At 32.9% G+C, this 126,153-nt stretch overlaps 3 protein-coding genes and 2 long non-coding RNA genes across 20 annotated transcripts in view; 2 read left to right on the top strand and 3 right to left on the bottom strand.

Annotated features, from left to right (window-relative positions):
• Window positions 1-616: 616 nt before the first annotated feature.
• Window positions 617-16,783, bottom strand: LOC106068497 (uncharacterized). Its single transcript, XM_013227868.2, has 4 exons — window positions 16,652-16,783; window positions 7,348-7,460; window positions 3,573-3,747; window positions 617-790 (listed from the first exon to the last, which is right to left on the bottom strand). The coding sequence occupies exons 1-4, from the start codon at window positions 16,662-16,664 to the stop codon at window positions 786-788; spliced, it is 306 nt and encodes a 101-aa protein (XP_013083322.1). The 5' UTR covers window positions 16,665-16,783; the 3' UTR covers window positions 617-785.
• Window positions 16,784-16,795: 12 nt separating this feature from the next.
• Window positions 16,796-41,800, top strand: LOC106068494 (uncharacterized). Of its 10 annotated transcripts, none has more exons than XM_056010479.1 (7): window positions 16,796-16,878; window positions 18,301-18,319; window positions 19,268-19,383; window positions 22,126-22,202; window positions 33,622-33,640; window positions 34,430-34,545; window positions 36,535-41,800. In XM_056010479.1, the coding sequence occupies exons 1-6, from the start codon at window positions 16,864-16,866 to the stop codon at window positions 34,454-34,456; spliced, it is 273 nt and encodes a 90-aa protein (XP_055866454.1). In that variant the 5' UTR covers window positions 16,796-16,863; the 3' UTR covers window positions 34,457-34,545; window positions 36,535-41,800. The 10 variants fall into 10 exon arrangements, 6 of the variants coding, with proteins under 6 accessions (XP_055866454.1, XP_055866455.1, XP_055866456.1 ...); XM_056010480.1 differs by having other exon boundaries at window positions 41,497-41,800; XM_056010478.1 differs by having other exon boundaries at window positions 16,801-16,878; window positions 36,513-41,800.
• A 10,247-nt stretch (window positions 41,801-52,047) lies between these two features.
• On the top strand, window positions 52,048-73,513 carry LOC106068495 (uncharacterized). Of its 6 annotated transcripts, XR_008774745.1 has the most exons (7): window positions 52,048-52,148; window positions 53,539-53,795; window positions 54,984-55,065; window positions 65,763-65,781; window positions 66,419-66,546; window positions 68,161-68,316; window positions 69,722-73,513. XR_008774745.1 is itself a non-coding variant. In XM_056010475.1 (6 exons), exons 2-6 carry the CDS (start codon window positions 53,646-53,648, stop codon window positions 69,746-69,748), a joined length of 480 nt encoding a protein of 159 aa, XP_055866450.1. In that variant the 5' UTR covers window positions 52,051-52,148; window positions 53,539-53,645; the 3' UTR covers window positions 69,749-73,513. The 6 variants fall into 6 exon arrangements, 3 of the variants coding, with proteins under 3 accessions (XP_055866450.1, XP_055866449.1, XP_055866447.1); XM_056010475.1 differs by lacking the exon at window positions 54,984-55,065 and having other exon boundaries at window positions 52,051-52,148; XM_056010474.1 differs by lacking the exons at window positions 52,048-52,148; window positions 53,539-53,795 and having other exon boundaries at window positions 53,824-55,065; window positions 69,728-73,513.
• On the bottom strand, window positions 56,005-63,888 carry LOC129922836 (uncharacterized). Its single transcript, XR_008774751.1, has 2 exons — window positions 61,774-63,888; window positions 56,005-56,482 (listed from the first exon to the last, which is right to left on the bottom strand). It is a non-coding gene; the product is annotated as an uncharacterized LOC129922836 (long non-coding RNA).
• A 50,550-nt stretch (window positions 73,514-124,063) lies between the features above and the next one.
• Window positions 124,064-126,153, bottom strand: part of LOC129922837 (uncharacterized) — a 6,816-nt gene continuing 4,726 nt past the window's right edge. For both annotated transcript variants that reach the window (XR_008774753.1, XR_008774752.1), the window contains one exon: window positions 124,064-126,153. This exon is cut by the window's right edge. This is a non-coding gene — a long non-coding RNA (uncharacterized LOC129922837).

Consider the following 126,153-nt stretch of genomic DNA (forward strand, 5'->3'; position numbering starts at 1 on the left):
TTTTCTTTTTTTCTTTACTACAGATCACACTTAAACATTATTAAATCCTATTTGAGTAAGGGTCTGAGAGTTTCAATTCCTCGAATCTCTTGCAAAAGTCCCAATCAGAAACCCAGCACGTGTCACCTTTCATTTCAAGAACTTATGGATTCCCAGATCTGCAGAAACAGAATTTAGCAAATCTTGGGCATTTAAAATGAATATAAGACACAATTTCCTTCACACAGCAGGGGAACCATGAGTTGGAGTCTAAACAAACTAGACCATGACCATCCTGCACTGTGCTATAATAGTTTGTTTAGGCTTTGGAAGCCTCCACCACAGAAAGACTCAATCAGGCCTTCTCGCTCACTAAGATTCTAAGGGCTTTTAGAGATTTGTCCAGCACACAAACCTTTTTTTTCCATTGTTTGATTGATAGAAAATTATAAAAAAATTATCATTTTTATTCAGCCTTATCCTAATTTAAAATCTATAGTCAGCTAGCACATCCATTAAGACTTCATTAAATGAAACTTCTAACAGCATTATATGTTCTTAAGTGTATTTTTTTTTATTATAGCCTGTATTTAGTGTGAATAGAAAGACATTTTGAATAAAACAAACTAAGTATTGGTAATAATTTATTTACTTTATTGGCCTTAAAAGTTGTTTAATAATTGATTAACTTATAGATAAACTAAGGGCACTTAGAGAAACTCTGTACAAATCTAAGCAATTCAGTGACATCTGGCCAACAATTCTTCTGTAGCATCTGTAGAATGTTTCGTGTATTCTCGTGTATTTTATCCTGTAAAAATGTTAACCATAATAATTTAAAACATGTAAAATATTATATTATCTATATACTAAATACTATATTTTTTTTTTATTACTGAATACTGTTATAAATTGAGGATGTAGTTGACCATGTAAACATTTTGTAGTTGTGGACATGATTATTTTTAAAATAAATTAAATGTTTACTCTTATACCACAATATTTTTCTAGAAATGTTTTTAAGATGCATAAGAATCAATAGTGGACTTCACTAATCTGTATTTGTAACCATCAAACTGAACATAATAATGTTGATGTCAAAATTGTTTAATTTAGATAATATTTTTAAAGCAAAAAGTGTTGAAAAAATAATAACAATGGCTAAAACAATTGATTTCAGGTACACAATAAAATTAAACACAGCAAGAATGAAATTTTGTCTTTATAGTTATATTGGCCTTTACAAATCAATTATCACTTTAAAAATACTCAGCTCAGGTTGGCGGTCATGTAGTATTTTATATATTGTTGAACATAGTATTGTAAAAAGATAATCATCATCATTTATCTCAATTTCAGTGAGGGCTTGAGAGGCTTATATATATGCTCTCTTGCTAAAGCCCTGGAAAGAAACCCTGCTGTCTTGCGTAGTGCATACACGTCACCATACAGGTTGAGAATTTTTGGTTTCAGACCTGTCGAGGCTGAGATCAGGAAGTCTGGGGCAGTCAAACAGAATATGAGGCACGGTTTCCTCTTCTTCCCCACAGCGGGGCACAGTGAAACGAAATTTGGCCATAGCCATGAAAAATATGAGCCCACAGGACAGTGGCCAGTCCTAAATTATACTATAATAGCTTGCTCAGGCCTAGACAGCCTCCACCAAGGGGAAGTGCACCTCATGAGCTCCCAGAATCCACTGGCTTTTTGGGACCTGTCCCAGCACTCAAACCATTTTTTTCATAGATAATATAATATAACATAATATATCTATTTATATAGTTTGTCCATCGTTGTTGGATGATGACCACTTTTGTCATCCAGGGGGCTGAGGGCTTTGCACTGGGGTTTTGTGCCTCCTCATGTGGCTAGTGAGACATTATGTAAGCCCAAAATGTACGGCTGCACACTGGGCAGGTTATTCCAGCAGAAACTATTCTTATTGGCAAAAAGATAAATTACCAACCGGCAGACAAATGGTCTTCTCTGCCTTAATGTGGCACAATATGTAGGTCACATCTTGATCTGTGAAGCAATGGGAAATGCTACACTTCTCCTAAATCTTCTGACCGAAAGATGATTGTTTTAATAATAATCAGTATTACGTCATCACTTGCATTATTCAACAATCTTGCTAGAAAGCTACACCTTTATAAACAAAAAGGTTAAAAAACTTCTGATTGCCATGTATGTGTCCCTGTAACTTGAGGAAAACAATACCCATGCATAAGTAGGTAACAACTAACTTACTACGTAAAGAAAGGTTGACTAGTTCTAATGTCAAGTTTTTCACTAGATAGCATAGATCATGACCTGTGTGGAGATTACCACTCAAACAGAAATTGTTTGTAATTAATGAAACATTTTATTGACCAACAAGATAAACTAAATTTAAATAATATATAGGCCTAAACTAAATTTAAATAATATATAGGCCTATAGTTAATTCTGAGTTTTCTACTGTGGACAACTGACAGAAAGATTTTCCTTTAACAAAAGTTGTTTTATATTCTTGGTAAATAGATACAGAATGACAAACTGGCAATTATAATTTTATGGTATAAATTATACATATAAATATTTTTTTTTTTTACTTTGGGTACAACTGATTCGAGCTATGAACTCTTCATCAACTCTGGATACTATTATAACAAAAGTTACTTAAGGATTCTTTTGATACTAGGAAAAAGACCACCATATTTTATTTTTACATCCAATGTCTAATACCCATCAGAGCTAAACTGAACAAGATTTCAAAGAGTGAGTACAGAAAATGTAATAACAAGATCAGCATCTTTGTTGGATGTATGGCTGAGTAGCAAAAAACACTTGAGTACTTAATAAGGGGGCTTGAGTTTGAATACTGAAACTGAATTAATTTTGCAAAGTGCCTAAAGGCAGCATGGAAACCTTATCCCAAATAGCTCTAAAGGACATTTAAAGAGATACCATTATAGGAGATTAGCCCACTGAGCATAGTATAGTGTGAAAGATGATTTATGCAAAATGAATTTTTTTAAATCTACGTAGGCCTACTTCAGAGTTAAAAGCTCAACAACAATGTCCTATGTTATATTATACGTTTTTGACTACCAAAAAGTTGTGTTCATAAATTAAAACTAATATTAAGAAATTATTTAAATTTTTTTATCAAATGTTTATGCTAACTAAAGGGCAGATACACATTGCACTACCCTGAATTACATTTGACATGATGACTAGTTTAACGATTTGTAGTTAAAATATTGATAAGGCTTTAAAAAATCCTATTCTCCACCTGGATTCAAACTCAAGGCTCCTCAGTTAGTTAGCCAAATATTTCATAGTATTCAGACACACATTTCACCATCATATTGTATAGTGTTATAGGTTTAGAATTGGGAGTTGAAAAGTCATTTCTAGATTTATTGTATGTAGGTATCAGTACATTTACAATTTAAAAAGACATTTCAGTGTACTCAACCTTTTAGTTTCTTAAAGAAGAGGAGCACAATCATATTCTTAAACCTGGGCTCATGGATACCTTGGTAATACCAAAGAAAGACCAAAATAATTTAAAAAGATAAAAATAAATACAAATTAAAAGCATCTACCTGAACATTCTAAGAAGATGATAGTAAACTGGCCTGATACAAAATAATCTGAGTAATCAGTGATTAAATTGGATTGATTAGGATTAATATATCTGTTTGTAAGCTCATCGTGGAAAGCCAAAATGAAGATAGAACTATTTGGGATACCCTCTTCTTGAAATAGCCGTGTCTTGACCTATTCAGAATAGAAATTATAATAACATTATTCTTATCTCTCTAGCTTAGAGAAAATATAAAATAAAGCAATATAAAAAAGATGCATAAACACTGGCACTGCAATAAATGTTTATAAAATGTTTAAATGTTTTAGTTCCTACAGAGATGAAGATTATATACTTCTTAATCCAAACCTCCCTTAGGAAGAAAAGGATGGGAGCAGGCAGTGTTTGAACTTATCAGTTTAATTCTAAGTTTAATTCTAAGTTTATTTACAGGCAAATTTATAATCTTCATTTATTTTCAATTCTGTATATCAGCCAAAAGTACAAGACTTTGTTAAACAGCAGTTTAGCATAAAGTCAGGAAGAGTTTTTATACAGAGGTGAGTTCTGTTGATCTAACTAATATTTTAGAATATCCTCATTCCTGATGCTTTAACTTTCATGCATGGCCACAAGAGTGGAGAATCTTGGGATCTTTGAATTTATTTTGTTCAGATGGTAATTTAGAGAGGTGTGTGTCCTGTTCTTGGTTGGAAAATTGTAGATTGTTCTTTGTGGGGGAGGAAATTAATGCAGTCCAGTTTGTTAGGAATGGTCATTTCTTTGTACATGGCTCTGCCTGATGTCCATTGTGATTGTTGACCAATATTGACCTTGAGGGTGAGGTAGTTAACAGGTCTATCTGGTTGTTCCATAGATGATTCTCCAGTGGATTTGATTCTTTTGTTAGGTTGTTATTTACCAAATATGTTTTAATGGTTGGTTGTTTGTAGTTGAGACAGTGCGTTATGTTTGAAAATGTGGTATTTTTTTCTCTGTTATTGGGAAGGTGGTGTTTAAGGGCTATTTCGTCAGTAAGTTGGGTTCTTTGCTTTTTTTTGGTTGTTTTTCCTATTTCTCTGTGTTAGTAGTGTATTAGGATGATCGTCCTCCAACCTCCTATATCTCTCAATAGCTTCTAATGCTTCTCTTTTGCGCCTAACTTAAGAGTTCAATATTGGAGGCTGCTGTGAGAGTAGTTCTCATACCTCCACTAATTAGCCACAAGGCTTGGTTTTGGATTGTGTCTAATGATGATTGATAGATTTTGTTGGAAATAACTTGTATGGAGAGACAGTTATCCATGACAGATCTGACCTATCAAGCTTTTCAGCTACCCAGGATGTTCCTGCTAGGTGTTTTATTATGTTTAATCTTTGTGATGCCTTTACTTTTAAATCTGCCATAAAGTGTGAGACAGTCTTTGGTCTAGTTTTGCACCTAAATATGTTAGATTTTATTCTTCATTTATTGGTTGTAAGTCTATTTTAAGGATGTAGTTTCTTTTTGCTGTTTTGTTGCTGTGGCTAAAGATTGAATAAACTTACTTTTCTTTGTTTAATTCCATTTTCCATAATTTTGAATACATGGAGATAAATGTAAGGGCTCTATTTAGTTTTAATCTAGTCAGCACTGGATATTTATCTGTAGTCCAAATTAAGAGGTCGTCTGCGTCACTTGCCTTATTTTGTATCTAAAAAGCCCTGTCGTTTGTTGTACTTTGTCTTGTTCTCACTAGTATGTTTTTTTTTTATAGTCATCCAGGCCATGTTTCTTTCTTTAACCAATTTATCTAACTCTGGTGTCAAAAAGGGTTTGTATTTCCTAACTTGGCCTCGAGGGATGTGTTTTTTTGCTGCTTCTAAGGATGTTAGAGACTATAGATGCGTAGGTTGTGTTGACATCTATCTCCATTATGCTTGATATTTTTTGTCTGTTTCTTTTTTTTTTAAAAGTTCCATCTAGTTGTTTTATATGGTTGGTATCTACTTGGTGTTCCTATATTGAGGAGTATAGGCCTGTGGTCATTACCTATGTCTTCAAGAACTGTTATTTTAAAAGAGTCGGTAATGTCTGTTGAGAAAAAAGATAGGTCAGGTCTGCTAGTTGTGTTGTGTGCTCTATGGAGGAATGTTGGAGGTGAGGCTTTGTTTTACAGAAAATGTAGGTTAGAGGCATTTGCTACAGCCTCTGTTTCCTTGCCACGCTTGTTGTAGTATGGGTAGCCTTGGGAGGGTGCGTGTGCATTAAATTCACCAGCTATTATTGTCCTTGTGTAGAGTGGTAGTTTTAGGTCTATTTCTGCTGTTGAAGATGGTGGGCAATAGAAGATTTTTATGGTGTACTTAGTTCCTCCTTTCCAAAGAAGTATTTTGTGGATGTCGATATCTGTATTGTTCTGTACGTGTTTTACTGTTGCTTGAGTGTCGTTTCTTATGAGGGTCATAATTCCCTGACATTTGCTACAAAGGCATCTGTACTGTGTGTAGCCTGTATTGTTTATTTTTTTCTTGGGCAGTAGTGTTTCTTGTAATAGCGCTGTGTGTATCATGCTTCTTGAGTATGGAGTTCTATTGTCTTGTTTTGTAGGCCTAAGATGCTGAGTTGCAAAAAGTTTAGGTGTTTGCTGCTTGTCTGTTTTGTTTTTTATTTCCAGAAGCTGACTTATCACAGGCAGTCCTGAAAAAAACTGCCATGCGCAGACGTTCAACGGGGCAACGTTTGAACTCGTATGGATTTATTCTTAAAATTCCTTGGCATTTAGTGTAGGCTGGGTGTTTCTTCAGGCTTTTTTTAAATAGATATATAATCCCCGCATTTTAAAGAAAGTTTCAGTCTTCGCAACTTGGTCCAATACTGACATAAAAGAAAATCTGGGTCTAAAAACTAACTGGAGTATCCATAGGACAAGGTGGGGTTGGCCAATGTCAATTCTCTGCCATCCACAGAGCTCTCCAAATGAAACTATTTAGCAGTAGAAAGCATAAGGTGGACTGTACCCTGGGTATGCCCTGTAGAATCGTCACATCCTGGATCCAGGCCCCTTCACGCTATCACATTCACCAGTTCCAAAAAAAAAAAAACCCCCACTTTATGATGGGTTTATATCCAGTAGTAGAGTGTATTCAGTAGTAGAGTGTATTGAGACATAGACCTCTGTCTGGAGTAGTGCAGTCAAGACCTCCGTCAAAAGGAACCTAGGGGGGGGGGGGGGGGAAGGTCCACTATTAATCACTTAGTGAAATGCAAGTGGAAAGAAAGTGGGGTTATTATTACTCTTGGTCATTTCAAAGTCCTGATACCCACACAGGGAGTATCGCCACAAAGTAGAAATTTGGACTTTCCTTCTCCTAGATGGGTTGCGTTATTCAGGCTGACGTGCCCCATCAACACGAAGCTAAACTGATTTTGATGTGCCAGTGTTCGCCTTTCATCCAGAGCATTGACATTCCTTTGGAACCCTTCTAGTCAATAGATTTGCTTGTATGTAATTGAAAACATTTTAAAAAACTGCTAGGCTAAGACATTTCTACCCAACAATAGGGCACAAGTTTGAATCTGCACTTGAGCTGTGTTTGATGAGCACTTAAAGTGGCTAGAAAACCTTCTCCCAGCTACCCCCCTAAACCTATTTGTCCACAAAAGAGATTGCATCATAGTGCACTGAGCATGCTATATGCATGTCTTGTGCTAAACAAAAGCAATTTAAAAAAAAACACTAAATAGTAATTAAAATTTGAAACATCTAAACTACATAAAAAAAAAATGTATGAAGACAAAAAGTACAAAGTTACCTGCTCAACAGTCAGATCCCTGCCAACCACATCAGTTAGTAACATGTTTGTCAACATTTTCTCTTCTTTTGTTGGGAACAGTACATTAACTTCTATCCCATCACTACATGCTTCTGATAAAAAAAATGAAAATGATATTTGTGAGTTTACTATATGAAAAAAAAAATATTTTTTTTATTATTAATAGATGACAGAAGAACCAAACAAGCACTAGCCTTCGACAGAGGAAAACCAAACAAGCACTAAAAACCAAACAAGCTATAGCCTTTGCCAGAGGAAAACCTAACAAGCACTAGCCTTCGACAGAGGAAAACCAAACAAGCACTAGCCTTCGACAGAGGAAAACCTAACAAGCACTAGCCTTCGACAGAGGAAAACCAAACAAGCTCTAGCTTTTGACAGAATAAATTAAGCCTCTTGCCCTTCATTCAAGCCAGTTGTGGAAATTTTGTACTTTATGAACCTCTTTAGATTTCACCTAGAAGATAAAACAGTGTTTCCCAAAAAGTTTTCTCTAATGGAACACTTTGTTAATTTTTTAGAGAGGTAATTCATGTGTTGGCCTTCTAGTTAATTGTTCCAGTAGTTTAGAGAACACCTATTCAAGAAGTGTATAACACTTGAGTTTTGCGAAACCCAGTTAGGGAAACGTATAGCATTCCTTTGTATTATATATGGTAGTTCATTCTTGCAAGTGTCTCATGTAGGTCATCATTTACAAAATAAAAATAGTTGTATCCATGTGCAACCTATTTAGTTTGTTTCTTAATGAGCTAAAACAAAATAGATTTCCCTAGCTGATTCAGACATACTGTACCATGTTCAAATGGTACTTGTGGATAGATAGTTCTTAACTATTATGACTTAGTAAATTTAAAACAAGAAATTTGTATACATTCAGTTTTTTGAACTTGGAATAATGAATAATTTAATTTTATGTTTTAGTTCTCCTGTACTTTGAACTCTTTTTGTCTTCTCTTTCAAGTTTACTAAGATAAAGAGAAGTAGTTTTTATTTAGTTGTGTCACAGGTCAATTATAGAATTGTTTGTACATTTCACTTTTTGAAAGTAATATAAGCCCTCGACATGAGTCTCGGGATTTAATCCTCAAATTTAGACACTTGACATTCAAGTCAGGATTTACCCAAGGGACGTAATTAGTATGTTTGAAATCTATTGGTTGATTTGAAATTAAACAAAGACATTTTTTGAAAAGAGTTAGCGCCAGAGAATTGGCGGTAGTAAGTGAGGAGTCGATAAAATAACTTGTTAGTAGAAAGTCACGTTTCTGAGAGCTCTGTTTTAAAAGCCTTTGTAATGTATTTGAGCCTGTTTGATTTGTAATTTGTACATAAGCTGTACTTACGTTATATTTAAATAAAGTTCCAGAGTTTTGTTTTATCAAAGAATCGTTAATTGTGATCCTAGATCGTCATTTATTCAACTATTGAATTCAAGTAAAATCCCCGGCATAACAACACATTGCAGACATCTTGAATGTTGTTACATCTGGCACCTGTGTTGTTACATATGGCACCTCCGACGGGACAAAAGTTCATGGACAACTTTTAACGAAATTTATGCAAGATCTGGGACCAATTTCTAAACTCTTCAAAGGAACTTCATTCTTATTTAACGGAGGACAGAATTTCAGTGTTTAACAGGTCAGTTGGTTATTGATAATTCTTTTATAAAGATTTTCGTTAGAGTTACGTTTAACTCACGAAATCTATTATTATATGTAATTGGCAAAAGGAATAAGACCAATATACATAATAACTGGCAATATAAAAGACCAGTAAAGCAAATAACTGGCAATATAAAAGACCAGTAAAGTAAATAACTGGCATTATAGTCATTATAAAGAAGACCAGTAAATAATCATTTGTCTGGCACAAAGTAAACAGAAGACCAGATTTAACCAACTGTTAAACCAGTAAAAAAGTACATCGGCTCAATAGATCTATATATTCAATCATACGACTCCAGTAACTACAAGTCTACTGTCAAGAATTTATTAGCAAATTGAGGCTTCAAGAACTTTTTCATTATATTATTATTATATCTGAGATAAAGCCAAAATCCAGATATTGAACATTTTGCTCCAATACAAGGAACTAACAAAAAAAAATTAAATATGGCTTCCAGTTATAGAACACAACGATTCTTCGAATTGATAGAATTAGCCAAAGAAAAGCACATCCCAAAGTCAGACCAGTGGCAGTGGGCAGAGAAACAAGAAGAAAAAGAATACCAAGAGCAAGAATCTGAAAAACGCATGCAATTAGAAGAAAAAAAATTGCAAGACGCCGAAAAACAAAGGCAAGAATCTGAAAAACAAAGGCAAGAATCTGAAAAACGCATGCAATTAGAAGAAAAAAAATTGCAAGACGCCGAGAAACAAAGGCAACATGAAAAAGAAAAAATGGAATTCGAAAAACAAAAGAATGAAAATAAAGAAAGCATTCCAATTCAAGGTCACTCAAGTATGTTTGACAAATACAGATTAATGAACAAAATATCGGCTTTCAACGAAAACATTGACAATATGGACTCGTATCTCATAAGATTTGAAGAAATAGCTACAACATCCGGTCTACCTGAAGCACATTGGTCGAGCTCACTCCTCACCCTTTTGACTGGCAAAGCTGTCAACATTTGCTCACAACTGTCCATCAATGAACGCAACACTTACTCTGATATCAAGGAAGCTCTACTGCGCCAATACGGAGCAACTTCAGCCAACTATAGAAAGAAATTCTATAATGAAAGGCCACAGCAAAATGATGATCCTCAAATTTTTGTAGCTAATATGTCAATGTGGTTTGATAGATGGGTATCCATGGCCAAAATAGAAGAAAGTTACCAAGCTCTTCGTCAACATATTATTATCGACAACATTACCCATGCTCACTCAGAAGATATTCAATCCTACATTATAGAGAGAAATCCTACTGATATCCAGACATTAACCAAGATCATCAGACAATATAGAGCAGCCTATCCAAACAAGTCAGTCAAACCATCTGTTGAAGAAAATTTTGTCTGCTTTGCTCAAGACAAAAATGCAAGATATAAGTCAGATGACAAAATCAAATGCAACAAATGTCATAAACTAGGGCATTTCACGTCTCAATGCCGCAGCAGAACCACAGAATGTTCATATTGCCATAAAAAGGGTCACCAAACTCATGAATGTTGGAAAAAACAGGCAGTCTCCAAAAATCAAAATTTCGATAGACCCACATCACCAACTCAAAGATACAGCAATAGAGAGCAATACAATCTCAATAAAGCACCTGGAAATAATAAACCAGATAACAAACCTCGCTACAGAAGTCATTCACAAGACTCCAGACCACAATATATGCCAAACAGAAGCCCATATAACAGAAGCTATTACAATGAGCATTCAACTATGACAGTCATTGCAAAATCCAATGGTCTCAAATTTTATCCAGGCTTTGTAGGAGACAAGAAGGTGGAAGTTCTTCGTGACACCGGAAGCACGTCCACATTAGTACATGAACGCTTCGTACACGCAAACCGTTTCACAGACAACCACGTCCAAGTCACTGCATTCAACGGAACTGTCAGCAAGTTACCTGAAGCCATCATTTATGTTACTACACCATTCTTCAGTGGTCAAACAAAAGCATTAGTAACACCCAATCTACCAGTGGACCTAATCATGGGAAACATAGAGGGAGTTAAAGAATGCACTCCTCGAGAACTTACTGAATGGACAAATGCCATAGAGCAAGGTCAAAAATGTTTAGCAGTAATGACAAGATCCATGTCCAGACAACAAGAACATTTGGCACATGAACAAGTTAGCCAAAATAATCACATGGCTACCTCAATTACTCAAGCTATGCAGAATGCAACAGAACCAGTTAATAGTCCAGTAGCCAGCAACAATCAAGAACATTCAACATGGACACCCCCAGTTACATCATGTCCATCACTGCCTACTACATGTCCATCCCTACCTGACAATACAAGCCCATCCCTACCAAGTACTTTCCCATCCCTAACCACTGATGATGACTTCATACATCAAGACTTGAATAAGACTGCATCTGTTCCAAATACTATGATATGTATTGAACATTTTTGCTACAATCAAGACAAGTCTCAAGAACCAGAAGCAGAAATTAAAGAAACTTATACTCAATCAACTTTGGCTATACCAGACAAAAGTGAAACTGTTCAATTTGACTCTATCACTTATACAAGTATTTCTCATTTGAAAGAATATGAGTCAACTAACGAAGCCATTACAACAAAGAATATTGAAAGTCAAAGAATAGTACATGCACACATGAAATCAAGACAGTTTGATCAAGGAGATAAAGTCAAATTACTGTTACCAGATTGGAGTAACAAGCTATTCTACAAATGGCAAGGTCCATTTACCATCACCAGAAAGATTTCCAACCTGCTTTATGAAATCAATGTCAACAAGGTTACCAGAGTATTTCATGTTCATATGCTTGAACATTACCATGAAACAGATAATGAAGACATCAAAGCAGAAGTTGAACATTTTACAAGCTTAGCAACTATTCCTGAGGAAGAAGAAGAAACATCATCAACACCCATTCCTGAGATAGATGTTTCATTACCAGCATCAAATCAAATTGACATTCCCAAGGTCATCCCTCTGGATGACATAGCACTACAGAAAGTGAAGGACACTAAAGTGTTTCCAGACCATGCAGATTTCTTTACCGGTATTTCTGAAACATTCCCAGTACTGCAATTTGAAAACTACCCAGAGAGCAACAAAATTGACAACACCAAGTTTCATCCTCCGTCCACTCAAAGGGCAACTTTTCTTCAGAAAGGAACAAATGAACTTCTTCAACATTGCTGTATTGACCGATTGAACTCAGACATGTTCAGTCATTGCTCTATTGAACATTCTAATGCAAAGCATTCTGCTACCATTGTTCTACAGCGTCAAAGTTCATCAACCAGAAAATTGAGTTTTGGTTTCGGACAGTTCTTATTTTCACCAAACTCAAACGCGGTTCAATCAGACATTATCTGTGAGATCAATATGACATGGAGACAACAGCTTCATAAACTGAAAGACCTTTTCTTCAAGTTTAGAAAACGCGTACACACATCCATGACGGCAACTCAGAAGGGTTCTGAACTTCACACTTACATTTTATATATGTACTATACCATATTTAGTGTCACTTGATCCATTATCATTCATACTCGTCAAGGAAGAACATTATCCAGTTATATTTAATTAATTAATTAATTTGTCTACTCATTTTTCACAGGAGTTCTATATCAGATGTTACATTTATTTTAGCACCAAGCAACCCACTGAGGAAAGTCACTCATTCAAGATACTTTGTTTATTATGTTTCAGCATCTTTGCATATGACATGCATCAGACATCTTAATTTTTAAATCTTGTGCATTTTATTTCAGGTATTTTATTTCAGGTCGAATATTATTGCATATATCCTATTATAATAGTACAGATACATGACATATAATTGGAATTCTTCATTGCTTCACACATATTGAGATTTATTTCACATTGAGTATTATTTTCTCAGAAGGTTGTCATGTATACATCATTTTTTCTATGTCAATTTTTCATATGCAATATATTTTTCCATGTACACATTTTCACAAATGAATTATAATGTCATATTTTAATTTCATCATAAGGCACCATGAAGAGAAGTAACCTATTCAATTCAAGATTTAATTTATCCAAGTATTATGCTTTGTACAACTTTTAATATTGTTCATGACAAGCATTGTCTCATTTTCATAACCACTTGAATAGTGAGACAGGTATTCAAAGTCATCAATAATTTTATTCACTGCATTTACATTTTTTTTTATTAATGTTGTTATCTCCAAGTTGACTTTATTTTGTCATATGTTACCTCAACCATTTTTCTATAGTTTCATGTATGGTATTTTGTGTATATTTAAATAATTTTAATACATATGAGCATTTCTATTACCATACAAATGCTAAATGGAGGGGGGGGTAATATGTCACAGGTCAATTATAGAATTGTTTGTACATTTCACTTTTTGAAAGTAATATAAGCCCTCGACATGAGTCTCGGGATTTAATCCTCAAATTTAGACACTTGACATTCAAGTCAGGATTTACCCAAGGGACGTAATTAGTATGTTTGAAATCTATTGGTTGATTTGAAATTAAACAAAGACATTTTTTGAAAAGAGTTAGCGCCAGAGAATTGGCGGTAGTAAGTGAGGAGTCGATAAAATAACTTGTTAGTAGAAAGTCACGTTTCTGAGAGCTCTGTTTTAAAAGCCTTTGTAATGTATTTGAGCCTGTTTGATTTGTAATTTGTACATAAGCTGTACTTACGTTATATTTAAATAAAGTTCCAGAGTTTTGTTTTATCAAAGAATCGTTAATTGTGATCCTAGATCGTCATTTATTCAACTATTGAATTCAAGTAAAATCCCCGGCATAACAACACATTGCAGACATCTTGAATGTTGTTACATCTGGCACCTGTGTTGTTACAAGTTGTTATCAGTTGATTACTTGATTTTCAACTCATTTCTGGATGAAAATGCATACTCCAATTAGATTATGTAACCCATATTATTATTTGCATTTTGTTTTTACTGTTCTAACTATTCAATCAGCTGCAATTAAATAAAAAAATTCTCACCATGACCATTTCAAGCAGTTAGGTTATATTATCGTAGTATGGTTAGTGATTCAGAATTTGTACTATTTATGATAACAGCTTCATCTCTACCTATTACAAAGTCATGATTTCATTGTTGTAGTGGATCAGCAATATCAGAGTATTTTTGTTTGCCGATTCAATGTAATTAATGCCTTAACATTCTATAAAATGACTAGATCTACATCAGGCAAAGTAGAAAATATTTCATTGTGAATGCTATTGAGAAATCAAAAATAGATAAATTAAAAGAACAACACAAAATGAATAACAGGATAACTTAAGATTAAAATATATTTGTATGTCTCTCTACTAAGTCAAGTTTTAAAATTATCGTAGAATTTTCTGAAGCAAATAATGTTTTCAACTAGAAGTATTTCTAAGTAGTCTACAGTCAGAAAATAAAACATGCATTTACATACTTAGCAAGTCAATCTATTTACAGGTAACAGCAACAAAATTCAAAGTAGTTCCTAGTAGGGCTAGTCTCAGTAGTTGGCTATTTGTTATTTAAAAAAAAAATAATATTTTTTTTTTACTTTCTTTTAAACACAAATATAAAAATTAATATAATAATGTTCCATCCAATAGCAGTGATTCATTTTATTAAAGATTAATAAAAATTGTCTATTGAACATAATAGTGTATAGTGTGCATAGTTTCCATTATGTTATGTTTATTAGTAAAATAAATTTTGAAAACCCTAGCAGCCTTGTATTCCCACACAGCTGCCATTGGTTTGTATGCCCTGTGAGTTATATGTGCAAAAATACTGTAGATCAACCTGAAAGCAAGAATTGAAATCTGAAAATATCAAATTTTTGTAAATTGGCTTCTTTAGATATAGCTCCAACAGTTGCTTATAAAGTTCAATGTCATGAAGTTTTTGTATTTGGATAGATCTAGAACCTCTTTCAATAATATGTCTTGTTGTCATTCCCCATTGTGCCTATGAGAGTTGTGTATAACATTTCACACATCAAAATGATAAACTACCTAACTTGTGTTTTCCACAATCATTAAAACATTTCAGCAGCTTATGAACTTACAAATGAGGATGTGGTGATATGAATCTTTCTTAGTTATTGTTACAGACTCACTGTGACATGAAGTAATTTTATAGTCACTTGATCATCTGGTGCCTTTCATATGAAAATCTATTGGTCTGAAATTGACCCCTAAATGAAAATCTCAGTAGTTGTTTGGTCCTTGTAAAGTAAGGATACAAATGTAGTTTTCAGCTGCAATCTGAATTTGTAAGGAACAGAAAGTTTATTCTGTATGTGGAATTGTAACTATATTTTATGATGTTAATATGTGTGCCTTTGGGGCAGGATTTAGCCAAATTATATTTACTCAATCAACTTATTGTCTGCTATCAAGTGTCTTCATTCAATGAATTTAGTGCAGTGTTCGTTGTGTGCATAATCTCAGAGACATTTGTGTTAGCAGAAGTAGATAAAAAATAAAACTAAGAGAGATGTGGACATGTCTATTAATACAATACAACACAAGCAGTGATACAGTTCTTATAATAATTTTGATAGCATCTTCCATACAACACAACATGAAACTATTTCTTTGTTAACAATTTACCTAGCATAATTAACCATGTTGTGGTACAGCAACCACACACAGTCTTAATTAAATGAACTTCACACTTTCAAGAACATGGAAAAATTGTTTTTCTATTACTAATCGAATAAAAATATTACTTTGAGAAACACAAAATTCTAAAATTTCACACTTTGCCTGATATTGTTTTTGTTTTTCTATAGAGTATCTGAGGCTTTCATATAGAATGCTGGGTTTCATACTTTGCTGGTAGCATAAACATGTTAAACAAAAACAGTAAAATTTATACACTTTAAAGTAAAATGAACACAACAGAAATTACTCTATTAGAGGCAGAAATAAAACTAATAATAGAAAGTTTAATATTAATTTTTTGATATGTTAAAATTTTATACTTCATCATTAACTAATTATGTCTACTATTCATTAGAAAAAAAAATAAATATAGTAACTTTGTTGAATTCTTCAACAAATGTTTTTAATAAGGCTATTTTTCTTTCAGAATTACCATACTTGGAAACATATGATATAGACCTGTGCAGAGCATAGGGTGTAGAAACTAAGATATTCAGGCCTTTATTATCAAGTTTTAAAAATGGAAAGATACCTTACAAAAACAAAAAAACTCAAGACCTTAAAAGATGTGTCAATGAAAACCTTTAGTTTATATCTATTAGAGGCAAGCCAAACTATTTAGCCTACATAATGAATATACTTTCCCATTTTATTTTTTAAGGGGTCAAATCAAAAACTTTTTTAGTTCATGTAGCCCCAAAATGTATTTGTTATAAAATGAGAAGAACTTTTCAGTATCTTATTATGGCTATATGCATGCTTTACAAGCAACAGAAAGTGCTTTTAAAAGTATGGATATAAGACTCTCTAACCATTACTTAAATTACTTCCTCTAATCACTAAACTTTTGATGGCTGAGAAAATTGTTTTTTTTTTAGGTACCTTAATTCAATTTTTTTGGTCAAAATTATTTAATTAAAATTTAAATCTTTCTTTTCACCTGGTTCACCCATAAGGAATATTATTCAATTAACAGTTTAAGAGATGTATCTTATCTAGCTAGTTGTAGATAAACTTAAAGATCTCAGAACATCTAAAATTAGCAATGCCAGATTGAGTCTGGAATTCCTATAATCATTTGGTCTCCAAGATACTCCTCTAAAAAGTTTACAGTTTACATTCTTTTTTTTCATCATCACAGCACTTTTTTTAATGCACTGTTCAATGGTAGGCAATAAATATTATAACTTAGATATCATTCAAACTTTATAATCGATTTATAATTAAAAGCTTTATTATAAAATTATAGTTACATCTAGTTGAAATGTAATTTAATAACCAAAAAATGTTCCATTATTCTAAATGTAGAGTACAGGGAGCTGGACCTTTAACTGTACCTTTAACTGTAAAAGAGTGTGTGTGTGTGGTTAATAGGCTCAATGTTGGTAAATGTAACACCACACTTTTCTTGGGTATGATTCAGATAGTGGCTAGTTATACACAGGGTAAGAATTTTTGACAAAAATAACTATGTCAAAAGGTTTCAATAACTCATCACAACACTAAATAAAGAAATTATACATCATAACATTTCTTTACATAATAGTATCAATCAAAACTTGTAGATATATCTCAAAATCATTTAGAAATATTTTGTGTCCACATTCAACCAAATGAAAAGATAGTCAAACTAAACTACTCTAAAATGTAAACAAGGCTCATGAAATCTGTCCTACTGTAAGAACATTTAGAGCTGGCTCTACTTCAGTACTATTAGTGCATATTATATATATATAGGGTTATACAATAAATCTGGTCCAATACTCACAATTTTTCTTATAACAGTAATGTACAAAATACTCAACAGTAAAGAGAGAGAAAAAACAAGCCACACCTGACCAGGACCAGATCACAATGGCTTCACAAACAAGCACACATAGCCACCACTTAAAAAGAAAAACCTGTTTACAAACATTCCCATGTCATTCCAACTCACAAAAAGAACAAAATGTAGGCCTACATTAACATCAGCTCCTAATAACCATATTTTCTAATTCAGATTATATTATTAAAATTAAGTTTCTGATTACAGAAATAACATTTGCAATAGTAAAATATTATTTGTTAGGATTTTAACATATTGATGAGCACTGGAATGTTGGTATTCTTGATACTTTGGAAATTTTTAAAACTATATGTTAAATATGCTAGAAAACTTTGTCCTTCTGTAGCCAAATCCTTTAAATATTGTCCAAGAAGACTAAATTGTTTATGAGAGACATGTTCAAGAATTATATGACAAATTATAGACCTTGCTTCAACTGCTATTCATCAGTGTCTTAATCAATAGGTTATGTGCATATTAATATTTTGAAAAATGTAAAAACTATCAAATTATGTGCAATATGTCTACATGTACACTGTCAAAATCAACCCTGGGATTACCTTACAATTTGTCCCATGAATTGATTGTCATCTGATTGGCATCCATTACTGTATGTGTCTTATGTGATTTACTTTTAAATCATGAATGAAACATGCTGGTGCAGAATGATTGTCAATTCTTAACTTAATGGCTGTGTTTCTAAAACGTACAATGGAATAGGTTTCTTAATTTTAAATAAAATCTATTTTTATTTTCCTCTCCAGATGGCAGACATTGCTAGAGGTAAATGAATGTTTGATACAATTTTATTTTACACAATATAATCAGCTTAGTCTGTGACTTGGGAAATGAAGTAAGAACTATGTCTATTAAGTAGTGTTACTCCCCCTGAAAGAACATTTAAAGACTTGTACCTCTGTGATGCTGGAGTTGTGTGGTTGGGACCAAGTTGTAATTCTGGATGTAAATCTAGTCACGCAATATCCAAGCCACGTGGAGGACTCTTCATTAATATTCAGCAAACTCAATTACATTTCTGTAAAATGAACATACAGAATAATAAGAACACAGAAATAATTTCAGTATAAAGACACAATATACATTACTTTTGACTACTAAATCCAGAGAGATGGTTTTGAAATAAAACAAAAAATTTAACTCTATATAATATATAGACTCTAAAAATACATTGCTCCAAAAACCAGGAAAGAACAACAATACACAACACAATTTTTTTTGACTTTTAGCTGGGTGGCTAAGTTACAAAACAATTCGAACTGAGGTCTGAATCCTAGAGATGATTTTTTTTGGGGGGGATCTACTGGTGCCTCTGTGTCAAGACAGCTCTAATGGGTACCTGGCATTAGTTGGGAGAAAGTAAAGGTGTTTGGTCATTGGCACATGAAAACCCTTTTTAACTGTTCTATACACTAAAACAACATGGCCTAAATTGTGCAGATGTGCCTAAAATCAAAATCAAATCAAATCTATACACTAAAAGGTCTAAAAGGGGAGCTTAATGAGCAATTTCTTTTCAAAGCTTCTAGTGATTTGAGGACTAAATGTGTAGCAAAATAACTTTTTGTTATTTTTACTGAACTTGACCTGTTTTATTACTAAACAATTTCAATAAATAGTTTTTTTTCTATTACTTTTCATACCTCATTCATCCTTATACTGTATCTGAAAAATAATTTTGAATGCTAAGTTTCTTTCCATTCTTGTACACAGCTGAAGCAAGTAAAGATGGTCATATAGCAGCTAGAATCATTTTTCCTAATGGAACCCAAGTAATTAGACAATTGCCTCTTTTAGACAGAGATGGGGATGATATGACATTTGGGGAGGTAATAAAATAAATACAGTATGTTGTGTCTAATAAAGTTTGTACTGTCTTAAAATTAATTTGATTGTCATTGAGTCTGAGGGGATATAGCTCTCATTGTCTAGCAATCTATCAGATAAGTTTTTACAAGAGGCTCTTGTGCCTAACATTTAACTGTGTTTTACCTAACAATAAGTTAATGGATAGATTAAGATGGCCTATTGAAGTTATGGTTAAATTTATGGCCTATTGAAGATATGGTTAAGTCAATCTCCCATGAAGATTTATTTTCTTTTCATATAAATATCTTATATTAAAATATCCAGGAATTCTGCATGGCTTTTAAAAAAAAATACTACAATTTCAGGCTATCAATCAAATTAGAAAATACTTTTTTAAAAAAGAAAATTCTTTTTCTTTTCTGAATAAGTGATGTGTAGGCATGAAATGCCTATTTGCTAAATGTTATTAATTTAGGGCCTATAGAAAGTTTAAGTTTATGAGCATTCTATAATTCCTACAAAATAGGGAAACATCTAAATGATCATTTTCTAGCATCTTTTGTTCTTTATTTTTTAAAGTCACTTCTGCACAATTGTTTGGTGTGAAAAAAGACTTGTACCAATAAATATATACAAATTGTTAATAAAAAATTCAAAATAAAAATAAATTTTAACAGAGTTTGTTTGATTGGACTTAAGTATATAGGTAGAATAATAAAGCATCATGGGAGATAATTTAGGCAAAAAAAAGTAAATATTATCTCATCACATTTATTAGAACACCATCTCAATATGTTATATAGTCTTAAAATATGGTAATCAGTCTGTAAATGACAAATGCATAGTTTTTAAAACAAAACTTAAAATTTATTTGAAATTATATAATTATTTAGTACTGTGACCCCTCGTGTATCGCAAAAGATGTACTATAGAACCAGTCACAGTTACCAAAAACCATTATAATCATGATTATACATCTAAGTATTTATACCCCATTACATTACATATAAGGCTTTATAGTTTTATACTACAAGATCCTAGTTACTGTACTGTACATACTTGCAGTGCAGTGGTATGATTGATAAAAAAAACCATCTAATAACAACATTGATGTGCATAAGTTGCTGTAACAGATTTCAGTTTTATTTTTTGAAACATTTGTTTATTGTTAGAATTAATATTATAGTAATTTTTTATTTTTACACATTTTGTGATTTTGTCATTCAAACATTTAAAATAAATGTATACATTTTACACCGATTCAATTTCTATGTTAATTGAAGATCAGCATATGTTTCCTATTAATTTAATTAAAGAATGCAATAGAGTGTAGCCATGATAGCGGAAATATGACATCGGTAGATAATATTGTATTGAATCAAACTTGCAAATAACCCAAAAAGTATAGAAACTATACCCTCAAATGTAAGTCATGAACTAAGCTAATTTTGGGGTAAAGGGCAAAGAGAGCATTGATGACTTAAGGTGTAAACGCTGTATCAGGCAGTCATGGAAATGCAAGTCAGCCATATTCCAAATGCAAGCATCAATGAAATTGTATTACACTTGAAAAGAAATAGAACATCATGTTAGATTAGCGGGTGGTGTGCATCAATCAATTTAAGGGTTTCTGGTTTCAAAAAAACATTTAAATAAATATGTGACATATTTGAAAATATATGGTAGAAGTCTGAATTAAATTTAAACAAATTAAAATATTTCTAAATATTAGCTAAAGGTTGGAGTTACTTGATTATGTGTTAATAATTGTTCCAGATTAAAAAAAAACTACTTGCCGAGATGGAGCCAGGGTTAAATCCAGAGAACTATAAACTAAAGTTTAAGGAAGAAGATAATGTTATGCCAGATAATGGCTACATCTTGGATTATTATCAAGAACAGTTATTACGTAATAAACCTCCCACATTTACTTTTCAAGGGAGGTAGTGCATAGCTAAAAAGATGCAACCATAGTCAGCTTTTAGAAGGCAGTACACTCACAACTGTTTAGCAATCTCTGTGTATTTTAGCAGCATCAAAATGTTTCTAAGTCATGAAAGAAATAGCAACACAAAACTGTATTTTAAGTCATTTTGATGTTCATCTTTGTTTCTTTTCTCTGCCCCTCAGCATATTTCTTCTTGCTTCCTTAACTCATTACATCTTTTCCTTCATATTCTTTTTCTCTTTTCTTTGTTACATTTTATTGCTCTATTTCTCTTTCCCTTTTTTATTTGTCACTATTTATTTTTTCTCTAAATTGCATTCATTGTTTCTCTTTACACTTTTATAAATAATTAAATTGTGAATCTCTTAATGGAAGAAAAGTGTAGAAAAAAATTCTGGAACAATGTAAGCACAGTATTACAACAGTTTCAGTTGCAATTTATTTTGTTTAAAAAAAAAAAAAAAGAACAAAAAAAAAAAAAAAAGATCTCAAAGGAAATTACAAATATGAAGTGTTTTTTTTTTTTTTTTTATGTAATTAAAATCTATGATAAAATACAACAAATATATTAAATTGAAATTTTAAATTATTTTTCTTCTATAAATTATTTAAGATTGGGAAACTCTGATTGTTTCGACAATTTTTTATATTGTTTTTTTGTTGTACAGAAAATGAAGACATTATTTCTTTTATATCTTCAATAATAAATTTGTAATAAGTAATTGATGTTCTGATGTAATTTTTCTGTGCATCTTAAACAATCAAATTTTGACTGGGATTCAATTAATTAAATCTATCACTTACTATATAACAGAAACTAAACAGTAAAGTTTTGAATACCGTGAAAGAAATAGATCTGGGTTTGTCAGATCTTGTTAGGAAAGAAAAAAAGTAAGTGTTAAGAGTAGCCTAGATCTATATGCTTGACTAACCACAGTAGTGTCTATTTTCTTGCCGGACCACTTAACACATAACAAACACAATCGCTTAATGTATGAACATTAGCTATGGTTGTAGATGTTATTAAGTCTAACAGCCAATATAAAGAAGAAGCGATATTATACCATTGCTTAGATCTAGACTCGCTTTCAGTATCGTTGGGGGAAGTGACAAATTATGCAAAAACTTAAAAACAAAATCTCAATAAATCCCTTTTTTTTTTTTTAGTTGACAAGAATTAACTGTCTGATGTATTAAATAAAAATGTAGGCCTATATAAGCATTTAAATTCAAAAGCAGAATTCAAATATGTGTATAACTAAAATTTGAAAAACTATCAGAGTTTCCTTTAAAAGCATTTTTTTTTATGTCTTGCAAAGTTTAATGTACTAGATTTAGATTAATTATAAGGCCATTAAATCATGTAGAAAAAATTTAGTCAAAATTCTTTTTTTTTTTTATTTATGTTAAGTACATGGTGGCATTTCTTTTCTTTAAATGTTTTGATTGAATTAGCTTTTAAATCCTAGTAATTGTGCTTTCATAATGTATTTCCCTAAGACCCAAAAGTATAAAGGTGGTAATAACATGAATGGCTGCCTGGTCGTAAGGTTTGCGCGCTGGACTGACGTTCGGATTTATCGATGGTCGAGGGTTCAAATCCCCCGTCGTCCTGCGGGAGGTTTGGACTAAGAAGTAAACTATCTTCAACTCTGAAGGAACATCCGAAACATGTAAAACATTTAACAAACAAACTAACAGAATTCATCTGTTTTGTGTAAACAAAATGACAATTTTTTTTTTTTTTTTTGCAACAATACATTTAGTGGTCTTTGAAATAAATATTAAACATCACATTATTTAACTGGAAAAAAATTAGTAACATCTCTTTAGTAGCTAAGTATTTTTAGAAATTATCTTCTTCACTCCATTATAATTAGTCATGGTAATTACTATATTTGACACAATCCAATTTCACCTTTATGATTATTGTAAAAAAATATATTTTATTTCTATTCCAATAAAAATAATCTTATGTTTGATGATATTTTACCATTCAAATACGAGAAGACAAAAAATGTTGTCAAAGTCATCTCAAAATCCACAATAAATTACAATTATAGTAACTTGCAGTTATAGGCCCTATACTTCATAGACTCAACTCAGCAAAGATAAGATAATTGTTAATGGTTTTCCCTTCAAAAGTTTTGAACTTGCTCCCCATTGAGCTTAGAAAAACCAGATTCTGCTATAATTTAAGAATAACATTAAAGCTTAAATTACCTGTTGAATACTTAGTTTGCCATCTTTATTCTCATTCTTAGGACAATAAAGTTCTCATAGAACCTTGAGCCTTCATTATATTAACAATGCTAAATAGACTAAATTATTATTGTAGAAATAAACTTGTTTACATTTTCTGGCACTGTCAGGGTCAAGTACCTTTAGTTTGTTGAACTGTTGGGGGGACCACACAAGATCTGTCAACAGTCTTTCTTTTTTTTTCCTGAAGGAAGGTCTTTGCAATACCTGAGGACCTTGTGATGTGGCCATAGAGATTTAGTTTACATTTTTTAACACTGGTTAGTTGGTCATTGTGGGGATAAAACTGATGTTATAATCCTGTTTCTAATGTCTTTATTCTTGATGCATTCTTTGTATGTGACATCTAGGATATTTCTGTAGAAAAGTTATGTTGCTAATGTTTAGGGTCTCAAATGTCTTATTATTATTAATTATTGCATTTTAGAGTCCTTAAACATTTTGGAAATTAAACATTCTACCATCCTATGACTTTCCTTTGTACAGAGTCAAATTGAACTCTCATTGTTTATTGGACATCTGTCTAATGGCAGGAGAAGACCAAAGTCTAAGTAAGTGTAGTGGAGTGGATACCTTTTCAGGAAACACCGGCCACCCCGATATCCACATGACCCTTCCCCCTAGATGGCACCTTGTGTCCGTGCATAAAAAGGCAGACCAACGTGGACACTGTCCATTCGACCGGCATCTCTTGTCGCTGTAGTGTCCGTATGTTACTGGACCTACGTCGTCTGCACTCCACGTTTGTGTCTGGTTCTAAACCATGTGTTTATGTATGGCTGCAGTTAATTGCATTTTACTTTTTTATGTTATATTGTAATTTTATTTAGTAGTCAACATAGAATATCGCTACCCCCGGATTTCGTCCATATTGTTGGACTATCGTTATTTTTAGGAAACCAGCATGTAAATGTTTCCATTTGTTGAATTGTGTTCCTTTAGTATACCATACGAATTAGATCCTATATAGAATGTTAAATGTCCATCTTGTTAATCTAATTCTACAACCAGTGTGTAGATTTATCATTGTCTTTTATTTTTATAATGTTTCGGGTGTTCCATATCCCTCTTGTGTTTGTATAAGAGATGGTTGGTTTACATATATGATTTTCTTTTCGTTTTTTTGTTAAGATTTAGTATTTAGACTTTAATTGATGTTGTGTGTACAACTTGGTCTAACCATTTAGGCTTATTAATTATTTTTAGTTAATGCTCATTTGTTATGTTTTATGTTTGCCTTTGGCAGGTCTTTAGTATATAATAAACAGTTTGGAATCGTCCTACGAGTTTCGTTCATCATTTAGAATTTAGTTGTCTTCTATGCCAAACCGCCAAACCCACCACATAAGTTTAAACACATTCATCATTGAAGCATTTTTTTAAATTGCTTTTCTTTCATTATTAGAATCTCTACATTAAAGTTCTGTTTAAATTAACATAACAAAAGTTGTTTTTAAGCATTTTTTTTTTCATTTCTTTAATTTTAATGATGTTTTAAATTTTTTAAAATTATTAATTTATAACAAGTATAACCATTGCTTATAATCACTTGATATAATGTATAAAATTTGTCTTTGAATCTTAAGTGTACTAAGGAGTGCAGAATTTTACCTGGCTATGCAGCCCAAACCCTACATATTTTCAACATCCAGAGCAGACATAAACATTGTTAGCTAGAGTCGATTTGATTCTCTTTTTGCAGTCTACAACTAATAACTTGAAATAAACAATAAAATCACTAAACAAAAACTTAGAAATTACAGTGAAGCATTTAGCTATTTTTGAGTTTGTTGATTCTTGCCCATCAATATTGCTTAGTTATTTATATAGTTATTTTTGTTTCCACTCTCACTCTGTGCTTAGACAAACTTCTTCAATAATCCACAACCAACAAATTAAATACTTAACAATATTATTAGTGAGGCTAAGTCTGATTCTAAATAATACATTTAATCATTTTAAAATTAGTATTACTTCAGCTCCTCTCTCTCTCTTTGGTATAGAAATCAATAAGCCCATGCAGAGAAAAAAAAAGCAGTGGTGGCAAAAATTAAAAAAAAAGAGAGCTGCTCTGATGGCATTCATTTAAGTCAATTCAATCACATGCTCAAACTGGCAAAGTTTTTCCATTCCTGAATATGACTGTTTAGCCATTGCAGATTCTGCCTATATCATGGGGTTGAAATCAATGCCAGTAAAACCCAACACAAGTGAATCTCTAATGAATTTAAGCAGGCTTGTAAAATAAGTAATTTATTTGCTAATGTCTTTCTTAGCGTCCTTCAGCAAATGACATACAAATCAGATAAAGATTTACCATCTCAATCAGGTCAGAATTAAAATCAGCATTCATTGTTTTTTATATACACTGCAGCAATAAAATAAAAATTTTTTTTTTTTATTTTATTGCAAAGATATAAATGATAAAAATTTTTAGGCAAGTTAACGTTTCATTTTTTAAAATTTTTTTTTGGGTGGGTGGGGGGTATTAGTTATAATTTGGATAGAAAAACTAAGTTTTAAATCTGTATTAAAAGACATACTGTCACAGGTTTTTTTTCCCCCTCAAATTGCATGAAATATTATATTTTCATTGAGTTTAATTCTTTCAAACTCAATTCAATAAAACAAGTGATCCTGCGATGGACAAATTCACATAAAATATATATCACTTGGACAAATAGAATAATGCATTGTCAATAAAAAAAATGCACATGAAGAAAATGAACATCAATATTAATCACAAAATACTGACCACTGAACAATGACCCCAACAGCTAGCTTTTCTTTTACTTGTATATCTTTCTAAAAAGACTTTTCTGGACTGCAACTTAACTCAATTCTTTGACTTTCTTTCCTTACCTTCTTTTTCTAAGTACTATAAATTGTGCTTGTTTACATCCATTCAAGGTCTTTGAAAAACCTGGTCTTTGAAATTATATAACTTGCCAGTCCTTATATGACTGGAAAACTGCTACTGTCAAACATGACCATAAGTTAGAATGTTAGATCATCCATATTATTCTATATAAATGTAACTTAACACTGTTAATCTAGAGATGCTACACTTAATAACTATAAACGACACCAACACTATAACGCCAGATTCATCAGTCCTTTTATTTACACACCCTCATAGTACGAGGTTACACACAACACTGTGATATGAACTTTCTTACCAAGAGGAATAACTCTACATATTTATAACAAACACATACACATAAAAAACAATATTAACAAACACAACTACACCAAGCTGCATTAAACTTTCAACAAACATTCTTATTAGAAAAAGACATACCTAACCAGTTGATGACCTCTGGAATTTCATTAAAAACCATCTTGAAAGCATTATAGAAAATCATATACCAAATAAATACACATCAAACAAAATAAATAAATGCTGGTTTAATAATACACTAAAGAAGCTTTGTAAACAGAAGGAAAACCTATATAGAAAATTTAAAGAAACTAAGGCAGAAAGAGTTTACAAAAAGTATATAACTATTAAACACCTAACCCAAAAAGTAAGCAGACAACTGCAGAGTGAATACATAATCAATGTAATATCTAAAGATAACAACAAAAACCTATGGTCATACATTAAGTCTTAGAAAATAAAAACAGGCATAGCGCCAGTAAACGATGAACATAACATAATACATAATGATAATGAAACTAAAGCAAAAATCCTAAAAAATACTTTGCATCAGCATTCTCAGCCCCAGGAGATAAAAGAAATATTACTTAATTTGAATCAAGTAGACAACATAGAAGATCATATAGTAGTACAAGAAAATGGAATCCAAAAACTATTAGCCAACACCAAACCAAATAAAGCGTCTGGACTTGATGGTATTCCAGCTAGATTACTCAAAGTACTAAGCAATGAGCTAGCCCCAGTGTTCAAAATACTCTTTCAGGCTTCGCTTAACCAGGGCAGAGTACCAAAGGACTGGAAAGAAGCTAATGTCACAACCCTATTTAAAAAAGGAGAAAAATCTGACCCAGGAAACTACAGACCAGTATCACTTACCAGCATCACATGTAAAATCCTAGAACACATAATATGTAGTAACATCATAAACCACTTAGACAAACATAATGTCCTCACACCATACCAACATGGCTTTAGGAAATATAGATCATGTGAAACACAACTAATAGATTTAATTGTTGATTTTTTAAAAGGTTTAGATAATAGTGAACAAATAGATGCTATCTTACTAGATTTTTCTAAGGCTTTTGACAAAGTTCACCACCATAGTTTGCTTAAAAAATTAAAATATTTCGGCATTAATGGTCCACTGCATCAGTGGATTAAAGATTTCCTGATAGGGAGAGAACAAACTGTAATAATAAATGGCTCTAAATCAACACCGATAACAGTAAACTTAGGAGTCTTGGGTCCACTACTATTTTTAATTTACATAAATGATTTACCAAATTGCATTACTTAAGGAACAAAGTCAGATTATTTGCAGACGATTGCATAATACATAGAACAATAAAAACAACACAAGACACAGATATTTTACAAAGAGAATTAGATGAATTACAGAAATGGGAATCAAATTGGAGCATGTCTTTCAACCCAGAAAGATGTCAGTTGTTAAGAGTAACAAAAAAACTAAGGGATCTATGATATTGGTTATCTTCAAGCAGAAAACAAAGACGGTCTCATCCGAATCTTTTATCTTTAATATGTTTGACATTGTTCAAATAGTAAACAAGTCATACTTGGTCATATCATCAAAGCCGAAAAACAGAAAATATTTATAAATATTATCTGCAAAAAAAAGTTCTTTTCTTTTTTTTGGTTAACCCATTATATCCAAAAACATTTCCAAATAAATGCTTTATCTTAAAGTGCTAGTAGAGAATGAAATGGGATGCCTGAGTAAGCCAAGATAACAATGACTAGACAAAATTTAAGTTAGTGATTAACATGCATGACTAGATTGACCTAAGAAAACACTTAGGGCATAATCATATTCTTTTTGAAAGTAAGGTCTGTATTTTATAAGATAGTATTGAAGAAAAATTTTAAAAATTTGAAATTAACATGGATTCTTCTGTCTCGAAATACATGGATATGTACATATGACTCCTCATGTGTGATTGTATGTAGAATCTTGATTAAACTGGCTAATTCTGGATAGGCATATTAATATTTGAATCCTATGATGATCTTAAAATGAAACTAAAAAAAGTTACTAGTAAAAGTAAGTTTAGTCCCTTTTCAGACCTTGAGATTTCAACTACCAAAGCTTCGACAAATACAACTACCACCACCTTTACTTTCTCCAAATAATGTCAGATACACAATGACTTCGAAGTTAGTCAATCTGTATATATAGACATGCAAATATGATTGATATTGTATTTAATCCTATGAGATTAAAAATATCTAGTAAATTAATTTCTTATTGGTCATTGTTTATTCACTTTATTTACAATAATACTTTTGTGATCATTTATATAGATACGGACACTTGTAGTACCAGTGGATGGATTAGGCTTTTTATAGGTGTTCTCTTGTTCATTAAAGAAAGCCAAAGTATAGATAGAACTATTTGTAATACCAGCTTCAATAAAGCAAAATGTTCTTCTCCTATTTAGAGTATCAAGTACATGACAAATATGTCAAATATGTCAAGGCTTCTTTGTGTGAATTATGGATGCACACAGAAATAAAGTATGATTCTTTCTGTCAAAGCTAAAAAAAAAACACCAAATTTATTATATTGCTGTAAAGTAATATACTGTGATATGTTTAAGGCAAAATGGTGGATGACTGACTTGTGATGTGGTATGAGTTTCATGCATTTATCACTTGGGTCTTAAGTTCAGACCATATTAAAAAAAAAAGATGAGACTATAATCTGGACACAGGAAGTTTTTTTATATATATATATATATATATATATCTGCATATTGATATACTATTGATGATAGTTTGTCACTCAAAAGAGTAGAATGCAGTTAGCAATACAAACATGTCTTGATGATGATGATCATTGTGGTGATTGGTTAACTATTCAGTATACTAGTTAATTGGGTTAACTATTCAGTATACTAGTTAATTGTATAACATCATAATTTTGGTTATGTAGTCAATGTGGGTTAATTGTGTAACTTTAGATCTTAATCATTGCAGTTCTTATAAGTGACTGGTTAGATGACATGACATATCAATGTTACATTAACACTCAGTATTGAAAGTTATTATGACATTTGCTGATTGGCAGACATCTACAGAACAAACAAAAACGTTTTCTTACACACTTTCATTAACTATCCCTTGGCTTTCGTAGTAGGGAAATCCTAGTAAAAATTCCACTTGTCCTGGTCAGCAGCTGATCTTAGGAGAATATTAAGAGAGAGTTCAGTCCATTATTTTACATTAACCAGACAGGCTTTCATTGGAAGACCAGTTCTTCATGCTCTAACCACTGTACCTTGTAAGTTGACTTTTGACAGTGAATCATGTCTTACAATTTGACCAAACAAATTCTGCAAAACTCCCAAATCAGTGAGAAACAATTCTAAAAATAAATTATTATTAAATTTTTATTTATTTTGTGTCATTTTGATAAGCTTATACAATAAGGTCTTTTGTATGACTGCATTAGAACATAATTATTCAGAACATCTACTACCCAGTAATAGGACTGCTTTTGGTTCATAGAAAAACAAAGTTCTTTAGGTATCCTGCAGTGTCAATAACATTAGATTTCATCTTTATTAACTTCTTTGTCTTCCAACTCTGTCATCTGTTTTGCAGCAGAGTCAGCAAGTATTTCCATCATAATAAACTTCTTTTTCATTGTAATCCATCTATTTATATTTTTATAAATAATTGTCATTTCTTCAAAATAGAACATAATTTTGAACTACATGCATCCATGGGATAATCTGGTCATGAAGGTTTTTTTTACAGACTAAAACCCTGCTAAGTCATTGGTTTTTCTGGCTGATTCAGGCAACCTGCTCCATGCTCAATTACTATTAAGGAAAGAAAGAGCACTTTAAGAATTTATTTTAGAATACAAAATGTGCCAGAATTTTTGTGGCTTTCTGAATATTTCATTAGATTTTGTTTCTGCATTAGGTTTGAGCAAAGATACAGGTACTGTATTTTTTTTTTAATTAAGGTTACTAGGATTCACATGCTAAAGAGTGTTGGGAGAAGGGGGGGATTTAATGCCAGCCATTCAAAAGAGGGATTTTAAAAAAAAGGAACTTAAGTTAGAATATTATGATCTCAAAATTTAATTTAAGACTCATTACAATGGATCCCTGGGCACATAGACATCATGGGAAATGAAAAAAACTGATGTATCAAAAGTAGGGTCATCAATAGCACAGACAGACAATCATCTACCTCATTCTTAAGTCAATGTTAGACAGCGACCACAAAGAAAAGTGGCTAAACCAATAGGCATCAGGAAGCACATCAAAGGTACAAAGAAATCACCACTCTAAAAAACTGGATAATATTAATTTCATTCCTCAAGAAGATGCAATCTTTTAAATTATCACCTTAATATAATAAATCCCATTTGTAGACATTCGGCCTACCCCTTATAAAACTGTAAATCAAAGCCTCTTTGAAAGTTCACCTAAGGCAGACCCTACTATCACTACAGCACAACATAAACGTTCACCTAAGGCAGACCCTACTATCACTACAGCAAAACATAACCAACATTCACAGACTGCAAAAAGAGCTTACAGCTCAGCGACAAAAATCTAGCTACAAAAAAATATTAAATGACAAATATAAGTAATTGGAAGAGTTACAATGTTGAAATCACCAGTCAAAATCACTGTTACAAGGGAAAAACAAGGCAAAGGACTGCTACAATTCACTTGTCTAAAAGTTTGAGTGTGTGTGGGGTGGGAGTTAATCAGAATAATAATTTGGGTTGTTGGATTAAAAGCTCTAAAAAAGTATTCTTGCAAAATAATTAGTATAGACTTACAATATCAACACAGCATAGTAGTGGTATAAATATTTTTTTTATAGTGCAAAATATCAACACAGCATAGTAGTGGTAAAAATATTTTTTTTTAAAGTGAAAATGTAAGAAGTCATGGACAAAATTGTAGAATTGTGTGCCATAAATAAATGTTACATGGAATGAAAAAGGGAAATTGTGACTATATTTCTCTTGACAAATGTGAATCTACTTGAGGGACATTCAACTAGAATGAAAGCTGTTGCATTAAAAGGTTTAGCGTGTCTTGTGGTAAAATGGTCAATTCATACCAACTATTTCAGTGTCAAAAAAAAAGTATGGGTGGGAGCTTATATATTTTTTTTTAATTTGTTTATTTTAATGAAACCATCAAATATGTTTATAGTAACCTGTTCCACAGTAGAATTTACACCATCTATATCAGTCAGCTGTATATATCTCAACTCTTTCTGTGCTTTCATTGGGAACCGTACATAAACCTCAAATCAATTATTACTGGCCACTAAAATAAAAAGTAAAAATATAGGTGTTTCTATTTCTAAAGAAAACATTTTTGACAAAACGTATATTATCTAACTCAATCTCTGTTTTTATATGCAATTTTTTTAGACGTAATTACTCCCAAAACCAATATCAGATCTAGTTGAAACTTTATGTAATTATTTATTGTACCTAACAAAACATGAATTAGTTTAAAAACAGCAACTAATTAGATAAATAATTATTGTTAATATTTTTATTAATTTTTGTTTTGGGGTATCAAAAAAAGGAAAGATGCTTCTTATGCAGAGATGTGGATGTACAAAGTTATATCTTGCACTTCCCATTCTTGGATTCTCTTTCCTTTTAACTGACAAAGTTGTTTTATTACCCTAATGCTTTTATTTGTCCAAATTATTTAATAAAAATATAAATCTTTCCATTCACATGCATCACCCGTTAGGAATAGTTTTCACAAAACACTGTTTAAGAAATGTATTTTATATCTAGGCCTTCAAAACAATTTAAAAAGATAGAAGATCACTAATTTTCTAAACTGAGCAATGACAGATACAGTCGGGAATTCCCACAATAAGTTGGTCTCCTAAGTGACTCTAAAAAGTTTAAATCCTGTCCTTAATTAAGCACGGTGTTAAAAAACTTAAAAGGTAGGCAATAGCTATTATACTTTTTTAAATATGAATATGACCTTATAATTACTCTCATTTCTAAGCTTTATTCTACAATAGCAGTAAAATCTAGTTCTATATAAAGGCCTTCAAAACCTTTGAATAACATGCAATTTAATATCAATCTAGCATGTCACTTAGTAATGTTATTTTCTAGATGATAAACTAATATTAAGTTCTGATTACAGAAATAACGTGCAAAAGATAAAAATATGTTTACAGTTACCATGCCAGTACATTAAGGAAACAGTTATCCTGCAAAGCAAAAATGATCACTGGAATGCTGGTATTTCATGATATTTCGGACAATTGTAGAACATATATGTGTGGCCAGTTAGCTTAGTCATTCTTTTTCCAAAGATATACAAAAACAGTCAAATTTCTAGGAAGATTGTTACAAATGTTTCTTGAGGAACATGCCCAAGATGGGTTTTTTGATGTTTCCTGTTTCTTGGGTAGTTGTAAAAAAAGAAATGTCTTACCTAGCTTCTTGAAATAGCAACGAGATATTGTCAATCAAGTTTCACTAGTTACTTCTTTATTATACCAACGTCTGGACAAAACTATAAATATCTTCTTCAATAAATCATTGCAAGGGGATGTGGTGATGCTTGTCTTTTAAACTAAGGGGTAAAGAGTTAAAATCTCAAAAAATGGGGATTTTTAAAATGGGTAAACTCAAAGAGGTACCAGATATTAGTTAGGGTAAGCAAAGGTACCTGAAAATCAAAAGATAAGGTGAAAGAAGAAAACTATGACATTGAAATAAAATGAATTTTTATTAAACTTACAGTAAGAAAGATATTTTAAAAAAAACAAAAAAACATTTTTAATCTTAAATAAGCAGCTTTCATTTTCATAACTAGATTAAAGTTTTCTTTTTATCCTCTTTAGATGGCAGACATTTCTAGAGGTAAGCAAAAGTTTGATACAATTTTTTAAATATTTTTTTTGTAAACATTTTCAGCTTAGTCTGTGACTTAGAAAATGAAAAAAGAACTGAGTATATTGTTAGTGTTACTCCCATAGTGTTACTCCCCCTGAAAGACCATTTGAAAGTAAAATACAAATATTTGTATCTTTCTGATGATGGTGTATAGCATGGAAAACTTGAATTTTGTAATTCTAGATGTTCATGTAGATACACAGTATTTAAGTATTGTAGAAAAGACTCTACATTAATACTGGTATTAAATAAACTAAATATCACTATTAAAAAAAAATAATTGTGAATATTTTAATATCAAAAACTTGAATAGTACAGCAGCTAAGCACAAATAATAATTCAAGTATTTAAAGACAGAGATTCATTCCATTACTAAATCCACCGAGGTATTTTTGATACGAAACGTAACAAATTACTGACCTCTCTTTTTATTCACTTCATATTTTTTTTTTATACCTACTCTAAAAATTAAGTTCCCCAAAAAAGAAAAAAGGGACAGAAACAGAATTTGCCTCGGAAATATGTTTATTTTTAGCTCCCCTGGGCTCTATGAGGTATTTTTTTTAAAAGCTTCTAGTGACTTTATGAATCAATTTATAGCACAACTTCATGCATTTTTTAGGGGGCAAAAAACGTTTTATTACTTGGCTTTTTATCTACCTTTTTATCCATTAATAAATTTACTTATATTACTATTTTAATAAAATATCTGAATATCAATTTTAAATTGCTGTTTCTTTCAATTATTGCAAGCAGCTGAAGCAAGTAAAGATGGTCATATAGCAGCTAGAATCATTTATCCTAATGGATCTCAACGAAAAGAACAGTTACCTTTAGTAGACAGAGATGGGGATGATATGACATATGGGGAGGTAAGAAAGTACAGTAGCCTCTGACTATTACGAACGCCCACCACTAAAAAAATGTGTGTATTCATTAATGACATTCTTAATCACATGAGAAGTTTCAAAGGAAAGAGATGATAACTCGAAAAACGTAAAATGCCACTCATATACATATCTATAAAATAAAGCAGAAAATTAGGCGTAAGTATGTATGTCCCACATAAAAATCAAAGCCGTACTTGACCAATCTTGTTAAAACATTTATTAAATGTTCCTTGGGTACTAACTGGAACAGTAATGAATGTAAAGTAGCCCTAAAAAAAAGCTTAAGACCATCAATATTAAAAAAAAATTGCCCAGCTCTATGAAATTATTACTATTTCATGGATCTAGGTCATAATATAGCCATGTTTACATGAGTTAAGAAGCAAAGGATCTAGATTTTATCTTAAGAACTACACTTTGCAAAGATAATTTTTTTTTTACTTTGACACGAAAACACAAAATATAGTCCATTCATTTGATTATTTAACAAAATTAACCTTCAAATTTGTGTTTTAAAAGCATTTTTACATAGATTCCTCCCTTACAATATCAAATTTAAACATCTAGACATATTTTATATCCTATTCATTTCACAAAAGGTTACACATGCACAGAACTTAAATTTCTGGAACCCTAAATCTAATTCAATTCTAAGAAGATAGAATTTTTCTTCGCAAAAGAGTTTTATACTTTAACACATGAACATACTTAATAAAACTAAAAATAAATGTTTGTTAGATCATGTCAGTGACCGTAGTGAATATTTAATGTCCCCCATCACAACCGTAGGGGCCTAAAACAGACAAAAAGAATCTAACTGTATCTCTATTAAAGTACCAAACTTTAAAATAAATTAGGTAAATACATTTTAATACCTTAATTTATCTCTAATTAAAGAAACTCCTAACTAATCGGATAAACCCTTTTTCATAGTATTTTATATTTGACATAAGTGTATCTGCTTAACCGGTAAACCTATTTTCGCAAAACTTTTTTATTTTGGTGGCGAAAGAGAAAAAACTTCTAAAGAAAATTAGCTAAGTTTGACAAAGATCTAAATTCAATTCATTTGATTAGTAATACATAAACTAAGGCCTGCAAGCCACAAGTAATATTGGGCTAGTAATAACCTAATAAAGTATTTACACCTTATATTCTTAAAATAAAGTCATGCCATGAGCTATACTAATTTTTGGATAGTGGGGGTTAAAAGATAAATATAATTAAGATGTGAGTTTAAGCCATAGCTATTGCATCTTTTGGGGTTAGTTTAAGCCAAAGCTATTGCATCTTTTGGGGTTAGTTTAAGCCAAAGCTATTGCATCTTTTGGGATGAAGAAAAACTATGTCTGATGCTGTAAGTTAAGCGAGGAAGCTGGAATGGGATAAAGGCACAATCCAATTCTTTCATTATCCACATAATACTTTTCCCTGTCCCTCACCAATATGCCTACATAACCAATTAATCTCAAGAGAACTCTATTACCATCAACATGAATGAAAACAGATATACTGAAAATGTGGCATGCACTGCAAAATTAAAGGGAAAAGGATTTAATGCTGCCTTTAAGAAAGGCAACAGATAGTGCTTTGATGACTAATTGTATTGACAGGTGATGTATAAGGTTGTCAGGAAAATTTAAGGAAGTCATATTTTAATTTTCTTTTTAACTACAATACACCTGATCCTATACTATCATTGACACTATCAATATCAATCAAACTGTAATACCTTCCTAAGAAAAAGAAAATCAAGATAGGTTAGAGGGTGTGGTGTGTCAATAATGTTTTTTAAAATGAATTTAATAAATAAAAAAATTATTTAAAGTTAAATGTATTTGAAAATTTATTGTATAAAACTGCATTAAATGTAAATAAATTGAAATATTACCATGCCTAAGTGTTAATTACTAGAGGAGACAATAATAATCTTTCAATAATTGTTTTAGATTAAAAAAAAACTACTTGCAGAGAATGAGCCAGGGTTGGATCCAAACAACTACAATCTAGTGCTAATTGAAGAAAATAATTCTATCATGCCAGATGGAGCTTATATCATGGATTCTCTTCAACAGTTATTACTTAAAACACCACCAACATTTACTTTTCATTCAACAAAAATAGCTATAGCCAATCCAGCTATAGTCAACTAATTTGAGCAGCTACAGTCACAAGTGTTATGTTCTCTCATTGTATTAGAGTAACACCAAATGTTTTAGAAAAAGTAAAAGTAATATGCAACTAATTGTTGACCAATTTGATTTTTAGCTTTGCTCTTCCCCTCACTACAATTCTTGTCTTTGTTTTTGTCCCTAGTCCCTTTTTTCAAAATACAGGTCTTTTTTCTCCCTTGTCTTTGTCACATTTTAGTGTCTTATTTCTCTTCCTTTAGTCTTCGTCACCTATTTATTTCAAACACTTTTATAAAATTGTGAATGTCCTGTGAATGACCTAATGGAATAAGTTTCTAGACATACACATAAAGTTCTCGTAATATCATTGTAAGCTAACTAACGGAACAACATAGCCTCTTAGTATCTATATCAGTGGTCTTCAACGGGGGCGATATCGCCCCCTAGGGGGCGTTTTCAAGATTTTGGGGTCGCTGGGAGCCAAAAATGCGGTAGGGGGGCGCTGGGCACAAAAGGGGCGGTAAGGGGCGCTGGGCATAAAGGCGGAAAAAAGAAACTAAAAGGGCACTAAAACAAAACAAATTTTAAAATTCTTCAAAATTAAAGCTGGCAAACAAATTAAAGTTAGATTGCTTCTAATTTAAGAACAGAAACAGCGTTAGAAATTGAGTTCAGCAATCCCATTTTCTATTTTTAAATTCTTTTTTGTTTCTGTACCGTAGGGTATCTAGTGTCTTTAGATTTTGCGAGCATAAGCGTTTAAGATTTGATAAACAAAGTAGGCAATACGCCTTTCAGATTATAGTTTATTTTATCTACATATGTAAATATATTGATATGACAATGTGAACTGAATCAAACGTTAAAGCTAACATTCTAATAAAATAATTTAATTTTTTTAAAAACAAAAAACATTGACAAAGTGTTGTTACAAAAGCTCGATGGTATTTAAAGGTATATTGCTAAAGGTTTTAGTGAATTGCTACTAGATAAAAAGTATCCCAATGTTCTACTTTGAATGACGACATTTCAGATGAGGTTATGAAACTAAGTTGGCTTCACGAACATAAAGAAATATCCCAAAATAATTTAAGAATATTCATGAACAATTATACAAATCTACTATTAAAACAATATTGAAACCAAAAAAAGGCAAAGCAATATATGTTTTAGTGGTCTCCGAGAAAAATGCATAGCTTTTTTTAAAGTCTTATGATATTGTTTGAAAATTGATTAAATCTAAAAATATTTTTTTTTTAAACATAGGTTACACAAAACGACTTTTTTTTTTCCTTTAGTGATGAAATATTATTTTAAAATAGTCTAGGTATGTAGCTTATGACGACATATAGGGAACCATCAATGGTTGGAAGCTTCAATGACTTCATAAGTAATATAGAATAAAGAACAGATCTATTCACTATTCACCTTGCGAGTATGATACACAAGAAAAATTTAGCTAGCAAATTGATTTCTATTTGAATCTAATTATCTTCTTCTTCTAGCCAGCTTTATTGCTGCGTAGCCGTGAGCTCTTTTGCAGACTGTGCCAAGGAAAAATAGTGTGCTGTTTTCTTCAGTTGTTCAGCACTGCCATACAGGGTGTTGGTTATGTTGGACTGTAGTGAAAGTAGGGTCTGCCTAAGGTGGGTTAGGTGGATTCAAAGAGGATATGGTTTACGGTTTCATAAGGGTGGATGCAGTGTCTACAAAGGGGGAGTTGTGTGGAACTTATTTTGTTCAGATGGTAATTTAACAGAGGTGTGTGTACTGTTCTTAGTTGGAAAATTGTAGATTGCTCTTTGCGGGAGAGGAAGTTAATACTGTCCAGTTTGTTAGGTATGGTCATTTGTTTTGTACATGGCTCTGCCTGTGTTTCCTGATGCCCATTGGTTGAGCCACTCCTCTTTGTGTTTGTTGACTAACATTGACCTTAGGGTTAGGTAGTTAAAAGGTCTATCTGGTTGTTACAAGACCGGAGGAATGCTCCCGTCACCACAGCGTTGGCCCTCCGGTGGAAACGTCCGCCAAGGGAGTCGGATAGGCCAAGTACGGTAGCAAACATAGCCCTCAGTGGGCTACCACACGTATCCTCTAGAGAGGGTACATTACACGTGGTAGGGATGGAAAAAAGCCCGTTTTCCAAAGGGACCCATACGTGTGGTGATGGTCTCCCCACTGGTACGATGGGACAGTATAGGCATAAGGATGGCCCCCACGTGGGGCTTGAGTTTCCAGCCACACATGAAAGGAGAAATTCATGCAGAGGTTCGGAAGAATATGCAACATGCCAAGACGGGTGTGAATAAATGATCACTTAGTCGACGGGGGCCTCCTGACAGAGAGATCGGTGAAGAGCCAATTTCTCATCCAGGCCACGAAATAAAAGACTTTCTCGGGTCACATGGCTCATAAAAGGGGGCGTGCTTGCCTCGAACCATGTGGACATCTGAACCAGGTTGTTACAAGAAACACTACTGCCCAAGAAAAAAATAAACATCACAGGCTACACACAGTACAGATGCCTTTGCACCAAATGTCAGGGAATTATGACCCTCATAAGAAACGACACTCAAGCAACAGTAAAACACGTACAGAACACTACAGATATCGACATGCAGGAAATACTTCTTTGGAGAGAAGGAACTAAGTACACCATCCAAAACGTCTATTGCCCACCATCCTCAACGGCAGAAATAGACCTACACCTACCACACTACACAAGAATCTAATTATAAAATTGTAAATTAAAAAAAACAAAACATGCCGAACATAATCTCCTGTTTCAAACAGTTTTGTGAAACAAATGATGAACATGATGTTAGACTCTTGTTGTAAACTGAAGTTCGCTGGATTGTGAAACAAATGATGAACATGATGTTAGACTCTTGTTGTAAACTGAAGTTCGCTGGATTGTGAAACAAATGATGAACATGATGTTAGACTCTTGTTGTAAACTGAAGTTCGCTGGATTGTGAAACAAATGATGAACATGATGTTAGACTCTTGTTGTAAACTGAAGTTCGCTGGATTGTGAAACAAATGATGAACATGATGTTAGACTCTTGTTGTAAACTGAAGTTCGCTGGATTGTGAAACAAATGATGAACATGATGTTAGACTCTTGTTGTAAACTGAAGTTCGCTGGATTGTGAAACAAATGATGAACATGATGTTAGACTCTTGTTGTAAACTGAAGTTCGCTGGATTGTGAAACAAATGATGAACATGATGTTAGACTCTTGTTGTAAACTGAAGTTCGCTGGATTGTGAAACAAATGATGAACATGATGTTAGACTCTTGTTGTAAACTGAAGTTCGCTGGATTGTGAAACAAATGATGAACATGATGTTAGACTCTTGTTGTAAACTGAAGTGCGCTGGATTTTGAAAGGCGTTTGCTATTGCTCGTTTCGTTAAGCTCTTAAATACAATTTTGATTTTTGTTTGAGAAACAGGAATATTCAAAGGTTGGCGATGACTAAAAGCAGGCTAAAAAAATTGTTTTACATGGTAGGCATCTAACACGAATGAATGAAACGAACCTCCGACTGCTAGGAAAGAAATGGACTTTCATTGATTATATCGTTTTTCTTTTATCGAGATATTAAATCTATTTTAAAGAGTTTTACAATCTCACGTAACTTGTTTGTTGACAAATGAATTACTACAAAAGGACATCGATATCTATGCAATTCACATAACAATGCTCTATGAATAAATTACGATTCGCTTCTAAAATTTAAACAAATTAATTATAAATGAAAATTATTAAACAAACTTTACTGATGTTCAATATTGATTTGCAGGAAAAAATAGATTAACAAAATTATGTATTCAGTAAAAAAGAATGTTAACATAGGAGGCACACAGTGACATAGTCAGGGTGGGTGGAGAAGGGGGGAATTAGACAGCATAAAAATTAATAAAAAGATGACATTTTGTTCAAATTTGCCTTTTCACGCTTCTTTATAACTGTTTTTCTTAGAGGGGGGCGCTGGCCAATTTTTTAAAAGAAATAATACGAAAAGGGGGTGGTAGGCCAAAAAGGGTTGAAGACCACTGATCTATATGATCATTGTTTCAGTTTAAACTTAATACCTTGTAAACAGAGAGTGAGTATGCTTGTATTTAAGTGAAATTTATGAGAAATCACAAGAAACATAGATAAACTGTGACTTTGTTTAAGTTAGGATGTGAAAACTTTTTCACTTAGTGGGTTTCTAAAATCAAGTGTTAAAAAAAAAACTTTTATAGAAATAAAAAAAAATTGTGGATATAATTTTTTTTTTTTAGAAATGCTTCTATTCATTACTACTTCAGCATACATCATATTTCTTAAATGCGCTCTTATATTGAAATATCAATCCTACTTACTTCAGTTAATGTAAAATGCATGTTTTTAAAATCTTTTTAAAATTTGAATGTAACTTTTGAGTTTGACCAAAAATAGTGCCTGTTGAGACTATGCTGATGGAAATATATGTTAAATAATCGAATGTATCTGTTTTGTTACAGATGTGTCATGTTTAAGAAATTACCAACCATTTTTTCTCAATTTAACATACCTTTGATGATAGATTTAAGAAGTGTACAGCAAATAAATGTTATATCATATTGTTGCTTCACTCCATAATCATTACACATGAAACTTAATTTCACATGATAAAATGTAATGTATTAATATTGTAAAAAGAAAAACAAAATTCTATTCCAATAAAGTACCAGACAAATGTTGTGCTAAATTATTATCATTGGTTCTCTTAATCATTACATCTATATATTGTTATACTGTCTATAGGTCTTATGTTATTGTGGCATATTGTGATCATTATAATGACTAACTATCGTCAAAGACACCCAACAGATGCCGAAATTAAAAATACCAGTCTTCATCAGGATTTTAACCTGGGACCCTCCAGTTCAGAAGCAATGTGCTTTACCTCTCAGCCACTGTGCATTTCACACATGTATATAAATAAAAGCTCAGAAATTTAAACATTCAATATATATTGTAGAACGATTATGCACCAATATTTCTTGCCAATTTATTATTTTATTACTACTTTGTAATAGGTCATTAAAACTCTCATTGTGAGCCTTGACATTTCTTTTTTTTTTCACTTGTGTCATAGGGGGCATGTTTTTGTCATCTTTCATTACATCTTGAAATATTGTTGACATTTTCAGAATCTGTTAAGTTGTGCTCAAAATCACACAAAGTGTCATGATAAACTTTTTTTAAAGAACATCAAACTTTTTTCTGTTGTATTGACATTGTTCTTGTTTTTATATCCACTATTACGACTGGTTATAATCACTACATATAATTAATCATCAGTTATAAACACTGCATTTCTATCATTTTGCTAAATATGTAATTTTTTTGAAAAAAAAAATCAAATCATTAATATTTAGAGATTGAAATTTAAAATAATCAATGAAAAACATTTAAAAAATTTGTTAGAACAATATTAAAATATGCATCCTCTGCTTGGGACTCCTCAACCAACAAAAAAAAATAAAAAATTAAGGCCATTACATTTATAGCAAGCTAATATTTACCTTTGGATTAGAGAAACATTTTTATTAAATTCATAATAAAGACAATACGGAACATCTCCAGAAGAAGATCCTAGCAATAGAACAGTTGCTACAAAAAGAGCCGAGGTGTTGCTTAATAAAGAAATATCGTCAACACGAATGAAAGGGATTAGAACCATGATTAATACAGCAATTAGACCACACAATGGCCAGCTATCAACCGTCAAAAAAAGTTAAAATCAAACTATATGGCAACATCACAAGGTAATTAATAAATACAAAACATAATTTCAAAAAAAAAAACTCAGACAAAAAGATAAAGGCACTGTGAAGAAACAAGTATCTTATATATATATATATATATATATATATATATATATATATATATATATATATATATATATATACAACTTATATGAAGAAAAATCCACGCATTTAATTTTTTTCTATGTAACTATAATCTTTTGCATGACAACATTGAAAGATGAAAAATTCCCTATTAGTTAATACTTTATGTTATATCAAATAGATCTACCAAATTAAATGAATTTTTCACTTTGTGTTTCTACATACATCTATGACTACAATCAATGCAACAATCAATGCAACAAACAACAACAAAATTGCTAAATTATAGTACAAATTTCACATATCTGAATGAAATAAAAAAAACAATTCCATTGAGTAATGTTAATTCATTCTTGACAAGACAGAGTTAATTTTCTCATTAGCTGATAATGAATGAACATAAGTCCAGCAGTCCCTAGACACATCTTGTCAACAAATCAGCTATCACATTGATTTGTCCCAGAATAGCTTTAACGGTAAAGATGAAGTCTTGAAGTTTAAAAGCCAATCTAGTAATCCTCTGGTTGGCTAGCTTATTTGTATTGATATAAGCTAGTGTGGCATGATCTGTTAGCATGATGAATGACTTCCCAAGCAAATAACGGGATAGTTTCCTTAAACAGAACACGATAGATAGAGCTTCATAGCTAGAGCTTCACGATAGATAGAAATTCACGCTTTATTGTGGAGTATTTTTGATCTGCTGCGTTCAGCGTTTTGCTAATGTAGTAAACTGGTTGTAGTGCTGCGTCACACTTCTGCATTAAAGTGCCATGCACTGCTGTGGAGGATTAATCTGTTGCCAAGTAGAAAGGGTTTCTGATGTCTGGAAGCTGGAGTACTATGTCGTCTGAGAAGGCAATTTTAATGCTTTGTAGGCATTCCTATAGTCTGGGGCTCCATGTAATCTTGTTTGGCATGCCTTTTTTAGTCGTTGATTTAGAGGTTGTGTAATACTTGTGAAATTTGCGAGGAACTGTCTATAGTATTTACATTAACCTAATATGCTTAAGCTTGTCAATTTGTGGTAGGTATTGTTAAGTTGAGTATCTTGCCTATGTTGTCTTGTAGTGGTCTGATAGTATTTAGCTGTATTCTGTGCCCTTGAAATTCAATGTCTATTCTGACTATTTTAACCTTACAAGGTTGTTTTTTTTTTTTATTGTAAGCCCATTGTCTTTTATTATCTGAAATACTTGTTGCAGAACTGCAACGTGATCTTCTAATGTGTTGTGGAAGACACATATGTCATCAAGATAGAGAATGAAATCTGGTCTTTTCCCTAATAGTTTTGCCATCATTCTGTTGAAGGTTGCAGGTGCGTTACTAAGCCTTAAGCTAATGTTATTCCATTGGTAACAACCAAATGGAGTAGTGAATGCTGTGAGTGGCTTAGCATCTTTCTCTAGTGGAATTCGCCAATAACCTCTGGCTAAGTCAAGAGTAGTGAAGTATTTTGCACCTCTAAGTTTAGGTATAATGTTCTCTATATTAGGCATTGGATATGTATCTTTCACTGTGATGGCATTGAGTTTAAGATTGTTTCCTTTTGTGTCACTAGGACTGCTAGAGCAGAGTATGGAGAGATGTAGATGTATCTATTGTTCTCTTTTTCAAAAGCGTTTCAATTTATTTTTCAGTATCTCTTCATGGTGTAAGGAAACTTGGTTTGGCTTTTGTGGGCTTCGTATCAGTCAGTTGGATAGTGTGTTTTATGGCAGTTGTTCTACCCGGTTGGTCAGTGAATATTGGCCCCCATTGAGCTAGCAGTTTATCAATATCTTGCTTAACTGGATACTGGAGGTGTGATGTGTCTCTATCTTTAGAAGTTTCAATAATTGGGCATGGTAATTCTTATTTCCTCTAGTGTTTCTATCATCATGACTCTATGACTGTCTTGCTTAGCTTTGTTGAAAGAGTAAATGGTCTGGGAATATAGGGCCTACTGCTTCACCATATTGATGTGAAATACTTAATCTAAGCCTCTGATGTTTATGCTGTAGTCGACCTTTGAAATCACCTTTGTGACTTGGAATAGGCCCTGCCATTTTATAAACAGCTGGTTATTCCTGTCAGGCAGAAGAATCATGACATTATCACCAACTTGTAGTGTTCTCAACTTTCGTCCCTGATTTAGCTTTCTCAATAGTTATGGGTTCTCTTTATTTCCTTGCTTTTGGGTATTTTTACATGCTTGCGCCTTGCAACTCAAATATGGGAAAGGTTTTGTGGGTCAACCCAGAGTAAAAAAAATAAGGAGCCAGTGACCCTAATGCAGTTTACAGCACACATCACTAAACCCTGTCAGAGCCTGTGACACTGCTAATCCCAACTGTATATATGTCGTTTGCAAAGAATTACATAAGCTTTTACATAAGCTTTTAATTTTACAACTCATGCCACCAATGTGCCTTTGAACTGTAGTGTTGCTTAAAGCAATTCTTTAAAAATCAGATGTAGGTTTGTGTACACACAACAGTTTTTAAAACTACAACGGATAATAAAATAATTTTTTCAGCTTTAATGTTGTAATATACTAAATCAATTCATAACGTTAGAAAAAAGGCTTTATTTCAATAAAACACGACTGATACACACAATAACACAGTACAGACTGGTCACGATTCACAGACTACGATAATGCGAACACGATTACAAATACTAGCACGATTACAAGCACGGGTAACACACAAGTTCATTTAACGATCACTCCAAATGTTTTCCGCATTTTGTCATAAAAAAAATTTAGTTCCCCTTCCAGACGTTGTGAAAATGTTAACGAGCAGTGTGTCGTGTGGGCAGCAAATCGCAAATGAAACAGTTTATTTTTCTTTTTTGCTTAAAATTACTTATATGTAGACAAAATGAAGTTATTTAAATAGTTATTAACTTTAAATACGACTATTTTTCGTTTGAATAGAAGAATAAATATTTAAAGGATTAACTAAGGTTATACACATTATATAGTGTGAAGAGTTAGATTAATGGGATGTAAAAATAAAGTCACGACATGCTAAAATGAGATCTATTATCATAGACCCCGTGGAAGTCTTCGTAGAAACCTGGGGATCTATATAGATCACTTTGAGAATCACTGGTTTAAACCCTAACTGCTACCATCCTTATTATTTCTTGTAATGCTTCATTATTGCAAAGGATGAGAACCAAGCCTTCAAGACAACATACACGTCTTACACGATGACCTAATGGTTCATGTACGTGTATGTGTTTGTTCAAGTCCTTATTGCAGTATTTCCCCAAACTAATGTCCAAGAACAATAAGGGTTTCACCATGCCTAACTTGGTTGTTCCACGAAAAATAAGAGGAATTAATGTATATAGGCCAACACAGTAAATGCAGAACAGAAAAAAATGATTTTTTAGTTCTTCTGGGAAAAGGGAAAATCTATAAATATGAACATTAAACTGCTCTAGATTTTACTCTTATTTGAAACAAAGATCAACCATTAAATGATTTATGATCGAGTTTGTCTAAAGAGTACTGCAATATTCTAAAACAAAGTGTCAATATTTTACCGGGTACCTCCATTTATTACACTCTATTTGTGCGAAGAAGCATTGTTATGTTAAAACCTAAGACAAGGTAAAGTTACAGGTTTGACACACCAGATATTGGGACATAGCTTATCAATGTTGCGCCTGAAACCTAGTATTTATGTCCTTCCTGGACTCAATGCCATAAGTGATCATCAAACCTTAATATACTCTTTTGATTGCTGATATCTATATTTTATTATAGTTTTCTAATTGAAAATAAAATATTAGAATTAGAATATGGTTTAATTATTAATACTTTAATTAAAGAAATAAGAAAATTATTCTACCTAAAAAAAAAAAGTACTCTACTCAATTCTTAGAAAAAGTTTAGGAAGCACGGCCTTATAGAATACCAAGAAACTTATGAAAACAGTTGGGTAGTGCCCTCTGAAGCGTGTAACTATATGTGTTAAAAGTTAATGTATTTTTAACATATTTAGGATTAATTTCCTTACTAAAATGAATTAAATTGAATTATAAGATGTTTCTGAAAAAAAATATAACGTCAAAGCAGAGTTTTTATTATGTGATTAATTAAGGTTTTATTTCTTAAAGATATAATTTTAAAGCATACGACATTTCAGATCACACAAGCCTATTACACGACCAGAATATAGTATAATATATTATAGTACAAACTCCCTGCTAAATTGCTAAAGAACGAACTTACTACTAAAAAATTGAAGACGAAAACTATTTTTTTTTAAACTAGGACATTTTGGCTCCACTGTATTAACAGGGTATTCGATTTGACGCATCCAATTAGGCGTAGGACGTTTTTCGCAAAATATTGTAGTCAAATTTTACAGGATCATTTTACTATTTCTTTCAAAAAGAGAATGACAGCTTTCTTTTTTTTATACGTATTTGTATTCAAATATTTTTGTTATGTGACGAACAATATTTATTTTAGTTGAATAGTTGTTGGAAGGATTAAGTAGTCAATCCTAAGGAGACTACAACCATTAGACATTTTGTAAGATGCGAAACACACTGGCAAGCCTGCGATGCCGCTGATCCCAAACTGTGTAAGCACTGGCCGTTCCTTTGGGTAGATGCGTGGAAATGGGTAACAGCAGTTCGGGCGAAATTGTTCCGACCAAAGCTAATGCCCAAACATCAATCTCGTTTTCATGAGATGATTCATAATGGTTTTGCGACTGAAAGAGGGCTTAACAATAATAATAGCTTTTATATAGCGCTACATTCATACTTAAAGCATTGCTCAGAGCAACTTATTTGTGGACCAGTGTGTGTGTGTGTGGAGGGAAGGGGGGTATCTGGGAGAAACGCGATATGTTTCATGTATACGTTTCATGTATGTTTATTTTGTAATTGTTGCTAAGTCACTAAACATCATAAATTTTCTGTGACATTTTACAATTCGAGAGACGATCTTTTCCTAATGTTACATCATGTGTGAGGCCAATCCACGATACACAGCAGCGGTCAAAGCTTCGGCATCTGTAATTTCAAGGCGGCGCTGAATTTTCACCCTTCTTTCTACTACTGTTTATATATGGCTTCTACAATCAGAGACCCTTCATTATGCTCGCTCTCCATGTGTTCCCAGCTATTAGTATCGATATTGAAAAGCTTATGTCACGTTAGCATATATCAGTAGACCTTACAAGCGGAGAACCAGCTGCTCTAGTGACTAGTGCATTCTGTAAGAACCACCATGAGATGTCTAGTGGAAGTCCAATTTGTGTCATTCTACGATCGTATTCAATCATTAATGTATGTTTAAAAAAAAAAGGCTAAATTCCCCTTTCAGACCTTACGATCTTTGGGGCATATGATGAAAAGGTCATGCTTCTGTAGTCCACGGTTTACTAGGGTGTCATGTGTCCAGCACTAAGACCAAACACCATTACTTTTCTTAAACTAGCCTGAAATTGTTAATTGTGCATGTGTCTATGTTTAAAGAAATACACTATATAATTTTTGTTTCCGTTCTCTCTGGTTGAAATGTGAATTATATTACTTAGGATTTTTATTACTAAAATAGTCAAAACCTTTTTTTAAAACCTTTTTTTGTAAGGAGGCAGGAGGTGTATACTATTTATGATACAATAGACCCACAGCAATGATACTAAACCTTATACAGTTGGTGGGCCATTGTAATTTACGATACTAGTGTTGAGAAACACATCACCAATAAGGTTAAAAACAAAAAGGAAGTAAAAAAAATAAAAGAAACCCGTGAATATAGTACATACATTAATTCAAGAGAAGTTTTACCATTAACGCACTTTAAAATCTTGTACTTCATAATAGAGACAACAAGCTGGGAAACTGAATCTAAAAATCTAGATGTTCGTCCGTGAGATGTCTAACTAACATGGGTCTCGATCAATTCATCTCAGAAAAAGTATTAAATATTTTTAAAAGAAACACTGAGTACAAATCAAGTACATGAATCAGCTGAAATTTGTCAATCAGGAATGTCTGGCTTTATTAGTCAATCTGTTTTAATTGCAGCTGTCTTGGCATTTAACACATTGGCTGAAGATAAGATTTTTGAAACGACTAATATTGTTCGATCTGAACACGATCATTATCATAAGGTCCAGAGTGAACACCTTGCTACATAAGTTATGTTGATAAATATTTCAATACAGCCAGAGAGGCTCAGATCCATTTGACTACAACCCGCAGCTTGGGTAAAAAAAAACATTGTGAAGAGGGAAGTTTCTCCACTTTGTGTCAATGCGATGATGGGCATCACTGGCATACAGTATGTTGTTTTGTTTTTTAACGCAATAACTGGAAGCTTTCGCATTAAAATGTGCAAAGCCAAAGAAAATTGAACGTCGCCAAAAAGACTCCCTTCGAGTACAGCTATGGTTGCCTTGACATGTGAAATGCTGCACTTCATCTTCGAACTCAAAGACAAGCATTATTACAATGTAACTGAAAAACTGTGTAGCTGGTCATTGTGATCCTATTAGTAATCAACCTGCACATGCGTCACAGGCCAGTGTACTTAAAAGGACTGATGTATACTTTCACCTTGGTTAAATGACTATGGACTGTGTGTTCTTTCGAAAAGGTTAGGTCAAATCAGTCCGATCAGAGGCAGTCTTAGCATAGCGCGAAACCGTAGGCATGTAATATATCCGGGACCCTGAGCCTATATAAACCGTATCACATAATGCTAACGTGTTCGTCCGCTGTATGCACAATATTTGCTACTTAAGATAGTAGCTTACCTTACGTAGGTACTGTAGTTTAACTATCTGCCTTCCACTAATTCATAATTACATGCTGTAATGTATCTGCTCAGTAAGAATGATTTCGCCTTTTAAGGTTAATATTTCGCCTTTTAAGGTTAATAAACGTAACTAATTTTACTTTTCCATGGTACAACACTATGAATGACCATAAACTCTTTCATGAAGAAATAATTCTAGCCTTGCAAGTTGCATATGGCTCAAACTCGATCACTATGCGTTTTGGTATTCAAAATCTGATTTGATACCTTTAGATTTCGAAATAATATTAATTGGTCGCTTCCGGCTACATGTTTTTATTGATGCCATGGTGAACTGTCAAACATTGATAGTCTCGTAGAAGCGAGAAGATGAAGACTTTAACCAAACGACGGTATTTGAAACCAAAAATGTATTGTTAAGAGCTTGAATGGTCAATTTAAATCTAGATTCCGGAAAATCTTCCAAACAAGTCCTAGTAGATAAGAACTGATCTGAATTGCCTACGAAGCTGAATGTGACATAAATCTACGATCGCTGGGACCTCCATCAAGCGCGGGGCTTCGGGCGGTTTCTCCACTTGCCACCCCCTAGGGCCGCTACTAAGTACGACACAGAGAGGACCAGAAGGTTAAGGCGAGATCGAGATTTTAAAAAAAAGTTGTGTATAGCTATTATTTTGAGACGTTGACTTCTGCCAATGCCCAAGTGAAAATTAATTGTTTACTCTTAATTATTTATTACACTCATTTATGTGTCTAGTTACATCAAAGCCCAAGTAGTCTGGTTTATGACCTAGACCAGTGATGCCCAACCTAATTCGACCTGAGGACCATTTTAATTTCTGACACTCGTGTCGCGGGCCACATAAACGAAAATGTAAAAAAAAAAGTGAAATATAGGCCTACCTGAATTTGGAACTATTAGATTAGAAACCCGTGGAGGTAGTACTTACATTAAGGAATTGGAGATCTGAAGTGATTTTCTTTTTTTCACGTGACAGCAAATGGCTTAATTTCTGTACTTAAAATAAGAGCAACATTGTAGCTAGCTTTGACGCCGACTCATTTTTTTGGCTGCTTTTAAGTAAATATTTCCATCGATAATCTAATCTCCAGGCGTAGTTTAACAATCTTTTTATTCGCGGCTCAAACCAAGAATGGCGTCATATTTGTTTCATACTGAAGTTTATATGTTGTTCTTTTTTTAAAACAGTCACACTTTCTTTACAAATCAAATATATTGGCTTATTATCATACTCAACAAAAAAATGTTAAGATCCGTTCTCCTAGTCTGGTAGATTCTCATTTCATTAACACACTAATGTTAAAGGTCATGGTACCAATCAATTAAAGAAAAATTGAGGGCCCTAACTTAGGTAAAGGATACACAAGTCAACCTTTTTTTTTTTTGATGGGGTTGTCTACACTTTGTGCCGACATTTCGGCGGGCCGGATGGAACGATATCGCGGGCCTGATATGGCCAGCGGGCCGTATTTTGGGCATCACTGACCTAGACATATGGTTTTGTCAAGGGTTAATAGAGGCTCGTAAGAATATATTAGATAAGGGCTCTAAATGGTAAAAGTGGCCTCTATGTTTTAAAAGTGTGAGGACACCAAAGCTCTGTTTAACTGTTTTGTTTCTTTAAGTGTATTCATCATCATCATCATCATTCCTTTGAGTTCCTCATGGAACATAGGGCCTCGACATAAACACGCCACTCTCCACGGTCTCTTGCTAGCTTTTTGATGGTGTCCCAGCTCTTCCCGGTCTTCTCTGCTTCTTCAAGTACACTGCGTCGCCATGTTCTTTTTGGTCTTCCTCTGCGTCTTGTTCCCTGGGGGTTCCACTCTATGGCCTGCCTAGCTCTGTTGCTGGTATCTTTTCTAAGGGTGTGACCAATCCATCTCCACTTCCTCTCTAAGATCTGCACTTCTATATTTTTCTGTCCACTCATCTCCCACAGTTTGGTGTTTTCTACTTTGTCATACCAGTGTATTTTTAGGATATTTCTCAGGCATCTGTTGATGAAGGTCTGTATTTTTTTGTTGTGGCTTCAGTTGTTCTCCATGTTTCAGAACCATACAGTAGGACAGCCTTGACATTAGAATTAAAGATTCTTAGTTTAGTCTTGTTTGAGATGTAAGGAGATTTCCAGGTTGGTTTTAGCTGTGTAAATGTCTGACGTGCTAGATTTATACGGCGTTTAATGTCTTCATCTGTTCCACCTGATATACTGACTACACTCCCAAGGTATATAAAATTTTCTACTTGGTCTATTGTCTGAGAATCCAATACTATGTCTCCACTTTTTAAGTGTATTGCACGGCCCCAAATGAAAGTGGGAAGTTTATTTTTAAACTAAATCTAAGTATTACTCAATTATCTCATAATGCATGGGCTCCTAAAAAAAAGTTAAATCCCCCGGCCCCCTAATCCCTAGCTACGCCACTGCTTCCGTAATCTGAATCTGAATTACTTTGAAGCTATGTAGAATCAAGATTTATGATCATTTATATTGTTGCTTTGAATATTTACTCCCCACCCCCCCCCCTTTTCCCAGATTGTTTTAATGGCAGCGATAAGTATTCTCATGTGCTCAAATATCCGTTATACAGATCACTTAATTAAACGCATGTCATTGGAAGCTATATAAAGAATCAAAAAAGGGGAAATTTGGACACGCATGCGTAAAGCATTATTTATACTTTTACGAAGTCAGGTCTACACTCATATTGTACTGATGTGGATCACGCATATGGAATATCACAATTGTAAATAGATGGTAAGTACATCTATATCACAGCTAATCACATAAGTTAAATAGAAGATTGAACCATTCTTAGAATATTGTTTTGTTTTTGTTTTTTCATTTTAGTTTTAGGCCTATCCTTTGTAGTTTGTTTGTTTTTAATAATCACAATGAATATCACTCTGGTTTCGTTGTTTCAAACAAATAAGATAAGGCTTTATTTTCAATTCAAATATATGGAAAATATACTTTTAAAAAAAAGGCTTCTTTACATAGGCCAATACAAGTTTGAGTACAGGCCTACTGTTAGAGAGGATGAGATAGCGCCAGCAGTTGTTATCTTCTGAAAGAGAAAATAGGCTCAAGCATTGCTAATAGCATTTAGATAATGCTATTTGTTGTTAGAACCCCAAGGTCAGCACAGTTGTTATGATTTTGTTTTTCATTCAATGGTTATGCCGCTCAAGTAAGCCTAAATTAAAATAGGGGGAGGGGTACCTGCTTTCAGATAAAATAGCAGAAAAATTAGGGAAAAGGCGAAGTTAGGAGGGGCGCAAGAGAACATAGTACCCCCGGCCACACCCTCAACGGAGCGCCAAACGAAGCCTATATATATATTTCAATAATATTTTTTTATTTATATATAAAGCGCTGTTAACAAACAAAATGTAGGCTCAAGGCGCTGTTATAACATTACAAACACAAACACGACAGCTAAAATTGCAAACTAACTAATCTAAAACAGTTTTAAACAGATAGGTCTAAATGTTCATGTGATGTCTCATGAAAAATAAAGAGGTGCGCCAATGATGTACCTTGCCCCGGGTCACATTCCGTTCACTGTGTTACATGGGTAATGACCGTTTACAAAAGTCGGATCTTTTTTGGTAAGCTGAAAGGAGGGCTGGGTAAAAAATGTGCAACAATCCCCCCCCCCCCCCACACACTTTTCCGTAACCGCTATAGAAATAAAGTCAATAGAAATAAACTCAATCGGTATCTTGCCCTTACTGACAGAAGAAAGTAGCTGGCAGCAGATAGCCTCGTAAAGAGACAGTTGGAGAGTTTTCAAAATGGCTGAGAATCATTGAAGATGCGGAAAAAATATGCAGGTCGCCACTAGGTATGAGTAGTCATGGGAAACACTTCTCGCCTTTAAACTAAGGAATAGATGACATTGAAATGAAACCAACCAACATAACTTGTTTACAAAATTTATTACGCTCTTTATTAGTTCTAGATCTATGTTGAGTAGACAAACACGATTCCGTTAAATAAAATGATTTCCATCGGTAAATAGATTTGAATGCTTATAAAGTTTTAAGACGCACTGTGTGGATAGAAGAAATGAGACAATGTTTTCTTTGTAAATTTAGTATGCGTCTTGTGTTCTTGTTAATAATTAATTCTCATTACATACTAGCTCAAACCTACGCAGGACTACTTTGTGTGGTATAGGGCGTGACAACCACCGAAAGACAGCCTAGAGGGCATTACACGACCAGGATGTAAAAACAGTGATCTCAATCGATGAAGAAAAGCAAAACGGAAAGGACTAGGACCTCCAAAACACATTTTGACTTCTACAAATTCTGCCCACTCATCTCCCACAGTTTGGTGTTTTCTACTTTGTCGTACCAGTGTATTATTAGGGTATTTCTCAGGCATCTGTTGATGAAGGTCTGTACTTTTTTTTTTGAACAGTCGCTTCAGTTTTTCTCCATGTTTCAGAACCATATAGTAGTACAGCCTTAACAATAGAGTTCAAAATTCTTAGTTAAGTCTAATTTGAGATGTGAGAAGATTTCCAGTTTGGTTTTAGCTGTGTAAATGTCTGACGCGCTAAATTTATACGATTTTTAATGTCTTCCTCTCTTCTATTTAATACGCTGACGACACTCCCAAGGTACCTATATAAAATTTTCTACTTAGTCCAAGGTCTAAGAATCCAGTTCTATATCTCCAATTTACAATTTATGTTTTTTTAAGTCTTGTTTTTTGATGGTTTATTTTGAGTCCTACTCTTTTTCCTTCTTCGCTTAAAGCTGTGACCTTATCTTGCATATCCTGTAGCCTGCTAGATAATAGGGCTACGTCATCAGCGAATTCCAGATCTTCCAGCCTTTGAGTAAAGAGTCCATTAGATTCCTTTCCCTGAATTAAAGTTGGCTTTTTTAGTGACCCAACCAAATACTAAAAGGAACAGGAGTGGTGAAAGAAGACATCCCTGCTTGACTCCTGTTGTGACTGGAAATTCCTCTGACAGCTTGGCACAGTGGGTTACTTGGCAGGTGAAACCATCATAAAGGTTCTTGATAATGGTTATTATTTTATTGGGGATCCCGTAATGTCTCATTACAGTTCAGATAGATTCTCAGTCGACACTATCAAAGGCTTTTTAAAAGTCGACAATTGTTGCATAGAGAGGAGATTGCCATTCGACACATTGTTCTACAATAATTCTGAGTGTTGCTATTTTGGTCAGCACAAGATCTCCCTTTTCTGAATCCGGCCTGTTCTTCTCTTAGGTGTTCATTGCATGCTCCCTTTATTCTATTTAGTAGGATTCTGCTGAAAATCTTGCTTGGTACTGACAACAAAGTGATGCCTTACCATTTCTCACATTGTGATAGATCTCCACTCTTTGGTATTTTTATTAGCAAGTCCTTTCCACTCACATGGAGGTGTTTCTGTTAACCAAATTTTGTTGAATAGTTTGTGCATTTGGTCAACTATTTAACTTCCTCCTTCTTTGATGACTTCAGGTGGTATGTTGTCAATTCCAGCTGCTTTACCTGTCTTCATTTGTCTGAGTGCATTCCGTATTTCTTCTTTGGTTACTTCTATGTTTGTTGGTCCTACATTTAGATCAGGTGGATTACGTGGTTTCGCCGGTAGGATTATAGCTTCAAGGGTCATCGAGGAACTCAAACTATCACACAACGGCAAGGTATTAGCATCAAGTGACAGTCTTATGTATAACAACAACAAAAAAAAAAAAAAACAACATAACATGTATGCATGTCCACACAGCTGCTCGGCTTTGCGACTATCTTGAAAAAACTGGATATATGATTATTATTACCATTTAAGCTATGTCTTTTATTACAATGATTGACAGTTAAATGCAGTATTTCATGTGACCAAGAAAACAACGTTCATATTTTGCCACATCTAATGTAGACAAAGGCATTGCCGGTGTAAGGCAAGGATAAATTTATCTAAATTGCACACAGGTTGTGAACTTTCAGGTCAGTGTTAAGGCATACTATAGGAATCCATTGAGCGCACCGTTACTACGTTTAAAGGTGTAAACACATTATTGTAAATGCATAAAAACCAGATATTTAAAAAACAATGGGGATTAAATTTTTTTGTCCCTGACACGAATTAGTTAATGTAAACAGTTCCGCGAAGATCTAGATTTAAATATGGGCCAAGATTTTTTTATTTTATTTTTTAAGAGAGATACTACATATTGAACTTTTTCATTTAAGTAATTTTGGATATTCCCGAATTTTAGTCATCATTTCGTTTTTACGCGAAAATGACTAAAGTGCAAATTTTTAAAAGCACACACAGCCACCCTTTCTCTCTCTCTCTCTCTCTGTAGCTTATCTTACTCTCCTATTCATGTCGTACACTTCCTTTCATTTTTAAAATATATTTCTTCCTTGTCTCTCTCTCACTTTTTTATTTCTGCTTTTTCTTTTATATATATATATATATATTGTGATGTTGCTAGTTCAGGCTGTCCTGAAGTCAACCAATTACTCAGCAAGCGTTTGGGTGTAATTGTTCGGGTGTATTACGTGTAGTTGACCAACAAGTCAGACTAAATAAAACAACACCTGTTTTAACTAGTGAAGAGATGTAGTCGACTCTGATGAACAATTGTACATGGATTTATTCTGATAAAAGGCCACAGTAGAAGTCTCTGTCACTAAACACGTCGTTACCCTGGAGTATTCTATCGCTAACTGATTTTCCGGTCTCTAACCCAACATATCCCAAACGTCACTAGTCCCGTTCAATATGCGTCGTCTATGGTGCGTCGCTAAATAACTAACCTATATAAATAAGGTGTCTAACAGATTCCTCCCCCCCTTGAAAAAAAAATATGTCAATATTTTTCCACTACTGTCAAGTCTTACAAGGGCATTTTCAATTTAAGGGGAAGACCACAAACATAAAATCTTGACATCTTCATCTTGACATCTTCATCTTGACTTGACAGTTCTTCATATTCAATGTCAATGTTCATAACATTCCAGAATCATCTTCATTAGTACACAGTTCATCATGGAGGAAAATGTGGCATCTTATGGGCACGTCATACATTTCAAATGTTCTTCACTGGCAGTAATCTGATAAAATACAACATTTCAAAAAACAATTATAGACTTTATTTACATATTCAATAAATTTTTTCTTACCACCCTTTTATACGCTTTTGTCCATTTTTCTTTTATACTCACCCTTTTCCATAGAACTAACTTTCGTCAATGATATATGAAATGATTCACACACAAAAAAAAATATCCATACTTACTTTCAAATGCTTAACATCAAATTTACTTATCTCCCTTTTCCATAACATATAAATGGTGTCAATATATTAATATATATTACATAATCAATATAATCATAGTTTATTTACAAACTTATTTCATTTCAATGTCATTCTAGACAATAGATCAGCTACAATATTCACAGATCCACTAATAGCTTTCACTTCAAATTTATATTCCTGTAGTGATAAGAACCATCTATAAACACGACTGTTTTTCATGCTCTTTTGCTGTATATACTGAATAGGTTTATGATCAGTTAATAATATGAATTTCCTTCCTATTAGATAGCTCTCTAGCTTAGTAATTACCCATATTACAGCTAAGGCTTCTCTTTCAATGACACTATATTTTTTTTCTGCCTCTGACAATTTTCTGCTTACATATAATATAGGATGTAAGTTATCATAGTTCTGCATTAAACAACCACCAATAGCATTACCAGATGCATCAGTTGTGACATAAAATATTTTGTCTTTATCAGGCAGCCTTAATATTAGTTCATGACTAAAAACATCTTTAATTCTGTCAATAGCTTTCACACATTCCTCATTACAGACTACTTTTTGAGGTTTTCCTTTTTTAAGTAAGTCATTTAATGGATTCACTATTTCTGCTAAGTTCTTTATAAACTTTCTGTAATAATTTACTATTCCTAATATGCTTTTAATTTGTCTTTTTGTTGTAGGTATTTCAATATTAAGTACTTTCTTTATGTTATCTTCAATAGGGCTAATCATGTTGTTATTTACTTTATGTCCTAAGAAAATTATTTCCTCCAATCCTATTTCTACTTTTTCTGCTTGAATTGTAAGTCCACTTTCTTTTATTATTTTAAACACTTCTTTTACATCTACCAAATGTTCCTCCCAACTATTATTAAAAATACATATGTCATCCAAATAGCAAATAACATTTTCTTTGTTTCCAATTATCATGTTCATCATTCTATTAAATGTGGCTGGTGCATTTACTAATCCAAAACTCATATAATTCCATTGAAAAATACCATATGGTGTTACAAATGCTGTGTAAGGTTTTGCATTTTCTGTTAAAGGTATTTGCCAATAACCTTTAGTTAAATCTAATTTAGTAAAAAAATTTGCTCCATTTAATTTATGTAAAATATCCTCTATATTTGGCATTGTATATGGGTCAAATTCTGTGATGTTGTTAAGTTTCCTATAATCAATACATAACCTTATATCTCCATTCTTCTTTTTGGCTATCACAATTGGTGAAGCATAAGGAGATGTTGATGGTTCAATTATACCTGATTCTAGTAAATTGTCTATTTCTTTCTTTACTTTGTCTTGTAAATGTAGCGGTATTCTATATGGCTTAAGCTTGATAGGTTTTGTGTCTGTTACTTTAATGTCATGTTTAATAATATTTGTTTTTCCTGGTATGCTGGAAAAAATTTCTTTGTATTCCTGTATTATTTTAGTTATATCTTTTGACTTTTCCTTAGTTAAATTATTAAGATTAATCTTTTGCCAAGTTTGATTCTCTTTTGTTTCTATTACAGGTATTTCCTTAATATCATTTTCATTGTGATTTTCATTTGTTATTATCATTAAGCATTCTTCTCTTTCTGAAAATGTATTTTCTATTTCCTCCTGAATGTTTTGTATTAACTCATCTTCTCTATCATAATACAGTTTCAAATTATTTATGTGATATGTTTTAATTTTCCCATTTATTTCAATTTGATAATTCACATCATTAATTTGTTTTATCACCTTAAATGGACCTTTCCATTGTTTACCAATTTTATTTTTCAGGTCATTTATCAATATTAATACATTGTTTCCTACTTCTAGTGTTTTCAATTGTCTTTTCTTATTTAGATTCTCATGAGCACTTTGTTTGTACTTCTTATTGTTGTTATATGCTTGAGTCCATATTTCTTTCAATTCTGTTGTGATTGTTGTTTTACTGTCATTATTTAATTTATTCTCATTGTCTATTAGATTTTCTTTAAAAACATCTAATTCATCTCTAGGTTTTCTTCCATGTATTATTTCATATGGTGAAAATTGTGTTGCTTCATGGATGTTGTTTCTATGAGCAAATAGTACATAGTTAATGTAATGATCCCACCTGTTCTGATTATTCTGAATTATCTTTGTTAGTGATCTTTTTAATGAACCACCATATCGTTCACATAAACCATTACTCTCCGGGTGGTAAACCGAAGAGTATATGTGTTGTATATTGTATTGTTTAGTCCATTTCTTAAATTGTTCTGACTTAAACTGAGATCCCTGATCACTCAATATAATTTTAGGTATACCATGTCTTGTAATTACTTTTTGAGTTATGGCATTAATGATATTCTCTGCACTTGTATTTGATAATGGGATTGCCTCTGGGTATCTACTAAACATGTCTATTACTGTTAGAATGTATTTGTTATTATTTTCAGTTTGAATTAAAGGACCTATTAAATCAATAGATACTTTCTGAAATGGTGCTGTAGGTTCATCCATTTCTTGAATAGGTGCTTTATTCACTAGGCTTTTGTTAGATCTCTTTTGACATATGTCACATGAGTTTATGTATTTGTTTATTGTTGCTTTCATTTTGGGCCAAAATACTTTTTTTGACAAATTCCTATAACATTTCTTTACTCCCCTATGTGCTGCTAAATTATTATCATGTGTCATGATTAAAACATCTTTCTAATATTTCTGTGGTAAGACAAGTTGTTTTATTTTCTTGTTATCATTACTTGTTTGTCTAAACAATATTTTATTCTCTATACAAAATTTCTCCATTGGGTTATTATTGTTTTTATCTGATATTCTTGAATAAATTTTCCCAATAATATTGTCATTCATTTGTTCTAATGCAAATGTGGGTATTGTTTCTTTTTCACTTTGAGATATTTGTGTTTCAAGACTATTTTGTGTTTCATTTTCTATCTCTCTTTCCTTAATATCTGTATTTTCTATTTGTATTACATTACTGGTTTCTTTTTCTTCATCATTACTTATTACATTTATTGTATTTTCCTGTTTCTTATCTTGTTTATCCATTGATCTTGTTATTATCATACTTGTTATATTTTGTGTTTCTATGTTTTCATAATTTTGTCTTATGTTTTTGTATTTGTTTTGCCAGTCTTCTAATTCTTTTCTAGAACATTCTTTAACTCCTTTTATGTTTCCTACCAACATATCATATCTCATTTCTGGTATTGCAATGCCATCACAATAACCAGTGAAAAATGGAGTTTCAATGTACACCCTTATAGCTTTAAATTCCCTTACAGTGCCATCTGCTAGTTCTACTTTCTTAGTAAACCCTTTATACCAATGAGGTTTAACAAATTTAGTTTTTACTGCCAAAGTGTTACAACCTGAATCCCTAATTAATTCCACCGGAATTCTATTTACAAACCCTGGGTACACTGCAAAATTGTTCCTATTTCCTTCCATGAAATATACCCTATCTGTACCTTTATTTTTGTATTCCCTACTGTAACTCCTATTTCTATAATTTCCCCTGTCATTCCTATCTCTACTCCTATATCTACTGTTATTTTGTTCATTGTATCTATTTCTACTTCCAGACCTACTATTCCCTCTTCTACAGTTAGCTGCTATATGACCTTTTCCTTGACATTTAAAACAGGTTATTTCACTATATTTCCTATTTCCACTATTTGATCTGTTTCTATTTCTACTTCTATCAACATTTTCTTTGGTGTATCCTATTAAATCTACTTTGCTCTTATCTATATCAGAAAATGGTTTATTTGGATAGGCATTTTTATATACTCTCATTATCTCTGTTATTTCATCTATAGTTTTTGGATTTCTTTCTCTAATAAAAGATTGTAACTGAGGATCACATTTATTTACAAAGTTGTCCACTAGAATAAAATTTTTTAATCCTTCATAAGAGTTTGTCACTTTTTCTAATTTTACCCACTTATTGAAAAAATCCTTTTCCATATTAATAGTAGTTTGGGGTTCTATTTCTAATGATGGTATATTGTCAAAATATTTCTTTCTGAAAGTTGTAGCATTATGACCATAGGCATTCAACAACTCTCTTTTTAAAACCTGATAGCTATCATCAATATGATGGTCATGATTTTGGCATATTGTTAGAGCTTGACCATGAACAAAGTCTATCAGTATTTCAGACCATTCTTCTTCAGGCATATTAAATGTAGACATTTTTGCCTCATATCTTTTCAGGAAATCACCAATGTCATCCTTCTGTTCATCAAAACTTTGTATCTTTCTCTTTAGCCATGTTTGCGAATTAGGGTTGTCTCTTTGTGTGGTAATATTATTTGAGTTATTTGTAATGTTTCCTTGTTCAATTTGAGCTCTGGCTTGTGCTGCATCCAATCTCATCTTCTCCATTTTAGCTTCATGCTCTCTAATTTTTTCTCTTTCTTTGTCTTGCCTTTCTACCTCTTCTTTTCTTATTTTATCTTGACGTTCCATTTGTTCCCTCACAACTTGCTGTACATAAGCTGCTAAGTCCTTTCCTTTTAACTCCATGGCCTTTCCATCCTGCATAGCTGTTTCCTTAACCTCCTTAAGGTCCATATATGATGATGTAGCCATTGTATTATTTTATATATATTTTTTTTTTCTTAGCCTATATTGGTTATGGCTATACTTTAAACTTATTTTATATTTAAATTTTTTCAAACTTTTATATAAGTTTTAAATGTTATGTCTCTATCTATAGATTTAGTAAATGAGTAAGTCTAGTCTGAGTTATATTCAGATCTGTATATTAGGTCTAGTATCACCCAAATTTAAATCTAGTATATTATAGTATATATAATAATACTATTTAGATCTATAGTTATCAAGAGCACTATGATTATTAGATCTAGTATGAATAACTATGATCACTTTTAAAATCTGATGTGACTGGAGTGTCTAGAGAGTACTCAGTAGACTCTAAGACTGTCTAGAGTCTAGATCTAGAGTAGATAAAATAGATTTCTTAGATCCAATCCAGAACTTATGGTTCTATTTAACCATACGAAAAAAATATGTGTATACAATGTCAAATATATCTTCAACAAGATATATATATCTAGAATGTACTACCTTCATTCATTTTTCAATTAATAATATTTCAAATTAGAGTCTAGATAATCAAATGTACCAAAGAGATGTACAAAATTTGTAGATCTATATTTAGCCAGACGACAGTGTTTGACTACATAGCCAGTTTCGGCATTATTCTCATGGCAAAATCATATTTGATTTTAACCGCTCAAACTAAAATTATTTTAGTCTGATTCACAGTAAAAGAATCCTACCCGCACTTTCTATCATTAAGTGAAAAAAAATACAGATCTAATTAAATTAATAAAAATAAATAATTTAAAATAATATAAACAAATGAAATAATTAAAATGAGACTATCGCTATGGGTTGGGATGTGACAATATGGCACACAATGATAACGTCACGAAGTAACCAGGCAACAACGGATATGACGTTTACACAAACAAAACAAATTACAACCCTAAATGTATAATATAGTTTTTCATCTAAATTATGTCTTTACCCCGAACGGGTTTAAGGCTTCAGCACCATCTGATTTTACTCAGGCTAACATACCAAATTTAGACAAAATCTATTTCTAAGGGCAATCTAAACATATACTAATAAGAAAAATGGCACTTAGCTTTTGATAAGAAAGATCCCTTTGTTCGGACTCCCGAATATGCTAGATCACAACAAATTCCACTGCCTCTCTTCCAGTTCTGACTCTGTTCTCCGGTGCTACCAGTATCCCACGTAATGCCACAGATGTCCTGATATGCCACAGCAAAATGTCCCAGTTTCTTCGATGACTGTTGATGACCGTATGTGTAGTTCCGACGACTTTGTGTACACAGTTACTGACGAATAGGTTAACGGTTCTTCTGGCGATGACTTGACTTGTGTAGGCGACTACTGACAAATAACAGTCTCTTGACGGCAACTTGATCTGGACGACTGACGAATAACGAATTTCTTGACGATGACTTGGTCTGGGCTGACAAATAACGGCTTTCTTGACGATGACTTGATCTGGGCTGACGAATAACGACTTTCTTGACGATGACTTGATCTGGGCTGACGAATAACGGTTCTCTAAAATAGTTCACTGCTTCTGCTGCTACTCTGGTAGTACGACGAAGTTCGCTGTTGTACTCTGCTTCACTAGACCAAACTGTCCAATGTAGACTAGGTGAAACCAAGGTCACCTCCGACGACGTTCCGTTATACGACTAACGGTTTTCAACGAAATTAAGTGGATGTAGCTGTTTCCACAACTTCACTGCTAACAAGTCTAGATATGGTCTAGACCGACGAATACTATATATATCAATGTTCAGCAACGAAAATTACGATTTTACTAACCTTCCAAAGGTTAAACACAGTGACCGTTATAAACGTGGTAAGCAACCGGTTCAATGAGCAAACTGCTCCACAAGAATCTCTCCAAGGGTAAGACGACAGAGCGATTTAGTTAGCTACTAAACTTGTAGTACTCACAATACTTCTGACAGCGGGCAAACTGTCCTTCTCGAACTGACGAGGTAAAACTTGATACTCGATGTGGCTCCTATGACGAAGAAAAAAATATGTCCAACAGGTTCACTAGCGATCTCTCACCCGTTATGAATGAACGGTTTCTCTGGTTGTAGGTCGATTCAGCATATGAAGATCAGGCGTTGATAATATACTGGTTAAGTAGACCAGACGTTGCGATGATTACTGTCCTGACGAAGGTCACCCTGAGTTAACGGCTCGTTGAACGTGCGATCAAACAGGCGACGACTGCATGTAGATCTAGAACAAAGTCACTCTGCGATGATTCTGATTTCAGCCGTACTCCGATGAAATCTTATATCTTCGAGTGCACGACCCTCACCTGAGTAAACGTTCTGCTTCGAGGTCCGGTTCGATGTTCAGCTTCATCAGGGGTCCGGCTTCGAGGTTCGGGGTCGCCACTGTGATGTTGCTAGTTCAGGCTGTCCTGAAGTCAACCAATTACTCAGCAAGCGTTTGGGTGTAATTGTTCGGGTGTATTACGTGTAGTGTTCTATCGCTAACTGATTTTCCGGTCTCTAACCCAACATATCCCAAACGTCACTAGTCCCGTTCAATATGCGTCATCTATGGTGCGTCGCTAAATAACTAACCTATATAAATAAGGTGTCTAACAATATATATATATATATATATATGGAGTCTCGGTAAAGCGCTTGGTTTCAGAACCAGGGTGGGGGTTTAAATGCTGGTAAAGACTGATAATAATTTCGGGATCATTAGTGTGCCTCTGCGTCCACCCCAAATGTGAAAGTTAAGGAAAATTAAAGAATTTGGTCGTTGTGCTGGCCAAGATCAGATACTCTGAAAGGCAAACTTACTTTAGCAAGTCTATGTGACTCTCCTTAAATTCTTTCATTTTCGACATTTATATTTTATTTATCTCTTTTTATTTCAATCTTCTTCTTTGTCTCTTTTAATTTTTTTCTCTTTCCTTCTTTTTTCTCTTTCCTTCTTCTTTTTCTATTTCTCTGTTCCTCTTTTGCTATTCCCCTATTCCTTTCTGAAGGCTCTATCTCTAATTTTATTTTGTCTTTTTCTGTGTCTAGTTCAATTTTTTTTAATACTTCTCTCGTTAACTCTTTTTTTTTCTCGTCATCTCTTATTCACTCATCTCTCTTTATTTCTCTCTGTATCTTTATATGTTTTGCTTTTTGTTTTAATCCTTATTCGCCAACAATAACTTTCTATTTCATTGATGTGAAGAAAAACAACGCTTCTAATAGACACGTGAAGTAAAATAGAACTGATATGATTTGAAAAAAAAATCGTCTTTATGCACCTGTTACACCTTTTTTTAGCTTGATCAACGGGGACCGACTGACATTATGGTCCATCTAGTGGACCGGTGAGGTAGCCAGATAGACCACTTTGAAAGGCAATTAGTACCGTAAAATTGACTATCTCGACCTTTCAAAAAATAACTTTACAAACTTTGCTGTAAAAATAGTAGATCTTTAATTACCGGTATTATGAGGACTAGCAAGAATTAATAGATGTACACCATAAGCAATTACTTTGTGGGCCCGCCACTGTTGACCTATAACAATATTATTTGGTTACTTACATATGTATGTAATACAACCATCGATCACATTCAATTGATCATTCCACTCATTCTAAAGTTGAAGACTAACTTTCTTTACTTAAAATAAAGAATATAAACAACTCCATGTGATGATTTTAAGCATCATGAACTTTAAATCCGTAAAGGTATTCCCGCTTGATAACTCTATTGTATAGTTAAGTGTGACAAACATTAACAGATTTTCCCTAAAAAATACTCCGCTAACTGCGCTACTCTGCTGATGTTTTCATGTTAGCAAAAAAAAGCTGAGATAGTTCTGTCCCGCTGGCTGTTACTTAGTAGCCAGTTCTGTCCCGCTGGCTGTTAGTTAGTAGCCAACTTCCATACATTGGCTTTAGTGAGTCTATTTCTTTTGTGTGTTAACGCCTAAAACCAAGATTAAAAGTTTTTCCATGTTTACCTAGAATGTATTAGCAGGCCAATAAATTAGTAAGCCCACAAAATTTATTATTTTATTGTTTTATCGAATAAGCATTAAACTTTGTTTTGTGACTTGCCTATTGTACATAACAATTTTTTTTAAACTTTTGTTGGTTCTTTAAGCTAATACACTCTGAGATGTATACACACGTAAAACAAGGCCAATAACAAGTATTAAACATTTCGTTCAAATAACTTGTTTTGTTAAAAAAATAATACAACTTTTCTTTATCTACTTGTTCCCGTTTCTTTCAATCAATGACTTTATCAATTCAGATTTGTTTCGTAGCTGCGTTTTTCGAATAAATCGTTAGACTATTTAAAATAAAAAAATAAAAAAACAAGCACTAGAAAAACTAACACTCAATCAATGCTAAAGTAATAGACATTTTAGTTTGTTAAATGTCAAATTAATGTCTTTATGTTTTTAACTGTGACAAATATTATTATATGTGGCGTATTATTTTTCATTTTCTTTCAGATGGCTGGCATAGAAAAAAGTAAGTTCACGTAGTTGTGAAACTGTAATGTATACGTTGAGATAAAGAATCTTAAATACTTTCCCCTTTCATCAAATGGCCTTATGTCATCAGTAAGTGCCCATTAAGAGTGGGGCTTGTGCTTATTTATGACACTTTGACCAATGGGAAGACTTTTACCTAGAGGCAAGAATGGGAGATTGAACTTCAGTCTTCACCGATCCCTCTGATTTTAGGTTCACCATCTGCTAGAATGCTAGATGATAAAGTTATCACATCCAAAGGGCCAGCTATAGAAAGTAAGGGGCACTAGGCCAAGTGAATCAGGTAGAGCAAAATGAAATAGAAAAAAAAAAAAATAGCGAAAAAAAAACTTAAAATTTTAGTGTATTTTAACAAAAACATTGAGGATAGATAGGTTTCAATAATTCTTCCTTTAAGAAAATTGTTTAATTCTTCCTTTAAGAAAATTGTTTATAAGTCCTTTGTTTTAAGAAACGACAAGGAAAAAACAATATTCAGTTCTAACTAAATAAAAAAAAGGCAACGCCGGATACTTGTGCTATTATTAATATAATGCGAATAATAAAGAAATTTGTGACTTTTTATGTCTGTGCGTTCAGATGAAATATTAATTAATGTGTTTTCATATTTTAAGTCCGCGAGGCGGAGTCCTGTACCAAGGACTTTAATACCAGAGTGTCTGCACCAGGCGTCCTTGAAAACAACAAAGTTGTAATAATAGATATGGACGAAGTTTATAACATCGGGAGCAAGGTTCAGTATGTAAGTAATATATTTCTATTATTAAAATTAACTCTTATGCTTTACCTTAAAAAATAATTGCGACGTACTGAACGTTGTAAACAAAGAGTTTACTTACATATGATGATATAATAAAGGGAACAACTGTTTTTATGTTATTTCCGTTAGGAAAACTTTCGTTTGTTTGTTGTTTTTTTTTTTCAAATGGAAATAAATATACCCGTCTGCAGATCAAAAACAAACGTGTTAACATATCAATAACCCTTCAACCTCACGGGATCAACAACCTGTTAGCACACCTTTATATGGGATAAAAAAACCTGTTAGCACACCTTTATATGGGATAAACACAACCTGTAAGCACACCTTTAAATGGGTGTCAACAACCTGTTAGCACACCGTTATTTAAAATGAGATGGACACCAACACAACACCCTTTTTTTTCCCATTCTCTTTGCTACATTATGTAACGTGTTTATATGTTTGTTCGATTTCATGATCTTGATGATACAAACTTGCGACAGATGCAGGTTCGGTGGTGCCTTGGTTAAAGTTCAAACACTCTAATAATCAATAAAGCAACAAATAGTCGATATGCTTTTCTAGAGTTTTAATTCATTTAAACCTGAACTTGAAACAATAAACGTATGTATAAAGATACAGTATTCAGTAACAATGATCAATAAAATGAGAAACTATTTATTTTAAAACTAGCGACTTATACTTCTAACTTTCTAGCTCTCTCCCTGGTCCCAAGCTACTCCTCCTCCTTTTATATCTTTCCTTAGAATAAAGGACCATAACATCTCAATACCCTGTTGATGATATTTTTTAAATTTAACTGATGTTAAATTTATTTACCCGCTATAGCCTTGAACGAAGTTTGGAAACAGGATTATTGTTTGTTTTAAGCACGTGATAATTTTGGTGGCGACTTAAGTTGTAGAAGTTGTTTTTGAAATAAATAAATAAATAATAGAACATTGCTTTATAAATAAAGATTTTTTTAACAGTATTCAAGTAAAGTTCCCATTTGAGACCCTGTGGTCTATAGGGCAGATGATGTAAAGATCATCTAATTCTGTGGCCTACGGTTAACGAGGGTGTCATGTGGCCAGCACAGCAACAAACCACCTTTACTTTTCCCCAACTAAAGCCAGGTACCCATTAGAGCTGGGTGGCCCAGAGGCGCCAAAGGACCCCGAAATAAAAATCCCAGTCTTCAGGACGCCCGGTTCAGAAGCCAAACGCTTTACCGCTCAGCCACCGCGCCTCCACAGTAATCAAAGGCATATCTAAATACTGCAAGCTTTCTCTTTTCTGTACAAAACAAAAATGAATGAATTGCCACTAATTTAAGGCTTCTAATTTGTTTTAATAATTGATGTGTTGCCATCTAATATGAGAAAGGATAATTGCGCAAAATATTGACTTGATTTGAGAATAGTAAGTGGGAGAGAGAGAAAAAAAAAGGCCCCACATCTCAAAAAGCAGCTTAGGGCCTCATTATTAAAGCTTACATCCGGTCATGCCTGTTCGTGGTTACATAAGATTATGTTAAAAAATAGGAAGAAATAGTCAGCAAACCTAAAATAAATAACATAGCACTTTATTTCTTTTTTCAATATTGTGAAGCTGAAAGAATTTTTTATTAACGCTCTGGAGCTTCCAGGGACACTAACAGAATATAGATTGTTCGGTGTGAAGGAAGAGAAGGAGCGAGAGATTGATGAGAACACCACAATAGACGATATATACAAATATGTTCTCACTGGCAGCTTCATCATGAAAGTAAGTGTTGTTATGTAAGCTTGTTTTAGACTACATTTTAGTTGATATATATATATAAATAGTTGATATATATATAAACACCTTTTAAGGCTTCCCTGGCCCCTCCAATTCAACTTATTTCTAGGTGGCATCAGCTTATCAAGGAGGAATATATATATATATAATTCTCTTCTGCCCTCAACGTTTGAACGAGCAAAAAAAAAGGAAAGATCACTCTCTTATTTCAGCTGAAAGTAACCCCACGAAAAAACAAAAGGGTGCGGGGGATAACAAAAGGGTATTCACACGTCGCTACGTATGACTGCGCGCTGGACTGCCAAAACTTGCCCGCTCCCATCACCCTTCGCGCTGCGGGAGATTTGGAATAGGAAGTAAACTATCTTTAACTCTGAAGGAACATCCGCAACAGGTTAAACATTTTACAAACATTAAATATCAGCACTAGACTTAACCATTGTGACCAAGAAGTCATGGAAAGAGAACAAGTAATCTACTATGTATATTCACCCGTCACTAAATAGCAGGACGAGACTTAAGCATTATGAGGCCCTATGCGAAACGGATTTCGCGGGGCCAAGTTTGGGTATGGAATGCGGACAATAAGTGAAATTTAAGAGTTTGTATTAGAAAATAAATTCGTCTATGCATTTTATTCCTTCTTTACTACGTACATAAATACTTTACGAGCCTTACGTGTAGCAAAGTCATACAATATATAAAAAAAATTATGTTTCCTACATAGACAACGCTCAATAGCAAGAATTACCAAATGTTTCAATCTATCATTGAGAATTGTTGACCTCAAGAAATTCTTTATTAGTTTGAGGCGCGAGAAGCTTCTTTCACACAATTACGGCTAATGCATAATGCCGTTTTTATTTATCGCGTGTAGGATGGCGGTTTCCATATTGAATGACACCCCAAAAAGACAACTTTCGTCTATATATTTCCCTATATTTTAAGGACTTTTTCGTATATTTGTTATTTCGGGAGATTTCCAGAAGCTCCTGGTAAATCGACAGGAGGCCACAGGAAATCTGTTTTAAGTTATAAAATGGTTTAATTTATACACCAAGAATTAGCGCGGATCCTATGAAAGTGCGGGGTCCAATAAGGTCGAATAGGTTGCAGTGGCCTAAGGCCGGCCCTGCAAAATAGCGGCCGCCAGTCGACTAGTGTCTTTATATAAAGCAAAACAGTTTTGTGCAACTTGTTTCTAACACTTCTTTATTGATCCATATGGAGATTGGTTGTGATTACAAATACTCTTTTCTCATATAAATAAAACAACAACATACACATCAATAGAACAGACACAACATAAAAGAGTTCATTCAGCGATTACACACATGCATTTTGGTCCTTTTCATGTATCTTGATTCTATTGAGCTTGTTTTCTGTATAGTTTCAGAAAATGCCTAAACAAGGCTGAAAGACATCGCTTATTGGAATTTCAATTTCTTTCTCACAGTGAGAAAGATAAATTTTGTATGTTAAGTTTCCCATTTTTTTCGTTTAAAAAATTCTGTACAGATACAAACATTAATCAAATATTTTATTTACACAATTAAAAAGCTTATTAACTTGTTCACTACTTGATTTATTATTTAATTATATAACAATAACACTTGTAGACGTGATCAATATTTATTCTGTACAATTGTTGCAATGAGCAATACTGGAGAATTTCATCTATTTCAAACAACTATAGATAACGATTTCGTGTATTCCATGTACTAAAAAAGAAAGTATTGATTGGATATATATTTTATCAGCTTAATCAATGTAATGCACTTTTAACTGTGTAACATCATATTTCTAAGGACTGTCAATAACAGCACAAACTGAATGCTGCTAATTACTTGGCAGCAGTGGTAATTTTTATATCATTGACATCGTGTGAATTGGAAATTATCCCTAATGTTGCTATGATATGTTTGTCTATTAATCAAATTTTTTTGCAAATTAGATATCAACATTTAAGGATAATTTGGATAGTCAATCTTTCGATTCAGTGAAATTAGTATATTGCTGAAGAAGTTGATGTGAAACCCTTGCTGTTTGATCCTTGGCAGCATCCTGCTAATATGCCTATATTCATTACATTTTGTATATTGCTGAACGTTTGTGGAGACGTCACTTCACAAAACCTTGTTGGTTTCTCATAATGAATCATTTACAGCTACAACAAGCTGATGGAAGACTAACATGTCTCATTCTATTTCTAGCAATACCTCTATTCAAGTCACTCCTTCATGAAGGATAGGTGAACAGCTGATCTCAAAAAAGCTTTAACAATTTTCCTAGAAATATACTATTTGATGTATATCGCTGAGAAAATAATTACTAGCTCGTTGGTCATACGTGGAAAACTCTAGTTTGACAAAAAAAATTTCAAAGCAAAAATAAATAAATTATATTGCTAGAGAATATAATATATGTAGGTCTAGAACCTACACCGGTTCGGGAATTTCCGAATGTAAGGCTATATTGATTTAAGTATCTTCAGGAAATTTTTCCACATAGTCTAATTCTAAATGCTTATCACTGCAATATTAAAAGGTGTTCTTGATCTAGGCATATACATTCGCTTAAGTAAGATTCTTTCAGGGACAGATAGAGAATAAAAGGGTTAGAAAAAAAAAATTTAATACTAACATTCATTATTTCTTAACGAAAAAACAATCGCTCAATAATTGCACAAAAGGAGGTATTGTTTTATTTAAAAAGTACGCCCATAGTTTAAAAGTCTTTTCTTGTTATGCTTCATTTTCTCAGTAAGCTTTGCACAATTAAGTCTTTCTAATAACAGTGATCTAATGATTTGACAGAGACATAATGACTATCTAATGATTTGACAGAGACATAATGACTATCTAATGATTTGACAGAGACATAATGACTATCTAATGATTTGACAGAGACATAATGACTATCTAATGATTTGACAGAGACATAATGACTATCTAATGATTTGACAGAGAATTAATGACTATCTAATGATTTGACAGAGACATAATGACTATCTAATGATTTGACAGAGACATAATAACTATCTAATGATTTGACAGAGACATAATGACTATCTAATGATTTGACAGAGACATAATGACTATCTAATGATTTGACAGAGACATAATGACTGAAACTTCTTTCTAAGAAGTTGCGCAAAATGTTCATGTACGACTACTTATTCAACTATTAACAAGGTTACAAAAACAGTTTGTGTGGAAACACAAACTCATTATCGGCCCACGAATTGGCCCACCCAAAAAAGGGAGACTCAATATTATCAGAAAGAATATCAGAATGAAAATCTATCAAAGACAAATGACAGACAAGAATGGAGAAATAATGTTGAAAGATCGTGTGTGGTACCCCAACGGTCCAGCAGAAAAATGGATAAGTGAAAGTGAAGTATAAGTTAGTTGTGAACCTGGCCTGATTTCATATGATACTGATCTCTGCGATTCAATGGTATTGTATAGGGTCAATCTTTAAAGCTACGTAGTAATTGTTGTTTTAAATTATGTTCCACTTGTGTGCATATTAAATAGATTTTTCTCTTCCAAAAAATTAAAAAAAAAAAAAAAAAAGAATTTAGGCTACTTCTTATATGGTTATTATTTTTAAAAATATTATAACGATCTAATCAATTTTACTCGTGTGTCCAATTAGGCTTCCCCCCCCCACCCCCCCTTTTCCAATCATTGCAATGATGTACATAAAACTAAATGTCTAAGAAAATCGTCAGAGTTCTGTCAAATTTCTAGGAAAATCATCAGAGTTCTTCTAAAATTACCACTTATACAATTTTTTTAAACATGTTCAACTCATAAAGAGAATACATGCTAGTAGTATTAATTGTAATTAATATCCTAAATCAATAGCATAATATAGATCTTGTCATTTGAAAACATTACGTGACTTGAAAAATGCCTTCAACTTGTTAGATAGTAAATGAGCAGTAAATTTTCCAGTATTAATTAAGACTGTATTTTAATCCTTCCTATTTTAATCTTTCCGTTTGATACAAACATGCATTTTATAACCATAAATACAACTTCATATATTAAACCCTACACATATATTTTTAAAGCTAATTGTAAGCTTTAGGTATAATGGGAATTGTAACACTCCAAAATGTGTCAATGTTAACAGCAACAGCATTTTTTTTTCTTTAAAGTTTTTTTTTTTTAATTTATTTTATTACTTTTACTATGGATTATGTAATTCCATTCAACATTCAAGTATTTCTATGTTGTTTCTTTGTTGTTGTTTTTTAGCTCAGAAACATGACATTTTATACAGTGTTGGAATTCAAGTCTTATGATATTATACAAACTTGCTCTGTCTCTAACCAATTCAAATAAATCTATGATCTAATAAGAATAAAGTAAATTAGACAGTGAAGTGTGAATTTCCCCTTGGGCTGAATCTTGTACGTTTCAAGTCTTCCAAGTCCACAAAAAAGTTTGGACCAGTATGCACAATAAAATGAGAATAATATAACATCTAAATAAGTTTGAAAAAGTTCCTTTTTTTGTTTTAAACGTTCAAACAGGTCTATCTATTAGTTTACTAACATGGCTAGATCTATATATTAAGTATGCATATTTAATTTTTTATATTTTTTTTTTAATTTTTTATTATTAAAGTATTATTATACACATATTTATTATTTAACTTTTATTTGACAATTTTCTATTTGGAAATTATTGAAAGATATTTTTCATTACAATATATTTACATGACATGCATGTACATCTTCTATTTTTTATTTTATTTGTGTATTTCTTTAGCAAATAATACAAATTTTTTACTGTAACTTGTTATTTATTTATTATTATTATTTTATTATATATGTGAACTAAAAACAAATGTTTGTATTATTCTTTAATACAATGCACTTTTTTAAAAAAATATGCATTTCTTCTATCAGAACAATAAATTCTGTAACATAAAAATTAAAATAAATTCCATTCTTGTCCTTTGCAAAACAAAAATGCATATCTTAATATTTTTTTTAAGTATTAGAACTTTTGTTCCGTTTTATTTTTATTCATCTATTATATACATCTAGCTACTTATTACCAATTTTTCATTTACACTTTTTTTTTAAATTGAAATATTTTAATATAATAAAGTGCAACTTAATGATTGTAATTGTTTCTACAATAAATGACAAATAAAAATGTACACATTGTTTTTGTTTTTTGGCTTCCATCATGAAAAATCTAGCACACATTTTCCAAAAAAACTATTTAAACCTGTTTATCAACTATGAAAAAGGCTTTATCGAAGGTATTTTGGCGAGTTACTTTCAGACCGAAACACAACGCCATTTAGTGTTAACAGGGGCATGCCAAAAGGTAGAGGGGCTGTAGCATGTAGGACTGACTTCAAAAGGACCAGGGTAAGAAATGCTTTCTATTGCCTCAAATTTTTAGTCATTAAAAATCTACTTCTTTCAGGAGATACAATTTAGCTGCCAAATCAGTAAAATTCCTGTTTGGTTGGTCCATGGCCAAGCTATTTTAATATTTTTTCCTTCAAATAGATATTTTATACATAAAACAAAGAGATTGAAAACCCCAATTTTAAACAAGACATGTCACAGTTTTGTGTGTGTTTGAGTGATATCAATTGTTTCATAGGTGTTATCAAGGCTCACCAATAGACTTGAAAGAGACCAGACAAAAGTTAGGACTATGTCAGTTAGTTGTTTATATTGTAGAAACACTGATACATGAGTCTGGACAGACAATGGCAATTATTAATGTTAGTTAAGGGGCGGGATAGATATACTCATCATCCTATATAGATGACAGTTTGGGGAAGACCAGAACACAACATCATTTAGTGTTAACAGGGGCTCCATTTAGTGTTAACAGGGGGCGTGCCAAAAGGTAGAGGGGCTGTAGCATTTAGGAATAGGACCAGGTCAAGAAATGGTTTCTATTAGTGACAGGTCTGTCTTTATAGGGAAATGTAAAGTTGAAACTTTATCATATCAATTGGTTGATGAAATATCATAGCAGAAGTAAAGATGATACAAGTGAAACTGTTACTAGTACTGAAAATGTGAGCAATATATTGTCTGCTAATATGGTGTCTGTTGTGGATGATGAGGAGGAATTTGAAGAAGACTTGACAAATGAAGATATTTTACCCAGTATTCCGACATTAGAAATTAACAGGAAAAAGCAAAAGAATGATTATCTCAGGTGAAGATTGACCCAGATTTAAACTCTAATCAGAGATGTGAAATTATGAAGGTGTTAGTTGATTTTAAATATCTGACATACCAGGTAATGCAGATGTGGAGGAATTTAAAATAAAGTTGTTGGACACTAAGCCTATAGCATTAAAGCCATATACCATACCAAAAAAAAAAAATTTGAAGGTGAAATTAAAAGAAGAAATTGATAGTATGTTGAAATTGGGTAAAGGACCCACAGATTCACCGTATGCCGCTCCTGTTGTGGTTATTAAGAAACGTGATGGTACACTACTCCAGATCAAGAACAGTTATTTAATAAACTCTACAAAGCAAAATATTGTACTTTTTAGTTGATTTAACTAAAGGGTATTGGCAAATACCTATGAGTGAAGAATGTAAAGAGTATACAGCTTTTAAGAGTTCTGGGGGAACACTACATGTTTCATTATTTACCATTTGGTTTAAGTGGTGCTCCTAACCATTATAATGAGAGTTTTAAAGAGTATTTTAAGAGATATTGAGAATGTATTGTTTTATTTTGATGACATCTGTATATTTAGTGAAAGTTGGGAGACTCATGTTAAGAGATGTGGGATTTACTCTAAAACCATCTAAATGAGATGGTTGGCTTTACTAATATTAAATTTCTGGGACATAATGTAGGTCAGGGACAAGTGAAACCAGATAGTAGAAATGTACAGACATTCATACTATTATTATCATTCATCATATATCATTTCATTTGTAAATATATCACTAGAATTAATTTATATTTAAGTTTTTAAAATCATCATACCTCTAGTTTATTAGTTTATCTATAACTGAATGTGTATGCCAAAATATTAGAATTATAAAATAATTACAATACATGCACACATTGTAATTAATAATAATAATAATATATATAAGTTAGTAATTACAAAATACACAAGAACCTGACAGTGCCCTGAAAAAGAGAGATTGAACATCACAGTCTTAAGTGATATCAGAACCCAGGACCCAATGGTTTCAAATAATGTGGTTAACAACTTAACCTCTGCACTATGCCATAAGTGTTTAAATACAATAAAATACAATAAAATAGAAAAACTTTTTTTTTTAGACTTGGATAAACAATTGAACTGATGACCATACACATGCAATTATCCAATAGCTTAATCTGATTAGTTGATCAAAGGGCAAGCTATCTCCACATTCATATTTCCTCTCAAATTTTGCTAATCAATATTTATTCATAAAAATCAACTTCTTTCAGGAGATACCATTTAGATGCCAAATCAGTAAATTTCCTGTTTAGTTGGTCCATGGCCAAGCAATTTTAATATTTTCTCCTTCAAATGGATATTTTAAACAAAATATTTCCATGTTAGTAGTTGGTCAAAGGCCAAGCTTATTTCCATGTTAGTAGTTGGTCAAAGGCCAAGCTATCTCCACATTTAATATCTATCATGGTTTAGTTACCAATACAAATCCTCAATTTAACATTGACAATTATTTTTCTTTACATTTTACATGCCATAGTCATCAATGGAATCGTTCATCCAATCACTAAATACTTAAATATCATAGACCATTTCCAAATGAAAGATAAAAGTTTTTTAATACAATGTGAACTAGTTGTAAACTCCTAAGAAGTTATGTGATTTGATTTGATTTTGGGCACATCGGCACAATTTAGGTAGGCCATGTCGTGCCTGCATTCCAAGGAGTTATGTAAAGAATTAAATAGTAGCAGGGTGTCATGTGCCCAGCACAATGAAAACAGAATGTAGTTTCTCAAGTCAGATACCCATTTAAGTAAGGTGGACTTAGGGGCAACATAAAACAAAGAGATTGAAAACCCCAGTTTTAACCAAGATTACAACCTGTCACAGTGTTGTCTTGTGTTTGAGTGATATCAATTGTTTCATAGGTGTTATCAAGGCTCACCGATTAGACTTGAATGAGACCAGACAAAAGTTAGGACTATGTCAGTTAGTTGTTTATATTGTAGAAACACTGATACATGGGTCTGGACAGACACAGGCAATTATTCATGTTAGTTAAGGGGCGGAATAGATATGCTCATCCTATATAGAGAGAAGCATGGGGAAGACTGGAACACAACATCATTTAGTGTTGTTAACAGGGGCTCCATTTAGTGTTAACAGGGGCGTGCTAAAAGGTAGAGGGGCTGTAGCATGTAGGAATGACTTCAAAAGGACCAGGGTAAGAAATGCTTTCTATTGCCTCAAATTTTTATAGTCATTAAAAATCTACTTCTTTCAGGAGATACAATTTAGCTGCCAAATCAGTAAAATTCCTGTTTGGTTGGTCCATGGCCAAGCTATTTTAATATTTTTTCCTTCAAATAGATATTTTATACATAAAACAAAGAGATTGAAAACCCCAATTTTAAACAAGACATGTCACAGTTTTGTGTGTGTTTGAGTGATATCAATTGTTTCATAGGTGTTATCAAGGCTCACCAATAGACTTGAAAGAGACCAGACAAAAGTTAGGACTATGTCAGTTAGTTGTTTATATTGTAGAAACACTGATACATGAGTCTGGACAGACAATGGCAATTATTAATGTTAGTTAAGGGGCGGGATAGATATACTCATCATCCTATATAGATGACAGTTTGGGGAAGACCAGAACACAACATCATTTAGTGTTAACAGGGGCTCCATTTAGTGTTAACAGGGGGCGTGCCAAAAGGTAGAGGGGCTGTAGCATTTAGGAATAGGACCAGGTCAAGAAATGGTTTCTATTAGTGACAGGTCTGTCTTTATAGGGAAATGTAAAGTTGAAACTTTATCATATCAATTGGTTGATGAAATATCATAGCAGAAGTAAAGATGATACAAGTGAAACTGTTACTAGTACTGAAAATGTGAGCAATATATTGTCTGCTAATATGGTGTCTGTTGTGGATGATGAGGAGGAATTTGAAGAAGACTTGACAAATGAAGATATTTTACCCAGTATTCCGACATTAGAAATTAACAGGAAAAAGCAAAAGAATGATTATCTCAGGTGAAGATTGACCCAGATTTAAACTCTAATCAGAGATGTGAAATTATGAAGGTGTTAGTTGATTTTAAATATCTGACATACCAGGTAATGCAGATGTGGAGGAATTTAAAATAAAGTTGTTGGACACTAAGCCTATAGCATTAAAGCCATATACCATACCAAAAAAAAAAAATTTGAAGGTGAAATTAAAAGAAGAAATTGATAGTATGTTGAAATTGGGTAAAGGACCCACAGATTCACCGTATGCCGCTCCTGTTGTGGTTATTAAGAAACGTGATGGTACACTACTCCAGATCAAGAACAGTTATTTAATAAACTCTACAAAGCAAAATATTGTACTGTTTAGTTGATTTAACTAAAGGGTATTGGCAAATACCTATGAGTGAAGAATGTAAAGAGTATACAGCTTTTAAGAGTTCTGGGGGAACACTACATGTTTCATTATTTACCATTTGGTTTAAGTGGTGCTCCTAACCATTATAATGAGAGTTTTAAAGAGTATTTTAAGAGATATTGAGAATGTATTGTTTTATTTTGATGACATCTGTATATTTAGTGAAAGTTGGGAGACTCATGTTAAGAGATGTGGGATTTACTCTAAAACCATCTAAATGAGATGGTTGGCTTTACTAATATTAAATTTCTGGGACATAATGTAGGTCAGGGACAAGTGAAACCAGATAGTAGAAATGTACAGACATTCATACTATTATTATCATTCATCATATATCATTTCATTTGTAAATATATCACTAGAATTAATTTATATTTAAGTTTTTAAAATCATCATACCTCTAGTTTATTAGTTTATCTATAACTGAATGTGTATGCCAAAATATTAGAATTATAAAATAATTACAATACATGCACACATTGTAATTAATAATAATAATAATATATATAAGTTAGTAATTACAAAATACACAAGAACCTGACAGTGCCCTGAAAAAGAGAGATTGAACATCACAGTCTTAAGTGATATCAGAACCCAGGACCCAATGGTTTCAAATAATGTGGTTAACAACTTAACCTCTGCACTATGCCATAAGTGTTTAAATACAATAAAATACAATAAAATAGAAAAACTTTTTTTTTTAGACTTGGATAAACAATTGAACTGATGACCATACACATGCAATTATCCAATAGCTTAATCTGATTAGTTGATCAAAGGGCAAGCTATCTCCACATTCATATTTCCTCTCAAATTTTGCTAATCAATATTTATTCATAAAAATCAACTTCTTTCAGGAGATACCATTTAGATGCCAAATCAGTAAATTTCCTGTTTAGTTGGTCCATGGCCAAGCAATTTTAATATTTTCTCCTTCAAATGGATATTTTAAACAAAATATTTCCATGTTAGTAGTTGGTCAAAGGCCAAGCTTATTTCCATGTTAGTAGTTGGTCAAAGGCCAAGCTATCTCCACATTTAATATCTATCATGGTTTAGTTACCAATACAAATCCTCAATTTAACATTGACAATTATTTTTCTTTACATTTTACATGCCATAGTCATCAATGGAATCGTTCATCCAATCACTAAATACTTAAATATCATAGACCATTTCCAAATGAAAGATAAAAGTTTTTTAATACAATGTGAACTAGTTGTAAACTCCTAAGAAGTTATGTGATTTGATTTGATTTTGGGCACATCGGCACAATTTAGGTAGGCCATGTCGTGCCTGCATTCCAAGGAGTTATGTAAAGAATTAAATAGTAGCAGGGTGTCATGTGCCCAGCACAATGAAAACAGAATGTAGTTTCTCAAGTCAGATACCCATTTAAGTAAGGTGGACTTAGGGGCAACATAAAACAAAGAGATTGAAAACCCCAGTTTTAACCAAGATTACAACCTGTCACAGTGTTGTCTTGTGTTTGAGTGATATCAATTGTTTCATAGGTGTTATCAAGGCTCACCGATTAGACTTGAATGAGACCAGACAAAAGTTAGGACTATGTCAGTTAGTTGTTTATATTGTAGAAACACTGATACATGGGTCTGGACAGACACAGGCAATTATTCATGTTAGTTAAGGGGCGGAATAGATATGCTCATCCTATATAGAGAGAAGCATGGGGAAGACTGGAACACAACATCATTTAGTGTTGTTAACAGGGGCTCCATTTAGTGTTAACAGGGGCGTGCTAAAAGGTAGAGGGGCTGTAGCATGTAGGAATGACTTCAAAAGGACCAGGGTAAGAAATGCTTTCTATTGCCTCAAATTTTTATAGTCATTAAAAATCTACTTCTTTCAGGAGATACAATTTAGCTGCCAAATCAGTAAAATTCCTGTTTGGTTGGTCCATGGCCAAGCTATTTTAATATTTTTTCCTTCAAATAGATATTTTATACATAAAACAAAGAGATTGAAAACCCCAATTTTAAACAAGACATGTCACAGTTTTGTGTGTGTTTGAGTGATATCAATTGTTTCATAGGTGTTATCAAGGCTCACCAATAGACTTGAAAGAGACCAGACAAAAGTTAGGACTATGTCAGTTAGTTGTTTATATTGTAGAAACACTGATACATGAGTCTGGACAGACAATGGCAATTATTAATGTTAGTTAAGGGGCGGGATAGATATACTCATCCTATATAGATGACAGTTTGGGGAAGACCAGAACACAACATCATTTAGTGTTAACAGGGGCTCCATTTAGTGTTAACAGGGGGCGTGCCAAAAGGTAGAGGGGCTGTAGCATTTAGGAATAGGACCAGGTCAAGAAATGGTTTCTATTAGTGACAGGTCTGTCTTTATAGGGAAATGTAAAGTTGAAACTTTATCATATCAATTGGTTGATGAAATATCATAGCAGAAGTAAAGATGATACAAGTGAAACTGTTACTAGTACTGAAAATGTGAGCAATATATTGTCTGCTAATATGGTGTCTGTTGTGGATGATGAGGAGGAATTTGAAGAAGACTTGACAAATGAAGATATTTTACCCAGTATTCCGACATTAGAAATTAACAGGAAAAAGCAAAAGAATGATTATCTCAGGTGAAGATTGACCCAGATTTAAACTCTAATCAGAGATGTGAAATTATGAAGGTGTTAGTTGATTTTAAATATCTGACATACCAGGTAATGCAGATGTGGAGGAATTTAAAATAAAGTTGTTGGACACTAAGCCTATAGCATTAAAGCCATATACCATACCAAAAAAAAAAAATTTGAAGGTGAAATTAAAAGAAGAAATTGATAGTATGTTGAAATTGGGTAAAGGACCCACAGATTCACCGTATGCCGCTCCTGTTGTGGTTATTAAGAAACGTGATGGTACACTACTCCAGATCAAGAACAGTTATTTAATAAACTCTACAAAGCAAAATATTGTACTTTTTAGTTGATTTAACTAAAGGGTATTGGCAAATACCTATGAGTGAAGAATGTAAAGAGTATACAGCTTTTAAGAGTTCTGGGGGAACACTACATGTTTCATTATTTACCATTTGGTTTAAGTGGTGCTCCTAACCATTATAATGAGAGTTTTAAAGAGTATTTTAAGAGATATTGAGAATGTATTGTTTTATTTTGATGACATCTGTATATTTAGTGAAAGTTGGGAGACTCATGTTAAGAGATGTGGGATTTACTCTAAAACCATCTAAATGAGATGGTTGGCTTTACTAATATTAAATTTCTGGGACATAATGTAGGTCAGGGACAAGTGAAACCAGATAGTAGAAATGTACAGACATTCATACTATTATTATCATTCATCATATATCATTTCATTTGTAAATATATCACTAGAATTAATTTATATTTAAGTTTTTAAAATCATCATACCTCTAGTTTATTAGTTTATCTATAACTGAATGTGTATGCCAAAATATTAGAATTATAAAATAATTACAATACATGCACACATTGTAATTAATAATAATAATAATATATATAAGTTAGTAATTACAAAATACACAAGAACCTGACAGTGCCCTGAAAAAGAGAGATTGAACATCACAGTCTTAAGTGATATCAGAACCCAGGACCCAATGGTTTCAAATAATGTGGTTAACAACTTAACCTCTGCACTATGCCATAAGTGTTTAAATACAATAAAATACAATAAAATAGAAAAACTTTTTTTTTTAGACTTGGATAAACAATTGAACTGATGACCATACACATGCAATTATCCAATAGCTTAATCTGATTAGTTGATCAAAGGGCAAGCTATCTCCACATTCATATTTCCTCTCAAATTTTGCTAATCAATATTTATTCATAAAAATCAACTTCTTTCAGGAGATACCATTTAGATGCCAAATCAGTAAATTTCCTGTTTAGTTGGTCCATGGCCAAGCAATTTTAATATTTTCTCCTTCAAATGGATATTTTAAACAAAATATTTCCATGTTAGTAGTTGGTCAAAGGCCAAGCTTATTTCCATGTTAGTAGTTGGTCAAAGGCCAAGCTATCTCCACATTTAATATCTATCATGGTTTAGTTACCAATACAAATCCTCAATTTAACATTGACAATTATTTTTCTTTACATTTTACATGCCATAGTCATCAATGGAATCGTTCATCCAATCACTAAATACTTAAATATCATAGACCATTTCCAAATGAAAGATAAAAGTTTTTTAATACAATGTGAACTAGTTGTAAACTCCTAAGAAGTTATGTGATTTGATTTGATTTTGGGCACATCGGCACAATTTAGGTAGGCCATGTCGTGCCTGCATTCCAAGGAGTTATGTAAAGAATTAAATAGTAGCAGGGTGTCATGTGCCCAGCACAATGAAAACAGAATGTAGTTTCTCAAGTCAGATACCCATTTAAGTAAGGTGGACTTAGGGGCAACATAAAACAAAGAGATTGAAAACCCCAGTTTTAACCAAGATTACAACCTGTCACAGTGTTGTCTTGTGTTTGAGTGATATCAATTGTTTCATAGGTGTTATCAAGGCTCACCGATTAGACTTGAATGAGACCAGACAAAAGTTAGGACTATGTCAGTTAGTTGTTTATATTGTAGAAACACTGATACATGGGTCTGGACAGACACAGGCAATTATTCATGTTAGTTAAGGGGCGGAATAGATATGCTCATCCTATATAGAGAGAAGCATGGGGAAGACTGGAACACAACATCATTTAGTGTTGTTAACAGGGGCTCCATTTAGTGTTAACAGGGGCGTGCTAAAAGGTAGAGGGGCTGTAGCATGTAGGAATGACTTCAAAAGGACCAGGGTAAGAAATGCTTTCTATTGCCTCAAATTTTTATAGTCATTAAAAATCTACTTCTTTCAGGAGATACAATTTAGCTGCCAAATCAGTAAAATTCCTGTTTGGTTGGTCCATGGCCAAGCTATTTTAATATTTTTTCCTTCAAATAGATATTTTATACATAAAACAAAGAGATTGAAAACCCCAATTTTAAACAAGACATGTCACAGTTTTGTGTGTGTTTGAGTGATATCAATTGTTTCATAGGTGTTATCAAGGCTCACCAATAGACTTGAAAGAGACCAGACAAAAGTTAGGACTATGTCAGTTAGTTGTTTATATTGTAGAAACACTGATACATGAGTCTGGACAGACAATGGCAATTATTAATGTTAGTTAAGGGGCGGGATAGATATACTCATCCTATATAGATGACAGTTTGGGGAAGACCAGAACACAACATCATTTAGTGTTAACAGGGGCTCCATTTAGTGTTAACAGGGGGCGTGCCAAAAGGTAGAGGGGCTGTAGCATTTAGGAATAGGACCAGGTCAAGAAATGGTTTCTATTAGTGACAGGTCTGTCTTTATAGGGAAATGTAAAGTTGAAACTTTATCATATCAATTGGTTGATGAAATATCATAGCAGAAGTAAAGATGATACAAGTGAAACTGTTACTAGTACTGAAAATGTGAGCAATATATTGTCTGCTAATATGGTGTCTGTTGTGGATGATGAGGAGGAATTTGAAGAAGACTTGACAAATGAAGATATTTTACCCAGTATTCCGACATTAGAAATTAACAGGAAAAAGCAAAAGAATGATTATCTCAGGTGAAGATTGACCCAGATTTAAACTCTAATCAGAGATGTGAAATTATGAAGGTGTTAGTTGATTTTAAATATCTGACATACCAGGTAATGCAGATGTGGAGGAATTTAAAATAAAGTTGTTGGACACTAAGCCTATAGCATTAAAGCCATATACCATACCAAAAAAAAAAAATTTGAAGGTGAAATTAAAAGAAGAAATTGATAGTATGTTGAAATTGGGTAAAGGACCCACAGATTCACCGTATGCCGCTCCTGTTGTGGTTATTAAGAAACGTGATGGTACACTACTCCAGATCAAGAACAGTTATTTAATAAACTCTACAAAGCAAAATATTGTACTTTTTAGTTGATTTAACTAAAGGGTATTGGCAAATACCTATGAGTGAAGAATGTAAAGAGTATACAGCTTTTAAGAGTTCTGGGGGAACACTACATGTTTCATTATTTACCATTTGGTTTAAGTGGTGCTCCTAACCATTATAATGAGAGTTTTAAAGAGTATTTTAAGAGATATTGAGAATGTATTGTTTTATTTTGATGACATCTGTATATTTAGTGAAAGTTGGGAGACTCATGTTAAGAGATGTGGGATTTACTCTAAAACCATCTAAATGAGATGGTTGGCTTTACTAATATTAAATTTCTGGGACATAATGTAGGTCAGGGACAAGTGAAACCAGATAGTAGAAATGTACAGACATTCATACTATTATTATCATTCATCATATATCATTTCATTTGTAAATATATCACTAGAATTAATTTATATTTAAGTTTTTAAAATCATCATACCTCTAGTTTATTAGTTTATCTATAACTGAATGTGTATGCCAAAATATTAGAATTATAAAATAATTACAATACATGCACACATTGTAATTAATAATAATAATAATATATATAAGTTAGTAATTACAAAATACACAAGAACCTGACAGTGCCCTGAAAAAGAGAGATTGAACATCACAGTCTTAAGTGATATCAGAACCCAGGACCCAATGGTTTCAAATAATGTGGTTAACAACTTAACCTCTGCACTATGCCATAAGTGTTTAAATACAATAAAATACAATAAAATAGAAAAACTTTTTTTTTTAGACTTGGATAAACAATTGAACTGATGACCATACACATGCAATTATCCAATAGCTTAATCTGATTAGTTGATCAAAGGGCAAGCTATCTCCACATTCATATTTCCTCTCAAATTTTGCTAATCAATATTTATTCATAAAAATCAACTTCTTTCAGGAGATACCATTTAGATGCCAAATCAGTAAATTTCCTGTTTAGTTGGTCCATGGCCAAGCAATTTTAATATTTTCTCCTTCAAATGGATATTTTAAACAAAATATTTCCATGTTAGTAGTTGGTCAAAGGCCAAGCTTATTTCCATGTTAGTAGTTGGTCAAAGGCCAAGCTATCTCCACATTTAATATCTATCATGGTTTAGTTACCAATACAAATCCTCAATTTAACATTGACAATTATTTTTCTTTACATTTTACATGCCATAGTCATCAATGGAATCGTTCATCCAATCACTAAATACTTAAATATCATAGACCATTTCCAAATGAAAGATAAAAGTTTTTTAATACAATGTGAACTAGTTGTAAACTCCTAAGAAGTTATGTGATTTGATTTGATTTTGGGCACATCGGCACAATTTAGGTAGGCCATGTCGTGCCTGCATTCCAAGGAGTTATGTAAAGAATTAAATAGTAGCAGGGTGTCATGTGCCCAGCACAATGAAAACAGAATGTAGTTTCTCAAGTCAGATACCCATTTAAGTAAGGTGGACTTAGGGGCAACATAAAACAAAGAGATTGAAAACCCCAGTTTTAACCAAGATTACAACCTGTCACAGTGTTGTCTTGTGTTTGAGTGATATCAATTGTTTCATAGGTGTTATCAAGGCTCACCGATTAGACTTGAATGAGACCAGACAAAAGTTAGGACTATGTCAGTTAGTTGTTTATATTGTAGAAACACTGATACATGGGTCTGGACAGACACAGGCAATTATTCATGTTAGTTAAGGGGCGGAATAGATATGCTCATCCTATATAGAGAGAAGCATGGGGAAGACTGGAACACAACATCATTTAGTGTTGTTAACAGGGGCTCCATTTAGTGTTAACAGGGGCGTGCTAAAAGGTAGAGGGGCTGTAGCATGTAGGAATGACTTCAAAAGGACCAGGGTAAGAAATGCTTTCTATTGCCTCAAATTTTTATAGTCATTAAAAATCTACTTCTTTCAGGAGATACAATTTAGCTGCCAAATCAGTAAAATTCCTGTTTGGTTGGTCCATGGCCAAGCTATTTTAATATTTTTTCCTTCAAATAGATATTTTATACATAAAACAAAGAGATTGAAAACCCCAATTTTAAACAAGACATGTCACAGTTTTGTGTGTGTTTGAGTGATATCAATTGTTTCATAGGTGTTATCAAGGCTCACCAATAGACTTGAAAGAGACCAGACAAAAGTTAGGACTATGTCAGTTAGTTGTTTATATTGTAGAAACACTGATACATGAGTCTGGACAGACAATGGCAATTATTAATGTTAGTTAAGGGGCGGGATAGATATACTCATCATCCTATATAGATGACAGTTTGGGGAAGACCAGAACACAACATCATTTAGTGTTAACAGGGGCTCCATTTAGTGTTAACAGGGGGCGTGCCAAAAGGTAGAGGGGCTGTAGCATTTAGGAATAGGACCAGGTCAAGAAATGGTTTCTATTAGTGACAGGTCTGTCTTTATAGGGAAATGTAAAGTTGAAACTTTATCATATCAATTGGTTGATGAAATATCATAGCAGAAGTAAAGATGATACAAGTGAAACTGTTACTAGTACTGAAAATGTGAGCAATATATTGTCTGCTAATATGGTGTCTGTTGTGGATGATGAGGAGGAATTTGAAGAAGACTTGACAAATGAAGATATTTTACCCAGTATTCCGACATTAGAAATTAACAGGAAAAAGCAAAAGAATGATTATCTCAGGTGAAGATTGACCCAGATTTAAACTCTAATCAGAGATGTGAAATTATGAAGGTGTTAGTTGATTTTAAATATCTGACATACCAGGTAATGCAGATGTGGAGGAATTTAAAATAAAGTTGTTGGACACTAAGCCTATAGCATTAAAGCCATATACCATACCAAAAAAAAAAAATTTGAAGGTGAAATTAAAAGAAGAAATTGATAGTATGTTGAAATTGGGTAAAGGACCCACAGATTCACCGTATGCCGCTCCTGTTGTGGTTATTAAGAAACGTGATGGTACACTACTCCAGATCAAGAACAGTTATTTAATAAACTCTACAAAGCAAAATATTGTACTGTTTAGTTGATTTAACTAAAGGGTATTGGCAAATACCTATGAGTGAAGAATGTAAAGAGTATACAGCTTTTAAGAGTTCTGGGGGAACACTACATGTTTCATTATTTACCATTTGGTTTAAGTGGTGCTCCTAACCATTATAATGAGAGTTTTAAAGAGTATTTTAAGAGATATTGAGAATGTATTGTTTTATTTTGATGACATCTGTATATTTAGTGAAAGTTGGGAGACTCATGTTAAGAGATGTGGGATTTACTCTAAAACCATCTAAATGAGATGGTTGGCTTTACTAATATTAAATTTCTGGGACATAATGTAGGTCAGGGACAAGTGAAACCAGATAGTAGAAATGTACAGACATTCATACTATTATTATCATTTATCATATATCATTTCATTTGTAAATATATCACTAGAATTAATTTATATTTAAGTTTTTAAAATCATCATACCTCTAGTTTATTAGTTTATCTATAACTGAATGTGTATGCCAAAATATTAGAATTATAAAATAATTACAATACATGCACACATTGTAATTAATAATAATAATAATATATATAAGTTAGTAATTACAAAATACACAAGAACCTGACAGTGCCCTGAAAAAGAGAGATTGAACATCACAGTCTTAAGTGATATCAGAACCCAGGACCCAATGGTTTCAAATAATGTGGTTAACAACTTAACCTCTGCACTATGCCATAAGTGTTTAAATACAATAAAATACAATAAAATAGAAAAACTTTTTTTTTTAGACTTGGATAAACAATTGAACTGATGACCATACACATGCAATTATCCAATAGCTTAATCTGATTAGTTGATCAAAGGGCAAGCTATCTCCACATTCATATTTCCTCTCAAATTTTGCTAATCAATATTTATTCATAAAAATCAACTTCTTTCAGGAGATACCATTTAGATGCCAAATCAGTAAATTTCCTGTTTAGTTGGTCCATGGCCAAGCAATTTTAATATTTTCTCCTTCAAATGGATATTTTAAACAAAATATTTCCATGTTAGTAGTTGGTCAAAGGCCAAGCTTATTTCCATGTTAGTAGTTGGTCAAAGGCCAAGCTATCTCCACATTTAATATCTATCATGGTTTAGTTACCAATACAAATCCTCAATTTAACATTGACAATTATTTTTCTTTACATTTTACATGCCATAGTCATCAATGGAATCGTTCATCCAATCACTAAATACTTAAATATCATAGACCATTTCCAAATGAAAGAAAAAAATTTTTTAATACAATGTGAACTAGTTGTAAACTCCTAAGAAGTTATGTGATTTGATTTGATTTTGGGCACATCGGCACAATTTAGGTAGGCCATGTCGTGCCTGCATTCCAAGGAGTTATGTAAAGAATTAAATAGTAGCAGGGTGTCATGTGCCCAGCACAATGAAAACAGAATGTAGTTTCTCAAGTCAGATACCCATTTAAGTAAGGTGGACTTAGGGGCAACATAAAACAAAGAGATTGAAAACCCCAGTTTTAACCAAGATTACAACCTGTCACAGTGTTGTCTTGTGTTTGAGTGATATCAATTGTTTCATAGGTGTTATCAAGGCTCACCGATTAGACTTGAATGAGACCAGACAAAAGTTAGGACTATGTCAGTTAGTTGTTTATATTGTAGAAACACTGATACATGGGTCTGGACAGACACAGGCAATTATTCATGTTAGTTAAGGGGCGGAATAGATATGCTCATCCTATATAGAGAGAAGCATGGGGAAGACTGGAACACAACATCATTTAGTGTTGTTAACAGGGGCTCCATTTAGTGTTAACAGGGGCGTGCTAAAAGGTAGAGGGGCTGTAGCATGTAGGAATGACTTCAAAAGGACCAGGGTAAGAAATGCTTTCTATTGCCTCAAATTTTTATAGTCATTAAAAATCTACTTCTTTCAGGAGATACAATTTAGCTGCCAAATCAGTAAAATTCCTGTTTGGTTGGTCCATGGCCAAGCTATTTTAATATTTTTTCCTTCAAATAGATATTTTATACATAAAACAAAGAGATTGAAAACCCCAATTTTAAACAAGACATGTCACAGTTTTGTGTGTGTTTGAGTGATATCAATTGTTTCATAGGTGTTATCAAGGCTCACCAATAGACTTGAAAGAGACCAGACAAAAGTTAGGACTATGTCAGTTAGTTGTTTATATTGTAGAAACACTGATACATGAGTCTGGACAGACAATGGCAATTATTAATGTTAGTTAAGGGGCGGGATAGATATACTCATCATCCTATATAGATGACAGTTTGGGGAAGACCAGAACACAACATCATTTAGTGTTAACAGGGGCTCCATTTAGTGTTAACAGGGGGCGTGCCAAAAGGTAGAGGGGCTGTAGCATTTAGGAATAGGACCAGGTCAAGAAATGGTTTCTATTAGTGACAGGTCTGTCTTTATAGGGAAATGTAAAGTTGAAACTTTATCATATCAATTGGTTGATGAAATATCATAGCAGAAGTAAAGATGATACAAGTGAAACTGTTACTAGTACTGAAAATGTGAGCAATATATTGTCTGCTAATATGGTGTCTGTTGTGGATGATGAGGAGGAATTTGAAGAAGACTTGACAAATGAAGATATTTTACCCAGTATTCCGACATTAGAAATTAACAGGAAAAAGCAAAAGAATGATTATCTCAGGTGAAGATTGACCCAGATTTAAACTCTAATCAGAGATGTGAAATTATGAAGGTGTTAGTTGATTTTAAATATCTGACATACCAGGTAATGCAGATGTGGAGGAATTTAAAATAAAGTTGTTGGACACTAAGCCTATAGCATTAAAGCCATATACCATACCAAAAAAAAAAAATTTGAAGGTGAAATTAAAAGAAGAAATTGATAGTATGTTGAAATTGGGTAAAGGACCCACAGATTCACCGTATGCCGCTCCTGTTGTGGTTATTAAGAAACGTGATGGTACACTACTCCAGATCAAGAACAGTTATTTAATAAACTCTACAAAGCAAAATATTGTACTGTTTAGTTGATTTAACTAAAGGGTATTGGCAAATACCTATGAGTGAAGAATGTAAAGAGTATACAGCTTTTAAGAGTTCTGGGGGAACACTACATGTTTCATTATTTACCATTTGGTTTAAGTGGTGCTCCTAACCATTATAATGAGAGTTTTAAAGAGTATTTTAAGAGATATTGAGAATGTATTGTTTTATTTTGATGACATCTGTATATTTAGTGAAAGTTGGGAGACTCATGTTAAGAGATGTGGGATTTACTCTAAAACCATCTAAATGAGATGGTTGGCTTTACTAATATTAAATTTCTGGGACATAATGTAGGTCAGGGACAAGTGAAACCAGATAGTAGAAATGTACAGACATTCATACTATTATTATCATTTATCATATATCATTTCATTTGTAAATATATCACTAGAATTAATTTATATTTAAGTTTTTAAAATCATCATACCTCTAGTTTATTAGTTTATCTATAACTGAATGTGTATGCCAAAATATTAGAATTATAAAATAATTACAATACATGCACACATTGTAATTAATAATAATAATAATATATATAAGTTAGTAATTACAAAATACACAAGAACCTGACAGTGCCCTGAAAAAGAGAGATTGAACATCACAGTCTTAAGTGATATCAGAACCCAGGACCCAATGGTTTCAAATAATGTGGTTAACAACTTAACCTCTGCACTATGCCATAAGTGTTTAAATACAATAAAATACAATAAAATAGAAAAACTTTTTTTTTTAGACTTGGATAAACAATTGAACTGATGACCATACACATGCAATTATCCAATAGCTTAATCTGATTAGTTGATCAAAGGGCAAGCTATCTCCACATTCATATTTCCTCTCAAATTTTGCTAATCAATATTTATTCATAAAAATCAACTTCTTTCAGGAGATACCATTTAGATGCCAAATCAGTAAATTTCCTGTTTAGTTGGTCCATGGCCAAGCAATTTTAATATTTTCTCCTTCAAATGGATATTTTAAACAAAATATTTCCATGTTAGTAGTTGGTCAAAGGCCAAGCTTATTTCCATGTTAGTAGTTGGTCAAAGGCCAAGCTATCTCCACATTTAATATCTATCATGGTTTAGTTACCAATACAAATCCTCAATTTAACATTGACAATTATTTTTCTTTACATTTTACATGCCATAGTCATCAATGGAATCGTTCATCCAATCACTAAATACTTAAATATCATAGACCATTTCCAAATGAAAGAAAAAAATTTTTTAATACAATGTGAACTAGTTGTAAACTCCTAAGAAGTTATGTGATTTGATTTGATTTTGGGCACATCGGCACAATTTAGGTAGGCCATGTCGTGCCTGCATTCCAAGGAGTTATGTAAAGAATTAAATAGTAGCAGGGTGTCATGTGCCCAGCACAATGAAAACAGAATGTAGTTTCTCAAGTCAGATACCCATTTAAGTAAGGTGGACTTAGGGGCAACATAAAACAAAGAGATTGAAAACCCCAGTTTTAACCAAGATTACAACCTGTCACAGTGTTGTCTTGTGTTTGAGTGATATCAATTGTTTCATAGGTGTTATCAAGGCTCACCGATTAGACTTGAATGAGACCAGACAAAAGTTAGGACTATGTCAGTTAGTTGTTTATATTGTAGAAACACTGATACATGGGTCTGGACAGACACAGGCAATTATTCATGTTAGTTAAGGGGCGGAATAGATATGCTCATCCTATATAGAGAGAAGCATGGGGAAGACTGGAACACAACATCATTTAGTGTTGTTAACAGGGGCTCCATTTAGTGTTAACAGGGGCGTGCTAAAAGGTAGAGGGGCTGTAGCATGTAGGAATGACTTCAAAAGGACCAGGGTAAGAAATGCTTTCTATTGCCTCAAATTTTTATAGTCATTAAAAATCTACTTCTTTCAGGAGATACAATTTAGCTGCCAAATCAGTAAAATTCCTGTTTGGTTGGTCCATGGCCAAGCTATTTTAATATTTTTTCCTTCAAATAGATATTTTATACATAAAACAAAGAGATTGAAAACCCCAATTTTAAACAAGACATGTCACAGTTTTGTGTGTGTTTGAGTGATATCAATTGTTTCATAGGTGTTATCAAGGCTCACCAATAGACTTGAAAGAGACCAGACAAAAGTTAGGACTATGTCAGTTAGTTGTTTATATTGTAGAAACACTGATACATGAGTCTGGACAGACAATGGCAATTATTAATGTTAGTTAAGGGGCGGGATAGATATACTCATCCTATATAGATGACAGTTTGGGGAAGACCAGAACACAACATCATTTAGTGTTAACAGGGGCTCCATTTAGTGTTAACAGGGGGCGTGCCAAAAGGTAGAGGGGCTGTAGCATTTAGGAATAGGACCAGGTCAAGAAATGGTTTCTATTAGTGACAGGTCTGTCTTTATAGGGAAATGTAAAGTTGAAACTTTATCATATCAATTGGTTGATGAAATATCATAGCAGAAGTAAAGATGATACAAGTGAAACTGTTACTAGTACTGAAAATGTGAGCAATATATTGTCTGCTAATATGGTGTCTGTTGTGGATGATGAGGAGGAATTTGAAGAAGACTTGACAAATGAAGATATTTTACCCAGTATTCCGACATTAGAAATTAACAGGAAAAAGCAAAAGAATGATTATCTCAGGTGAAGATTGACCCAGATTTAAACTCTAATCAGAGATGTGAAATTATGAAGGTGTTAGTTGATTTTAAATATCTGACATACCAGGTAATGCAGATGTGGAGGAATTTAAAATAAAGTTGTTGGACACTAAGCCTATAGCATTAAAGCCATATACCATACCAAAAAAAAAAAATTTGAAGGTGAAATTAAAAGAAGAAATTGATAGTATGTTGAAATTGGGTAAAGGACCCACAGATTCACCGTATGCCGCTCCTGTTGTGGTTATTAAGAAACGTGATGGTACACTACTCCAGATCAAGAACAGTTATTTAATAAACTCTACAAAGCAAAATATTGTACTGTTTAGTTGATTTAACTAAAGGGTATTGGCAAATACCTATGAGTGAAGAATGTAAAGAGTATACAGCTTTTAAGAGTTCTGGGGGAACACTACATGTTTCATTATTTACCATTTGGTTTAAGTGGTGCTCCTAACCATTATAATGAGAGTTTTAAAGAGTATTTTAAGAGATATTGAGAATGTATTGTTTTATTTTGATGACATCTGTATATTTAGTGAAAGTTGGGAGACTCATGTTAAGAGATGTGGGATTTACTCTAAAACCATCTAAATGAGATGGTTGGCTTTACTAATATTAAATTTCTGGGACATAATGTAGGTCAGGGACAAGTGAAACCAGATAGTAGAAATGTACAGACATTCATACTATTATTATCATTTATCATATATCATTTCATTTGTAAATATATCACTAGAATTAATTTATATTTAAGTTTTTAAAATCATCATACCTCTAGTTTATTAGTTTATCTATAACTGAATGTGTATGCCAAAATATTAGAATTATAAAATAATTACAATACATGCACACATTGTAATTAATAATAATAATAATATATATAAGTTAGTAATTACAAAATACACAAGAACCTGACAGTGCCCTGAAAAAGAGAGATTGAACATCACAGTCTTAAGTGATATCAGAACCCAGGACCCAATGGTTTCAAATAATGTGGTTAACAACTTAACCTCTGCACTATGCCATAAGTGTTTAAATACAATAAAATACAATAAAATAGAAAAACTTTTTTTTTTAGACTTGGATAAACAATTGAACTGATGACCATACACATGCAATTATCCAATAGCTTAATCTGATTAGTTGATCAAAGGGCAAGCTATCTCCACATTCATATTTCCTCTCAAATTTTGCTAATCAATATTTATTCATAAAAATCAACTTCTTTCAGGAGATACCATTTAGATGCCAAATCAGTAAATTTCCTGTTTAGTTGGTCCATGGCCAAGCAATTTTAATATTTTCTCCTTCAAATGGATATTTTAAACAAAATATTTCCATGTTAGTAGTTGGTCAAAGGCCAAGCTTATTTCCATGTTAGTAGTTGGTCAAAGGCCAAGCTATCTCCACATTTAATATCTATCATGGTTTAGTTACCAATACAAATCCTCAATTTAACATTGACAATTATTTTTCTTTACATTTTACATGCCATAGTCATCAATGGAATCGTTCATCCAATCACTAAATACTTAAATATCATAGACCATTTCCAAATGAAAGAAAAAAATTTTTTAATACAATGTGAACTAGTTGTAAACTCCTAAGAAGTTATGTGATTTGATTTGATTTTGGGCACATCGGCACAATTTAGGTAGGCCATGTCGTGCCTGCATTCCAAGGAGTTATGTAAAGAATTAAATAGTAGCAGGGTGTCATGTGCCCAGCACAATGAAAACAGAATGTAGTTTCTCAAGTCAGATACCCATTTAAGTAAGGTGGACTTAGGGGCAACATAAAACAAAGAGATTGAAAACCCCAGTTTTAACCAAGATTACAACCTGTCACAGTGTTGTCTTGTGTTTGAGTGATATCAATTGTTTCATAGGTGTTATCAAGGCTCACCGATTAGACTTGAATGAGACCAGACAAAAGTTAGGACTATGTCAGTTAGTTGTTTATATTGTAGAAACACTGATACATGGGTCTGGACAGACACAGGCAATTATTCATGTTAGTTAAGGGGCGGAATAGATATGCTCATCCTATATAGAGAGAAGCATGGGGAAGACTGGAACACAACATCATTTAGTGTTGTTAACAGGGGCTCCATTTAGTGTTAACAGGGGCGTGCTAAAAGGTAGAGGGGCTGTAGCATGTAGGAATGACTTCAAAAGGACCAGGGTAAGAAATGCTTTCTATTGCCTCAAATTTTTATAGTCATTAAAAATCTACTTCTTTCAGGAGATACAATTTAGCTGCCAAATCAGTAAAATTCCTGTTTGGTTGGTCCATGGCCAAGCTATTTTAATATTTTTTCCTTCAAATAGATATTTTATACATAAAACAAAGAGATTGAAAACCCCAATTTTAAACAAGACATGTCACAGTTTTGTGTGTGTTTGAGTGATATCAATTGTTTCATAGGTGTTATCAAGGCTCACCAATAGACTTGAAAGAGACCAGACAAAAGTTAGGACTATGTCAGTTAGTTGTTTATATTGTAGAAACACTGATACATGAGTCTGGACAGACAATGGCAATTATTAATGTTAGTTAAGGGGCGGGATAGATATACTCATCCTATATAGATGACAGTTTGGGGAAGACCAGAACACAACATCATTTAGTGTTAACAGGGGCTCCATTTAGTGTTAACAGGGGGCGTGCCAAAAGGTAGAGGGGCTGTAGCATTTAGGAATAGGACCAGGTCAAGAAATGGTTTCTATTAGTGACAGGTCTGTCTTTATAGGGAAATGTAAAGTTGAAACTTTATCATATCAATTGGTTGATGAAATATCATAGCAGAAGTAAAGATGATACAAGTGAAACTGTTACTAGTACTGAAAATGTGAGCAATATATTGTCTGCTAATATGGTGTCTGTTGTGGATGATGAGGAGGAATTTGAAGAAGACTTGACAAATGAAGATATTTTACCCAGTATTCCGACATTAGAAATTAACAGGAAAAAGCAAAAGAATGATTATCTCAGGTGAAGATTGACCCAGATTTAAACTCTAATCAGAGATGTGAAATTATGAAGGTGTTAGTTGATTTTAAATATCTGACATACCAGGTAATGCAGATGTGGAGGAATTTAAAATAAAGTTGTTGGACACTAAGCCTATAGCATTAAAGCCATATACCATACCAAAAAAAAAAAATTTGAAGGTGAAATTAAAAGAAGAAATTGATAGTATGTTGAAATTGGGTAAAGGACCCACAGATTCACCGTATGCCGCTCCTGTTGTGGTTATTAAGAAACGTGATGGTACACTACTCCAGATCAAGAACAGTTATTTAATAAACTCTACAAAGCAAAATATTGTACTTTTTAGTTGATTTAACTAAAGGGTATTGGCAAATACCTATGAGTGAAGAATGTAAAGAGTATACAGCTTTTAAGAGTTCTGGGGGAACACTACATGTTTCATTATTTACCATTTGGTTTAAGTGGTGCTCCTAACCATTATAATGAGAGTTTTAAAGAGTATTTTAAGAGATATTGAGAATGTATTGTTTTATTTTGATGACATCTGTATATTTAGTGAAAGTTGGGAGACTCATGTTAAGAGATGTGGGATTTACTCTAAAACCATCTAAATGAGATGGTTGGCTTTACTAATATTAAATTTCTGGGACATAATGTAGGTCAGGGACAAGTGAAACCAGATAGTAGAAATGTACAGACATTCATACTATTATTATCATTCATCATATATCATTTCATTTGTAAATATATCACTAGAATTAATTTATATTTAAGTTTTTAAAATCATCATACCTCTAGTTTATTAGTTTATCTATAACTGAATGTGTATGCCAAAATATTAGAATTATAAAATAATTACAATGCATGCACACATTGTAATTAATAATAATAATAATATATATAAGTTAGTAATTACAAAATACACAAGAACCTGACAGTGCCCTGAAAAAGAGAGATTGAACATCACAGTCTTAAGTGATATCAGAACCCAGGACCCAATGGTTTCAAATAATGTGGTTAACAACTTAACCTCTGCACTATGCCATAAGTGTTTAAATACAATAAAATACAATAAAATAGAAAAACTTTTTTTTTTAGACTTGGATAAACAATTGAACTGATGACCATACACATGCAATTATCTAATAGCTTAATCTGATTAGTTGATCAAAGGGCAAGCTATCTCCACATTCATATTTCCTCTCAAATTTTGCTAATCAATATTTATTCATAAAAATCAACTTCTTTCAGGAGATACCATTTAGATGCCAAATCAGTAAATTTCCTGTTTAGTTGGTCCATGGCCAAGCAATTTTAATATTTTCTCCTTCAAATGGATATTTTAAACAAAATATTTCCATGTTAGTAGTTGGTCAAAGGCCAAGCTTATTTCCATGTTAGTAGTTGGTCAAAGGCCAAGCTATCTCCACATTTAATATCTATCATGGTTTAGTTACCAATACAAATCCTCAATTTAACATTGACAATTATTTTTCTTTACATTTTACATGCCATAGTCATCAATGGAATCGTTCATCCAATCACTAAATACTTAAATATCATAGACCATTTCCAAATGAAAGATAAAAGTTTTTTAATACAATGTGAACTAGTTGTAAACTCCTAAGAAGTTATGTGATTTGATTTGATTTTGGGCACATCGGCACAATTTAGGTAGGCCATGTCGTGCCTGCATTCCAAGGAGTTATGTAAAGAATTAAATAGTAGCAGGGTGTCATGTGCCCAGCACAATGAAAACAGAATGTAGTTTCTCAAGTCAGATACCCATTTAAGTAAGGTGGACTTAGGGGCAACATAAAACAAAGAGATTGAAAACCCCAGTTTTAACCAAGATTACAACCTGTCACAGTGTTGTCTTGTGTTTGAGTGATATCAATTGTTTCATAGGTGTTATCAAGGCTCACCGATTAGACTTGAATGAGACCAGACAAAAGTTAGGACTATGTCAGTTAGTTGTTTATATTGTAGAAACACTGATACATGGGTCTGGACAGACACAGGCAATTATTCATGTTAGTTAAGGGGCGGAATAGATATGCTCATCCTATATAGAGAGAAGCATGGGGAAGACTGGAACACAACATCATTTAGTGTTGTTAACAGGGGCTCCATTTAGTGTTAACAGGGGCGTGCTAAAAGGTAGAGGGGCTGTAGCATGTAGGAATGACTTCAAAAGGACCAGGGTAAGAAATGCTTTCTATTGCCTCAAATTTTTATAGTCATTAAAAATCTACTTCTTTCAGGAGATACAATTTAGCTGCCAAATCAGTAAAATTCCTGTTTGGTTGGTCCATGGCCAAGCTATTTTAATATTTTTTCCTTCAAATAGATATTTTATACATAAAACAAAGAGATTGAAAACCCCAATTTTAAACAAGACATGTCACAGTTTTGTGTGTGTTTGAGTGATATCAATTGTTTCATAGGTGTTATCAAGGCTCACCAATAGACTTGAAAGAGACCAGACAAAAGTTAGGACTATGTCAGTTAGTTGTTTATATTGTAGAAACACTGATACATGAGTCTGGACAGACAATGGCAATTATTAATGTTAGTTAAGGGGCGGGATAGATATACTCATCATCCTATATAGATGACAGTTTGGGGAAGACCAGAACACAACATCATTTAGTGTTAACAGGGGCTCCATTTAGTGTTAACAGGGGGCGTGCCAAAAGGTAGAGGGGCTGTAGCATTTAGGAATAGGACCAGGTCAAGAAATGGTTTCTATTAGTGACAGGTCTGTCTTTATAGGGAAATGTAAAGTTGAAACTTTATCATATCAATTGGTTGATGAAATATCATAGCAGAAGTAAAGATGATACAAGTGAAACTGTTACTAGTACTGAAAATGTGAGCAATATATTGTCTGCTAATATGGTGTCTGTTGTGGATGATGAGGAGGAATTTGAAGAAGACTTGACAAATGAAGATATTTTACCCAGTATTCCGACATTAGAAATTAACAGGAAAAAGCAAAAGAATGATTATCTCAGGTGAAGATTGACCCAGATTTAAACTCTAATCAGAGATGTGAAATTATGAAGGTGTTAGTTGATTTTAAATATCTGACATACCAGGTAATGCAGATGTGGAGGAATTTAAAATAAAGTTGTTGGACACTAAGCCTATAGCATTAAAGCCATATACCATACCAAAAAAAAAAAATTTGAAGGTGAAATTAAAAGAAGAAATTGATAGTATGTTGAAATTGGGTAAAGGACCCACAGATTCACCGTATGCCGCTCCTGTTGTGGTTATTAAGAAACGTGATGGTACACTACTCCAGATCAAGAACAGTTATTTAATAAACTCTACAAAGCAAAATATTGTACTGTTTAGTTGATTTAACTAAAGGGTATTGGCAAATACCTATGAGTGAAGAATGTAAAGAGTATACAGCTTTTAAGAGTTCTGGGGGAACACTACATGTTTCATTATTTACCATTTGGTTTAAGTGGTGCTCCTAACCATTATAATGAGAGTTTTAAAGAGTATTTTAAGAGATATTGAGAATGTATTGTTTTATTTTGATGACATCTGTATATTTAGTGAAAGTTGGGAGACTCATGTTAAGAGATGTGGGATTTACTCTAAAACCATCTAAATGAGATGGTTGGCTTTACTAATATTAAATTTCTGGGACATAATGTAGGTCAGGGACAAGTGAAACCAGATAGTAGAAATGTACAGACATTCATACTATTATTATCATTCATCATATATCATTTCATTTGTAAATATATCACTAGAATTAATTTATATTTAAGTTTTTAAAATCATCATACCTCTAGTTTATTAGTTTATCTATAACTGAATGTGTATGCCAAAATATTAGAATTATAAAATAATTACAATACATGCACACATTGTAATTAATAATAATAATAATATATATAAGTTAGTAATTACAAAATACACAAGAACCTGACAGTGCCCTGAAAAAGAGAGATTGAACATCACAGTCTTAAGTGATATCAGAACCCAGGACCCAATGGTTTCAAATAATGTGGTTAACAACTTAACCTCTGCACTATGCCATAAGTGTTTAAATACAATAAAATACAATAAAATAGAAAAACTTTTTTTTTTAGACTTGGATAAACAATTGAACTGATGACCATACACATGCAATTATCCAATAGCTTAATCTGATTAGTTGATCAAAGGGCAAGCTATCTCCACATTCATATTTCCTCTCAAATTTTGCTAATCAATATTTATTCATAAAAATCAACTTCTTTCAGGAGATACCATTTAGATGCCAAATCAGTAAATTTCCTGTTTAGTTGGTCCATGGCCAAGCAATTTTAATATTTTCTCCTTCAAATGGATATTTTAAACAAAATATTTCCATGTTAGTAGTTGGTCAAAGGCCAAGCTTATTTCCATGTTAGTAGTTGGTCAAAGGCCAAGCTATCTCCACATTTAATATCTATCATGGTTTAGTTACCAATACAAATCCTCAATTTAACATTGACAATTATTTTTCTTTACATTTTACATGCCATAGTCATCAATGGAATCGTTCATCCAATCACTAAATACTTAAATATCATAGACCATTTCCAAATGAAAGATAAAAGTTTTTTAATACAATGTGAACTAGTTGTAAACTCCTAAGAAGTTATGTGATTTGATTTGATTTTGGGCACATCGGCACAATTTAGGTAGGCCATGTCGTGCCTGCATTCCAAGGAGTTATGTAAAGAATTAAATAGTAGCAGGGTGTCATGTGCCCAGCACAATGAAAACAGAATGTAGTTTCTCAAGTCAGATACCCATTTAAGTAAGGTGGACTTAGGGGCAACATAAAACAAAGAGATTGAAAACCCCAGTTTTAACCAAGATTACAACCTGTCACAGTGTTGTCTTGTGTTTGAGTGATATCAATTGTTTCATAGGTGTTATCAAGGCTCACCGATTAGACTTGAATGAGACCAGACAAAAGTTAGGACTATGTCAGTTAGTTGTTTATATTGTAGAAACACTGATACATGGGTCTGGACAGACACAGGCAATTATTCATGTTAGTTAAGGGGCGGAATAGATATGCTCATCCTATATAGAGAGAAGCATGGGGAAGACTGGAACACAACATCATTTAGTGTTGTTAACAGGGGCTCCATTTAGTGTTAACAGGGGCGTGCTAAAAGGTAGAGGGGCTGTAGCATGTAGGAATGACTTCAAAAGGACCAGGGTAAGAAATGCTTTCTATTGCCTCAAATTTTTATAGTCATTAAAAATCTACTTCTTTCAGGAGATACAATTTAGCTGCCAAATCAGTAAAATTCCTGTTTGGTTGGTCCATGGCCAAGCTATTTTAATATTTTTTCCTTCAAATAGATATTTTATACATAAAACAAAGAGATTGAAAACCCCAATTTTAAACAAGACATGTCACAGTTTTGTGTGTGTTTGAGTGATATCAATTGTTTCATAGGTGTTATCAAGGCTCACCAATAGACTTGAAAGAGACCAGACAAAAGTTAGGACTATGTCAGTTAGTTGTTTATATTGTAGAAACACTGATACATGAGTCTGGACAGACAATGGCAATTATTAATGTTAGTTAAGGGGCGGGATAGATATACTCATCCTATATAGATGACAGTTTGGGGAAGACCAGAACACAACATCATTTAGTGTTAACAGGGGCTCCATTTAGTGTTAACAGGGGGCGTGCCAAAAGGTAGAGGGGCTGTAGCATTTAGGAATAGGACCAGGTCAAGAAATGGTTTCTATTAGTGACAGGTCTGTCTTTATAGGGAAATGTAAAGTTGAAACTTTATCATATCAATTGGTTGATGAAATATCATAGCAGAAGTAAAGATGATACAAGTGAAACTGTTACTAGTACTGAAAATGTGAGCAATATATTGTCTGCTAATATGGTGTCTGTTGTGGATGATGAGGAGGAATTTGAAGAAGACTTGACAAATGAAGATATTTTACCCAGTATTCCGACATTAGAAATTAACAGGAAAAAGCAAAAGAATGATTATCTCAGGTGAAGATTGACCCAGATTTAAACTCTAATCAGAGATGTGAAATTATGAAGGTGTTAGTTGATTTTAAATATCTGACATACCAGGTAATGCAGATGTGGAGGAATTTAAAATAAAGTTGTTGGACACTAAGCCTATAGCATTAAAGCCATATACCATACCAAAAAAAAAAAATTTGAAGGTGAAATTAAAAGAAGAAATTGATAGTATGTTGAAATTGGGTAAAGGACCCACAGATTCACCGTATGCCGCTCCTGTTGTGGTTATTAAGAAACGTGATGGTACACTACTCCAGATCAAGAACAGTTATTTAATAAACTCTACAAAGCAAAATATTGTACTGTTTAGTTGATTTAACTAAAGGGTATTGGCAAATACCTATGAGTGAAGAATGTAAAGAGTATACAGCTTTTAAGAGTTCTGGGGGAACACTACATGTTTCATTATTTACCATTTGGTTTAAGTGGTGCTCCTAACCATTATAATGAGAGTTTTAAAGAGTATTTTAAGAGATATTGAGAATGTATTGTTTTATTTTGATGACATCTGTATATTTAGTGAAAGTTGGGAGACTCATGTTAAGAGATGTGGGATTTACTCTAAAACCATCTAAATGAGATGGTTGGCTTTACTAATATTAAATTTCTGGGACATAATGTAGGTCAGGGACAAGTGAAACCAGATAGTAGAAATGTACAGACATTCATACTATTATTATCATTCATCATATATCATTTCATTTGTAAATATATCACTAGAATTAATTTATATTTAAGTTTTTAAAATCATCATACCTCTAGTTTATTAGTTTATCTATAACTGAATGTGTATGCCAAAATATTAGAATTATAAAATAATTACAATACATGCACACATTGTAATTAATAATAATAATAATATATATAAGTTAGTAATTACAAAATACACAAGAACCTGACAGTGCCCTGAAAAAGAGAGATTGAACATCACAGTCTTAAGTGATATCAGAACCCAGGACCCAATGGTTTCAAATAATGTGGTTAACAACTTAACCTCTGCACTATGCCATAAGTGTTTAAATACAATAAAATACAATAAAATAGAAAAACTTTTTTTTTTAGACTTGGATAAACAATTGAACTGATGACCATACACATGCAATTATCCAATAGCTTAATCTGATTAGTTGATCAAAGGGCAAGCTATCTCCACATTCATATTTCCTCTCAAATTTTGCTAATCAATATTTATTCATAAAAATCAACTTCTTTCAGGAGATACCATTTAGATGCCAAATCAGTAAATTTCCTGTTTAGTTGGTCCATGGCCAAGCAATTTTAATATTTTCTCCTTCAAATGGATATTTTAAACAAAATATTTCCATGTTAGTAGTTGGTCAAAGGCCAAGCTTATTTCCATGTTAGTAGTTGGTCAAAGGCCAAGCTATCTCCACATTTAATATCTATCATGGTTTAGTTACCAATACAAATCCTCAATTTAACATTGACAATTATTTTTCTTTACATTTTACATGCCATAGTCATCAATGGAATCGTTCATCCAATCACTAAATACTTAAATATCATAGACCATTTCCAAATGAAAGATAAAAGTTTTTTAATACAATGTGAACTAGTTGTAAACTCCTAAGAAGTTATGTGATTTGATTTGATTTTGGGCACATCGGCACAATTTAGGTAGGCCATGTCGTGCCTGCATTCCAAGGAGTTATGTAAAGAATTAAATAGTAGCAGGGTGTCATGTGCCCAGCACAATGAAAACAGAATGTAGTTTCTCAAGTCAGATACCCATTTAAGTAAGGTGGACTTAGGGGCAACATAAAACAAAGAGATTGAAAACCCCAGTTTTAACCAAGATTACAACCTGTCACAGTGTTGTCTTGTGTTTGAGTGATATCAATTGTTTCATAGGTGTTATCAAGGCTCACCGATTAGACTTGAATGAGACCAGACAAAAGTTAGGACTATGTCAGTTAGTTGTTTATATTGTAGAAACACTGATACATGGGTCTGGACAGACACAGGCAATTATTCATGTTAGTTAAGGGGCGGAATAGATATGCTCATCCTATATAGAGAGAAGCATGGGGAAGACTGGAACACAACATCATTTAGTGTTGTTAACAGGGGCTCCATTTAGTGTTAACAGGGGCGTGCTAAAAGGTAGAGGGGCTGTAGCATGTAGGAATGACTTCAAAAGGACCAGGGTAAGAAATGCTTTCTATTGCCTCAAATTTTTATAGTCATTAAAAATCTACTTCTTTCAGGAGATACAATTTAGCTGCCAAATCAGTAAAATTCCTGTTTGGTTGGTCCATGGCCAAGCTATTTTAATATTTTTTCCTTCAAATAGATATTTTATACATAAAACAAAGAGATTGAAAACCCCAATTTTAAACAAGACATGTCACAGTTTTGTGTGTGTTTGAGTGATATCAATTGTTTCATAGGTGTTATCAAGGCTCACCAATAGACTTGAAAGAGACCAGACAAAAGTTAGGACTATGTCAGTTAGTTGTTTATATTGTAGAAACACTGATACATGAGTCTGGACAGACAATGGCAATTATTAATGTTAGTTAAGGGGCGGGATAGATATACTCATCCTATATAGATGACAGTTTGGGGAAGACCAGAACACAACATCATTTAGTGTTAACAGGGGCTCCATTTAGTGTTAACAGGGGGCGTGCCAAAAGGTAGAGGGGCTGTAGCATTTAGGAATAGGACCAGGTCAAGAAATGGTTTCTATTAGTGACAGGTCTGTCTTTATAGGGAAATGTAAAGTTGAAACTTTATCATATCAATTGGTTGATGAAATATCATAGCAGAAGTAAAGATGATACAAGTGAAACTGTTACTAGTACTGAAAATGTGAGCAATATATTGTCTGCTAATATGGTGTCTGTTGTGGATGATGAGGAGGAATTTGAAGAAGACTTGACAAATGAAGATATTTTACCCAGTATTCCGACATTAGAAATTAACAGGAAAAAGCAAAAGAATGATTATCTCAGGTGAAGATTGACCCAGATTTAAACTCTAATCAGAGATGTGAAATTATGAAGGTGTTAGTTGATTTTAAATATCTGACATACCAGGTAATGCAGATGTGGAGGAATTTAAAATAAAGTTGTTGGACACTAAGCCTATAGCATTAAAGCCATATACCATACCAAAAAAAAAAAATTTGAAGGTGAAATTAAAAGAAGAAATTGATAGTATGTTGAAATTGGGTAAAGGACCCACAGATTCACCGTATGCCGCTCCTGTTGTGGTTATTAAGAAACGTGATGGTACACTACTCCAGATCAAGAACAGTTATTTAATAAACTCTACAAAGCAAAATATTGTACTTTTTAGTTGATTTAACTAAAGGGTATTGGCAAATACCTATGAGTGAAGAATGTAAAGAGTATACAGCTTTTAAGAGTTCTGGGGGAACACTACATGTTTCATTATTTACCATTTGGTTTAAGTGGTGCTCCTAACCATTATAATGAGAGTTTTAAAGAGTATTTTAAGAGATATTGAGAATGTATTGTTTTATTTTGATGACATCTGTATATTTAGTGAAAGTTGGGAGACTCATGTTAAGAGATGTGGGATTTACTCTAAAACCATCTAAATGAGATGGTTGGCTTTACTAATATTAAATTTCTGGGACATAATGTAGGTCAGGGACAAGTGAAACCAGATAGTAGAAATGTACAGACATTCATACTATTATTATCATTCATCATATATCATTTCATTTGTAAATATATCACTAGAATTAATTTATATTTAAGTTTTTAAAATCATCATACCTCTAGTTTATTAGTTTATCTATAACTGAATGTGTATGCCAAAATATTAGAATTATAAAATAATTACAATACATGCACACATTGTAATTAATAATAATAATAATATATATAAGTTAGTAATTACAAAATACACAAGAACCTGACAGTGCCCTGAAAAAGAGAGATTGAACATCACAGTCTTAAGTGATATCAGAACCCAGGACCCAATGGTTTCAAATAATGTGGTTAACAACTTAACCTCTGCACTATGCCATAAGTGTTTAAATACAATAAAATACAATAAAATAGAAAAACTTTTTTTTTTAGACTTGGATAAACAATTGAACTGATGACCATACACATGCAATTATCCAATAGCTTAATCTGATTAGTTGATCAAAGGGCAAGCTATCTCCACATTCATATTTCCTCTCAAATTTTGCTAATCAATATTTATTCATAAAAATCAACTTCTTTCAGGAGATACCATTTAGATGCCAAATCAGTAAATTTCCTGTTTAGTTGGTCCATGGCCAAGCAATTTTAATATTTTCTCCTTCAAATGGATATTTTAAACAAAATATTTCCATGTTAGTAGTTGGTCAAAGGCCAAGCTTATTTCCATGTTAGTAGTTGGTCAAAGGCCAAGCTATCTCCACATTTAATATCTATCATGGTTTAGTTACCAATACAAATCCTCAATTTAACATTGACAATTATTTTTCTTTACATTTTACATGCCATAGTCATCAATGGAATCGTTCATCCAATCACTAAATACTTAAATATCATAGACCATTTCCAAATGAAAGATAAAAGTTTTTTAATACAATGTGAACTAGTTGTAAACTCCTAAGAAGTTATGTGATTTGATTTGATTTTGGGCACATCGGCACAATTTAGGTAGGCCATGTCGTGCCTGCATTCCAAGGAGTTATGTAAAGAATTAAATAGTAGCAGGGTGTCATGTGCCCAGCACAATGAAAACAGAATGTAGTTTCTCAAGTCAGATACCCATTTAAGTAAGGTGGACTTAGGGGCAACATAAAACAAAGAGATTGAAAACCCCAGTTTTAACCAAGATTACAACCTGTCACAGTGTTGTCTTGTGTTTGAGTGATATCAATTGTTTCATAGGTGTTATCAAGGCTCACCGATTAGACTTGAATGAGACCAGACAAAAGTTAGGACTATGTCAGTTAGTTGTTTATATTGTAGAAACACTGATACATGGGTCTGGACAGACACAGGCAATTATTCATGTTAGTTAAGGGGCGGAATAGATATGCTCATCCTATATAGAGAGAAGCATGGGGAAGACTGGAACACAACATCATTTAGTGTTGTTAACAGGGGCTCCATTTAGTGTTAACAGGGGCGTGCTAAAAGGTAGAGGGGCTGTAGCATGTAGGAATGACTTCAAAAGGACCAGGGTAAGAAATGCTTTCTATTGCCTCAAATTTTTATAGTCATTAAAAATCTACTTCTTTCAGGAGATACAATTTAGCTGCCAAATCAGTAAAATTCCTGTTTGGTTGGTCCATGGCCAAGCTATTTTAATATTTTTTCCTTCAAATAGATATTTTATACATAAAACAAAGAGATTGAAAACCCCAATTTTAAACAAGACATGTCACAGTTTTGTGTGTGTTTGAGTGATATCAATTGTTTCATAGGTGTTATCAAGGCTCACCAATAGACTTGAAAGAGACCAGACAAAAGTTAGGACTATGTCAGTTAGTTGTTTATATTGTAGAAACACTGATACATGAGTCTGGACAGACAATGGCAATTATTAATGTTAGTTAAGGGGCGGGATAGATATACTCATCCTATATAGATGACAGTTTGGGGAAGACCAGAACACAACATCATTTAGTGTTAACAGGGGCTCCATTTAGTGTTAACAGGGGGCGTGCCAAAAGGTAGAGGGGCTGTAGCATTTAGGAATAGGACCAGGTCAAGAAATGGTTTCTATTAGTGACAGGTCTGTCTTTATAGGGAAATGTAAAGTTGAAACTTTATCATATCAATTGGTTGATGAAATATCATAGCAGAAGTAAAGATGATACAAGTGAAACTGTTACTAGTACTGAAAATGTGAGCAATATATTGTCTGCTAATATGGTGTCTGTTGTGGATGATGAGGAGGAATTTGAAGAAGACTTGACAAATGAAGATATTTTACCCAGTATTCCGACATTAGAAATTAACAGGAAAAAGCAAAAGAATGATTATCTCAGGTGAAGATTGACCCAGATTTAAACTCTAATCAGAGATGTGAAATTATGAAGGTGTTAGTTGATTTTAAATATCTGACATACCAGGTAATGCAGATGTGGAGGAATTTAAAATAAAGTTGTTGGACACTAAGCCTATAGCATTAAAGCCATATACCATACCAAAAAAAAAAAATTTGAAGGTGAAATTAAAAGAAGAAATTGATAGTATGTTGAAATTGGGTAAAGGACCCACAGATTCACCGTATGCCGCTCCTGTTGTGGTTATTAAGAAACGTGATGGTACACTACTCCAGATCAAGAACCTGACAGTGCCCTGAAAAAGAGAGATTGAACATCACAGTCTTAAGTGATATCAGAACCCAGGACCCAATGGTTTCAAATAATGTGGTTAACAACTTAACCTCTGCACTATGCCATAAGTGTTTAAATACAATAAAATACAATAAAATAGAAAAACTTTTTTTTTTAGACTTGGATAAACAATTGAACTGATGACCATACACATGCAATTATCCAATAGCTTAATCTGATTAGTTGATCAAAGGGCAAGCTATCTCCACATTCATATTTCCTCTCAAATTTTGCTAATCAATATTTATTCATAAAAATCAACTTCTTTCAGGAGATACCATTTAGATGCCAAATCAGTAAATTTCCTGTTTAGTTGGTCCATGGCCAAGCAATTTTAATATTTTCTCCTTCAAATGGATATTTTAAACAAAATATTTCCATGTTAGTAGTTGGTCAAAGGCCAAGCTTATTTCCATGTTAGTAGTTGGTCAAAGGCCAAGCTATCTCCACATTTAATATCTATCATGGTTTAGTTACCAATACAAATCCTCAATTTAACATTGACAATTATTTTTCTTTACATTTTACATGCCATAGTCATCAATGGAATCGTTCATCCAATCACTAAATACTTAAATATCATAGACCATTTCCAAATGAAAGATAAAAGTTTTTTAATACAATGTGAACTAGTTGTAAACTCCTAAGAAGTTATGTGATTTGATTTGATTTTGGGCACATCGGCACAATTTAGGTAGGCCATGTCGTGCCTGCATTCCAAGGAGTTATGTAAAGAATTAAATAGTAGCAGGGTGTCATGTGCCCAGCACAATGAAAACAGAATGTAGTTTCTCAAGTCAGATACCCATTTAAGTAAGGTGGACTTAGGGGCAACATAAAACAAAGAGATTGAAAACCCCAGTTTTAACCAAGATTACAACCTGTCACAGTGTTGTCTTGTGTTTGAGTGATATCAATTGTTTCATAGGTGTTATCAAGGCTCACCGATTAGACTTGAATGAGACCAGACAAAAGTTAGGACTATGTCAGTTAGTTGTTTATATTGTAGAAACACTGATACATGGGTCTGGACAGACACAGGCAATTATTCATGTTAGTTAAGGGGCGGAATAGATATGCTCATCCTATATAGAGAGAAGCATGGGGAAGACTGGAACACAACATCATTTAGTGTTGTTAACAGGGGCTCCATTTAGTGTTAACAGGGGCGTGCTAAAAGGTAGAGGGGCTGTAGCATGTAGGAATGACTTCAAAAGGACCAGGGTAAGAAATGCTTTCTATTGCCTCAAATTTTTATAGTCATTAAAAATCTACTTCTTTCAGGAGATACAATTTAGCTGCCAAATCAGTAAAATTCCTGTTTGGTTGGTCCATGGCCAAGCTATTTTAATATTTTTTCCTTCAAATAGATATTTTATACATAAAACAAAGAGATTGAAAACCCCAATTTTAAACAAGACACGTCACAGTTTTGTGTGTGTTTGAGTGATATCAATTGTTTCATAGGTGTTATCAAGGCTCACCAATAGACTTGAAAGAGACCAGACAAAAGTTAGGACTATGTCAGTTAGTTGTTTATATTGTAGAAACACTGATACATGAGTCTGGACAGACAATGGCAATTATTAATGTTAGTTAAGGGGCGGGATAGATATACTCATCCTATATAGATGACAGTTTGGGGAAGACCAGAACACAACATCATTTAGTGTTAACAGGGGCTCCATTTAGTGTTAACAGGGGGCGTGCCAAAAGGTAGAGGGGCTGTAGCATTTAGAAATAGGACCAGGTCAAGAAATGGTTTCTATTAGTGACAGGTCTGTCTTTATAGGGAAATGTAAAGTTGAAACTTTATCATATCAATTGGTTGATGAAATATCATAGCAGAAGTAAAGATGATACAAGTGAAACTGTTACTAGTACTGAAAATGTGAGCAATATATTGTCTGCTAATATGGTGTCTGTTGTGGATGATGAGGAGGAATTTGAAGAAGACTTGACAAATGAAGATATTTTACCCAGTATTCCGACATTAGAAATTAACAGGAAAAAGCAAAAGAATGATTATCTCAGGTGAAGATTGACCCAGATTTAAACTCTAATCAGAGATGTGAAATTATGAAGGTGTTAGTTGATTTTAAATATCTGACATACCAGGTAATGCAGATGTGGAGGAATTTAAAATAAAGTTGTTGGACACTAAGCCTATAGCATTAAAGCCATATACCATACCAAAAAAAAAAAATTTGAAGGTGAAATTAAAAGAAGAAATTGATAGTATGTTGAAATTGGGTAAAGGACCCACAGATTCACCGTATGCCGCTCCTGTTGTGGTTATTAAGAAACGTGATGGTACACTACTCCAGATCAAGAACAGTTATTTAATAAACTCTACAAAGCAAAATATTGTACTGTTTAGTTGATTTAACTAAAGGGTATTGGCAAATACCTATGAGTGAAGAATGTAAAGAGTATACAGCTTTTAAGAGTTCTGGGGGAACACTACATGTTTCATTATTTACCATTTGGTTTAAGTGGTGCTCCTAACCATTATAATGAGAGTTTTAAAGAGTATTTTAAGAGATATTGAGAATGTATTGTTTTATTTTGATGACATCTGTATATTTAGTGAAAGTTGGGAGACTCATGTTAAGAGATGTGGGATTTACTCTAAAACCATCTAAATGAGATGGTTGGCTTTACTAATATTAAATTTCTGGGACATAATGTAGGTCAGGGACAAGTGAAACCAGATAGTAGAAATGTACAGACATTCATACTATTATTATCATTCATCATATATCATTTCATTTGTAAATATATCACTAGAATTAATTTATATTTAAGTTTTTAAAATCATCATACCTCTAGTTTATTAGTTTATCTATAACTGAATGTGTATGCCAAAATATTAGAATTATAAAATAATTACAATACATGCACACATTGTAATTAATAATAATAATAATATATATAAGTTAGTAATTACAAAATACACAAGAACCTGACAGTGCCCTGAAAAAGAGAGATTGAACATCACAGTCTTAAGTGATATCAGAACCCAGGACCCAATGGTTTCAAATAATGTGGTTAACAACTTAACCTCTGCACTATGCCATAAGTGTTTAAATACAATAAAATACAATAAAATAGAAAAACTTTTTTTTTTAGACTTGGATAAACAATTGAACTGATGACCATACACATGCAATTATCCAATAGCTTAATCTGATTAGTTGATCAAAGGGCAAGCTATCTCCACATTCATATTTCCTCTCAAATTTTGCTAATCAATATTTATTCATAAAAATCAACTTCTTTCAGGAGATACCATTTAGATGCCAAATCAGTAAATTTCCTGTTTAGTTGGTCCATGGCCAAGCAATTTTAATATTTTCTCCTTCAAATGGATATTTTAAACAAAATATTTCCATGTTAGTAGTTGGTCAAAGGCCAAGCTTATTTCCATGTTAGTAGTTGGTCAAAGGCCAAGCTATCTCCACATTTAATATCTATCATGGTTTAGTTACCAATACAAATCCTCAATTTAACATTGACAATTATTTTTCTTTACATTTTACATGCCATAGTCATCAATGGAATCGTTCATCCAATCACTAAATACTTAAATATCATAGACCATTTCCAAATGAAAGATAAAAGTTTTTTAATACAATGTGAACTAGTTGTAAACTCCTAAGAAGTTATGTGATTTGATTTGATTTTGGGCACATCGGCACAATTTAGGTAGGCCATGTCGTGCCTGCATTCCAAGGAGTTATGTAAAGAATTAAATAGTAGCAGGGTGTCATGTGCCCAGCACAATGAAAACAGAATGTAGTTTCTCAAGTCAGATACCCATTTAAGTAAGGTGGACTTAGGGGCAACATAAAACAAAGAGATTGAAAACCCCAGTTTTAACCAAGATTACAACCTGTCACAGTGTTGTCTTGTGTTTGAGTGATATCAATTGTTTCATAGGTGTTATCAAGGCTCACCGATTAGACTTGAATGAGACCAGACAAAAGTTAGGACTATGTCAGTTAGTTGTTTATATTGTAGAAACACTGATACATGGGTCTGGACAGACACAGGCAATTATTCATGTTAGTTAAGGGGCGGAATAGATATGCTCATCCTATATAGAGAGAAGCATGGGGAAGACTGGAACACAACATCATTTAGTGTTGTTAACAGGGGCTCCATTTAGTGTTAACAGGGGCGTGCTAAAAGGTAGAGGGGCTGTAGCATGTAGGAATGACTTCAAAAGGACCAGGGTAAGAAATGCTTTCTATTGCCTCAAATTTTTATAGTCATTAAAAATCTACTTCTTTCAGGAGATACAATTTAGCTGCCAAATCAGTAAAATTCCTGTTTGGTTGGTCCATGGCCAAGCTATTTTAATATTTTTTCCTTCAAATAGATATTTTATACATAAAACAAAGAGATTGAAAACCCCAATTTTAAACAAGACATGTCACAGTTTTGTGTGTGTTTGAGTGATATCAATTGTTTCATAGGTGTTATCAAGGCTCACCAATAGACTTGAAAGAGACCAGACAAAAGTTAGGACTATGTCAGTTAGTTGTTTATATTGTAGAAACACTGATACATGAGTCTGGACAGACAATGGCAATTATTAATGTTAGTTAAGGGGCGGGATAGATATACTCATCCTATATAGATGACAGTTTGGGGAAGACCAGAACACAACATCATTTAGTGTTAACAGGGGCTCCATTTAGTGTTAACAGGGGGCGTGCCAAAAGGTAGAGGGGCTGTAGCATTTAGGAATAGGACCAGGTCAAGAAATGGTTTCTATTAGTGACAGGTCTGTCTTTATAGGGAAATGTAAAGTTGAAACTTTATCATATCAATTGGTTGATGAAATATCATAGCAGAAGTAAAGATGATACAAGTGAAACTGTTACTAGTACTGAAAATGTGAGCAATATATTGTCTGCTAATATGGTGTCTGTTGTGGATGATGAGGAGGAATTTGAAGAAGACTTGACAAATGAAGATATTTTACCCAGTATTCCGACATTAGAAATTAACAGGAAAAAGCAAAAGAATGATTATCTCAGGTGAAGATTGACCCAGATTTAAACTCTAATCAGAGATGTGAAATTATGAAGGTGTTAGTTGATTTTAAATATCTGACATACCAGGTAATGCAGATGTGGAGGAATTTAAAATAAAGTTGTTGGACACTAAGCCTATAGCATTAAAGCCATATACCATACCAAAAAAAAAAAATTTGAAGGTGAAATTAAAAGAAGAAATTGATAGTATGTTGAAATTGGGTAAAGGACCCACAGATTCACCGTATGCCGCTCCTGTTGTGGTTATTAAGAAACGTGATGGTACACTACTCCAGATCAAGAACAGTTATTTAATAAACTCTACAAAGCAAAATATTGTACTGTTTAGTTGATTTAACTAAAGGGTATTGGCAAATACCTATGAGTGAAGAATGTAAAGAGTATACAGCTTTTAAGAGTTCTGGGGGAACACTACATGTTTCATTATTTACCATTTGGTTTAAGTGGTGCTCCTAACCATTATAATGAGAGTTTTAAAGAGTATTTTAAGAGATATTGAGAATGTATTGTTTTATTTTGATGACATCTGTATATTTAGTGAAAGTTGGGAGACTCATGTTAAGAGATGTGGGATTTACTCTAAAACCATCTAAATGAGATGGTTGGCTTTACTAATATTAAATTTCTGGGACATAATGTAGGTCAGGGACAAGTGAAACCAGATAGTAGAAATGTACAGACATTCATACTATTATTATCATTCATCATATATCATTTCATTTGTAAATATATCACTAGAATTAATTTATATTTAAGTTTTTAAAATCATCATACCTCTAGTTTATTAGTTTATCTATAACTGAATGTGTATGCCAAAATATTAGAATTATAAAATAATTACAATACATGCACACATTGTAATTAATAATAATAATAATATATATAAGTTAGTAATTACAAAATACACAAGAACCTGACAGTGCCCTGAAAAAGAGAGATTGAACATCACAGTCTTAAGTGATATCAGAACCCAGGACCCAATGGTTTCAAATAATGTGGTTAACAACTTAACCTCTGCACTATGCCATAAGTGTTTAAATACAATAAAATACAATAAAATAGAAAAACTTTTTTTTTTAGACTTGGATAAACAATTGAACTGATGACCATACACATGCAATTATCCAATAGCTTAATCTGATTAGTTGATCAAAGGGCAAGCTATCTCCACATTCATATTTCCTCTCAAATTTTGCTAATCAATATTTATTCATAAAAATCAACTTCTTTCAGGAGATACCATTTAGATGCCAAATCAGTAAATTTCCTGTTTAGTTGGTCCATGGCCAAGCAATTTTAATATTTTCTCCTTCAAATGGATATTTTAAACAAAATATTTCCATGTTAGTAGTTGGTCAAAGGCCAAGCTTATTTCCATGTTAGTAGTTGGTCAAAGGCCAAGCTATCTCCACATTTAATATCTATCATGGTTTAGTTACCAATACAAATCCTCAATTTAACATTGACAATTATTTTTCTTTACATTTTACATGCCATAGTCATCAATGGAATCGTTCATCCAATCACTAAATACTTAAATATCATAGACCATTTCCAAATGAAAGATAAAAGTTTTTTAATACAATGTGAACTAGTTGTAAACTCCTAAGAAGTTATGTGATTTGATTTGATTTTGGGCACATCGGCACAATTTAGGTAGGCCATGTCGTGCCTGCATTCCAAGGAGTTATGTAAAGAATTAAATAGTAGCAGGGTGTCATGTGCCCAGCACAATGAAAACAGAATGTAGTTTCTCAAGTCAGATACCCATTTAAGTAAGGTGGACTTAGGGGCAACATAAAACAAAGAGATTGAAAACCCCAGTTTTAACCAAGATTACAACCTGTCACAGTGTTGTCTTGTGTTTGAGTGATATCAATTGTTTCATAGGTGTTATCAAGGCTCACCGATTAGACTTGAATGAGACCAGACAAAAGTTAGGACTATGTCAGTTAGTTGTTTATATTGTAGAAACACTGATACATGGGTCTGGACAGACACAGGCAATTATTCATGTTAGTTAAGGGGCGGAATAGATATGCTCATCCTATATAGAGAGAAGCATGGGGAAGACTGGAACACAACATCATTTAGTGTTGTTAACAGGGGCTCCATTTAGTGTTAACAGGGGCGTGCTAAAAGGTAGAGGGGCTGTAGCATGTAGGAATGACTTCAAAAGGACCAGGGTAAGAAATGCTTTCTATTGCCTCAAATTTTTATAGTCATTAAAAATCTACTTCTTTCAGGAGATACAATTTAGCTGCCAAATCAGTAAAATTCCTGTTTGGTTGGTCCATGGCCAAGCTATTTTAATATTTTTTCCTTCAAATAGATATTTTATACATAAAACAAAGAGATTGAAAACCCCAATTTTAAACAAGACACGTCACAGTTTTGTGTGTGTTTGAGTGATATCAATTGTTTCATAGGTGTTATCAAGGCTCACCAATAGACTTGAAAGAGACCAGACAAAAGTTAGGACTATGTCAGTTAGTTGTTTATATTGTAGAAACACTGATACATGAGTCTGGACAGACAATGGCAATTATTAATGTTAGTTAAGGGGCGGGATAGATATACTCATCCTATATAGATGACAGTTTGGGGAAGACCAGAACACAACATCATTTAGTGTTAACAGGGGCTCCATTTAGTGTTAACAGGGGGCGTGCCAAAAGGTAGAGGGGCTGTAGCATTTAGAAATAGGACCAGGTCAAGAAATGGTTTCTATTAGTGACAGGTCTGTCTTTATAGGGAAATGTAAAGTTGAAACTTTATCATATCAATTGGTTGATGAAATATCATAGCAGAAGTAAAGATGATACAAGTGAAACTGTTACTAGTACTGAAAATGTGAGCAATATATTGTCTGCTAATATGGTGTCTGTTGTGGATGATGAGGAGGAATTTGAAGAAGACTTGACAAATGAAGATATTTTACCCAGTATTCCGACATTAGAAATTAACAGGAAAAAGCAAAAGAATGATTATCTCAGGTGAAGATTGACCCAGATTTAAACTCTAATCAGAGATGTGAAATTATGAAGGTGTTAGTTGATTTTAAATATCTGACATACCAGGTAATGCAGATGTGGAGGAATTTAAAATAAAGTTGTTGGACACTAAGCCTATAGCATTAAAGCCATATACCATACCAAAAAAAAAAAATTTGAAGGTGAAATTAAAAGAAGAAATTGATAGTATGTTGAAATTGGGTAAAGGACCCACAGATTCACCGTATGCCGCTCCTGTTGTGGTTATTAAGAAACGTGATGGTACACTACTCCAGATCAAGAACAGTTATTTAATAAACTCTACAAAGCAAAATATTGTACTTTTTAGTTGATTTAACTAAAGGGTATTGGCAAATACCTATGAGTGAAGAATGTAAAGAGTATACAGCTTTTAAGAGTTCTGGGGGAACACTACATGTTTCATTATTTACCATTTGGTTTAAGTGGTGCTCCTAACCATTATAATGAGAGTTTTAAAGAGTATTTTAAGAGATATTGAGAATGTATTGTTTTATTTTGATGACATCTGTATATTTAGTGAAAGTTGGGAGACTCATGTTAAGAGATGTGGGATTTACTCTAAAACCATCTAAATGAGATGGTTGGCTTTACTAATATTAAATTTCTGGGACATAATGTAGGTCAGGGACAAGTGAAACCAGATAGTAGAAATGTACAGACATTCATACTATTATTATCATTCATCATATATCATTTCATTTGTAAATATATCACTAGAATTAATTTATATTTAAGTTTTTAAAATCATCATACCTCTAGTTTATTAGTTTATCTATAACTGAATGTGTATGCCAAAATATTAGAATTATAAAATAATTACAATACATGCACACATTGTAATTAATAATAATAATAATATATATAAGTTAGTAATTACAAAATACACAAGAACCTGACAGTGCCCTGAAAAAGAGAGATTGAACATCACAGTCTTAAGTGATATCAGAACCCAGGACCCAATGGTTTCAAATAATGTGGTTAACAACTTAACCTCTGCACTATGCCATAAGTGTTTAAATACAATAAAATACAATAAAATAGAAAAACTTTTTTTTTTAGACTTGGATAAACAATTGAACTGATGACCATACACATGCAATTATCCAATAGCTTAATCTGATTAGTTGATCAAAGGGCAAGCTATCTCCACATTCATATTTCCTCTCAAATTTTGCTAATCAATATTTATTCATAAAAATCAACTTCTTTCAGGAGATACCATTTAGATGCCAAATCAGTAAATTTCCTGTTTAGTTGGTCCATGGCCAAGCAATTTTAATATTTTCTCCTTCAAATGGATATTTTAAACAAAATATTTCCATGTTAGTAGTTGGTCAAAGGCCAAGCTTATTTCCATGTTAGTAGTTGGTCAAAGGCCAAGCTATCTCCACATTTAATATCTATCATGGTTTAGTTACCAATACAAATCCTCAATTTAACATTGACAATTATTTTTCTTTACATTTTACATGCCATAGTCATCAATGGAATCGTTCATCCAATCACTAAATACTTAAATATCATAGACCATTTCCAAATGAAAGATAAAAGTTTTTTAATACAATGTGAACTAGTTGTAAACTCCTAAGAAGTTATGTGATTTGATTTGATTTTGGGCACATCGGCACAATTTAGGTAGGCCATGTCGTGCCTGCATTCCAAGGAGTTATGTAAAGAATTAAATAGTAGCAGGGTGTCATGTGCCCAGCACAATGAAAACAGAATGTAGTTTCTCAAGTCAGATACCCATTTAAGTAAGGTGGACTTAGGGGCAACATAAAACAAAGAGATTGAAAACCCCAGTTTTAACCAAGATTACAACCTGTCACAGTGTTGTCTTGTGTTTGAGTGATATCAATTGTTTCATAGGTGTTATCAAGGCTCACCGATTAGACTTGAATGAGACCAGACAAAAGTTAGGACTATGTCAGTTAGTTGTTTATATTGTAGAAACACTGATACATGGGTCTGGACAGACACAGGCAATTATTCATGTTAGTTAAGGGGCGGAATAGATATGCTCATCCTATATAGAGAGAAGCATGGGGAAGACTGGAACACAACATCATTTAGTGTTGTTAACAGGGGCTCCATTTAGTGTTAACAGGGGCGTGCTAAAAGGTAGAGGGGCTGTAGCATGTAGGAATGACTTCAAAAGGACCAGGGTAAGAAATGCTTTCTATTGCCTCAAATTTTTATAGTCATTAAAAATCTACTTCTTTCAGGAGATACAATTTAGCTGCCAAATCAGTAAAATTCCTGTTTGGTTGGTCCATGGCCAAGCTATTTTAATATTTTTTCCTTCAAATAGATATTTTATACATAAAACAAAGAGATTGAAAACCCCAATTTTAAACAAGACACGTCACAGTTTTGTGTGTGTTTGAGTGATATCAATTGTTTCATAGGTGTTATCAAGGCTCACCAATAGACTTGAAAGAGACCAGACAAAAGTTAGGACTATGTCAGTTAGTTGTTTATATTGTAGAAACACTGATACATGAGTCTGGACAGACAATGGCAATTATTAATGTTAGTTAAGGGGCGGGATAGATATACTCATCCTATATAGATGACAGTTTGGGGAAGACCAGAACACAACATCATTTAGTGTTAACAGGGGCTCCATTTAGTGTTAACAGGGGGCGTGCCAAAAGGTAGAGGGGCTGTAGCATTTAGAAATAGGACCAGGTCAAGAAATGGTTTCTATTAGTGACAGGTCTGTCTTTATAGGGAAATGTAAAGTTGAAACTTTATCATATCAATTGGTTGATGAAATATCATAGCAGAAGTAAAGATGATACAAGTGAAACTGTTACTAGTACTGAAAATGTGAGCAATATATTGTCTGCTAATATGGTGTCTGTTGTGGATGATGAGGAGGAATTTGAAGAAGACTTGACAAATGAAGATATTTTACCCAGTATTCCGACATTAGAAATTAACAGGAAAAAGCAAAAGAATGATTATCTCAGGTGAAGATTGACCCAGATTTAAACTCTAATCAGAGATGTGAAATTATGAAGGTGTTAGTTGATTTTAAATATCTGACATACCAGGTAATGCAGATGTGGAGGAATTTAAAATAAAGTTGTTGGACACTAAGCCTATAGCATTAAAGCCATATACCATACCAAAAAAAAAAAATTTGAAGGTGAAATTAAAAGAAGAAATTGATAGTATGTTGAAATTGGGTAAAGGACCCACAGATTCACCGTATGCCGCTCCTGTTGTGGTTATTAAGAAACGTGATGGTACACTACTCCAGATCAAGAACAGTTATTTAATAAACTCTACAAAGCAAAATATTGTACTTTTTAGTTGATTTAACTAAAGGGTATTGGCAAATACCTATGAGTGAAGAATGTAAAGAGTATACAGCTTTTAAGAGTTCTGGGGGAACACTACATGTTTCATTATTTACCATTTGGTTTAAGTGGTGCTCCTAACCATTATAATGAGAGTTTTAAAGAGTATTTTAAGAGATATTGAGAATGTATTGTTTTATTTTGATGACATCTGTATATTTAGTGAAAGTTGGGAGACTCATGTTAAGAGATGTGGGATTTACTCTAAAACCATCTAAATGAGATGGTTGGCTTTACTAATATTAAATTTCTGGGACATAATGTAGGTCAGGGACAAGTGAAACCAGATAGTAGAAATGTACAGACATTCATACTATTATTATCATTCATCATATATCATTTCATTTGTAAATATATCACTAGAATTAATTTATATTTAAGTTTTTAAAATCATCATACCTCTAGTTTATTAGTTTATCTATAACTGAATGTGTATGCCAAAATATTAGAATTATAAAATAATTACAATACATGCACACATTGTAATTAATAATAATAATAATATATATAAGTTAGTAATTACAAAATACACAAGAACCTGACAGTGCCCTGAAAAAGAGAGATTGAACATCACAGTCTTAAGTGATATCAGAACCCAGGACCCAATGGTTTCAAATAATGTGGTTAACAACTTAACCTCTGCACTATGCCATAAGTGTTTAAATACAATAAAATACAATAAAATAGAAAAACTTTTTTTTTTAGACTTGGATAAACAATTGAACTGATGACCATACACATGCAATTATCCAATAGCTTAATCTGATTAGTTGATCAAAGGGCAAGCTATCTCCACATTCATATTTCCTCTCAAATTTTGCTAATCAATATTTATTCATAAAAATCAACTTCTTTCAGGAGATACCATTTAGATGCCAAATCAGTAAATTTCCTGTTTAGTTGGTCCATGGCCAAGCAATTTTAATATTTTCTCCTTCAAATGGATATTTTAAACAAAATATTTCCATGTTAGTAGTTGGTCAAAGGCCAAGCTTATTTCCATGTTAGTAGTTGGTCAAAGGCCAAGCTATCTCCACATTTAATATCTATCATGGTTTAGTTACCAATACAAATCCTCAATTTAACATTGACAATTATTTTTCTTTACATTTTACATGCCATAGTCATCAATGGAATCGTTCATCCAATCACTAAATACTTAAATATCATAGACCATTTCCAAATGAAAGATAAAAGTTTTTTAATACAATGTGAACTAGTTGTAAACTCCTAAGAAGTTATGTGATTTGATTTGATTTTGGGCACATCGGCACAATTTAGGTAGGCCATGTCGTGCCTGCATTCCAAGGAGTTATGTAAAGAATTAAATAGTAGCAGGGTGTCATGTGCCCAGCACAATGAAAACAGAATGTAGTTTCTCAAGTCAGATACCCATTTAAGTAAGGTGGACTTAGGGGCAACATAAAACAAAGAGATTGAAAACCCCAGTTTTAACCAAGATTACAACCTGTCACAGTGTTGTCTTGTGTTTGAGTGATATCAATTGTTTCATAGGTGTTATCAAGGCTCACCGATTAGACTTGAATGAGACCAGACAAAAGTTAGGACTATGTCAGTTAGTTGTTTATATTGTAGAAACACTGATACATGGGTCTGGACAGACACAGGCAATTATTCATGTTAGTTAAGGGGCGGAATAGATATGCTCATCCTATATAGAGAGAAGCATGGGGAAGACTGGAACACAACATCATTTAGTGTTGTTAACAGGGGCTCCATTTAGTGTTAACAGGGGCGTGCTAAAAGGTAGAGGGGCTGTAGCATGTAGGAATGACTTCAAAAGGACCAGGGTAAGAAATGCTTTCTATTGCCTCAAATTTTTATAGTCATTAAAAATCTACTTCTTTCAGGAGATACAATTTAGCTGCCAAATCAGTAAAATTCCTGTTTGGTTGGTCCATGGCCAAGCTATTTTAATATTTTTTCCTTCAAATAGATATTTTATACATAAAACAAAGAGATTGAAAACCCCAATTTTAAACAAGACATGTCACAGTTTTGTGTGTGTTTGAGTGATATCAATTGTTTCATAGGTGTTATCAAGGCTCATCAATAGACTTGAAAGAGACCAGACAAAAGTTAGGACTATGTCAGTTAGTTGTTTATATTGTAGAAACACTGATACATGAGTCTGGACAGACAATGGCAATTATTAATGTTAGTTAAGGGGCGGGATAGATATACTCATCCTATATAGATGACAGTTTGGGGAAGACCAGAACACAACATCATTTAGTGTTAACAGGGGCTCCATTTAGTGTTAACAGGGGGCGTGCCAAAAGGTAGAGGGGCTGTAGCATTTAGGAATAGGACCAGGTCAAGAAATGGTTTCTATTAGTGACAGGTCTGTCTTTATAGGGAAATGTAAAGTTGAAACTTTATCATATCAATTGGTTGATGAAATATCATAGCAGAAGTAAAGATGATACAAGTGAAACTGTTACTAATACTGAAAATGTGAGCAATATATTGTCTGCTAATATGGTGTCTGTTGTGGATGATGAGGAGGAATTTGAAGAAGACTTGACAAATGAAGATATTTTACCCAGTATTCCGACATTACTAATTAACAGGAAAAAGCAAAAGAATGATTATCTCAGGTGAAGATTGACCCAGATTTAAACTCTAATCAGAGATGTGAAATTATGAAGGTGTTAGATGATTTTAAATATCTGACATACTAGGTAACGCAGATGTGGAGGAATTTAAAATAAAGTTATTGGACACTAAGCCTATAGCATTAAAGCCATATACCATACCAAAAAAAAAAAATTTGAAGGTGAAATTAAAAGAAGAAATTGATAGTATGTTGAAATTGGGTAAAGGACCCACAGATTCACCGTATGCCGCTCCTGTTGTGGTTATTAAGAAACGTGATGGTACACTACTCCAGATCAAGAACAGTTATTTAATAAACTCTACAAAGCAAAATATTGTACTTTTTAGTTGATTTAACTAAAGGGTATTGGCAAATACCTATGAGTGAAGAATGTAAAGAGTATACAGCTTTTAAGAGTTCTGGGGGAACACTACATGTTTCATTACTTACCATTTAGTTTAAGTGGTGCTCCTAACCATTTTAATAGAGTTTTAAAGAGTATTTTAAGAGATATTGAGAATGTATTGTTTTATTTTGATGACATCTGTTTATTTAGCGAAAGTTGGGAGACTCATGTTAAGAGATGTGGGATTTACTCTAAAACCATCTAAATGAGATGGTTGGCTTTACTAATATTAAATTTCTGGGACATAATGTAGGTCAGGGACAAGTGAAACCAGATAGTAGAAATGTACAGATAGATATTAATACTATTATTAACATTCATCATATATCATTTCATTTGTAAATATATCACTAGAATTAATTTAAATTTAAGTTTTTAAAATCATCATACCTCTAGTTTATTAGTTTAAACATCTAGTTAGCTTTTTCAAGAAAATATAGACCATATGGAATATTTTTTAAAAAAAGTTTTTGAACAAAATGCAAACCCCTAAGCCCTTGGGCTTTATGTGTACAGAAATAAATAGTAGCAGGGTGTCATGTGCCCATCACAATGACAAACAGCATCTAGTTTCTCTAACTTAAGTCAGGTACCCATTTTAAAGTTAGATGGACTCAGGGGCAACATAAGAAAAAGAGATTGAAAACCCCAGTCTAAACCAAGATTACAACCTGTCACAGTGTTGTGTGTGTGTGTGTGAGTGATATAAATTAGTTTCATAGATGTTATCAAGGCTCACTGATAAGACTTAAAAGAGACCAGACAAATGTTAGGTTTATGTCAGTTAGTTGTTTGTCTTATAGAAGGACTGATCTTATATAGGTAATACAGACGTTACTTCAAAAAAGGAAGATGATTACATCCTACTCGTCATGCATTTAGTCATGCATATTAACCAATGACTTAAATTCTGCCAAGTCACAGGTTTTCCTGGCTAGCTCAGGCAACCCATTCCTTGCTCTAATAGCACTAGGGAAGAAGGAGTATTTGTACAAATTTGTCCTAGCTATGGGACGAGGAATGTGCCTTTATCTTTGTGTCTTTCAGAGTATGTTACTAAATTTTATTTTTGTATTTGAAGATTATGGTTCAGTGTTTTAATGTATAATTGCTACTTTACTTTTCGAGTCTTCTGTCCTGAAGGCTTTCTAAATTTAGTGATTTTACTAAAGGTGTTACTCTAGTCAAATGTAAATATCTCACTTCTCTATTTTGTGTCTGTTCCAGTTTAGTAATGTTTTATTAATGTTTTCTTCAGTTGAGGATTTCCCAAATGGAGGATGCATATACTATTATTGGCCTACTCAAGGTTAAATAACATTTTAGTGTTATGTTCTTATTTGATTTATAGAAATTGCTTTTAATAAACCCTAATGCTTTGTTTGATTTTTTTTTTTTTATTATAGTTTCATCAGTATGTGGATTCCATGACAGTTTCTCATTTATTAGATATTTTGCATTTTTAGTCTGTGTTACTGGTTTGCCATGAATAAGATAAGTGGAATAAATTTGTTTTAGTTTTTTTTTTTTTTTTTTTTTTTTTGTTACTCTTAACAGCTGACATTTTTCTGGGTGGAAAGACATGCTCCAATTTGATTCCCATTTCTGTAACTCATCTAATTCTCTTTGTAAAATATCTGTGTCTTGTGTTGTTTTTATTGTTCTATATATTATGCAGTCATCTGCAAATAATCTGACTTTTGTTCCTGAAGTAATGCAATTTGGTAAATCATTTATGTAAATTAATAATAGTAGTGGACCTAAGACTGTTCCTCAAGGTACACCTGAGTTTACTGTTATCGGTGTTGATTTAGAGCCTTTTATTATTACAGTTTGTTCTCTCCCTATCAGGAAATCTTTAATCCACTGATGCAATGGACCATTAATGCCGAAATATTTTAATTTAATTTTTCAAGCAAACTATGGTGGTGAACTTTGTCAAAAGCCTTCGTCAAATCTAGTAAGATAGCATCTATTTGTTCACTATTATCTAAACCTTTTGAAAAATCGTCAATTAGTCCTATTAGTTGTGTTCCACATAATCTATAGTTCCTAAAACCATGTTGCTATGGGGTGAGGACATTATGTCTGTCTAAGTGGTTTATGATGTTGCTACATATTATGTGTTCTAGGATTTTACATGTGATGCTGGTAAGTGATACTGGTCTGTAGTTTCCTGGGTCAGATTTTTTCCCCTTTTTTTAAATAGAGGTGGGTGTGGGTGTGTGTGTGTGGGTGGGTGTGTGACATTAGCTTCTTTTCAGTCCTTTGGTACTCTGCCCTGGTTGAGTGATGCCTGAAAAGAGTATTTTGAACACTGGGGCTAGCACATTGCTTAGTTCTATGAGTAATCTAGCTGGAATACCATCAGGTCCATACACTTTGTTATTTGGTTTGGTGTTGGCTAATGCTTTTTGGATTCCATTTCCTTGTACTACTGTATCTTCTTTGTTATCTACTTGGTTCAAATTAAGTAATATGTCTTTGTCTCCTGGGGCTGAGAAAGCTGATGCAAAGTATTTGTTTAGGATGTTTGCTTTAGTTTTCATTATCATTATGTATTATGTTATGTTCATCTTTTTTTAATGGCACTATGCCTGTTGAATTAAAAAGTAGCAGCGTGTTATGTGCCCAGCACAATGACAAACATACTTTACTTTGTCCAACTAAAGTCAAGTACCCAATAAAATAAGATGGGACTAGAAGCGCCCTGAAAAAGAGAAATTGAACATCACAGTCTTGACCGAGATCAGAACCTAGGACCCAATTATTTGAAGTAATGCGGTTAACAACTTTTCCACTGCACTACGGCTTTGGTCTTTAAATACAATGAAATAGAAACACTTTTTAGACTTGGATAAACAATTGAACTGATGACCATACACATGCAATTATTCAATAGCTTCTTCCCATTAGTTGATCAAAGGCCAAGCTATCTCCACATTCATATTTCCTCATATTATTACTTTTCAATATTCATTACAAAAAGAAAATTTACTTCTGTTTCAGGTGATACAATCTAGCTGCCAAATCAGTAATTTTACTGTTAAGTTGGTTCAGGGCCAAGCTATTTTCAATCATTTTTCCTTCAAATTGACATTTTATACAAAATATTTCCATGTTAGTAGTTGGTCAAAGGCCAAGCTATCTCCGCATTTAATATCCACCATGATGTAGTTACCAGTACAAATCCTCAATTTAACATTGCCTTTCATTGCTTGACATGCCATAGTCATCAATGGAATTGTTCATCCAATCACTAAATACTTAAACATCTAATTAGCTTTTTCAAGAAAATATAGACCATATGGAACATTTTTTTTTTAAATTTTTGAACAAAATGCAAACCCCTAAGCCCTTGGCCTTTATGTGTACAGAAATAAATAGTAGCAGGGTGTCATGTGCCCATCACAATGACAAACAGCATCTAGTTTCTCTAACTAAAGTCAGGTACCCATTTTAATTTTAGATGGACTCAGGGGCAACATAAGAAAAAGAGATTGAAAACCCCAGTCTTAACCAGATTACAACCTGTCACAGTGTTGTGTGTGTGTGTGTGTGTGTGTGTGAGTGATATAAATTAGTTTCATAGATGTTA

The sequence above is a fragment of the Biomphalaria glabrata genome, chromosome 14 (assembly GCF_947242115.1).
Source record: "Biomphalaria glabrata chromosome 14, xgBioGlab47.1, whole genome shotgun sequence".
Classification (NCBI taxonomy): domain Eukaryota; kingdom Metazoa; phylum Mollusca; class Gastropoda; family Planorbidae; genus Biomphalaria; species Biomphalaria glabrata.

Excerpts from the sequence above, each read along its gene's own strand:
- LOC106068494 (XM_056010476.1), top strand. Across the intron at positions 34,546-36,512 it reads ATGATATGACATATGGGGAG|ATTAAAAAAAAACTACTTGC; the intron begins GTAAGAAAGTAC and ends TAATTGTTTTAG.
- LOC106068497 (XM_013227868.2), bottom strand. Across the intron at positions 3,748-7,347 it reads GGGATCTGACTGTTGAGCAG|GTCAAGACACGGCTATTTCA; the intron begins GTAACTTTGTAC and ends TATTCTGAATAG.
- LOC106068495 (XM_056010472.1), top strand. The coding sequence starts at position 54,871 with ATGACTTCAGGTGGTATGTTGTCAATTCCAGCTGCTTTACCTGTCTTC. Across the intron at positions 66,547-68,160 it reads TCGGGAGCAAGGTTCAGTAT|CTGAAAGAATTTTTTATTAA; the intron begins GTAAGTAATATA and ends AATATTGTGAAG. Across the intron at positions 68,317-69,721 it reads CTGGCAGCTTCATCATGAAA|TTTCAGAAAATGCCTAAACA; the intron begins GTAAGTGTTGTT and ends TTTTCTGTATAG.